This window comes from Crinia signifera, chromosome 3 (assembly GCF_055691185.1).
Source record: "Crinia signifera chromosome 3, ASM5569118v1, whole genome shotgun sequence".
In the NCBI taxonomy this organism is placed as follows: domain Eukaryota; kingdom Metazoa; phylum Chordata; class Amphibia; order Anura; family Myobatrachidae; genus Crinia; species Crinia signifera.
The window spans coordinates 316,500,988-316,605,535 of NC_139219.1; the positions used below are offsets into that span (position 1 = coordinate 316,500,988).

The following is a 104,548-nucleotide window of genomic DNA, read 5'->3' on the forward strand; positions in this document are numbered from 1 at the left end:
TAGAACTACGCTGCCTAAAGGGCCACAATGCAACATGTTGCTGTATGACAATTTCATACACATTACATATGTAAGGAAAGCATTATAACGTGATGTTTTGAAATGTGACTCACAAAGCATACACGAACTCCAACAGATACCAGCTGACAACACTCATCATTGGAATGACAGGTGCACACATTTCACGATGTAGCCCACAATGCTCCACAACCTGTGTAGATACATATACGGGTGATTGATCAGGTGCATTGAGACCTGCGTAATTTAAGCGGCAATTATCGGCGGGAAATATCGGCGTAAATTTGCATCTACCTTGCGGGGAAAAATATACGCCCCCTTGTTCGTGGCGGGAGATTAACATATAAATATTCAGTCAGATGCAGCCCACAATTGCTGCAAACATGTCTGACTCTGACGATTCAGCAGCAGAGGACGCTCTGCAGAGAGCACAAGCAGAATCCATGCTTCAAGCATTACAGAAGAGGGAAGAGGAGCGGAGAAGGAGGGCCCAAGAGAGGAGTCGCCTGCAAGATCAAGCGGGCCCCTCAGTAACAGGCCCTGGTGAACCTCCACCAGCTCCACAAGGGCCAAGCAACCAGCCAGAACAAGAGGTTGCATCTCTCCAAACAGGTGTGACCCAGCAGGTGCATGGTGAGAGAGCTGGGGCCACCAGAAAACGTGCTGCAACATCTAGGGTGATGACTGAGCAGGATACCACCACCAGAAGGAGAAACCCTGCATTTGTAGAGGCCGAAATGCGAATTCTCGTGCCCAGGGCACGCGAATGGATTGAATTGGCAACCAGGAAGCCAGGTGCCAGTGCAAGGAGAAACCTTTGGGACAAGATCACAGAGGAAGTGAACCAGGTGTCACCAGTGGTCAGAACTTGGGACGCGGTGAAGAAAAGGTTAGTGTGTTTGTCAGGGCAATTTGTTCAGCAGTCTCCAGCAGGAACTGAGGCCCTTATTCTAGTTCACTCTTTCTGGCCAAATATTTCTTAGATGGACAAAACCATGTGCACTGCAGGTGAGGCAGGTGTTACTTGTGCAGAGATAATCAGATTTGGGTGGGGTTTTACACCTGCCTCACCTGCAGTGCACATGGTTTTGTCCATCAAAGAAATATTTGGCCACACATGGCACAAAAGATCACCCACACTAGGAAATGTCACGTAGCTAGGGGTACCACCTAGTCCCTTTAATTCCGGACACATATTAATTACACAGGTTCTGTGGCTGGCTGACTTCAAGACTCCACTTCACCTAACTGCCACAGAACCTGTGTAAGTAACATGTGTCCGGAATTAAAGGGACTAGGTGGTAACCCTACACGTAGCACAGTGGTGCACATATCTCATGGTGATATTTGTATTTTTAAACTTGTAGGTGGACTGACTTCAAAAGTGCCCTGAAGAGGAAGATGACTGACCGGTACAACCACAGCATGTCCACCGGGAGCGGTCCTATGCCTGACCATTTGGAGTTTACCCCCCTGGAGCTGGACTCCTGTGACGTGATCGATGTGGGGGAGATCAGGGGGATCTCCAATATGGACAGTGAGCTCCCGGTGGAGGTCTGCTGCTGCTTTTGATGGTAAGTCACAGTAATGCATTGTATTTAGAAAGATATTTTTTATTGCGTATGTGATGGTGACATTGTTTTCAATTCTTATCCTAGCAGAAGCAGAAAGTCAGGATGTACCGGCCTCTGCAGAGCCACAGGTGGAGCAGGTGGTCCAGCCTCCACCAAGACGTCGCCCCCAGCCCCAGCCACAGGAGACATTGAGTGAGAGCCTGTTGGTGACGCTGGACAGGATCGAGCAGCAAGGGGTGGATGCTGCGATCCGTCAGCAGCAGGTGGCGGATTTTCTGGCGGAGTGGAAGGCCACAAACCAGCTGCAGGTTGAGGCGTTGAACCGCATTAATGAAACTCTGGCGGCTGGCATGCTAAGCATTGGCCAACACCTCAGCCGCCAGAATGAACTTATTGCGGAGCAGCTGTCCACCGCCAGGTCCCTAAGGGACAATCCCCCATCTGCTGCCCCACCCCAAGCTGCTCCCCAACCTTCCACCTCGGCTGACCCTCCTGTGTCGACTAGGGGAAGACGCCGAAAGCCAGCTGACCCAAAGGCCCCTGTCCCCAAGGCCCCATCTAAAAGGGGCAAAAAAGGGCCCAAATGAGACCTGGTTCACTTCCTCTGTGGTTGGAGGCCAAAGGTTTAAATTGCACTGGACATCCGCTTCCTGAGTTGCCCATCGATCCATTTGCGTGCCATGGGCATGAAAGTTCGTATTTTGACCTCTACAAATGCAGGATATTTTTTTTTGGTGGTGTGTATCTTGCTTAGTATTCACCCTGGTTGTTGCAGTACGTATTCTGGTGTCCCCATTTCTTTCACCATTGCATTTGCAGGGTAACACATGTTTGGAGATATGCAACCTCTTGTTCTGGCTGTTTTATTATTTGTGTGTCTATTTTATTTGTTTTTTTGATTTCTCACATTAAAGTGTCAAGCTGTGATGCTGAACAGCAAATAAATTTATTTTACAAATTAAATCAAAATTGTGGTATGTGTCATTTCTTGTGTGAAACAAATACTAGATTTATGTGTACTTACTGACCAGGGTATTTTTGAACATTTGTTGAAGTGTGGTGGAAGTTTCCCATGTGTAACCCTCTCCATGGCCATTCCCATGTTCCTATCCAACTTTTCCCTGCTAATTAGTTTGTGTCAGCACATGTGCAGAGCAACTTAATAGGTGAGAAAGCAGTTTGTGTGCAGGTGAGGTAGCTCCTACATTAGTAGGTAAAAGCAGGTCCAGAACAATGCTTTCCTCATGGAGTGGGTGAGGCAGACAAACAAGGGTGAAAAGGTACATTTGTGTAGGAATTCATATGTGTCCTCCCTAAAAAAAGATGTGTGAATGGGCCAAACATGATAAATTAGCTTGTGAACAAACATGCATAACTTTTTAAATATATATGATTTGACAGTGTCATAAGCAGATGTAGGAATCCTTTGTTAGAGAGATGAGAGTGCAATAATGTGATTGGTGGCATCTTACATCCAGAGTGTAGTGAAATCCAAATCATAGCAGATGAGATAGTGGTACAGGTCATAATTTGGGGTACTATACAAAGATTGTGTGGAAAATAGTGGTCATGGGCTTCAAACATTGCAGAAACATCGTTTGTAGGTGTTAGATGTGGTTTATGTTAGTGTATCCTAAATACAAAACCTATGTTAGTATTAGAGTGAAGCCGTTGACACATGTCGACTTGTGTAGATTGAGTGTGCTACTGCGTAAAGTCTATGAAAGCAGGTAGTGAATGTGTCTGTTTATCAAATACCTACCTTAGCGTATAAAAAGATTCTTACCTTAAATTAAACAAACCTTTAAATGTGGAGAAGTATAGAAACATAAGCTTCCAATGTGTTTGCGTGCTGCATGTGTGGCTTGCAGGCAGTGAAATCATGGTTTGTAGTTAATAGACTGCAGCATTGCTTATTACATTCAGGTGTATGTGTTTGAGTAGTAATCAGCGTTAATTAGCCAACTCAGACGCACGCTGGCAAGCGGTATCTGTAGGGGTGGTTTTAGCTGGCGGTTGGCGGCCGCCTGTTTGGCGTCCGAAACGAACGGTGCCTTAGTCGATCGTGCGGTAGTAGCACCGCTCATTTTGGGTGCACACCCCCGTGTACGCCCATATTTACGCCCATTTTCCCTCATTATTTCGGCCGCTCCCATCAACACGCCCCTATGCCGCCCCATTACCCGTACGCTCGCGTACAGGTTTTTTCGCACGTTGAGACACCGGCCGTAAGCGTTGTGGAGTGTTCGCGCCGGCGCATTAGCGTATTTGCACATGCGCAGATCGTGAAAAACCCCGGGACGTACGCGTACGGCCCGGACGCTCCAAGCAGAATAAGGCCCATGTGAGGGCGCCTACAGTAGCAATAGAATTGTCAATATGATACACTAGTGATGTTATCAAAAAGTACACTGTGAAAACACTTCTAGGACCACAAATTTTTATTTATTTATTAGCAGTTTCTTATATAGCGCACACAGATTCTGCAGCGCTTTACAGAGAATATTTGACCATTCACATCAGTCCCCGCCCCAGTGGAGCTTACAATCTATATTCCCTACCACATGTACACGCACACACAGACATTCAAGGTTATTTTTTTTGGGAGCCAATTAGCCTACCAGTATATTTTTGGATTGTGGGAGGAAACCAGAGTACCCGGAGGAAACCCAAGCAAGTACGGGGAGAATATACAAACTCCACACAATTAGGGCCATTGTGGGTATTGAACCCATGACTTCAGTGCTGTGGAAGTAATGCTAACCCTTACACCATCCGTACTGCCCACAAATGTGTTAAACAGAGTATAAATGATGCCACACAGACACTCAAGCTCCTATACTGTATGCCGCAGTGCCACCCGTGCTGGTAATGTATGTGTGGGCATCCTTTTGGCAACTACTCCAGCAGCCCTGTTAATCTGGCATGGCCTGGGTAGTTCTGCTAGCCTGCGAGAGGCAACCTATTTACTCTCTCCTCTGCCATCTGCAGTTTGGCGATAATCTAGTACATAGACCCCAATGTCTTGACTGAAGGTGGGATGGTTGCACCAGGGGTTACATCCAAATTCAGTTACTGGAGTCTGGAATTTTTGTGAAAACATTGAATATTTTCTACATTTTCGCAAGGTCTTTCCAAACAACAAGAAGAAACTCATTGTTGTATTGAAAGGTTTTTAAGGTTTTTCTGGCTTTTGTCCTCTACAACAAATGGGTAGGGCTACAGCTGGCACCAGAGGTATGTTTGCCCAATGTATACAACAGTCAAAGATGGGAAGAGCAAATGGCCAGATGGGCTGGTCTGGCCACATGGCACACATACAATTCGGGACTGGACAAGCAGCTCCGCCATCTGGAGCTCAGCACGGCTACAGGCCATACAGGAAGACAAGGCAATGCCACTAGGCCAAGCTCCCGTGACTCAAGGCACGCCCTCTTAAATCTTGAACATGACCACTTGTCATCTACAATGGAGTCCAGGGCGGGCTTTGACCCCCAGTCAGAATGTGGTGAGGAATCTTGGGTCATAGGAGGAACTGTATCAAATCTTCATGAGTGATACAGTGTAGAAGTAGCTCATATCAACCAATCAGCTTCTGTCATTTTATAGACTGTGCTAGATAAATGTTGGCTAAAAGCTGATTGGTTAATATAGCCAACTTCTCCACTTTAGCTTGTCAAAGTCTTGATGCATGTACGGATGGGGGAACGCCGGCGAGAGGAACAGAGAGCCTGGCAGGGGGAGCAGGGAGTCAAGCTGCAAGGAAAAAAAGCCCATACAAATGAATGGGAAGCCACCGATTGGCTGAGAGAGCTCTCAGCCAATCAGAAGCTTCCCATCATTTGTATGTTTTTTTAAGTGCACCTGCTGCCTGGCTTCCCCTGCCCACCCCTATGATCCCCCACCCGCCACTTCTCTGCGTCCCCCGCCCATCTCAGGGCTGCACATAAGATTTAGCATGTCTCCACATGTGATCCATCCGAATCGGGTGAAATCGGTCCCAAATCGCATAGTGTATGGCGGCCTTAAGTTCCTCACCTTGTATAGTTCAAACTATCTCAACGAATCATTTCAGATTCTCACATATTCATCAGACAATTTGCCCTTTTGGTGAAAACTTTTTTCAGCATTATTCTATTATTAACCCTATCTAAAAGGTGTAGGGACAGAGACATAACTAGAACTCTTTGAGCCCCATAGCAAAATTTTGCTATGGGCCCCCCCACCCCCTCATGCCGCTGAGAGACAAAAATGATGCTGGTGAGAGATGGGTGGTCAGGAAAAGAAAAGGAATGTGGGAATAGAAGGAGAGGAGCAAAAGAGAAAGGGAGGGGTATGAGCAGGAGTGAGAATGTTGGAGGGATTCTAGGCTAGATTCTCTAAGCTTCAACAGTGATAAAATGGAGGGTGATAAACAGTCAGCCAATCAGCTCCTACCTGCCATGTCACAGACTGTGTTTAAAAAATGTCAGGCAGGAGCTGATTGGCTGGCTGTTTATCACTCTCCATTTTATCACTTTTGAAGCTTAGAGAATCTGTCCCTATGAGAGAGAGACAGTGCCAGGTAGAGCGACAGAATGGGGGAGAGAAAGAGGGGGGGGGACAGGGGGAAATGGAGGAGAGGGTGGAAAGAGATAGATGGGGAAAGAGAAGGGGAGGATAAAGAATAGGGGCAGAGTAAAGGAGGGGGGGTGAGAGAGGGTTGAGTGAAAGCAGGTGAATGGGGAAAGAGAACAGTGGAGAGAAAAAAAGGAGAAGAGACAAGTGGAGGGTGAGAATAATGGGAGAGGCAGAGACAGAGAGATGGCTTGTTACCTGCACTGCACATCGGTGCCGGGACCTCAGCGCAGTGGATCTCTTCAGTGGCGTCCCATCAGTGGCGCCGATATCTGGCTTCCAGCACCGTGCCAGTTCTCTGCCAGCGACAGCAGTCGTATTCCTTTTGCTGGTCACCAGATAGTGATGTTGAGCCCTGGCAGCATTAGAGAGGGGGAGTCTGGGAGAGCAGAGGCTGGATTAGCCAGACCAGCTCCTCCCCTTCGTTGGCCAGACCAAAGGTGCTGCTGGCAGAGGGGGGAAGAGGAGGCACGGCGCACGGTGAGAGCAGAGGAAGAAAGGAGGGACGGGACGGCGCTGCCGTTGCCGAGGCACTACATAATAAAAAAGGTCTAATGGGAGCAGGGGATGCCTGCTTAGCCCTTGGGCCCCTGAAAGGCCCAGGCCCCATAGCAGTTCTACTCCCTGCACCCTCCATAGTTACGCCACTGTGTAGGGAGGTGTTGAGCCATATACTTGTCGCCATGGCTCCACCACTCATGTTGCCATCAGTGTTATTTTACAGTGTTGGTTGGACGATATGTACCCATGGCACTTCCCCTCTCTTAAAATGTGAAGTTTGCAAGTGGGAAGCACAGGGAGATTGTCTGGCACTGTGAGAGAGGCACAGCGGTTTGTTTACTAATGTTCTATTGATGATGGTATGTTGCTATGGGAAACCAACCAGATTCTATCTATTATCTTCCAGATGCTGCAAAATATTTCTACAATTTTACAGTGCAACTGAATTTGCTGCGCTATATAAGAAACTGTACATAAATAAATAAGGAGTAGCTGTTGATTGGTTGATATGGGTAACATCCCATCTTCAATACAACTGCCATCTTAGTAAATAAACCCCACAGGCTCTCGCAGACTTTTAGGTGTAAATTTATTAAAGCTTCTAATATTGAAAAGTGGGCATGTTGCCCATAGCAACCAATACGATTCTCTCTATCATTTTATAGACGCTTTAGTAACCTGAGGGAGACTTGGTAAGTATTTTTATTTATGAGCAGTTTTTACAGCGCAGAACGATCCATTGCACTTTACGATTAGAACTAGGGATAAAACAAACTGGGTAGATACAGACAGTGAAATGGTAGGAGGACCCTGCTCGCAAGCTTACAATCTATAGATATGCTGTAGTATTTTATTTTGTTATCACTTCTACTGGTTCCACTTCCTAGCTATATTAATATCAATGTACAGTACCTGGTAGACACTGGGACTGGTCCTAGATCATAAGAATACAAATAGGCAATGGTTGCTTAACGTTTTATCACCTTGAATAGGCGGAGCTTGATAAGGGTTCCCATCCCCCGCTCACATAGTATATTCATTGTTTTACTCTTTGTTATAAACCTAGCTACAGTAGGAACATATTCAATGGTTTTCCTAGAGCATGTTATAAGTCCATTTTATGTACGAGGCACAGCACAAATCATGTGACTTATAGGGGAGTTTGTAATCCCAGGTGAAGGGGTCAGGTCCAGAGTGGCCCCCGGAGGAGCCTGGAAGGTGAAGTTCTGCAGCAGCTTGGTGAAGAACATGAAGAGCTCCATTTTGGCCAAGTTCTCCCCGGCACAAGTTCTCTTACCTAGAACAAGGGAAAAGGTGACAGAGAACCTAATTATATTATAATATACACATACGGTCACACTCTCATGTATAACATACACATACGGTCACACTCCCATATATAATATACACATATGGTCACACTGCCATATATAATATATAGATACGGTCACACTCTCATATATAATATACACATACGGTCACACTCTCATATATAACATACACTTACAGTCACACTGTCATATATAATATACACATACGGTCACACTCCCATATATAATATATAGATACGGTCACACTCTCATATATAATATACACATACGGTCACACTCTCATATATAACATACACTTACAGTCACACTGTCATATATAATATACACATACGGTCACACTCCCATATATAATATATAGATACGGTCACACTCTCATATATAATATACACATACGGTCACACTCTCATATATAATATACACTTACGGTCACACTCTCATATATAACATACACATACGGTCACACTCTCATATATAATATACACATACGGTCACACTCTCATATATAATATACACATACTGTCACACTCTCATGTATAATATACACATACGGTCACAATCTCATATATAACATACACATACGGTCACACTCTCATATATAATATACACATACGGTCACACTCTCATATATAATATACACATACGGTCACACTCTCATATATAACATACACATACGGTCACACTCCCATATATAATATACACATACTGTCACACTCTCATATATATAACATACACATACGGTCACACTCTCATATATCATATACACATACATATACGGTCACACTCTCATATATAATATACACATATGGTCACACTGCCATATATAATATACACATACGGTCACACTCTCATATATATCATACACATACGGTCACACTCTCATATATCATATACACATACACATACGGTCACACTCTCATATATAATATACACATACGGTCACACTCTCATATATAATATACACATACTGTTACACTCTCATATATAACATACACATACGGTCACACTCTCATATATCATATACACATAAACATACGGTCACACTCTCATATATAACATACACATACGGTCACACTCATATGTAATATACACATACGGTCACTCTCATATATAACATACACATACGGTCACACTCTCATATATAATATACACATACGCTCACACTCCCATATATAACATACACATACGGTCACACTCTCATATATAACATACACATACGGTCACACTCCCATATATAACATACACATACGGTCACACTCTCATATATAACATACACATACGGTCACACTCTCATATATAACATACACATACGGTCACACTCTCATATATAATATACACATACAGTCACACTCCCATATATAACATACACATACGGTCACACTCTCATATATAATATACACATACGCTCACACTCCCATATATAACATACACATACGGTCACACTCTCATATATAACATACACATACAGTCACACTCCCATATATAACATACACATACGGTCACACTCTCATATATAATATACACATACGGTCACACTCCCATATATAACATACACATACGGTCACACTCCCATATATAACATACACATACGGTCACACTCTCATATATAACATACACTTACGGTCACACTCTCATATATAACATACACATACGGTCACACTCATATATAATATACACATACGGTCACACTCTCATATATAATATACACATACGGTCACTCTCATATATAACATACACATACAGTCACACTCCCATATATATCATACACATACGGTCACACTCTCATATATAATATACACATACTGTCACACTCTCATATATAACATACACATACAGTCACACTTTCATATATAATATACACATACGGTCACACTCCCATATATAATATACACATACGGTCACACTCCCATATATAACATACACATACGGTCACACTCTCATATATAACATACACATACGGTCACACTCTCATATATAACATACACATACGGTCACACTCTCATATATAACATACACATACGGTCACACTCTCATATATAATATACACATACGGTCACACTCTCATATATAATATACACATACGGTCACACTCTCATATATATCATACACATACGGTCACACTCTCATATATAATATACACATACGGTCACACTCTCATATATAATATACACATACTGTCACACTCTCATATATAACATACACATACGGTCACACTCCCATATATAATATACACATACGGTCACACTCTCATATATAACATAGTTACATAGTAGGTAAGGCTGAAAAAAGACTTGCGTCCATCTAGTTCAACCTGGTATAGATATCCATTGCTGATTTGGTAGGTTCTGGTATTTTACAGACAAATTATATTTCTTATTTGTACCCATGGATGTTTTTCTCCAGTAAATGTTTGTCCAACTTTGCCTTGAACGCATTTAATGAGCCAGCCGTTACCACCTCTCTGGGAAGAGAGTTCCAGAGTTTGACTGTTTTGACCGTAAAGAAATTCTTTCTACTAGCTGAATGAAATCTTTTTTCTTCTAATCTATACTCATGCCCTCGCGTCCTAGATTCCTTTCTAGTAGAAAATAGGGTGTGTGACAGTTCCTTATATTGGCCCTTGATATACTTGTACATAACATACACATACAGTCACACTCCCATATATAACATACACATACAGTCACACTCTCATATATAATATACACATACGGTCACACTCTCATATATAATATACACATACGGTCACACTCCCATATATAATATACACATACTGTCACACTCTCATATATAACATACACATACGGTCACACTCTCATATATAACATACACATACGGTCACACTCCCATATATATCATACACATACGGTCACACTCTCATATATAACATACACATACGGTCACACTCGTATATAATATACACATACGGTCACACTCTCATATATAACATACACATACGGTCACACTCTCATATATATCATACACATACGGTCACACTCTCATATATAATATACACATACTGTCACACTCTCATATATAACATACACTTACGGTCACACTCTCATATATAACATACACATACGGTCACACTCTCATATATAATATACACATACGGTCACACTCCCATATATAACATACACATACGGTCACACTCTCATATATAATATACACATACGGTCACACTCTCATATATAACATACACATACGGTCACACTCCCATATATAATATACACATACTGTCACACTCTCATATATAATATACACATACAGTCACACTCTCATATATAATATACACATACGGTCACACTCTCATATATCATATACACATACACTTACGGTCACACTCTCATATATAACATACACATACGGTCACACTCTCATATATATCATACACATACGATCACACTCTCATATATCATATACACATACACTTACGGTCACACTCTCATATATAACATACACATACGGTCACACTCCCATATATATCATACACATACGATCACACTCTCATATATAATATACACATACGGTCACACTCTCATATATAATATACACATACGGTCACACTCTCATATATAACATACACTTACGGTCACACTGTCATATATAATATACACATACGGTCACACTCCCATATATATCATACACATACGATCACACTCTCATATATAATATACACATACGGTCACACTCTCATATATAATATACACATACGGTCACACTCTCATATATAACATACACATACGGTCACACTCCCATATATATCATACACATACGATCACACTCTCATATATAATATACACATACGGTCACACTCTCATATATAATATACACATACGGTCACACTCTCATATATAACATACACATACGGTCACACTCCCATATATATCATACACATACGATCACACTCTCATATATAATATACACATACGGTCACACTCTCATATATAACATACACATACGGTCACACTCCCATATATATCATACACATACGATCACACTCTCATATATAATATACACATACGCTCACACTCATATATAATATACACATACGGTCACATTCTCATATATAACATACACATACGGTCACACTCCCATATATATCATACACATACGATCACACTCTCATATATAATATACACATACGCTCACACTCATATATAATATACACATACGCTCACACTCTCATATATAACATACACATACGGTCACACTCCCATATATATCATACACATACGGTCACACTCTCATATATAATATACACATACGGTCACACTCTCATATATAACATACACATACGGTCACACTCCCATATATATCATACACATACGATCACACTCTCATATATAATATACACATACGGTCACACTCTCATATATAACATACACATACGGTCACACTCCCATATATATCATACACATATGATCACACTCTCATATATAATATACACATACGGTCACACTCTCATATATAACATACACATACGGTCACACTCCCATATATATCATACACATACGATCACACTCTCATATATAATATACACATACGCTCACACTCATATATAATATACACATACGGTCACACTCCCATATATAATATACACATACGGTCACACTCTCATATATAATATACACATACGGTCACACTCTCATTTATAATATACACATACTGTCACACTCTCATTAATAACATACACATACGGTCACACTCCCATATATAACATACACATACGGTCACACTCATATATAATATACACATACGGTCACACTCTCATATATAATATACACATACGGTCACACTCTCATATATATCACACATACGGTCACACTCTCATATATAATATACACATACGGTCACACTCTCATATATAATATACACATACTGTCACACTCTCATATATAACATACACATACGGTCACACTCCCATATATAACATACACATACGGTCACACTCTCATATATAATATACACATACGGTCACACTCTCATATATAATATACACATACGGTCACACTCTCATATATAATATACACATACGGTCACACTCCCATATATAATATACACATACTGTCACACTCTCATATATAACATACACATACGGTCACACTCTCATATATAACATACACATACGGTCACACTCCAATATATATCATACACATACGGTCACACTCTCATATATAACATACACATACGGTCACACTCGTATATAATATACACATACGGTCACACTCTCATATATAACATATACATACGGTCACACTCTCATATATATCATACACATACGGTCACACTCTCATATATAATATACACATACTGTCACACTCTCATATATAACATACACTTACGGTCACACTCTCATATATAACATACAAATACGGTCACACTCTCATATATAATATACACATACGGTCACACTCCCATATATAACATACACATACGGTCACACTCCCATATATAACATACACATACGGTCACACTCTCATATATAATATACACATACGGTCACACTCTCATATATAATATACACATACGGTCACACTCATATATAATATACACATACGGTCACACTCTCATATATAACATACACATACTGTCACACTCATATATAATATACACATACGGTCACACACTCATATATAATATACACATACGGTCACACTCTCATATATAACATACACATACAGTCACACTCTCATATATAATATACACATACGGTCACACTCTCATATATAACATACACATACGGTCACACTCTCATATATAATATACACATACGGTCACACTCTCATATATAACATACACATACGGTCAAACTCTCATATTTAATATACACAGAAGCTCACACTCTCATATATAATACACACATACAGTCACACTCTCATATATAATATACACATACGGTCACACTCTCAGTCAGAATTCCAGGAACAACTGCTAGAGTCTAACTGATGGATATTGCTGTACAAGCACAAAGGCTTGGTGTTGACAAATAAATGATGCAGTCAGCTGTCTGTAGGCAGGGCCATCCTGTGTCCCAAATCCAACAACCACTATAGTGATCCTAGTTCTGCAGCGATAGTTAGTGCAAATTGTTGAAAACTCTTTTATTAGCCATCTCTTCTACAGTGTTGTGTTATATCACTTTTCCAACAGCTGTATACAATATGGCCCTTATTCAGGTTGACTTGCAAAGCTGCGCGCCGCCAGCGCCAATAAAATTGTCCCAAACCATGGCTCCCCTGTACGAACATGCAGGGGAATGTATGGATCAGAATGAGAGCCTATATCCACAGTTAGTAATAATTCAAGTGACCATATATATATACAGTATTAGTCACTGTTTGATCGTCCATGCCCAGGGGTTGTAGTAGAGAACCTGGCAGGCTCATGATCATCTCAGCAGCTAATATAGTCATACTGTGGCAGATCAATAGTAAGTAAGTTTTATATATATAGTGCACTTTCTCCAATAGGAATCAATAGATTGGGGTTATACAGCAAGCTCTTACCCAATGGAGTGGATATATGTGAGCAATGTACATGTAATATATGCTACTAGGTGGTTCTGAAAGAAGAGGAGAACTTAACTTTTAAAATGGTACCTCATTTATGGATTTTGGTTAAGGATGAAGGGAGAAAAAGGGATCCCAATTTGTGCACGGGCCACCTGGTAGGTTTTATTTATTTTTCCCTTAAAGTTTAGACATGTCAGGAGGAGCCCTTCCCTCTTTGTATAGAAGAGGGGACCAGGTCTCTGGGCAACCTGTCTTCAGAGACAGAGAAGGACATATCAGGGCCTGTGAATAGAGGCCTCTGCTGTGATCACCCCTGCTGACTGCACCTGTGGTCCGGAAGGTAAGCAGCCGTTCTTCATGCTGCCTTTTGTATGCCCAACTCTTTATCCCCAGCCCGGGCTTTGCAAGAAGGGAAGTGTCTGGTACTCCAGCTTGAGTTGTGATTGTGCTCATCCTGCTGCAGTGGCACAGAGCTCTGGGGCTCTGCTGCCAGACTGGATGTGGTGTCAGCGGCCAGGTCCTGACTGGGGCAGTGTATCATGTGCATGCATCCTACAATGAGGCTGAGCTGCAGGAGCTCTAAGTAGCTGAGCGGGCTCTGTTTTAGCTGTCAGGTGGGGGGAAAGAGACTGCACAGCGGTCTCATAGCAGCACTGGCAGTAATGTAGCAGTGCTGCTAGTGTTATTAGCAGGAGGAATCCCCCATGTTTTTCATACACTGAGTGGATCGGAGTATCCCCATGTTTTTCATACAGTTAGCATACCCGGAGTAGTGGGAAGGTGGAGGAGTGGAGCTTATTATGTAACAAATGTATCAGTTTGTAATAGTTTTGCAAGAAAGTGTAATTAACAGAAATATTTAATGTTACTGTTATATGGTAAACTGACATGGTTATGGTAAATGTTATAGTATAATTTCTTCCATTGTTATGAGTATGCTATGCTATAGATTGTGAAATCTAAAACTGTTTTTAAATGTTATTATGGTTCTTTTCTTTCCTTATGTTACGCAATGCATGGGGACACTCATTATTCCAGCAGGGAAATATGTGGTACCCCAACACCATATTTAACATCAATTTGTAAACAAACAATACAATGTGAAATTGTAAATGAACAATTCTTTAGAAGGGTAGAACGTAATTATTCAAATGGTACCTCATTTATGTTACGATCCCTTGTGTAACTGCGGTAACTGAATACACACTAAGAGTGACCAGTTATGCTATCCTCAACCCTGACTCTATTGGATCTCACCGACTGGTGGACGTGGGCTGCAGAATGCTAGGCTTCGCCTATAACCACCACGTTTGAAAGGGCGAGTTAAGCCCGCCCTAGCTCTGGTGCAGTCAGGTGTTATGATGTAACAAGCCCGCGGCAACCGCCAAGGAGAAGTCCAAGAGGAGAATCTAAATAAACTGAATCCCAGCCCAAGGAGGATAACGCTAACGTATAAATCCTAGTAATTACACGGGTACGGGAGAGAGAAATAATTGATACCGTGAATACTGCGACTCCATCACAACCAAAACCAGGCGACCTCGTCGCAAACAATAGAGTTGTGCTGCGCACAACTGAAGAGGTAATTCCCCACACAAACCAAAAGGGAGGATTAATGCCCAATTTCCACTAGGGCCACTGACATGCAAGTGAGGTCACCTATCTACAGCCTCAGGCTACTCATGACACCAGACAGAAGAAGGCAGGTGGAAACCCTAAGGGGTTTAGATGAGAAGCAAGTCCCTGTAGAGTGGAAGCAGCATTCACATCACTCCAGCTATCCTGCTGAGGCGCAGGATACTATCACCGGCATGTGACATCCTGTCCAGCCCCCTTAAGAGGAGGATCTGGACCAATGGCCAGGCAGCCAGCCGACCAGCCCCTGATAATAATGAGCCGGCACCTGGCTGGGCGTGAATATGACAGCATCCTGGCTGCTAAGTAACAGGCTGCTTAGTAACTTAGCATCCCCTGTTGCTAGGCAGCCAGCCGATAGTTCTGATGAGCGCCAGAAGGAGAACGTCGGGGAGGTTGCCTAGCAACCCCCGGTGTCCAGCGTACACTTCGCCCTACAGACACTGCCGGAGACCGCCTGCTACTGTCCTCCCTATGGGAAGCCCGCACAGGTACTGGATGCTGGGGATCCCGTGTGGTCACCAGACTTGCACTGGTCCGTGCACCCACGGGTCCCCGAGTCCTAACAATTTATTGATTTTGGTTAAGTAAGTCAGAAGTAACTGAGGGGGCTCTGCTTTAGGTGTCAGGTGGGGGGCATAGAGACTGCACAGCAGTCTGGGAGCAGCACTGGCGGTAATGTACCAGTGCTGCTGGCCACAACTACATGCACACTTGCGTGCTCACAAGCACATTGCCCTGTTCGCAAGGTCAGGCACTGTGCGTGTGTGCGGACATGCTCTGTGGGTGAATTAATTTGCAACTCCAACCATACGCATGCAGCCAAACTCAACTTTTTATTTAATGACATGATGTTCCTCATGATGGTGGAATAATGTTCCTCATGATGGTATAATTTAATTTTAGTTTTTGTTCCTAAAATATTGTACTGAGCGATGGTTTATTAGCTTTTTAAAAAATATTTTGTCGGGCACGGGTTTTTCATTGCATTACAACTGTAATTGTGTGTGTGGATTAGGCAATGTGTCTTGTTTGTATTTAATATATAAAAAGTGGATCAGGGATTAATATTATTCACATACAGATGTATCCACATACATCGTTGCTGCATACTCTATATGCCTCTAATAGCCAACAGACCCTTCCGTCATTTTGTCTTTAGCAAGTGCTACAGTGGATTACATGTGTCTTTGCATTTAATAAGAAAGGAACCAGGAATACTTTTAAAAATAATAAATCTGCTTCTGAGAATAAAAGCCAGAACTTAGTACACAGAGTAAATACAAAATCACTAGATAACAGGATACAATAGAGCAATGGCACTGCATGGCACTGTATTTTGTAGAATATATATATATTTTAAATAAACATATGAAGCATGAAAGGTAAAAATCTTTACAGTGCAATTGTGTGCTTACCATGTGCCTTTATTGAGTAGATGTGGTTACTTAATTGGTTAATGAGTGAAACTTGTATGGTGGATGGGTGAGTATTGTGTGCAGGTGCTTGTATTTTAGCTATTGTGCTTGCTGATTGGTGTTGCGAACATTGGTCCACTATGCTGCTGCCCTGCGAGACCTGAGAGTCACTTTTTTCTAGCACTGTAAGTGCACTGCAAGTGTTCACGCAAGGTTGCGAAGCCACCACCCAGCACTCCCTTGTATAAGCTCCAGTTTCCGCCCATTTCTGCCCTCTTGGGAAGCCACGCCCAAAGAAACTCCCACATCAAGCCTACGTTGAGTGTGCTCGTTCACAAGTGTATTTTTGTGTGCAAGGGTGCGAGCGTGCATGAACTATGAAACCTGCACATGCGCACTGCGGCAGTAGCAAATGCGTAATTAGATAAATTACACCTTGCGTGCGAATTCACATGCAAACGTGTTAACCAGAATAACCTCCACAGTGCAGCAGGAAGGTAGAGAATATGAGCGGAGTTTAGCCAATTTTAACTTCGATTTGTAAACAAAACAATGTGCAATTTTAAATTAAATTTTCAAATGGTACATTATTTATCAATTTTGGTTAAGCATGAAGGGAGAAAAAGGGAGCGTCAGGAAAAAATACGTTTTAGAAATAATATATAAGATGATATCAGATGGAACTCACCAGCTGAGAACGGCATGAATGCTTCATTCTTCACAAAGTTTTCGCTGGCATCTAGAAAATGTTCTGGGTAAAACTCTTCTGGTTTTTCAAAGTAATCCTTGTCATACAGCACCGACGTCAGCAGGGGGATGACCTGTGTCCCCTGCAGAAAATGAAGGATTTACGTAAGTGACATAAATGACACTACAGTATGCACAGGACATTTCCAGTCCCAAACTTTTAGGGTTATAAGCCCCCGTTGATGTGGTAGGTGCAGTAGCTGCCTCTTTAAGTGATCTCCCATGTGTGGCTTTCTGCAAATTGAACTACAAAGTCCTTTCCTAGTGTACATCCCTGTGTATGAATATGTAAGAACTGAAGTGCCCACTTTTGGCATGCACAGATAATATATACCACCTGGTGTGTCTTTGGACACCACCATCAATCCCCAGTGGTGCAGAGAGGGGAAGGGAGCAGGTACTTTTTTACCTGGGCCCAGATCTGATGAAGGGGCCCCCCTTCCCTGTTGCAGATAGCCAGGCAGTGGGAAAGCGAGGACAGGCTGCCACAACAGCACAGCCGCTCTCCCCGAGCCCAGCATATACTGCTCAGTGCTGTGTGCTGGGCTGGTGAGAGAGGCAGCTGCAGTGGCAGCAATGTCCTCTCTCTCCCTGAGTGGATGTGCACCCACCCGCACAAACAAAGTATTTTTTTCTTCGCAAGGGCATGGCCATGCCCCCTCCATTTAGTTTACTGGGGCCTGGCCGACCTTTCGGCAGCCCTGTCCGATCCCACCACCAAAACTTGCACAAGTTTGGCAGGTGCAGATTTACCTTCTGGCCTCCAGTGATCGATTGAGCGTCTATGTAGACCAGTGCTTCCCAACCCTGGTCCTCAAGTACCCCCAACAGTGAACGTTTTCCAGGTCACCCAGCAGGTGCACAGATTATTCAGGCACATTTTAAAAGATTCACAGGTGGAGCTAATTATATCTCTTGTGATTCTGGGCTTTATTCTGGTTCGTGCGGCTGGGCCGTACGCGTACGTCCCGGGTTTTTTTTTATCTGCGCATGTGTACCATCTGCAATGCGCAGGCGCGACGACTCCACAATGCTCACGGACGGGTCTTTCTGTGCGAAAAAACCTGTCCGCAAGAGTACGGTCATTGTGGGAGGCATAGGGGCGTGTTGAGGGGAGCGGCCGAAATAATGAGGGAAACTGGGCGTAAACATGGGCATACACGGGGGTGTGTACAATAAATGTACGGTGCTACTACCACTCGATCGGAGAAAGCACCGTTCATTTCGGACACAAAACAGGTGGCCGCCAACCGCCACCTCAGACCACCCCTACAGATACCGCATGACAGCGGACGGCTGGGTCTGCTAATTAAAACGCTGATTACTACTCAAACACATACACCTGAATGTAATAAGCAATGCTGCAGCCTATTAAGTAAAAACCATTATTTCACTTCCTGCAAGCCACACACAGCACTCAAACACATTGGAAGCATATCTTTCTACACTTCTCTACATGTAAAGGTTGGTTTAATTTAAGGTAAGAATCATTTTAAGACCTGCTTATATATGCTAAGGTAGGTATTTTTAAAACATTTATACCCATTCAATAAGTGTTTTCATATACTTTAAACAGCAGCACACTCAATCTACACAAGTCGACATGTGTCAACGTTTTCACTCTAATACAAACATTTACATTTTTTAATTTTGCTAAACTTATATAAACCACATCTAAGAGCTACAAGGATGTGCCAGCGATGTTCTAAGGCCATGGCCACTATTTAGCACACAATCTTTGTATAGTACCCAAAATACATAACTGTAACACTTTCTGATCTGCTATGAATGGGATTTTACTACACTCTGGATGTAAAATGCCACCATTCACATTATTGCAATCACATCTCTATAGCAAAGGATTCCTACATCTGCTTATGACACAGAAAAATCATATATATTAAAATATTTAAACATGTTTGTTCACAAGCAATTTTATCATGTTTGGTCGACTCACACATCTGTAACATACCTGTACCATGACATGACTTGTTTTTTAGGAAGGACACATATGCATTCCTACACAAATGTCCCTTTTGACCCTTGTTTGCCTACCTCACCCACTCCATGACAAACTCATTGTTCTGGGCCTGCTTTTACCTACTAATGTAGGAGTTACCTCACCTGCACAGAAACTGCTTTCTCACCTATTAAGTTGCTCTGCACATGTGCTGACACAAAATAATTAGCTGGGAAAAGTTGGATATGAACATGTGAATGGCCATGGAGAGGGTTACACATGGGAAACTTCTACAACACATCAATAAATGCACATAAATACCCTGGTCAGTAACTACACATAAATGTATTATTTGTTTGACACAAGAAATTACACATATAACAATTGTGTGTTAATTGTGAAAATAAATTTATTTGCTGTTCAGCATCACAGCTTAGTAGACAATTTAATATCATAAATTAAAATAAAATATAAAATATTGACAAAAATAACAAACAGCAATAACAAGAGGTTGCATATCTCCAAACATGTGTTACCCTGCAAATGCAATGGTGAAAGAAATGTGGACACCAGAATACGACCTGCAACAACCATGGAGAATACTTAGCATGATACACACCACCAAAAATAAAACCTGCATTTCTAGAGGTCAAAATAAGCACTTTAGTTCCCTTTGCACGAAAATGGATAGATGGCCAACTCAGGAAGTGGATGTCCAGTGCAATTTAAAAATGTGGGGTCCAAACACAGAGGAAGTGACCCAGGTGTCATTATTTTGGCCCCTTTTTCCCCTTATTGGATGGGGGCTTGGGGACAGGGGCCTTTGGCACTGAAGGCTTGCGCTGTCTTGGCCCAGTGGACAGAGGAGGGTCAGCAGAGGTGGTAGCTTGTGGAGCAGCTTGGGGTGGGGCAGCAGATGGGGGATTGTCCCTTAGGGACCTGGTGGTGGTGAGCAGCTCCGCCAGAATGTTATTCTGGTGGCTGAGTTGTTGGGCAATGCTTTGCATGCCAGCCGCCATAATTTTATTCTTGCGTTGCAAGGCCTCAAACTGCTGGGTGTTGCTCTCCTTCCAAATCCCCATGAAATAAAAAAATTGATTCTGATATTCTCTAGCCTCCATCCCATGCTGCTCTATCTTCTCCAGCATCTCCAACAACCTCACATCATATGAGGCCAGTGAATGGGTTGGCCGTATTGGTGGAGGCTGGACCACTTGCTCCACCTGTGGCTCTGAAGAGGAAGATGCTGCCGGTTCATCCTGTGCTTCTGCTTCTTCTAGGATAATAATTGAAAACAATGTCACCATCACATTCACAAAAAATCTCTCTTACCAAATACAATGCATTACTGTGACTTACCATCAAAAGCACCAGCAAATACCTCCACCGGGAGCTCACTATCCATATTGGATACCCCCCTGACCTCGGCCACATCAATTACATCCAACGCCTCCTCCTCCAGGGGGGTATATTCCAAACTCTCTGGCATAGGTCCCCTCCCGGTGGACATGCTGTGGTTGTCCCGGTCAGTCATCTTCCTCTTCAGTACAGTTTTGAAGTCTGACCACCTACAAAATCAAAAATTCAAATATCAACATGACATATGTGCACCACTGTGCTATTGAACATCATGACTACGTTACATTTCCTAGTGTGGGTGATCTTATGTTTTTTATGCATATGTTTCCCACACACACATTAATGTCTCCATTATGAGGCATTTCAGTGTCTCATCTCATTCATTAGGCCACTAAATGCACATACATATATCCAGGCTATTTTTGTGCATGCTCCAGCAGGAACTGAGGCCCTTATTCTAGTTCACTCTTTCTGACAAAATATTTCTTAGATGGACAAAACCATGTGCACTGCAGGTGAGGCAGGTGTTACTTGTGCAGAGATAATTAGATTTGGGTGGGGTTTTACACCTGCCTCACCTGCAGTGCAAATGGTTTTGTCCATCTAAGAAATATTTTGTCAGAAAGAGTGAACTAGAATAAGGGCCACAGTTCCTGCTGGAGCCTGCACAAAAATAGCCCTGCATATATCACTATGCAGAAATGACATCATCCATGGCTAAATTATGCACCTCCACCTGCTGTGAAACTACACATCCCACCATAGCTTGACAGTGTTGATAATATGGAATTAGTTAACTATGGGAAGGCATGCTGGGATGTGTAGTTTCACACCAGCTACATGTGCACATTTTTTACATCCTTGTTTCAGTAGCATCATCTGGAATTTGTTACTACAACTCTTTTTCAACTACACACTTTCTGTTGTCCCATCACATACTTCACATGAGCAGAACTGTGCACATAACCTCACATCACACCAATGGTGCATGTTTCAGATATAAATGTGGGTTATTAGACATGGCTGTGTTCACATGTGTCATTGAAGTGTAGCACTATCTACAAACACACCTTTCTCTTATTCTCCAAACATACATGTAACATATGTACACACATATGACATTATCAGGGGGAGAAACACACTTGCCTTTTCTTCACTGATGCCAAATCTCTGACCACTGTTGACACCTGGTTCACTTCCTCTGTGATCTTCTCCCAAAGGTTTCTCCTTGCACTGGCACCCGGCTTCCTGGTAGGTAATTCTATCCATTCTCGTGCCCTGGGAACTAAAATTCTCAATTCTGCCTCTAGAAATGCAGGGTTTCTTTTTTTGGTGGTGGTATCCTGCTCAGTACTCGGACTAGATGGTGCAGGTCATTTTCTGGTGGCCCCAGTTCTCTCACCATGCAGTTGCTGGGTCACACATGTTTGGAAAGATGCAACCTCTTGTTCTGGCTGGTTGCTTGGCCCTTGTGGAGCTTCTGGCGTTGTTAGTGAGGGGCCCCCTTGCTCTTGGGCCCTCCTTCTCTGCTCCTGCTCCCTCTGCCTCAAACTTTCAAGCAGGGATTCTGCTTGTGCTCTTTGTAGGGCGTGATCAGCTGCGGAATCATCTGAGCTAGACATGTTTGCAGCAATTATGGTCAGCATCTGACTGGATATTTATATGTAATCTCCCGCCTTGAACAAGGGGGCGTATATTTTTTACAGCAATGTAGTAGCTAATTTTCGCTGACATTTCCCGCCGATAATTTCCGCCGTTAATTACCGCGGAAATTACGCAGGTCTCAACGCACCTGAGCATTCACCTGTACATGCACATACACAGGTTGTTGACCATTGTGTGCTACATGGTGAAATGTGTGCACATGTTATTCCAATGATGAGTGTTTTTAGGTGGTCTCTGTTGGGAGTACATGTATGGTTTCTTAAACAAATGTATCAACATACCAACATTACAATGCTTTCCTTACATTTGTTATGAGGATAAATTTGTCATACATCAACATGTTGTATGTGCCTTGTTATCAGCGTATGTATTAGTTGATGGTTGCGTGTATAATTTTTCGCACACTGTATATACAGTACGTCTCTCTCTACATTGAAAGCATACTGTATGTTATGGTGTGTGTATCGGAACGGTCCGCGAAAGTTTATATTCACATACATATTGTTAATGTAAGATGGATTAATAAAGTTAATAAAAAAACTAGATTTTAGACCAATCAGCAACCACCAAAGTTATATATGTACCTGCAATTAATAATTGCGCCATTGCCAATATGTCTTCAACAAGGGCTAACCCCTTTTCAAACGAAGAGCTGGTGGCCTTGATAGAAATCATGGACCGGCGCCTGGGGCCCAGGGGCCCATATGTAACAAATAGGGAGAAGCGGCGGGCGTATAATGCTGCCCGACACTTAATCTACGCCCGGACCGGCGTCCGCAGAAGCCTGGGGCAGGTGGAGCGGCGCTGGTCTGACCTGCGGCGGAGGCAGCTACACCTGCTATGCTCCATACGGCGCCATATTGCCCGATGTAAGTATATCATTTACAAATATTTATGCGTTTTGTAGCAATGAGTTCTGTAGTTTTAAAACATGTGCATGAGTATGTGGGTGTATATGGGGGGTATATGGGGGTATATGGGGTGTATATGGGGTGTATATGGGGGGTATATGGGGGGTATATGTATACCCTCTGATTTTGTGTGTAGCATATCAATTTGTTAGCATGATAAATGTATTAAATATAACTGAAATGATCAATTGTAATGTTATGAGCATGACTAATGTGACTTTTTCTTTCCCCCATTTTCATGAAACCCAACCTTCGATTTCTATACCATCAACATGAACATTTCAGCACGCGCCAGGGCACGCTTGGAAGCCCGGGAGGAGGCAGCCCGGGAGGAGGAAGAGGAGGCCGCCCAGGAGGAGGAAGAGGAGGAGGAGGCAGCCCAGGAGGAGGAAGAGGAGGAGGAGGCCGCCCAGGAGGAGGAAGAGGAGGAGGAGGTAGAGGAGGAGGAGGCCGCCCAGGAGGAGGAAGAGGAGGAGGAGGCAGCCCAGGAGGAGGAAGAGGAGGAGGAGGCAGCCCAGGAGGAGGAAGAGGAGAAGGAGGAGGAGACATTGGGGCCTGCTGGTGCCCACCCCATATCAATGTCCCCTTCCACCAGCCACTCCCCTACCCCCACCCACACCCCTACACCCACCCACACCACTACCCACACCCCCTCCCCACCCCATTTCCAACCCCCCTACAACTCCCCAGCACCCACCCCCAACCCTTTCCAATCCCCACTCCAACCCACTACCTCTATCCCAACTCCAATCCCATCCCCCTTGCTCCTGACCCCCCCAACCACCAACACAGGACACCAGCGGCGAGCAGGATGTCTCCACTAGCCGTAAGTAAATAATGTGGCTAATGTTTACCTACACATTTTTACACATAAACAATCACAACAACCACATATGTGTATCCAACATCATCATTAGTTGCAACATATCACTGCAGGTTGACCCTGAGGTGTGGCCTGTCCTTCTCCAGGAACAAGGGTCCCCTTGGTGGATTTTTTGAGTGTGGCCATGCCTCACCCCTTGAATAATTGACATAACAGTACATCCAATGACATATCCTACATTAGTGGTGTTGAAGTTATGTGAGTCCAGGTGCTGTGTAACTACACTTCCCAGCATGATGTGCAACATTAATTTATAGATTAGTTTGATAATAGTGTGTGAGGCCATGCGGATGCATGCTTTACAAACATAGCTGTAGGCCTATAATTTGTGCAACAATGTCCTACATTTTAAATAGTAAGGAGTGCTAAGCCGCAACAATGTCATTACCCTTAAATAGCACAGCCTAATTGTGAGGTTAGAGGTGAGTCCCCCAACACAAACCTACCAATTGGGATACAGCATACATTCATCCAAGAAGGAGGAATTTATTTAATGTTATGTAATATGTACAGTGTGTGTGTGTGTACACATATTAGTTTTTAGTACTGTGTTTACAGCAGACCCATCTTCAATGTAGTTGAAAAATGTATATGGCCTTCACCTTTAACTCACAACTTGGTATTATGTAAAAATACAACAAACATTTGTGTATATTATATATTAATTTGTTTTTGTTTTTTTTCCCTTCACTACAGACACTGAACAGCACCAGGAGGAGGTGGCATGGATCATGAGGGAGATATTCCTGACCCTCCTGTATTTAAATATACTTTATGCCCAACTTGAGGCCCTCAATTAATTTTTTTTTTTTAAGTTTTAACGTTTGTTAGAAGAAAAAAAAATTCTGTACAGTTAGAAGTTGCCTGTGTTGTTAATCCAAAATATGTTTGAGGGTTTGTAAGGGCAGGTACATACAGATGTGTAATGTCAGTTATATTTGTATTTTGAGGTGATGGGTAACGATTGATGTGTGAATGTGTGTGTTTTTGAGTAAAAAAACACATAGTGAAAATGTATGAATGTTTAATGTTGTTAGATGAAATCATCACACATAACATCAGGGTAGGTATACATGTAAAAAAATCGGAACAAACTAATTATGGACATAATTCAGTACATACACACAAACACCAAGATTTTATTTAAAAGTATAAGCAACATTAGAACATAATAAATACACATGTAAGGAGGGGTAAAATGTATTTTTATTAGGGTGTTCATTAAGGTAGACAATTGAGGTAATATAAAACAATAATTGAATAACAATTAGAATAATTCATTTAATTTTCTTAATCATAGTTGAAAGGCTAGATTAGCAGGTCCATATATGTGAAGGGTATGCCAGCGTGCACGGACATACGCTCACTCTCACGATCGGTGACAGACGCTGAGTTTTTCATTGAAAACAATAGAGACCCGTCCGTGCACGGTGGCGTACGCCCAGATAGCCGCAAGATGTCGGTGGGAAAACGGACGAGAGACGTCCGTAAACGGTGGCGTACGCTCGGTTGTACACCAGTTGTCGGAGTCTAAGTGATGATCCGTCCGTGTATGGCGGCGTACGCTCAACTGTACGCCACTCCCCTTTGTCAGTGTTTATGACCGTCCTTATGCGGATGTTTTGTGGGTGGACTTTCGCTCACCGGCCGCGTACGGGAAATGTACGCTGATACGGAACGTACGTACATTTGGCCACCGCAACCAGAATAACCTCCTCTGTGTGTAGACAAACACTTCAGTGCTCCCATAACACACCCATGAGATGGCGGATATCCATATTTAGCCACCGCTGAGTTACTGCTCAAGAAGGCTCAGCACGTTTCCAACACATCTCTGATCCTGTGCGCCTCAAACTTGATAGCGTTTCTGTGCATTGCAATCTAGCAAATATGATACCTTTTAATGGCTAACAAAAATAAATGTTGTTAAAATGCAAGCTTTCGAGACTACTTAGGTCTCTTCCTCAGGCTCTAACTCTGGTCTGTCATCAACTTAGAGACAATAAAACTTTCACACTACTTATCTACAAACTAATTAAGGACTCAATTTACAAGCTCATTCTGTGAGTTTGTTTTGATCTTAAAAATGTCCATCCAACACATCTTGTTCCTACTCTGCTGTGTATATATATATGTGTTTCTTCACACACCTTGTTATACCATGCCTGAGGAAGAGACCTAAGTAGTCTCGAAAGCTTGCATTTTAACAACATTTATTTTTGTTAGCCATTAAAAGGTATCATATTTGCTAGATTGCTATTTTGTTTTTCTCACTGAGGAACAATAAAACTTTTCTTATCAACTGGCTAACATGGTACCAAACCTTTTTCTTTTGTGCATTGCATGCACAGTAGGAGTTTTTAGGAATTTTTGCCCACACAGTAGCAAAACAATTCTTAACTCCATGAACATCTATATTGCGTGTAGCTCTGCATCAGGCCGGCAGTCATCTTGTATCACAACACTTACTTTATAGTGACTTTATGAAAAACTGGGCCATAAAACGTATGACTTAAGTTTGTGGACCAATTTGTCTATAGAGCTCTTAAAAATTGCTCTTTTATTGACACCAGGATCAACTGGCTGGCTCCGAGGGGGCAACACCAACTTTTAGTAAATATCTCAGCTTTCAATCCATAGAAAATGTTATACTTTTTCAAACTCAAACCCTTTTACATTCTACAATGTTTAAAAATAAGAAACCTATAACTAAAACGTTCTTCCTTTTTTTTTTTACCTGTGTTACAGGGGGTCATTCAACTCCTAATTCATTTTACTTTCAATGTATGAATCTGAGTTTCTAGCTTCTATGAAAAATGGCAACCTTTATATGATAGTAATTTATATATGCCGTCAAAATGTAGTTTTCACTTTCTCTAAGTTCTTAGATATCATCATCTCTGCCTCTCCTCTGACCATGACTACTAACTTTGCCCTCTTTCCCCCCAGTCTATGCAACCAACTGCTCCTGGTTGCAGAAATCCGAGGAGAAAAATAAATAGGGTTTCTCCGTATTACCAAAAACCTGCACTGGGCTCTCTATCCTGGTTTCAAAAATCAAGGGAATAATGGAGTGGGGTCCCCCCCCCCGTATTTTGGAACCAGCACCAGGCTCCAACAGTCAGCCACAAATGCCATAGCCGGGGGGCCTATTTATACAAGGTCCCTCGTCCAAAGCATTACCCAGTGATGGGTCAGCCTGACCCAGGCCAGGGCTGAAGCCCTGGGCTATCTCTGGAACCCCTGGGTGGTGGGTGTTGGGTTGATAGTTTTGTGTGAATAAAATAAATAAAAAAATAGCATTGGGTTCAGCTTTAGAAATAAAAGTGTCAGCAAGCCTCCCCTGCATTTGGAAAACCGCAAGTTCCTGCATGCACAGCATTAAAGGGCCCACTGAGACTTGTAGTTTCAAAGCAGCACCAATTCTAAAATAAAAATGCACACACCAGAGAAAGTAAAACTTTAATTATATAAAACAGAGAAATACAGTAAACTGTATAGAGCGCTGGTCAGGGCTGTTTGTCTCAATATGAGCTGCTGCAGGAGGTGTTAGTCAAATCCCCTAAAGCAGGGCTGGGCAATTGCGGCCCTCCAGATGTTAAGGAACTACACATCCCAGGATGCTTTGCATTAGTTTTGCTATGTGGCCATGCTAAAACTGAAGCAAGGCATGCTGGGATGTGTAGTTCCGTAACATCTGGAGGGCCGCAATTGCCCGGGCCTGCCCTAAAGAGTACAAAGCAAAAAGAGGATATGCAGTGCTCTTTTAATGATGCAATCAGATGGTATTACAAAACATATTTATTAATAAAATACAAAGATAAAAAATATATATTGTGTGGAAATGTTATTAAAAAAGAAAGATTACACCATAAGGACCTGTCAATGGAGAAAAATGTATATATAATATGTAATATAACCTGCTCTGGTCACTCAAAAAGTCCCGGCACTAATGGAGGAGGAAGATGGATTTAGTCCAATATTGTAATCCAAGAAACTGCTGGAGGTGTCCCAGTCCTTTAGGGGGACTGTAGGCTTGGGGGATTCTCTCTAGATTGCGGCTGTGCTTGTTGATGGTACTCCAAATCGTACTCTCCGTATTGCTGTCTGGGGGTGTCCCAGTCCGTAAGGACTATAATGGTAGGGAGTCCTCTTTAAAGTGCCATGTGCTTTCGAAATAAATAACCCAATTTCAGAGAAATTCAGTGCAAGTCCAGATAATTAAGCAGGATGATGGTAACAGGTCTCAGACAGGTCCCTGGGGTAACACCAACACGTTTCGCTGTCACTTCAAAGACAGCTTTTTCAAGATGACTGCCACAAGTTTAGGTCCAGGTATAAATACCCTCCTTAATTGGTCTTAGTTAACCCCATTAGAGGGACGTTTTGAGTGACCAGAGCAGGTTATATTACATATTATATATTAATGTTTCTCCATTGACAAGTCCTTATGGTATAGTCTTTCTTTTTTAATAACATTGCCACACAATATATATTTTTTATCTTTGTATTTTATTAATAAATATGTTTTGTAATGCCATCTGATTGCATCATTAAAAGAGCGCTGCATATCCCCTTTTTGCTTTGTAAACTTTAATAATATACATGTGCACCACATACATACATACTTACATATCTTGACACATAGCTCAGTTCCCTACTTCATGTAGAAATCCATTAGGTGCCTGTGAAAAAAAAAATATGGTACTTGTTTCCTAGAACGGCGCCAATCGCGGTCATCACGGGTACATCGCATGCATTTATAATGGCATGCGATGCGACCGATGCGATGACCGCGATTTTACATAGAAATGCACTCAAAATGTAAATCGGTCGGTCGCATCGCATACGGCCCAAAAAATCGCATGCGATGCGACCGACCGATTATCGCGATTTTACATAGGGAACAATGTTAAATGGCCCAATTGAGCCGATTTTACATAGGGAACAATGTTAAATGGCCCCCAGACCCCAAATAGCCACCCTGAAGTGTGAAATGCCCACCCCAATTGTTAATGCCACCCCACGATAAACGTCAATCCGAATCGTGGCGAGCATAGCGAGCCCGCGAGGGGCAGCGGTACGCGTCCTCCGACCTTTTCATACCCCCACTATCCACGTTGGCGTGGAGTTGAGAATAGAAAGTGTGGCGAGCGCAGCGAGCCACCGAGCCCAAAGCAAGGCGAGCGGACGCGGATACCTTCACAGGTATCCGTGTCCCCTCGCGGGCTTCACAGGTATCCGCGTCCCCTCGCAGGGCTCGCTGCGCTCGCCACGCTTTGGGCTCGGTGGCTCGCTGCGCTCGCCACACTTTCTGTTCTCAACTCCACGCCGACGTGGATAGTGGAGTATGAAAAGGTCTGAGGACGCGTACCGCCGCCCCTTGCGGGCTCGCTGTGCTCGCCACGCTTCGGGTTCACCTTGATTGTGGGGTGGCGTTAACAATTGGGGGGGGGGGGGGCATTTCACACTTCAGGTGGCTATTTGGGGTCTGGGGGCCATTTAACATTATTCCCTAAGTAAAATCGCGGTAATCGCGTCGGTCGCATCGCATTTGATTTTTTGGACGCATGTGATGGGACCGACGCAATTTTTTTTCCTTGCGATGCCTAAGATCAAAATCGTGGGCACCGTTCTAGGAAACAAGTACCAAAAATATACTTACCTACTGCAGTGTAGATCAGACCTCTTCAGTCCATGTAGACAATCCAAGGGTTAAATAAAAAAATGAGTGACCCGAGCCATGCGAACTGAGGAGCCACATGTGTGTTTACACATGTGGCTCCTCTGTGAGAATGAAGGGTATCCCACTGATGACAGTCAATGGGATTAACATCAGCCTATCAGGGTACAGCTCCAGAGGAGCTCTGTGACTGATAGGCTGTTATTTAGTAACCACTGAAACTCATTCTAATTGGCTTCAGCAACTGGTGTAGGTTGCACCCCAGCCTGCCCCTGTTGGGATATGGCCTTTTTGCGGAATGCAACATTTGTGGTTTTATTACCATATATACTCGAGTATAAGCCTACTTTTTCAGAACATTTTTTATGCTGAAAAAGCCCCCCTCGGCTTATACTCAAGTGAGGGTCCCACTTGTGTCAATAAGTTTTTTCCCAGTTTTTTGTTGTAAAATTAGGTGCCTCGGCTTATATTCGGTATATAACTTTTTTTTTACAATGAAAATCTACACCAGCAAATTCTTTAATGATATATGGTAAATTCTACCCAGGGGTCTGGATTAGTCACAATAGTAAATATTCCTGGAAATGATTTTAAACTATTTTAAAATCTAGTAGAGAGCAGTTCCTGGAATGATGAGAAACACAACAAGATTTATTTCTTACCTTTGGTAGAAAATACCCTCTAAATGTGACGTCCTGAGTAGTAGCATGCGGGAGATTATTCGGAACAATATTTCCATATCTCTGAATCTCGTGTACTACAGCATCAGTATAGGGCATGTCCTTACGATGGGCCAACTGAGGCTCCGAGGAGCCAATAACTTTTTCAATCTCATTTTGGACTTTTCCTGTTTTCAAAATAAAAGTTAAAAATTCTCAAAACAAATATGTCCATCTTGCTACATTATACTGTATACAGTTAAGTTCTTACATATATTGGAACACAAATTTTCCTCATTTTGGCTCTATAAGCCACCACTAATGATGTAAAAATTAAACAATGGAGACGCAATTGAAATGCAGACTTTTAACTTTCAAACAAGGGATTGAAAACAAAACAAAATGTATGAACCATTTATGAATAAACATTGTTTTCAGGGGCTCAAATGCAATTGGAAAAATTAGCATAATCATAGATAAAATGTGGAGAATCTTCTGCAGGCATTTACTGAAGTCTGAAACCCATGGACATCACCAAATGCTGGGATTCCTCCTTTATTATGCTGTACTAGGTCTTTAATGCAGCTGTCTTCATTTGTTGGTCCGTAGGGCTTTCTGCCTAAATACCTGCATGATAGATAATTTCATGACTTGTTATTTGACTTGACCATTGCAGAATATTCAACTGCTTTGCCTTCTGGGCTGCTTCCAAAGTTTGCTATGAGTCAATGTCCATCTTTATTGTGAAGTGTTGTCCAATCAACATTGCTTAATTTGGCTGAATTACAGCAAACAATAGATTCCAATATTGCTTCTGTCTTCTGTCACATCATCAATAAACTTTAGTGACCCATTGTCTTTGGAAGACATGCATGCCCATTACAAAACCTCCTACATGTGGTAGGCTTCGGATCATGATCCATTTCAAACTTTCCCCATATTTTATTCTTCCCATTATTCTGGTACAGATTGATTTGAGTTTCATTTGTTAACAAAATGCTGTTCCAGAACTGGGCTAGCTTGTTTTGACTTTGGTAAAGGCTAAAAATGACCTTTGTATTTTTGAGGCTTATAAATTGTGTGCACCTTGTTGTGAACTTGTTGTGTCTACTTCCTGGAGGATGTTCTTCATTTGGCTGAATGTTATGAAGTGTTTTTCTTTACTATCAAAAGGATCCTGTGATCATCCACCGCTGTTGTCCTCTGTGGATGTCCAGGCCTTTTTGTGTTGCGAGCACAAAAACAGCTTCCAAATGAAAATACCACACATGGAATCAACTCCAAACTTTTTGCCTGCTTAATTAACAAATAAATAACAAATGAGTAACAAGACCTTTCCATTATACAGCTGTTAAGTCATTTGTGTAATTGCTTTTGATAATTGATACCATTTAGAATAAAATGTGAATGGAATTTGATCTCTTACTTTGGATTTCCGGGTATTTCATCATCAACAGAAGACCCCACCTCAAAGTGGTGGAGGTGGTCTCCATGCCGGCAATAAAGAGGTCGGCCACAAGCTCTGTTAGATTGTCATTGGTGAAATATAATTCAGGATTAGGTTTTTCCTATAATGTATAAGGAGGACAATAAGTATGCAAAGTATTGATGTGGTATCTACACTTAGGTGTGGCCAGTGCCACTTGGGTGTTGCTAGTGCTGTGTGGTGTGATCAGAAACTATGCCCAGGGGTGGCCAAAAAGCGGTCCTTCAACTGTTTATAAACTATACATCCCAGCATGCCTTGCATCAGTTTAATCTTGGCCAAATAGCAAAACTAAGGCAAGGCATGCTGGGATGCGTAGTTCATCAACAGCTGGAGGGTTGCTTCTTGACTACCCCTGGTGTTGTTAGTGCCATGTTTAGGGCCTGATTAAAGGTTTCAGGTGCCCTAGGCTAACACACATGTACAGTAGCTCCCCTTGTACTGCTGCTATACACACGTATATGGGTTCTCATGGACTCGCCGGTCATACTGCCCATGTGGATGTAACGAAGGTTATACATCTGGCATGTAGAATCTAATGCTTGTGGTGTGGGAAGGAGACTTTGGCTTTATGCTGCCGAGCTGGCGCTGTAACACAATGTACATAGGACCTTATTCTGGTTGACATGAGCACATTCGCAAATTTGTGAGTCACTCTAACCCCGCCTTGCGAATGGTAAGCCGGTGCCACCCATTCACATGCGGGATGCTTTCACAAGGCTTGCGAATGGATGTTTTACATGAACATCCATTCGCATGCCAGTGGGAACCTCCTCCCTTCTTTCGATGGTCGCCGACCATTGAATGATGGTGTAGCGAGGTCCATACCACCCTTACATATGCATTTAGAATTGCAGGGAACTGGGTGGGCAGCTGACATCCAGTTATGTGAACTGTCCACCCCCTGAACGTGGGCATTCACATATGCAAATGACCCAGGCTGGCACCCCATGCCCCTCTCCCTCCCCCACTCACAAGGCTTGGTGCATGCACCCAGCGAACACACTTTTTGCCGCGTTTGCACGCTCCCAGTGTATACACATGTGCAGAAATGCTGCTGCACATGCACAAACGCAAAACCAGAATAAGGGCCATAAAATAATGGTTCCATCAGTAATTTACATTGGCACAGACATCTGGAAGTCACCTTAAGAACTTTACCCCCCACAGTACATCAGGGCAGGGGATAGCTAACAAGCACGGAATAAATTTGGATTTAATTTTATTCCTTAGGTGTCAACAACAAGGATACGCCCCCCCCCCCCCCAGTCCTGGCACTGTCCCCCCAGCCTATTGGTTAATCAGCCACTGGTTAACCAATATTGATATTTATACATAGACAAATATAGGAGAAACATATATTTTAAATCTACCTGTAAAGCGGCACCAAACCCACTTAAACAATAGCCCTGTCTTGTCTAATTTCCAGGCTCACCCGATAGGCACCCAAAAAAATCAGGTGACCTTTCCGGGCACCCTAAACTGTAGGTAAGGTATTTCACTGGTTCCTCAGTGTTTATGTTGAAATTCAGAAATCTCCAAGTAGGCCAAAAAGAAGTCATGCATCACCTCTTGTTGTTTCACCAGGAAACTGTCAATGAGATTCCTCTGGTCATTAATATCCAATTGTTTCTTCTGGGTGGTGAAGGTCTCCCTGATGAAACTGTGCAACTCATTCAAATTGTCTTTTATTGTTTTGATAAACCCAGGAAACCAGCGCATCACGGATGGAAAGGCGTTGTACAACTATACAGAGAGAGAGAGAGAGAAAGAGAGAGAGACGTACAGCATAAGTTTACAAGTAAACGAAAATGTAATTGGTTGCGTTTTAAAATATGTTTATATAAATAAAACATAATTATAGAATTTCCTTGATGCATTGCAGTCCAAACTGTAGTCAACTACATAATTATTTTATTAAAATTGCCAACGCTCCAGACCACATAAGACCTTTCTCATGTACATGCTGACTGCTGGCATCACTGCATACAGACAAATTAATCTAGTAGATCTACAAGTTGTCCTTTGAATTGTGTGCAATCCGGGCTTGGCATAAATTGAGCCAGAATGAATTACTAATTAACAACTACCTGTAGCATTTGCTTGATTAATTATTTTGCTCTTACTGTAAATTGTTTGACTAATTATTCTTGCTGTGAATGTGCAAGTAGGATTAATCTAAGATGTAAGCAGGTATTAGTCACCTATTTACAATCATCTGGGAGATTTGTCTGACTAATCCTTAATTACTTTTCTTTCATTTTTTATTAAATTCTATTAATTTCTTGGATTGTTTGCATTCCACTGATGACACCTGCACAATAAATCAGACAAGTCATCCCCGCCCACCCCCCCAAAAAAAGGTATACCTGTATCGTTATTTAATATATATATATAATAAAAATATATTGTTAACCTACCCATCATCTATTCTTATGTTTGTATATACGCACAGAGGTGGAACTACCATTGGTGCAGCAGATGCATTGCCCTGGGGCGCATAATGACTAAGGGCCCACTGCTGCCCAAACAAGCAATGAGTTTTTGTGAACTTGGTTTAGGGTGGAGGGGGGGGGGGGTAAATTATATTTTGCACCTGGGCCCGCAACCCACAAGTTTTGCCACTGTATATGAGTGTCTCCGATAAAAACTCTCCTTTTTCTCCAGTGTTTTCATGGTCTGGACTGGTGGGCTGGCATGTATACATGGCCTTTTCAGCACCTCTGCCCACAATACTGCATTGTCCATCTCTGAAGTACAGATACTCTGCCATCCAGTGATGCTGACATGGCTACACGGCATGTTATATCTCTGGTGCTGCCCATGTCGGGCCACTTCTACAAAGTTTTCCAGGGTCACTTTTAGTTCCCGGTCATCCTCTGAGTGTCTTTCAAATGCACAGAAACAGTTACACAATCTGCAGGTGAAAAGGATTGTCTGAGAACAAGAGCTTCAGTGTAAAGTAAAAATGTCTGAAATAGCAAAACAAAATTTGAGATTTATTAAATTTCTAAATTTTAAAATAATTTTTCTGCAGACTAGAAAATGAATTTGGAAATATTACCCAACTGGAAGAACAACTCTCTGCAACTCTGAAATAGTGCCACGTGGAAGTGGGGGAAAGAGAAGAGAAAGCTTCACTTTAAACTTCTTAGTTCAAAATGGACTCTTATATCTTGAACTGGATCCAACCGAAATACACAAACTCCAAAACCAGTTACTATAAGTTGCTTGTGAAAATTACTTGCATAATGAACAGAAGATACACCATGAAATTCTTGAAAAAGTAAGATTTTCCAGAAGGCTAATGGCTCGCAGCAGCATGTAGACAATGGGGATATCCTCCTTAAATGTCCCAGTGTCCAAGAAGGGATCAAAGTTGATAAACTCCCCAAATGCATTTGTTGCAGAGGAAGAAATGACTTGCAGTGACTGTCAGCTCCCAGTTATAGATGAAGATGTTCAGTCTTCCCAAAGAGTTACCGTTCCCAAATACACCGACAAATACAAATGGTGATGATTTATCATGTGAAGCAAAGATAGAAGACATTGAAAAACCTAAAGAGATATTTATGGCTTCCCCGGATGAAACTCTGTTGCCATTTGATTAGAATGATATGTGAGTAGTCAGGTCACGCAGTATTGAAATTCAAAGAAAAACATTGCAGGAACATGTTTAACTTGTTCCCCATACAGTATGTTTAATGCCCAAAAAGCATATGCCCAAGAAGATCCAAGAGATGTAAACATTATTATAGTGACTGAGAGCCATAAAACCCATAAGATGAAATTTATGGTTCAATGGAATAAACATTTGAGTATGTTATGTGGATAAGAGAGTCCAAGATCTGAGATTGGTAGCAATAGTACCTAAAGCTAATATTTGAACATTATGATGCTGGTGGCTCCCAGGATGATTGTTTTTCTTTGCCTTGAAGCATTCGATTGGCTATATGCCAGTAGCCAATCAAATGCTTCAAAGTAGAAGCATAGTGGTCCGCCAATGGATTATCCTGTATGAGGTTTAGACAAGAGAAAGCTTTATTCTATAAGTAGAAATTTAGAAAAATGCAGACTTTGTCTGAACTAGAAGATTATACAGTAGGAAAGGAACTTGCAGATGAAAATTTGGTACTTATGTAGTATCTGGGCGTCCGATTTAGAAATCGGATCGGATCGCATCGCATCGCATGCGACCAAATCGTATGCGATGCGATGGTCAAGATTTTTCCATAGGATTCAATGTTAAAATGGTCTGAGTCCATTTTAACATAGAATTCAATGGGAAAAAGGGGTCCTTTTCCTTTCCCCACTATCCAAGTGGGCATGGAGTTGGATATAAACCTGTGGCAAGCGTAGCGAGCCACCAAGCCCGAAGCGTGGCGAGCGGACACAGAATACTTTTTAAGAAATATGCGTCCGCTCGCCACGCTTCGGGCTCGGTGGCTCGCTGCGCTCGCCACGCTATATAAAATCAACTCTATGCCCACTTGGATAGTGGGGAAATGAACAGGACCTTCTTAACATTGAATCCTATGCAAAATCGCATCGAATCGCATCGCATCGCATCTGATTGTATGCCTTAAGGTAAGGCATACAATCACAAAATCGGACACCCAGATACTACATAAGTACCGAAAATTTTATTTTTGTGGAAAATTACTTTGAATTCTTAACATCTAATAGGGTATCTAAGAATGAATCTCAGATACTCAAAATTCAAAGCAAGGTGTTCAAGGGCACCAAAAAGTTAAAAAAAATTCAGGATTCCGATATTTAAGGTTATTTATTGCCAAGAGGGTTAGGGTTAGGCTTTGGGGGTTAGTTTTAAGGATAGGAGGAAAAACTGAAACGCTTCAGCATAGGAGGTCTGATCTAGCTGTGGGGACCTGGAAGAAGAATCTGATGCCGCAACAGGTGCCTGGAGAAGGTAGGGACCCATTAGACCACCAGGGATGATTTCAACAGTTCTTCATGTTGACATGCTGTATCATCCGGCTAGGTATAATGAGGGTCAACATAGACACTTTTTGCCAACATGCTCATGATGATAGTTTGACCTGGTTGGCTTTCTCATGTTGACCTAATCACTGTCAACTAGAGGACTGTCAACAAGTCATGCCACAACCCACCAGTGAATTGCTTTGTAGCAAGATTAGCAGAACGTTACAGAGGCACAGCAGCAAAAGACCCAAGAATGCTTGTGTCTGTGTCAAACCCTAAATTAAACCCTAAATAAAATCTGGATGCTTTCATCATCCTGGTGGTTGGAATCTCAGAGGATGTTCGCTTCAGAATCCTGACTGCCAGGATGCTGAAATAAAGTCTTGTTGGATGGGTAAGGGTTAGACTTGGGGGGAGGGGGAGGTTTAGGCAATAGGTGGGAACTTATGTTTAGGATTTGGGGGTAAAGTTAAGGTTAAGGTTAGGCTGTGCGGAGGCAGGTTAGGTATTTAGAAGAGGGGATTAGGGTTAGGCTGCAGGGTGGGGGGGGGGGTAGGTTTAGGTGGCGGAGGAAGTTTAGGGTTATGCTGCATGGAGAAGGCGGGGGAGGGGGCATGGAGGATGGTAAATATACTAACCTGACCTCTGTCGGGATTTCCTCCTTCGGGATGCCAGCATACTGTAGGTATTCTGAATGCCATCATTTCAAGCTGCGGTCATCTATGTGTATCCGATAAACTCTATACACATTAACTATACACATTAATTAATTTAAATAATCACGGCTTCACCATATTTGTTTTCATTCATGAATAGGTTTTGTTGTTTTCGCACTCAAAAGTCAAAACACAAAACATCTGGTCATAAAAAAAGTCCATTTGCCTAATTTCAGCATGGCTGACAGCAGTACATCAAATAAAACACACAGTTCAGTTACTCGCCATGGCCGTTGGGCTTCCGGATAATTTGACATTATCATTGACAACTTTCATAAGCCTCAGAAGTTTTGGATCTTCATAATCGAATCGATGGCTGAGTAATATGGACACGATTATATTCACAACAGCAGCATTTACAATCTTGGTGTTATCAAATGGTTTGCCTGGAATACCAAAGAAATACAAAGGAAATAAAGGGAGCAGAATATACCAGAGACAATATTTCCCAACAGTTATTATTTTAACCATAGAAATACGGGTGTACAATCTTTTACTTATGTTCTGTTTATCACCACAACCTACCTCTTGTATTACTTTTAAAAACTACATTATACATGCATACACGTATCTCCCAACTTTCCTGCTTTTAATGGGACCATCCATTATTTGGGGACAGTCCTGCATCTTGCCTGGGGTTGGCAGTGTCCTGCGGTGGGGGGATTTAGGAATCAACCCTGTCCTGCCCAGCACTGCAGAGTGGGGAATAGACGCTGTATGCATGCGGCAGAGGTGCTGGGAGCGTGGCCAGCAGCTTACACAGTGCTGATCATGCACCCATAGTAATGGAAAACAGGGGTGTGGCCTACGGCCTGCAACATCCTTGTTAGGCCATGCCCCCATGACATAGGTCATGTCCCTTTTTTGTGTAAACATTTTGATTTCTAAAACAAAAATGTTGGGAGGTATACAGTACATAATTATAATTGAACAATGGCCCTTATTCAGATCTGATCGCAGTACAAATTTGTTCTCAAAATGGGCAAAACCATGTGCACTGCAGGTGGGGCAGATGTAACTTGTGCAGAGAGAGGTAGATTTGTGTGAGTTATTTTCTTTCTATGCAGGGTAAATACTGGCTGCATTATTTTTACACTGCAAATAAGATTTCGGTTTCAACACACACCACCCAAAATTAACTCTATCTGCACATGTTACATTTGCCCCACCTGCAGAGCACATGGTTTTGCCCATTTTGAGAACAAATGTGTACTGCGATCAGATCTGAATAAGGGCCAATGTGTGTGTGTGTGTCTGTGTGTGTTTGGATTTTCCACGATAACTCTCAAACGCTTTAACTAATTGTCTTTAAACATTGCACACTACCTTATCATTTTAAGGGATGATCTTAGTTTGAAGATGAGTTTAATCGGACGAGCCCTTAACGGTGCGGTCATAAGTGCCCATGCTATTTCTGTTGTTTCATACATTGTCATATTTTGTTAACAATTTAACACAATAAACAGACTCCCTTAAGTGGACTTTTAAAGGGCTATAAGGGTCCATTAAATGAAAAACATTTTCACTTTACAAAACTTTTGACAAACTGAAATTAATAAGCGACTCATTGGCATAGTGGTCTGTGAATTGAACACAGTAGATATCATTGTGAAATCCATATATCGATCCCCAGTCAGTTATTTTTTCTCTTCATTGTTTGCTTATTCAATGAGGGTTTTGGGAAGCTTCTGCCCTACTGTGGTTGGCAAGGGAAGGTGAGTGCTGTGCCTGCTGCAGCAGGTTCTGCCCTATTGTGGTTGGCAAGGGAAGGTGTATAGTTGGAGACTTGCTCTGGCTGCTGCAGCAGATCCTGCACTGCTGTGGTTGGGTAGGGTAGGTGGATAGTTGGAGACTTACTCTGGCTGCTGCAGCAGCTCCTACCCTGCTGTGGTTGGGAAGGGTAGGTGAATAGTTGGAGACTTGCTTTGGCTGCTGCAGCAGCTTCTGCCCTGATGTAGTTTGGAAGGGAAGGTGGCTAGTTGGAGACTTGGTCTGGCTGCTGCAGCAGCTTCTGCCCTGCTGTAGTTAGGAAGGGAAGGTTTATAGTTGGAGACCTGTTCTGGCTGCTGCAGCAGCTTCTGCGCTGCTGCAGTTGGGAAGGGAAGGTGGATAGCTGGATACTTGGTCTGACTGCTGCAGCAGCTTTTGCCCTGTTGTGGTTATGAAGGAAAGGTTGATAGTTAGAGACCTGTTCTGGCTGCTTCTGCAGCTCCTGCCCTACTGTGGTTGTGAAGGGAAGGTGAGTAGTTGGAGACTTGCGGTGCTTGCTACAGCAGCATTTGCCCTGCTGTGATTGGTAAGGGAAGGTGGATAGTTGGAGACTTGGTCTGGCTGCTGCAGCAGCTTCTGCCCTGATGTAGTTGGGAAGGGAAGGTGGATAGTTGGAGACTTGGTCTGGCTGCTTCTGCAGCTCCTGCCCTACTGTGGTTGTGAAGGGAAGGTGAGTAGTTGGAGACTTGCGGTGCCTGCTACAGCATCTTTTGCCCTGCTGTGATTGGTAAGGGAAGGTGGATAGTTGGAGACTTGGTCTGGCTGCTGCAGCAGCTTCTGACCTGATGTAGTTAGGAAGGGAAGGTGGATAGTTGGAGACCTGTTCTGGCTGCTGCAGCAGCTTCTGCCCTGCTGCAGTTTGGAAGGGAAGGTGGATAGCTGGATACTTGGTCTGACTGCTGCAGCAGCTTTTGCCCTGCTGTGGTTGTGAAGGAAAGGTGGATAGTTAGAGACCTGCTCTGGCTGCTTCAGCAGCTCCTGCACTCATGTGGTTGTGAAGGGAAGGTGAGTAGTTGGAGACTTGCGGTGCCTGCTACAGCAGCTTTTGCCCTGCTGTGATTGGTAAGGGAAGGTGGATAGTTGGAGACTTGGTCTGGCTGCTGCAGCAGCTTCTGCCCTGCTGTGGTTGGGAAGGGAAGGTGGATAGTTAGAGACTTTATATACCTGCTCCAGCAGCTTCTCCTCAGCTATGGTCAGGTAGGGTAGGTGGATAGTTGGATACCTACTCTGGCTGCTACAGCAGCTTCTGCCCTGCTGTGTTTGGGAAAGGAATGTGGATAGTTGGAGACTTGGTGTGGCTGCTGCAGCAGCTTCTGCCCTGCTGTAGTTGGGAAGGGAAGGTGGATAGTTGGAGACTTGCTTTGGCTGCTGCTGCAGCAGCAGCTGCTGTCCTGCTGTGGATGGCAAGGGAATGTGGATAGTTGGAGACTTGGTGTGGCTGCTGCAGCAGCTTCTGCCCTGCTGTAGTTGGGAAGGGAAGGTGGATAGTTGGAGACTTGGTCTGGCTGCTGCAGCAGCAGCTCCTACCCTGCTGTGGTTGGGAAGGGTAGGTGACTAGTTGGAGACTTGCTTTGGCTGCTGCTGCAGCAGCTACTGTCCTGCTGAGGATGGCAAGGGAATGTGGATAGTTGGACACTTTCTGTACCTGCTGCAGCAGCTTCTGCTCAGCTATGGTTATGTAGGGTAGGAGTTGGATACCTGCTCTGGCTGCTACAGCAGCTTCTGGCCTGCTGTGGTTGAGAAGGGTAGGTGGAACAAGAATTGCATAAACTTTCGCCCGTCCTTTGGACAGGCCTTAAGACTAGTTATGCAAAATAACATTTATGTGCTGGCAATATATCCAGATACACTGCCAGCACTTATGTTACATACATCTTCACATGTTTATCTGTGCTTAGCAGTCCACTCCTGAACTAGGTATTTAGTGCTGCAGTTGCTGCTGCTTGTTCCCAAAATTAATAATAGGATCGTTTAAACTGGGGTAAAGCATTTTAAACTTTATTTATTGGGAATGACTCTATACAGTATAGCTACTCTGTATGTTGACTAACCTAACATGAATCATTAGAGAGGAGCTATTTGTTTGTACAGGTTGAGTTTCCCATAACAAAAATCTAAAATATGGAATATACAGGAGAGGAGTGTTGTATTATCAATGCCAAGATACATACGGAAACAGTTTTAAACGCTTGGAATAAGTACTAAATGCATCAACAAAGTATTTATCTACAGCAACATAGCTTAAGGTGCAATAAAGAACAGAACTTTATGGTGGAATTAAAGCAGTCACTGACCTTTGTAGGAGTTGATCAGCTTCACTAAATATTCACTTTCTTCGCTAATTCTGTTTTCAATGGTTTCTTTGCCCATCCCAAAATCTCGTAGCGTTGAAAGAGCGAATCGTCTCATCACTCTCCAGTTTTCATCATTAGAAAATATAACTCCTGGGTGGAAGAGAAAAAAATATTTAATTATTAATTATAACTTACTGATAAATGTCAGATCAACTGCAGCATGTAATACAATAATAGCAGAGCAGTAAATAGACTTTTTGGTGTCCTGTGCCAGAAAAAGGTTTGCATGCCCCCCCCCCCTCATTTTTCAAGAATGGATATCAAGCACACGCCCTCGGGGGGGGGGGGGGGGGAAGGGGCATGACAAAATTGAACCCTGAGACAGGCCATGCAAAGATGCCTCTTCCCATATTTTATATATAGAGATATTGCAAACACACATTTATAGAACACTGCAAGACAATGGATTTGGACACAAATTCTCTTTATAAGACATTTGCGCATTTCATCTGAGCGCTTTCCCCCCCCCCCCAGTAAAAATACCCTTTAGTAAATAACACATTTCAATATAGTGACATGCGCAGGATTCAGACCCATAATTTATTGCATTCCAGCCAAACATCCAACTTATTAAGCTATTTGATCCTGCACAAAAACAATCAGATTTATAACTATATGAAGCTACTGTACTGTACTTTGTAAGAAAGTAATCAACCTTGCAAATGCGTAGATCTGTGTTATGTGCAGCCACACATCCAATAACTTGTAACCACATACTACATAGATTTTCCCGGCTGCAATGCATAATAGCTCATGAATAGAGTGTCTGACAGCAATGCCAAAGGCATTATGTATTATTAATATTGAAAAAATGCTTGCAACTGAAGAAATGTATGAAAGCATTTTTATATGATGGGGCCATAGCCGTGCCCATTGCTGTTCCAATTACATGATATGAAAAACTCCCAAAAGCAAAACTCCCAAAAGCAAAATAATTTATAATCTAAACTATAATAAACAGGTGTACTGGGTGCTGCACAGCGCCCATTGTTTTCAGCACTGATGATCCCTGGGGATTCTGACAGTTGGGATTCCAACTACTGGGATCTGGACTGCATCCTATAGGTGATGTATCAATTCATAATTCACATGGGTAAATTTACTAAGACCGGAGTGCTATTGAAGATGGGATGTCGCCCATAGCAACCAATCAGAATCTACTTCTTATTTAACATCTTCTAGAAGATAATAGATAGATTCTAATTGGTTGCTATGGGCAACATCAGACCTTCAATAGAACTCTCATTTTAGTAAATTTACCCCACTGTATTTTGTGGAAGACATAGGGGTAGATTTATTAAGCTCGGTGAAGTGATAAAGGGCCAGATGCACTAAGCTTTAAATGTGATAAAATTGAGAGTGATAAACAACCAGCCAATCAGCTCCTGCCTGATATTTTTCAAACACAGCACGTGACATGACAGGTAAGAGCTGATTGGCTAACTTTTTATCACTTTTGAAGCTTAGTGCATCTGGCCCAAAGTGTCTGGTTTTTATCACCAGCCAATCAGCTCCTACCTGTCATTTTTCAAACCAAGCCTGTAACTTCACAGTTAGGAGCTAATTGGCCGGTGATAAAAAAAACAGACACTATGACTTCACCAAGCTTCATAAATCTGCTTTATAATTCTTTATCTAAATTTTTACAAAGTATTAAATTGACTTTAAGGGGAATTTCTATTCCTTGATGAGAGAAAAAGTTGCGTACAGTAGTTGCTCAAAGCAACCAACCAGCATCTAAATTAAATACCAAATACTGTGCTAGGTAGATGACAGAACCTGATTGGTTGTTTTGAGCAACTTATTTTTTTTATTTTTTTTTTTGCTTTAAATCTTTATTATATTTTATGCAACCTATATTTTGAGCAACTTCTAACTTTTATAAGGGCCATGATACATCTCAACTTTATACAATTCCAAAAGATTTGTTTAAGTATATTCAAGGGATGAGTCACACGTCCTTAGCTCAAAACAGGCTAAGAAAGGACTAAAAATCAGTATTAATAATAATAATAATAATAATAATAATAATAATAATAATAATGCAATAACAATTACCATATCCTTTTATTACATCATTGAAAAGTGGAACTTTGGCTCGTCCAGAGAACTCCTCTGCGTGGTTTACCAGGGCATCTTTCACCGTCTCATACCCGGTCAGGACGACCACTTTCTCTTCTCCTAGCTGCACACTGTACACTGAGCCGTACTTCTCCGATAGCTGCAAAGCAACATATATTGGAATATAAATATTTGATATAGGAATATCTAAGTGTTTTTCAATGACTTCCACATATACAGTATTCATTTTGCAATCATACAAGTCTCTACTATTGTTCTTATTAAGTAAACATCCCCAGTGCCTCCTCATACCCTACTGGTATGTGCACCACCCATGCCCAGATCACCCATACACCCGGCGATTGTGGCTGATTAAGATCGGTTCCAACCAGAGGAGAAGTTGTACTTTACACTCGGTCGAACGTGTGTGGCGTCAGATCACCCCTTGTTCTTGTCCCCACTTGATTAAGCTGTGATTGGTGACTTTTTGGCTGCCTTGATAAAGGTCCCCTTGCGGATATACAACACTGGGGGGTGTGGGGGGTATTTAATAGGATGAGAGATTCAGATCTATCTATCTATCTACAGTATCTATCTCCAGTTGTTTTAAAGCGGCAATCATTTACACTGCAAAATCAGTTTGATTTTGTAGTGTAAGTGATTGCCGCTTTAAAAAAAACTGGAGAATTCTTACCAAATCTCTCACTTTCTGCTAATTTGCAGTACAGGTCGGGTATCCCGTATTCGGGCATCCCGTATCCGAATTATTCCAAAAACCGTGTTTTTTTGGAATAATTAAACCCCCCCCCTAACCCTCTTTTAATACTTACCAAGTCCCCCGGCGTCCATAGCAGGCCTTCAGCATCCTCTCCCGCGTCTCCAGTGGTCCCAGGAGTGCTTAGCGCGAGTGCGCGCGCGTGCCGGTGACGTCACCGGCGCGCCTGGGAACTTGCGCAAAGCACTCCTGGAGACGCCGGAGACGGTGCTGGTGGCCTACCGTGGACGCCGGAGGACTCCATGGACGCCGAGGGACCATCGGGGACCCACCAGGGGCAGGTAAGTAAGGCTAAAAAAAAATTATTTCAAAAAACGGAATATTCCCTTATCCGGAATGCTTGTGGTCCCGAGCATTTCGGATGAGGGATACTCAACCTGTACTACTAAATGGTACCCCAGCGAGAAGCGACTGGTCTAGGTGAGAGTACAGGGCCCTGGTTTCATGGATAGATAGATAGATATATAGATGGCTAACTTTGACACTCCAGCTGTTGTCAAACTACACATCCCAGCATGCCCTGCATCAGTTTTAGCATGGCCAAATAGTAAAACTGTAGCAAGGCATGCTGGGATTTGTAGTTCAACAACAGCTGGAGTGTCAAGGTTAGCCATCACTGAGATATATAGATAGATAGACACACACACACACACACACACACACACACACACACACACATATTCTTGTACCGCTCTAGAAATAGACCATAATTCCCTTCCTTTATGCTAATAAGCTTATTATAGTAAGTGTAATATTACCTGGTGAAATGTTTCATAAGGTTTCTTCATATTAAAAATGTGCAGGTTTCCGATGATTGGTAAAGGTTTCGGTCCTGGAGGGAAGTTTTCATTAATTTTTCTTTTACGTCCATAAAATATAATTGCCACAAAAAGACACAGAATAACTGATAGAAATATTGTGACCGGATCCGTGATATCCATGGTGTTAGTGTTTTTACTATAAAAAAAACCATCAAAACAAAATGTATATATAAGCAATACAGAAAATCCACAAAGCAATTAATGTCTGATGACATGCAAACAAATATGGAGGATTTGATTCTAAGCGGGTATTCAATCCCTGATCACGACTGTCGGTACGCAGTGGTGTAGCTAGGTGTCACGGTGCCTGAAGCAAGGGCATGTTCCCCCCCCCCCCCTCGATTTGTAGTAGGCGGGGCTCTTGTGCGGCCAAAAGTGGGCGCGGCCTAACATTATACCACACACCGTAATGCCCATTGCACATTTTAGCGAACTTTGTAATACCAATTACAAATAAGGCCACACGTACTATATAACAAACTGTAATGCTCATTACATACTATATAACTTTCAGGTGGTGATTGCCAGCTCCCTCGGGCGGGGATAGCTGCCGGGGTTCAGGACATGCTGCATACTGTAGTTATAGCAGCGTCCTCTCCTTACAAGCAACGAGATCTTCGTCACCTCAACACAGCGCAGGACACACTCTGCTAAGGCATGCTGTCTCCTCACCCTGGGTGCGCTGACTCACAAAAGGCACGCTGGTACATAACTGACACAATGTGCGGAGACATTGTAAGGAAAGGGGAGCGCAGATGGACAAAAAGCCTGCTGGCTGATGCTGCTGCTCCTGATACTCAGGAGACAGGTGCTGAGCACACCTTAGAAACATTAGGCATACTTCACCAGGTAGAGCCCTGGCACTTCTACCCGGCGGGGGGGAGCTGTCAATCCCCTCCCTGCATGTAGCACCGCAGCCCTAGCCCCAGTTGCCCTCACGCACCTCAATCTTAACGCAGTGGCGTAAAAAATTCTGGCGCCCATTTAACCCCCCATTTTTGTTAAACCATACAGAACTGTTTCTTGGCAATTCGGCTCCCAGTGCAAACACCAAAAGTAAACCCCCCCCCCCAACACACACACACAAATAAATATATATAGTTGGATTAGTCCAACCCTTGTTTTTGTGGACAAACTGATAAGTGAGGCCCAAAACCAATGACTTAGAGCTAGATGAAGGCTTTGGTCATACAGTAGACCAACTTCTCTTACTGGAACTCCTGAGACCTTGCTATCTAGCCAACCAGATAATTGGGGAAAGAATATAGTTTGTCACATGTTTGGTGCACCTTTCAAGAAAAAATGATACACAATAAAATATACCTTTTATTACATTTTAACTAAAACTGCGAAATATGACGAACTACATACAACATTAAACAAGGTGAATGCAGTGCATGTTAAAAGATAACATAAACTGCCATCGGAATCAATAGGGCATTAACTACTGAGAAGTTAATAGACAAATTTAACAGATACTAATAATAATATCCGTTGCACTAATCTAATGAAAGATGGATAACCGACAATGACGTCATACACATAACATAAGACAAATGACATAATGACAACAAATGGAGGGCAAGATATGTATCACGCCTGAAAGTAAATATATTCAAACACAGACAAATCACAGAGGTACTACCCAATCATAAACCAGAAAGGCATCCATCAGCCGAATGACAAAGGGGGCGGATAGCTGCAACATGGAATGATCCGATTGGAGAATTCAAATAAGCTGCTGTCCATTTAAACCTGCTCAGGTCAACAGCGCTGGTTGCCCTGAGGAAGATCTGCGAAGCGTACGGCGGCAATGCTAGCCGTGCAGGCGTTCTGCATATATCACTTGACTCCCGTCACTGTCTGCTTTTACCAGTCCTTGTATGGACTCTAATGTATTACTGTATTATATAGTGCTCTAGATTGTTGTTGCTCCGCTGACTGGGTTGTTAGGAGATCGTTGAGAGCCTCCCCACGAAAGGTGCACTGCCAGTGTCAGGATTGCTTGTAGATACCCACCCAGCAGCGGCTTACACATACTTACTTTCACACAGAGAATCCCACCAGATGGTCCTGTTCTATTTAATCCAAAGGATCCCGTTACTCAGCATGTGCAAGCTGGGGTGTTACACAGAGTATGTACTGCAAAGCGACAACATATCTAAATGAATACACAGTATTGCTACGTGAAATTATTACAAAATAAACCAAGTATCAAACAAAATTGCAACACTGTTTAAACAGCTACACTGCTCATACATATTGAACGATGCAGGGAATGTATGTCAATTCACAATCCTAGGTTCTACAAAGGACCACCATATGAAAAATAATATGTGTCATTTGTGCCCAGAAAAAAGTGCTAGATACTCAGCCAACTATATATTTAAAGACCCCGCCAATTCACATTAAACAAGTGAATTATTCACCTCTAGATTAACTTGGAATCCTAATAAGCAGGGGATAACTACAAGGATTAACAGGCTATAACAATCCTGAAATAAAGTACACATCCTAAGAGCCGAAACACTGGATGCGGTATACAGAACAATATTGATAACCGCGGACATCAGGTGACATAATCTGATGTGGGGTTAACCTCTACCTACTGTACTACCCAAATAACAAATCCTTTGAAGGGGAGTTAGCACAATTGGGGAATTGCACAAGTATGCACACACTGGGAGATCTAACAATTGGAACTTATCTGAAATAAGAACCGACATATCCCTTAAGATTGTGTTACTCTAGTTAAGCTGTTACACGCAGACTGATAATTGTAAAACTGGCATTATTTAGCCCTATCAGAGTGAATATAGGCAGATATAGCCATCAATAAGAGGGCAATTCAAATCATAGCTTTGAAACAATTTATTCAAGAGATCTTGCAGACAGGAGATCAATACATGCAGACACCACACGTGCATCTTTTAACATTCACCTTGTTTAATGTTTTTTTTTTTATGTAGTTTGTCATATTTCACAGTTTTAGTTAAAATCTAATAAAGGTATATTTGGTACTTCTTTACTTTCACGGCGCCACTAGAAATCGCGGTCATCGCGGGCATTGAATGCACTAAAAAAATCGGGTGCGACGCGATGCCCGTGATATTCTCACTCCACGCCCTAGTGGATAGTAGGGCATGAAAAGGTCGGAGGACGCGTACCGCCGCCCCTCGCGGGCTCGCTGCGCTCGCCACGCTTCGGGTTGACGTTGATCGTGGGGTGGCGTTAACAACTTGAGGGTGCCTATTTGGCCTCTGTGGGCCATTTAACATTGTTTCCTATGGAAAAATCGTGTCAATTGAGGCATTGAACAGAAAATCGTGTCCATTGAGAAATTTAACATTGGTCCCTATGGGAAATCGCGGGCATCGCGGGCATCGCGTCGCACCCGATTTTTTAGTGCATTCAATGCCCGCGATGACCGCGATTTTCTATCTGTCCTAATCTAGTGGCACCGTGAAAGTAAAGAAGTACCGTATATTTTATTGTGTATCATTTTTTCTTGAAAGGTGCACCACACCAGCGGCGTAACTATAGCACTGCAGCCCCCGCCACCTCGGGGGGGGGAAGGGGGGGGGGCGCTGTGCATGTGGGGGCGCCGGGGGCTGCGGTTCTATAGCTACACCCCCCCCCCCCAATCCCCCGCAGACTTACCTATCTCGCTGGTCCCGGCAGCTCCGTTCTTCTGCTGAGGACCACCACAAAATGGCCACCCCCATATAGCGCACAGTTCTCTGAAACTGTCTGCTGTATGGGGGTGGCCATTTTGTGGTGGTCCTCAGCAGAAGAACGGAGCCGCCGGGACCAGCGCGATAGGTAAGGCTGCGGTGGATTAGGGGGGGGGTTTGCATGGGCGACGGGGCAGCTGGGGGGGGGGGGGGGATTGCTTGGCGGCAGGGCGTTGGGGGCGCCCAAAACTTACGGCGGGGGGCGCCCAAAACTTAGCTACGCCACTGCACCACACATGTGACAAACTTAATTATTTCCCCAATTTCCTGTTGATTCTTTGTCCGTGGTAGCACACCCCTGAATGTCTATGAAAGAAAACATTCTTAAACAATACATGCATTTACAGGGGGGCCAGAGATTTATACAATTGTAATTTAACTCCTATAATCTAGTGCAACTGAACCCCCCCCCCCCAGAAAAAAAACCCCACTTGTATCTAGCCAACCACCCAACAGCAAGATCTGTCAGTGGTGGTCGATATCTCAATGCTCTCTGGTGAATAACTGAACTTCTTCAATGTAAGAATGTAGTTATTGCTGGCCACCAAGTTCTGAACAACGACTTTTAGTATAACCATTGTAGGATATATGCAGTAGTATATTAACCTAAAACATGGATATTCTCTAGTAAATATTTAACTTAAAGGGTTCTACAGTAAGTAAGTAAGTAAGTATAATTTATATAGCTCTACCCTGACAAGGTACCAGGTGCAGCAGCCATTTTAGGCGCTCTGCGTAGGATTACCCTGGGTGGAATAGATCACCCCTAAAAGAAATTAGCCAAAATGGGTGATTTCAGTGAATACTCAGGTCCATGTATTTTTCATCCCATCCACAAGTGCACCAGATGAGGCAGCCATGGTGGGCGCACTACGAAGGTTACACTGTAGGAGGCGAGCTATACAAGGACCCAATGCATACACTGGAAAGCAAATACAGTACTTGTGTAGTAGTATGATAAACCCTGCACAGAGACATCCACGTGACCCACATCCTGCCCGCAGAGATACTATCTGCAACCAGCTGGGTGCACTGCATAGGTCAGAGCTAGCAGAGTGTGACACCTGCGGAGGTACACATTACAGGAATAGCACATGGTGGGGAACATGTATTCTGGGGGTGGGGGGAGAAAAGTCACAAACACATCTTTGCAGGGGACTAATGAAGGGGAAATCTTGAGATATCATTTTCATAGAATCATCAATGTCCCGGTCTCATGAGAGCAGTACAGGTGGTTATGAGAAAGTGGGGGCAAATTCATGTATGGGGGAAGTATAGCTACATTGGCTGGCCCTGGTGCTTCCCCTCACAGCTCCATGCTCACCATGAGGGGTAGTCCTGGTGTTCTCAGCCGTACAGTCTGTTGGTAAACACTGTACACGTGGTGATGTGACTACTGCACCCCATGAATGTTTAAAACAAGACAACAATAGAATAAAACAAATTTAAAGCACATCACAAATCCCCAGAAAAGCAGCTTTCTCTGTCGGTGACTGTACCTGGCGCTCTTTTTCTTCTCCTTTTCCTCAGCAGCTTCTTTCTGCTCTCTATAGCTCAGTGCACAAGGGGGACCGGCGGCCGCAGTGGGAAGGGCAGCAGGCAGGGTGGAAGGGGGAGAGCCAGGCAGGGAGAAATTCAGAGGAGCTCATGGGGCGGGTCATGGAGTGGGTCACTGAGCGTCTGCAGTCTGCACACAGACAACGGCTGCTGGCTCCGTGACCCTGCACCCCATTGAGGGGGAGAGCCAGGCAGGGAGAAAGGCAGAGGAGCTCTTGATCAGTGATGGGGCGGGTCATGGAGTGGGTCACTGAGCATCCGCAGTCTGCACAAAGACAACGGCTGCTGACTCCGTGACCCTGCGCCCCGTTGGCGACAATTCCCCCGCCATGTCTGGCCCTAAATACGCCAGCCTCAACAGTGAGTGTGTGATGGAGCTGCAGGCAGGGCCGGATTATAATGGGGGCACAAGGGGTCAGTGCCCCTGGGCCCCCCTCCAGCTAGGGGCCCCCTGTGGTTGGCATGTATTTTTTTTTTTTTTTAGCTAAAGGTTTTGTGCATGGGAGTGGGGTAGCGCTGCAGCTTCACCTATCTACCAATGTGACAATGATTAATGGTGCTGAGCATTGGGAGCCAAGTGTGCAGTGCATTACTGGGAGTTGACTAAGTCCCATGACACTTTGCACCAGAGGGCAGAGGCTGAGACGTTTGTGCTGAGCTCTGATTGGTGGAGCTCATTACATGCTTCTCAGGCCCATGTATAACAGCAGCAGCAGCCTAGTCATGGGAGGGTTTTTAATCAGAGGCAGCACTGGGACTGTGAGGTCTCCTACAGAGTAAGGTGCAGAGGAACAAATACAGGCTTTTCATGTGGTATGTATGTATGTATGTATGTATGTGTGTGTGTACAGTATGTTATGTTGTTCATCCTTGCTGGCGGGTCGCCAGAACGTACACGCTGGCGACCCGCCAGCAGCCTCGCCAGCGAGGAGACTGAGACGCGCGTGCATCTCACGCGCACGCGCGTCTCAGTCTCCGTCGCTAGCGCGACGGAAACCCTGTCCGTCTCCGCCTCAGGGAGACGGACAGGGTTAGGGGGGGTTAGGGGGGGTGCGGGCAGGCGGCGGGGACCCCGGGTTACCGCCGGCAAGCCGGCGGGGACCCGGGGGAACGGATGGAAGCGCCGTCGGAAGGGGACGCGCGCGCCGCTCGTGCGCGTCCCCTTCTCACCATCGCCAGCGCCATCCCCTGCAAAGATGGGACCTGACCCATCTGTATATATATATATATATATATATATATATATATATCCCCTGAAGTTACCCATTGACCAAGTTTATACTACCTTTACTCTGTGTTTTGACAGTGTAATATTCCCCCATGCAGTTTGCGGCCAGTAATGACAAGTGCAAGGGGGCCCCCCTGTCTAAAGTGCCCCGGGCCCCCCGAAGGCTTAATCTGGCACTGGCTGCAGGGAGGGGGAGGCTGGAGCAGAGCGGCAACAAGAGCAACCGGAGAGGACACTCCATTCCTGCGATGATGTATGTGGCTCTTCTCCTGAGAAGCAATTGGTGAAGGCACCAGGAAAATACACACTGATTGTGAGTGTGCTGCCTGCTTGGACAATATATATATATATATCTTTTGGATGAATCACGGCACTCCAAGGAATTTTCAAAGAAATATATTTGAAGAAACACACCAACGTTTCGGAGCTGTTATGCTCCTTTGTCAAGGTGAAAACAGTGTTTCACCTTGACAAAGGAGCATAACAGCTCCGAAACGTTGGTGTGTTTCTTCAAATATATTTCTTTGAAAATTCCTTGGAGTGCCGTGATTCATCCAAAAGCTGCACATATGTCCTCAAGGGCACCGGGGTACCGTGACCACCGTTAGGAGAGTGCCAGGCCGCCATCCCTCTATATATATATATATATATACAAATACAGGGACTCAACACTCTCCATAATGAACTAACTCACCTTAGTATACAATTAATCAAATAAATAATGGGGCTTTAGTTCATGAATTGATCAATGCATTTAAGCTTGCAGCCCATCGCCAAGGGACCCCATTTCACTGCAAGTCCTACACTAGCATTTGTTTCTCAAGAGCCTGCCAACTGCTGACACATCATAGCTAAAGTCGACATGTGCTTTTTCCTGGTTTAAAGCTCACCTGCCAAGTGCCTTATGGCTTTTAAAGATGAGGCAGTCACCTAACACAACACCTGACTTAGAATTAAAGGGGCAGCTGTAACAGGTTACAGATAAATTAGCTCATCTGGGGTGAAAGAGAAAGCTATGATCACAGTAACAAAGGTTAATAAAAATTAACCCACATATATACACACATACAGAGTACCACAACACTCGCCATCCCTGCGAATGGGGTGCAAACAGCACTCGCCATTCCCAGGTTGGGGTGAAAGTGGCCTGTGACCACATGCTCTAATACATACAAATACAGGGACTCAACACTCTCCATAATGAACTAACTCACCTTAGTATACAATTAATCAAATAAATAATGGGGCTTTAGTTCATGAATTGATCAATGCATTTAAGCTTGCAGCCCATCGCCAAGGGACCCCATTTCACTGCAAGTCCTACACTAGCATTTGTTTCTCAAGAGCCTGCCAACTGCTGACACATCATAGCTAAAGTCGACATGTGCTTTTTCCTGGTTTAAAGCTCACCTGCCAAGTGCCTTATGGCTTTTAAAGATGAGGCAGTCACCTAACACAACACCTGACTTAGAATTAAAGGGGCAGCTGTAACAGGTTACAGATAAATTAGCTCATCTGGGGTGAAAGAGAAAGCTATGATCACAGTAACAAAGGTTAATAAAAATTAACCCACATATATACACACATACAGAGTACCACAACACTCGCCATCCCTGCGAATGGGGTGCAAACAGCACTCGCCATTCCCAGGTTGGGGTGAAAGTGGCCTGTGACCACATGCTCTAATACATACAAATACAGGGACTCAACACTCTCCATAATGAACTAACTCACCTTAGTATACAATTAATCAAATAAATAATGGGGCTTTAGTTCATGAATTGATCAATGCATTTAAGCTTGCAGCCCATCGCCAAGGGACCCCATTTCACTGCAAGTCCTACACTAGCATTTGTTTCTCAAGAGCCTGCCAACTGCTGACACATCATAGCTAAAGTCGACATGTGCTTTTTCCTGGTTTAAAGCTCACCTGCCAAGTGCCTTATGGCTTTTAAAGATGAGGCAGTCACCTAACACAACACCTGACTTAGAATTAAAGGGGCAGCTGTAACAGGTTACAGATAAATTAGCTCATCTGGGGTGAAAGAGAAAGCTATGATCACAGTAACAAAGGTTAATAAAAATTAACCCACATATATACACACATACAGAGTACCACAACACTCGCCATCCCTGCGAATGGGGTGCAAACAGCACTCGCCATTCCCAGGTTGGGGTGAAAGTGGCCTGTGACCACATGCTCTAATACATACAAATACAGGGACTCAACACTCTCCATAATGAACTAACTCACCTTAGTATACAATTAATCAAATAAATAATGGGGCTTTAGTTCATGAATTGATCAATGCATTTAAGCTTGCAGCCCATCGCCAAGGGACCCCATTTCACTGCAAGTCCTACACTAGCATTTGTTTCTCAAGAGCCTGCCAACTGCTGACACATCATAGCTAAAGTCGACATGTGCTTTTTCCTGGTTTAAAGCTCACCTGCCAAGTGCCTTATGGCTTTTAAAGATGAGGCAGTCACCTAACACAACACCTGACTTAGAATTAAAGGGGCAGCTGTAACAGGTTACAGATAAATTAGCTCATCTGGGGTGAAAGAGAAAGCTATGATCACAGTAACAAAGGTTAATAAAAATTAACCCACATATATACACACATACAGAGTACCACAACACTCGCCATCCCTGCGAATGGGGTGCAAACAGCACTCGCCATTCCCAGGTTGGGGTGAAAGTGGCCTGTGACCACATGCTCTAATACATACAAATACAGGGACTCAACACTCTCCATAATGAACTAACTCACCTTAGTATACAATTAATCAAATAAATAATGGGGCTTTAGTTCATGAATTGATCAATGCATTTAAGCTTGCAGCCCATCGCCAAGGGACCCCATTTCACTGCAAGTCCTACACTAGCATTTGTTTCTCAAGAGCCTGCCAACTGCTGACACATCATAGCTAAAGTCGACATGTGCTTTTTCCTGGTTTAAAGCTCACCTGCCAAGTGCCTTATGGCTTTTAAAGATGAGGCAGTCACCTAACACAACACCTGACTTAGAATTAAAGGGGCAGCTGTAACAGGTTACAGATAAATTAGCTCATCTGGGGTGAAAGAGAAAGCTATGATCACAGTAACAAAGGTTAATAAAAATTAACCCACATATATACACACATACAGAGTACCACAACACTCGCCATCCCTGCGAATGGGGTGCAAACAGCACTCGCCATTCCCAGGTTGGGGTGAAAGTGGCCTGTGACCACATGCTCTAATACATACAAATACAGGGACTCAACACTCTCCATAATGAACTAACTCACCTTAGTATACAATTAATCAAATAAATAATGGGGCTTTAGTTCATGAATTGATCAATGCATTTAAGCTTGCAGCCCATCGCCAAGGGACCCCATTTCACTGCAAGTCCTACACTAGCATTTGTTTCTCAAGAGCCTGCCAACTGCTGACACATCATAGCTAAAGTCGACATGTGCTTTTTCCTGGTTTAAAGCTCACCTGCCAAGTGCCTTATGGCTTTTAAAGATGAGGCAGTCACCTAACACAACACCTGACTTAGAATTAAAGGGGCAGCTGTAACAGGTTACAGATAAATTAGCTCATCTGGGGTGAAAGAGAAAGCTATGATCACAGTAACAAAGGTTAATAAAAATTAACCCACATATATACACACATACAGAGTACCACAACACTCGCCATCCCTGCGAATGGGGTGCAAACAGCACTCGCCATTCCCAGGTTGGGGTGAAAGTGGCCTGTGACCACATGCTCTAATACATACAAATACAGGGACTCAACACTCTCCATAATGAACTAACTCACCTTAGTATACAATTAATCAAATAAATAATGGGGCTTTAGTTCATGAATTGATCAATGCATTTAAGCTTGCAGCCCATCGCCAAGGGACCCCATTTCACTGCAAGTCCTACACTAGCATTTGTTTCTCAAGAGCCTGCCAACTGCTGACACATCATAGCTAAAGTCGACATGTGCTTTTTCCTGGTTTAAAGCTCACCTGCCAAGTGCCTTATGGCTTTTAAAGATGAGGCAGTCACCTAACACAACACCTGACTTAGAATTAAAGGGGCAGCTGTAACAGGTTACAGATAAATTAGCTCATCTGGGGTGAAAGAGAAAGCTATGATCACAGTAACAAAGGTTAATAAAAATTAACCCACATATATACACACATACAGAGTACCACAACACTCGCCATCCCTGCGAATGGGGTGCAAACAGCACTCGCCATTCCCAGGTTGGGGTGAAAGTGGCCTGTGACCACATGCTCTAATACATACAAATACAGGGACTCAACACTCTCCATAATGAACTAACTCACCTTAGTATACAATTAATCAAATAAATAATGGGGCTTTAGTTCATGAATTGATCAATGCATTTAAGCTTGCAGCCCATCGCCAAGGGACCCCATTTCACTGCAAGTCCTACACTAGCATTTGTTTCTCAAGAGCCTGCCAACTGCTGACACATCATAGCTAAAGTCGACATGTGCTTTTTCCTGGTTTAAAGCTCACCTGCCAAGTGCCTTATGGCTTTTAAAGATGAGGCAGTCACCTAACACAACACCTGACTTAGAATTAAAGGGGCAGCTGTAACAGGTTACAGATAAATTAGCTCATCTGGGGTGAAAGAGAAAGCTATGATCACAGTAACAAAGGTTAATAAAAATTAACCCACATATATACACACATACAGAGTACCACAACACTCGCCATCCCTGCGAATGGGGTGCAAACAGCACTCGCCATTCCCAGGTTGGGGTGAAAGTGGCCTGTGACCACATGCTCTAATACATACAAATACAGGGACTCAACACTCTCCATAATGAACTAACTCACCTTAGTATACAATTAATCAAATAAATAATGGGGCTTTAGTTCATGAATTGATCAATGCATTTAAGCTTGCAGCCCATCGCCAAGGGACCCCATTTCACTGCAAGTCCTACACTAGCATTTGTTTCTCAAGAGCCTGCCAACTGCTGACACATCATAGCTAAAGTCGACATGTGCTTTTTCCTGGTTTAAAGCTCACCTGCCAAGTGCCTTATGGCTTTTAAAGATGAGGCAGTCACCTAACACAACACCTGACTTAGAATTAAAGGGGCAGCTGTAACAGGTTACAGATAAATTAGCTCATCTGGGGTGAAAGAGAAAGCTATGATCACAGTAACAAAGGTTAATAAAAATTAACCCACATATATACACACATACAGAGTACCACAACACTCGCCATCCCTGCGAATGGGGTGCAAACAGCACTCGCCATTCCCAGGTTGGGGTGAAAGTGGCCTGTGACCACATGCTCTAATACATACAAATACAGGGACTCAACACTCTCCATAATGAACTAACTCACCTTAGTATACAATTAATCAAATAAATAATGGGGCTTTAGTTCATGAATTGATCAATGCATTTAAGCTTGCAGCCCATCGCCAAGGGACCCCATTTCACTGCAAGTCCTACACTAGCATTTGTTTCTCAAGAGCCTGCCAACTGCTGACACATCATAGCTAAAGTCGACATGTGCTTTTTCCTGGTTTAAAGCTCACCTGCCAAGTGCCTTATGGCTTTTAAAGATGAGGCAGTCACCTAACACAACACCTGACTTAGAATTAAAGGGGCAGCTGTAACAGGTTACAGATAAATTAGCTCATCTGGGGTGAAAGAGAAAGCTATGATCACAGTAACAAAGGTTAATAAAAATTAACCCACATATATACACACATACAGAGTACCACAACACTCGCCATCCCTGCGAATGGGGTGCAAACAGCACTCGCCATTCCCAGGTTGGGGTGAAAGTGGCCTGTGACCACATGCTCTAATACATACAAATACAGGGACTCAACACTCTCCATAATGAACTAACTCACCTTAGTATACAATTAATCAAATAAATAATGGGGCTTTAGTTCATGAATTGATCAATGCATTTAAGCTTGCAGCCCATCGCCAAGGGACCCCATTTCACTGCAAGTCCTACACTAGCATTTGTTTCTCAAGAGCCTGCCAACTGCTGACACATCATAGCTAAAGTCGACATGTGCTTTTTCCTGGTTTAAAGCTCACCTGCCAAGTGCCTTATGGCTTTTAAAGATGAGGCAGTCACCTAACACAACACCTGACTTAGAATTAAAGGGGCAGCTGTAACAGGTTACAGATAAATTAGCTCATCTGGGGTGAAAGAGAAAGCTATGATCACAGTAACAAAGGTTAATAAAAATTAACCCACATATATACACACATACAGAGTACCACAACACTCGCCATCCCTGCGAATGGGGTGCAAACAGCACTCGCCATTCCCAGGTTGGGGTGAAAGTGGCCTGTGACCACATGCTCTAATACATACAAATACAGGGACTCAACACTCTCCATAATGAACTAACTCACCTTAGTATACAATTAATCAAATAAATAATGGGGCTTTAGTTCATGAATTGATCAATGCATTTAAGCTTGCAGCCCATCGCCAAGGGACCCCATTTCACTGCAAGTCCTACACTAGCATTTGTTTCTCAAGAGCCTGCCAACTGCTGACACATCATAGCTAAAGTCGACATGTGCTTTTTCCTGGTTTAAAGCTCACCTGCCAAGTGCCTTATGGCTTTTAAAGATGAGGCAGTCACCTAACACAACACCTGACTTAGAATTAAAGGGGCAGCTGTAACAGGTTACAGATAAATTAGCTCATCTGGGGTGAAAGAGAAAGCTATGATCACAGTAACAAAGGTTAATAAAAATTAACCCACATATATACACACATACAGAGTACCACAACACTCGCCATCCCTGCGAATGGGGTGCAAACAGCACTCGCCATTCCCAGGTTGGGGTGAAAGTGGCCTGTGACCACATGCTCTAATACATACAAATACAGGGACTCAACACTCTCCATAATGAACTAACTCACCTTAGTATACAATTAATCAAATAAATAATGGGGCTTTAGTTCATGAATTGATCAATGCATTTAAGCTTGCAGCCCATCGCCAAGGGACCCCATTTCACTGCAAGTCCTACACTAGCATTTGTTTCTCAAGAGCCTGCCAACTGCTGACACATCATAGCTAAAGTCGACATGTGCTTTTTCCTGGTTTAAAGCTCACCTGCCAAGTGCCTTATGGCTTTTAAAGATGAGGCAGTCACCTAACACAACACCTGACTTAGAATTAAAGGGGCAGCTGTAACAGGTTACAGATAAATTAGCTCATCTGGGGTGAAAGAGAAAGCTATGATCACAGTAACAAAGGTTAATAAAAATTAACCCACATATATACACACATACAGAGTACCACAACACTCGCCATCCCTGCGAATGGGGTGCAAACAGCACTCGCCATTCCCAGGTTGGGGTGAAAGTGGCCTGTGACCACATGCTCTAATACATACAAATACAGGGACTCAACACTCTCCATAATGAACTAACTCACCTTAGTATACAATTAATCAAATAAATAATGGGGCTTTAGTTCATGAATTGATCAATGCATTTAAGCTTGCAGCCCATCGCCAAGGGACCCCATTTCACTGCAAGTCCTACACTAGCATTTGTTTCTCAAGAGCCTGCCAACTGCTGACACATCATAGCTAAAGTCGACATGTGCTTTTTCCTGGTTTAAAGCTCACCTGCCAAGTGCCTTATGGCTTTTAAAGATGAGGCAGTCACCTAACACAACACCTGACTTAGAATTAAAGGGGCAGCTGTAACAGGTTACAGATAAATTAGCTCATCTGGGGTGAAAGAGAAAGCTATGATCACAGTAACAAAGGTTAATAAAAATTAACCCACATATATACACACATACAGAGTACCACAACACTCGCCATCCCTGCGAATGGGGTGCAAACAGCACTCGCCATTCCCAGGTTGGGGTGAAAGTGGCCTGTGACCACATGCTCTAATACATACAAATACAGGGACTCAACACTCTCCATAATGAACTAACTCACCTTAGTATACAATTAATCAAATAAATAATGGGGCTTTAGTTCATGAATTGATCAATGCATTTAAGCTTGCAGCCCATCGCCAAGGGACCCCATTTCACTGCAAGTCCTACACTAGCATTTGTTTCTCAAGAGCCTGCCAACTGCTGACACATCATAGCTAAAGTCGACATGTGCTTTTTCCTGGTTTAAAGCTCACCTGCCAAGTGCCTTATGGCTTTTAAAGATGAGGCAGTCACCTAACACAACACCTGACTTAGAATTAAAGGGGCAGCTGTAACAGGTTACAGATAAATTAGCTCATCTGGGGTGAAAGAGAAAGCTATGATCACAGTAACAAAGGTTAATAAAAATTAACCCACATATATACACACATACAGAGTACCACAACACTCGCCATCCCTGCGAATGGGGTGCAAACAGCACTCGCCATTCCCAGGTTGGGGTGAAAGTGGCCTGTGACCACATGCTCTAATACATACAAATACAGGGACTCAACACTCTCCATAATGAACTAACTCACCTTAGTATACAATTAATCAAATAAATAATGGGGCTTTAGTTCATGAATTGATCAATGCATTTAAGCTTGCAGCCCATCGCCAAGGGACCCCATTTCACTGCAAGTCCTACACTAGCATTTGTTTCTCAAGAGCCTGCCAACTGCTGACACATCATAGCTAAAGTCGACATGTGCTTTTTCCTGGTTTAAAGCTCACCTGCCAAGTGCCTTATGGCTTTTAAAGATGAGGCAGTCACCTAACACAACACCTGACTTAGAATTAAAGGGGCAGCTGTAACAGGTTACAGATAAATTAGCTCATCTGGGGTGAAAGAGAAAGCTATGATCACAGTAACAAAGGTTAATAAAAATTAACCCACATATATACACACATACAGAGTACCACAACACTCGCCATCCCTGCGAATGGGGTGCAAACAGCACTCGCCATTCCCAGGTTGGGGTGAAAGTGGCCTGTGACCACATGCTCTAATACATACAAATACAGGGACTCAACACTCTCCATAATGAACTAACTCACCTTAGTATACAATTAATCAAATAAATAATGGGGCTTTAGTTCATGAATTGATCAATGCATTTAAGCTTGCAGCCCATCGCCAAGGGACCCCATTTCACTGCAAGTCCTACACTAGCATTTGTTTCTCAAGAGCCTGCCAACTGCTGACACATCATAGCTAAAGTCGACATGTGCTTTTTCCTGGTTTAAAGCTCACCTGCCAAGTGCCTTATGGCTTTTAAAGATGAGGCAGTCACCTAACACAACACCTGACTTAGAATTAAAGGGGCAGCTGTAACAGGTTACAGATAAATTAGCTCATCTGGGGTGAAAGAGAAAGCTATGATCACAGTAACAAAGGTTAATAAAAATTAACCCACATATATACACACATACAGAGTACCACAACACTCGCCATCCCTGCGAATGGGGTGCAAACAGCACTCGCCATTCCCAGGTTGGGGTGAAAGTGGCCTGTGACCACATGCTCTAATACATACAAATACAGGGACTCAACACTCTCCATAATGAACTAACTCACCTTAGTATACAATTAATCAAATAAATAATGGGGCTTTAGTTCATGAATTGATCAATGCATTTAAGCTTGCAGCCCATCGCCAAGGGACCCCATTTCACTGCAAGTCCTACACTAGCATTTGTTTCTCAAGAGCCTGCCAACTGCTGACACATCATAGCTAAAGTCGACATGTGCTTTTTCCTGGTTTAAAGCTCACCTGCCAAGTGCCTTATGGCTTTTAAAGATGAGGCAGTCACCTAACACAACACCTGACTTAGAATTAAAGGGGCAGCTGTAACAGGTTACAGATAAATTAGCTCATCTGGGGTGAAAGAGAAAGCTATGATCACAGTAACAAAGGTTAATAAAAATTAACCCACATATATACACACATACAGAGTACCACAACACTCGCCATCCCTGCGAATGGGGTGCAAACAGCACTCGCCATTCCCAGGTTGGGGTGAAAGTGGCCTGTGACCACATGCTCTAATACATACAAATACAGGGACTCAACACTCTCCATAATGAACTAACTCACCTTAGTATACAATTAATCAAATAAATAATGGGGCTTTAGTTCATGAATTGATCAATGCATTTAAGCTTGCAGCCCATCGCCAAGGGACCCCATTTCACTGCAAGTCCTACACTAGCATTTGTTTCTCAAGAGCCTGCCAACTGCTGACACATCATAGCTAAAGTCGACATGTGCTTTTTCCTGGTTTAAAGCTCACCTGCCAAGTGCCTTATGGCTTTTAAAGATGAGGCAGTCACCTAACACAACACCTGACTTAGAATTAAAGGGGCAGCTGTAACAGGTTACAGATAAATTAGCTCATCTGGGGTGAAAGAGAAAGCTATGATCACAGTAACAAAGGTTAATAAAAATTAACCCACATATATACACACATACAGAGTACCACAACACTCGCCATCCCTGCGAATGGGGTGCAAACAGCACTCGCCATTCCCAGGTTGGGGTGAAAGTGGCCTGTGACCACATGCTCTAATACATACAAATACAGGGACTCAACACTCTCCATAATGAACTAACTCACCTTAGTATACAATTAATCAAATAAATAATGGGGCTTTAGTTCATGAATTGATCAATGCATTTAAGCTTGCAGCCCATCGCCAAGGGACCCCATTTCACTGCAAGTCCTACACTAGCATTTGTTTCTCAAGAGCCTGCCAACTGCTGACACATCATAGCTAAAGTCGACATGTGCTTTTTCCTGGTTTAAAGCTCACCTGCCAAGTGCCTTATGGCTTTTAAAGATGAGGCAGTCACCTAACACAACACCTGACTTAGAATTAAAGGGGCAGCTGTAACAGGTTACAGATAAATTAGCTCATCTGGGGTGAAAGAGAAAGCTATGATCACAGTAACAAAGGTTAATAAAAATTAACCCACATATATACACACATACAGAGTACCACAACACTCGCCATCCCTGCGAATGGGGTGCAAACAGCACTCGCCATTCCCAGGTTGGGGTGAAAGTGGCCTGTGACCACATGCTCTAATACATACAAATACAGGGACTCAACACTCTCCATAATGAACTAACTCACCTTAGTATACAATTAATCAAATAAATAATGGGGCTTTAGTTCATGAATTGATCAATGCATTTAAGCTTGCAGCCCATCGCCAAGGGACCCCATTTCACTGCAAGTCCTACACTAGCATTTGTTTCTCAAGAGCCTGCCAACTGCTGACACATCATAGCTAAAGTCGACATGTGCTTTTTCCTGGTTTAAAGCTCACCTGCCAAGTGCCTTATGGCTTTTAAAGATGAGGCAGTCACCTAACACAACACCTGACTTAGAATTAAAGGGGCAGCTGTAACAGGTTACAGATAAATTAGCTCATCTGGGGTGAAAGAGAAAGCTATGATCACAGTAACAAAGGTTAATAAAAATTAACCCACATATATACACACATACAGAGTACCACAACACTCGCCATCCCTGCGAATGGGGTGCAAACAGCACTCGCCATTCCCAGGTTGGGGTGAAAGTGGCCTGTGACCACATGCTCTAATACATACAAATACAGGGACTCAACACTCTCCATAATGAACTAACTCACCTTAGTATACAATTAATCAAATAAATAATGGGGCTTTAGTTCATGAATTGATCAATGCATTTAAGCTTGCAGCCCATCGCCAAGGGACCCCATTTCACTGCAAGTCCTACACTAGCATTTGTTTCTCAAGAGCCTGCCAACTGCTGACACATCATAGCTAAAGTCGACATGTGCTTTTTCCTGGTTTAAAGCTCACCTGCCAAGTGCCTTATGGCTTTTAAAGATGAGGCAGTCACCTAACACAACACCTGACTTAGAATTAAAGGGGCAGCTGTAACAGGTTACAGATAAATTAGCTCATCTGGGGTGAAAGAGAAAGCTATGATCACAGTAACAAAGGTTAATAAAAATTAACCCACATATATACACACATACAGAGTACCACAACACTCGCCATCCCTGCGAATGGGGTGCAAACAGCACTCGCCATTCCCAGGTTGGGGTGAAAGTGGCCTGTGACCACATGCTCTAATACATACAAATACAGGGACTCAACACTCTCCATAATGAACTAACTCACCTTAGTATACAATTAATCAAATAAATAATGGGGCTTTAGTTCATGAATTGATCAATGCATTTAAGCTTGCAGCCCATCGCCAAGGGACCCCATTTCACTGCAAGTCCTACACTAGCATTTGTTTCTCAAGAGCCTGCCAACTGCTGACACATCATAGCTAAAGTCGACATGTGCTTTTTCCTGGTTTAAAGCTCACCTGCCAAGTGCCTTATGGCTTTTAAAGATGAGGCAGTCACCTAACACAACACCTGACTTAGAATTAAAGGGGCAGCTGTAACAGGTTACAGATAAATTAGCTCATCTGGGGTGAAAGAGAAAGCTATGATCACAGTAACAAAGGTTAATAAAAATTAACCCACATATATACACACATACAGAGTACCACAACACTCGCCATCCCTGCGAATGGGGTGCAAACAGCACTCGCCATTCCCAGGTTGGGGTGAAAGTGGCCTGTGACCACATGCTCTAATACATACAAATACAGGGACTCAACACTCTCCATAATGAACTAACTCACCTTAGTATACAATTAATCAAATAAATAATGGGGCTTTAGTTCATGAATTGATCAATGCATTTAAGCTTGCAGCCCATCGCCAAGGGACCCCATTTCACTGCAAGTCCTACACTAGCATTTGTTTCTCAAGAGCCTGCCAACTGCTGACACATCATAGCTAAAGTCGACATGTGCTTTTTCCTGGTTTAAAGCTCACCTGCCAAGTGCCTTATGGCTTTTAAAGATGAGGCAGTCACCTAACACAACACCTGACTTAGAATTAAAGGGGCAGCTGTAACAGGTTACAGATAAATTAGCTCATCTGGGGTGAAAGAGAAAGCTATGATCACAGTAACAAAGGTTAATAAAAATTAACCCACATATATACACACATACAGAGTACCACAACACTCGCCATCCCTGCGAATGGGGTGCAAACAGCACTCGCCATTCCCAGGTTGGGGTGAAAGTGGCCTGTGACCACATGCTCTAATACATACAAATACAGGGACTCAACACTCTCCATAATGAACTAACTCACCTTAGTATACAATTAATCAAATAAATAATGGGGCTTTAGTTCATGAATTGATCAATGCATTTAAGCTTGCAGCCCATCGCCAAGGGACCCCATTTCACTGCAAGTCCTACACTAGCATTTGTTTCTCAAGAGCCTGCCAACTGCTGACACATCATAGCTAAAGTCGACATGTGCTTTTTCCTGGTTTAAAGCTCACCTGCCAAGTGCCTTATGGCTTTTAAAGATGAGGCAGTCACCTAACACAACACCTGACTTAGAATTAAAGGGGCAGCTGTAACAGGTTACAGATAAATTAGCTCATCTGGGGTGAAAGAGAAAGCTATGATCACAGTAACAAAGGTTAATAAAAATTAACCCACATATATACACACATACAGAGTACCACAACACTCGCCATCCCTGCGAATGGGGTGCAAACAGCACTCGCCATTCCCAGGTTGGGGTGAAAGTGGCCTGTGACCACATGCTCTAATACATACAAATACAGGGACTCAACACTCTCCATAATGAACTAACTCACCTTAGTATACAATTAATCAAATAAATAATGGGGCTTTAGTTCATGAATTGATCAATGCATTTAAGCTTGCAGCCCATCGCCAAGGGACCCCATTTCACTGCAAGTCCTACACTAGCATTTGTTTCTCAAGAGCCTGCCAACTGCTGACACATCATAGCTAAAGTCGACATGTGCTTTTTCCTGGTTTAAAGCTCACCTGCCAAGTGCCTTATGGCTTTTAAAGATGAGGCAGTCACCTAACACAACACCTGACTTAGAATTAAAGGGGCAGCTGTAACAGGTTACAGATAAATTAGCTCATCTGGGGTGAAAGAGAAAGCTATGATCACAGTAACAAAGGTTAATAAAAATTAACCCACATATATACACACATACAGAGTACCACAACACTCGCCATCCCTGCGAATGGGGTGCAAACAGCACTCGCCATTCCCAGGTTGGGGTGAAAGTGGCCTGTGACCACATGCTCTAATACATACAAATACAGGGACTCAACACTCTCCATAATGAACTAACTCACCTTAGTATACAATTAATCAAATAAATAATGGGGCTTTAGTTCATGAATTGATCAATGCATTTAAGCTTGCAGCCCATCGCCAAGGGACCCCATTTCACTGCAAGTCCTACACTAGCATTTGTTTCTCAAGAGCCTGCCAACTGCTGACACATCATAGCTAAAGTCGACATGTGCTTTTTCCTGGTTTAAAGCTCACCTGCCAAGTGCCTTATGGCTTTTAAAGATGAGGCAGTCACCTAACACAACACCTGACTTAGAATTAAAGGGGCAGCTGTAACAGGTTACAGATAAATTAGCTCATCTGGGGTGAAAGAGAAAGCTATGATCACAGTAACAAAGGTTAATAAAAATTAACCCACATATATACACACATACAGAGTACCACAACACTCGCCATCCCTGCGAATGGGGTGCAAACAGCACTCGCCATTCCCAGGTTGGGGTGAAAGTGGCCTGTGACCACATGCTCTAATACATACAAATACAGGGACTCAACACTCTCCATAATGAACTAACTCACCTTAGTATACAATTAATCAAATAAATAATGGGGCTTTAGTTCATGAATTGATCAATGCATTTAAGCTTGCAGCCCATCGCCAAGGGACCCCATTTCACTGCAAGTCCTACACTAGCATTTGTTTCTCAAGAGCCTGCCAACTGCTGACACATCATAGCTAAAGTCGACATGTGCTTTTTCCTGGTTTAAAGCTCACCTGCCAAGTGCCTTATGGCTTTTAAAGATGAGGCAGTCACCTAACACAACACCTGACTTAGAATTAAAGGGGCAGCTGTAACAGGTTACAGATAAATTAGCTCATCTGGGGTGAAAGAGAAAGCTATGATCACAGTAACAAAGGTTAATAAAAATTAACCCACATATATACACACATACAGAGTACCACAACACTCGCCATCCCTGCGAATGGGGTGCAAACAGCACTCGCCATTCCCAGGTTGGGGTGAAAGTGGCCTGTGACCACATGCTCTAATACATACAAATACAGGGACTCAACACTCTCCATAATGAACTAACTCACCTTAGTATACAATTAATCAAATAAATAATGGGGCTTTAGTTCATGAATTGATCAATGCATTTAAGCTTGCAGCCCATCGCCAAGGGACCCCATTTCACTGCAAGTCCTACACTAGCATTTGTTTCTCAAGAGCCTGCCAACTGCTGACACATCATAGCTAAAGTCGACATGTGCTTTTTCCTGGTTTAAAGCTCACCTGCCAAGTGCCTTATGGCTTTTAAAGATGAGGCAGTCACCTAACACAACACCTGACTTAGAATTAAAGGGGCAGCTGTAACAGGTTACAGATAAATTAGCTCATCTGGGGTGAAAGAGAAAGCTATGATCACAGTAACAAAGGTTAATAAAAATTAACCCACATATATACACACATACAGAGTACCACAACACTCGCCATCCCTGCGAATGGGGTGCAAACAGCACTCGCCATTCCCAGGTTGGGGTGAAAGTGGCCTGTGACCACATGCTCTAATACATACAAATACAGGGACTCAACACTCTCCATAATGAACTAACTCACCTTAGTATACAATTAATCAAATAAATAATGGGGCTTTAGTTCATGAATTGATCAATGCATTTAAGCTTGCAGCCCATCGCCAAGGGACCCCATTTCACTGCAAGTCCTACACTAGCATTTGTTTCTCAAGAGCCTGCCAACTGCTGACACATCATAGCTAAAGTCGACATGTGCTTTTTCCTGGTTTAAAGCTCACCTGCCAAGTGCCTTATGGCTTTTAAAGATGAGGCAGTCACCTAACACAACACCTGACTTAGAATTAAAGGGGCAGCTGTAACAGGTTACAGATAAATTAGCTCATCTGGGGTGAAAGAGAAAGCTATGATCACAGTAACAAAGGTTAATAAAAATTAACCCACATATATACACACATACAGAGTACCACAACACTCGCCATCCCTGCGAATGGGGTGCAAACAGCACTCGCCATTCCCAGGTTGGGGTGAAAGTGGCCTGTGACCACATGCTCTAATACATACAAATACAGGGACTCAACACTCTCCATAATGAACTAACTCACCTTAGTATACAATTAATCAAATAAATAATGGGGCTTTAGTTCATGAATTGATCAATGCATTTAAGCTTGCAGCCCATCGCCAAGGGACCCCATTTCACTGCAAGTCCTACACTAGCATTTGTTTCTCAAGAGCCTGCCAACTGCTGACACATCATAGCTAAAGTCGACATGTGCTTTTTCCTGGTTTAAAGCTCACCTGCCAAGTGCCTTATGGCTTTTAAAGATGAGGCAGTCACCTAACACAACACCTGACTTAGAATTAAAGGGGCAGCTGTAACAGGTTACAGATAAATTAGCTCATCTGGGGTGAAAGAGAAAGCTATGATCACAGTAACAAAGGTTAATAAAAATTAACCCACATATATACACACATACAGAGTACCACAACACTCGCCATCCCTGCGAATGGGGTGCAAACAGCACTCGCCATTCCCAGGTTGGGGTGAAAGTGGCCTGTGACCACATGCTCTAATACATACAAATACAGGGACTCAACACTCTCCATAATGAACTAACTCACCTTAGTATACAATTAATCAAATAAATAATGGGGCTTTAGTTCATGAATTGATCAATGCATTTAAGCTTGCAGCCCATCGCCAAGGGACCCCATTTCACTGCAAGTCCTACACTAGCATTTGTTTCTCAAGAGCCTGCCAACTGCTGACACATCATAGCTAAAGTCGACATGTGCTTTTTCCTGGTTTAAAGCTCACCTGCCAAGTGCCTTATGGCTTTTAAAGATGAGGCAGTCACCTAACACAACACCTGACTTAGAATTAAAGGGGCAGCTGTAACAGGTTACAGATAAATTAGCTCATCTGGGGTGAAAGAGAAAGCTATGATCACAGTAACAAAGGTTAATAAAAATTAACCCACATATATACACACATACAGAGTACCACAACACTCGCCATCCCTGCGAATGGGGTGCAAACAGCACTCGCCATTCCCAGGTTGGGGTGAAAGTGGCCTGTGACCACATGCTCTAATACATACAAATACAGGGACTCAACACTCTCCATAATGAACTAACTCACCTTAGTATACAATTAATCAAATAAATAATGGGGCTTTAGTTCATGAATTGATCAATGCATTTAAGCTTGCAGCCCATCGCCAAGGGACCCCATTTCACTGCAAGTCCTACACTAGCATTTGTTTCTCAAGAGCCTGCCAACTGCTGACACATCATAGCTAAAGTCGACATGTGCTTTTTCCTGGTTTAAAGCTCACCTGCCAAGTGCCTTATGGCTTTTAAAGATGAGGCAGTCACCTAACACAACACCTGACTTAGAATTAAAGGGGCAGCTGTAACAGGTTACAGATAAATTAGCTCATCTGGGGTGAAAGAGAAAGCTATGATCACAGTAACAAAGGTTAATAAAAATTAACCCACATATATACACACATACAGAGTACCACAACACTCGCCATCCCTGCGAATGGGGTGCAAACAGCACTCGCCATTCCCAGGTTGGGGTGAAAGTGGCCTGTGACCACATGCTCTAATACATACAAATACAGGGACTCAACACTCTCCATAATGAACTAACTCACCTTAGTATACAATTAATCAAATAAATAATGGGGCTTTAGTTCATGAATTGATCAATGCATTTAAGCTTGCAGCCCATCGCCAAGGGACCCCATTTCACTGCAAGTCCTACACTAGCATTTGTTTCTCAAGAGCCTGCCAACTGCTGACACATCATAGCTAAAGTCGACATGTGCTTTTTCCTGGTTTAAAGCTCACCTGCCAAGTGCCTTATGGCTTTTAAAGATGAGGCAGTCACCTAACACAACACCTGACTTAGAATTAAAGGGGCAGCTGTAACAGGTTACAGATAAATTAGCTCATCTGGGGTGAAAGAGAAAGCTATGATCACAGTAACAAAGGTTAATAAAAATTAACCCACATATATACACACATACAGAGTACCACAACACTCGCCATCCCTGCGAATGGGGTGCAAACAGCACTCGCCATTCCCAGGTTGGGGTGAAAGTGGCCTGTGACCACATGCTCTAATACATACAAATACAGGGACTCAACACTCTCCATAATGAACTAACTCACCTTAGTATACAATTAATCAAATAAATAATGGGGCTTTAGTTCATGAATTGATCAATGCATTTAAGCTTGCAGCCCATCGCCAAGGGACCCCATTTCACTGCAAGTCCTACACTAGCATTTGTTTCTCAAGAGCCTGCCAACTGCTGACACATCATAGCTAAAGTCGACATGTGCTTTTTCCTGGTTTAAAGCTCACCTGCCAAGTGCCTTATGGCTTTTAAAGATGAGGCAGTCACCTAACACAACACCTGACTTAGAATTAAAGGGGCAGCTGTAACAGGTTACAGATAAATTAGCTCATCTGGGGTGAAAGAGAAAGCTATGATCACAGTAACAAAGGTTAATAAAAATTAACCCACATATATACACACATACAGAGTACCACAACACTCGCCATCCCTGCGAATGGGGTGCAAACAGCACTCGCCATTCCCAGGTTGGGGTGAAAGTGGCCTGTGACCACATGCTCTAATACATACAAATACAGGGACTCAACACTCTCCATAATGAACTAACTCACCTTAGTATACAATTAATCAAATAAATAATGGGGCTTTAGTTCATGAATTGATCAATGCATTTAAGCTTGCAGCCCATCGCCAAGGGACCCCATTTCACTGCAAGTCCTACACTAGCATTTGTTTCTCAAGAGCCTGCCAACTGCTGACACATCATAGCTAAAGTCGACATGTGCTTTTTCCTGGTTTAAAGCTCACCTGCCAAGTGCCTTATGGCTTTTAAAGATGAGGCAGTCACCTAACACAACACCTGACTTAGAATTAAAGGGGCAGCTGTAACAGGTTACAGATAAATTAGCTCAGGAAAAAGCACATGTCGACTTTAGCTATGATGTGTCAGCAGTTGGCAGGCTCTTGAGAAACAAATGCTAGTGTAGGACTTGCAGTGAAATGGGGTCCCTTGGCGATGGGCTGCAAGCTTAAATGCATTGATCAATTCATGAACTAAAGCCCCATTATTTATTTGATTAATTGTATACTAAGGTGAGTTAGTTCATTATGGAGAGTGTTGAGTCCCTGTATTTGTATGTATTAGAGCATGTGGTCACAGGCCACTTTCACCCCAACCTGGGAATGGCGAGTGCTGTTTGCACCCCATTCGCAGGGATGGCGAGTGTTGTGGTACTCTGTATGTGTGTATATATGTGGGTTAATTTTTATTAACCTTTGTTACTGTGATCATAGCTTTCTCTTTCACCCCAGATGAGCTAATTTATCTGTAACCTGTTACAGCTGCCCCTTTAATTCTAAGTCAGGTGTTGTGTTAGGTGACTGCCTCATCTTTAAAAGCCATAAGGCACTTGGCAGGTGAGCTTTAAACCAGGAAAAAGCACATGTCGACTTTAGCTATGATGTGTCAGCAGTTGGCAGGCTCTTGAGAAACAAATGCTAGTGTAGGACTTGCAGTGAAATGGGGTCCCTTGGCGATGGGCTGCAAGCTTAAATGCATTGATCAATTCATGAACTAAAGCCCCATTATTTATTTGATTAATTGTATACTAAGGTGAGTTAGTTCATTATGGAGAGTGTTGAGTCCCTGTATTTGTATGTATTAGAGCATGTGGTCACAGGCCACTTTCACCCCAACCTGGGAATGGCGAGTGCTGTTTGCACCCCATTCGCAGGGATGGCGAGTGTTGTGGTACTCTGTATGTGTGTATATATGTGGGTTAATTTTTATTAACCTTTGTTACTGTGATCATAGCTTTCTCTTTCACCCCAGATGAGCTAATTTATCTGTAACCTGTTACAGCTGCCCCTTTAATTCTAAGTCAGGTGTTGTGTTAGGTGACTGCCTCATCTTTAAAAGCCATAAGGCACTTGGCAGGTGAGCTTTAAACCAGGAAAAAGCACATGTCGACTTTAGCTATGATGTGTCAGCAGTTGGCAGGCTCTTGAGAAACAAATGCTAGTGTAGGACTTGCAGTGAAATGGGGTCCCTTGGCGATGGGCTGCAAGCTTAAATGCATTGATCAATTCATGAACTAAAGCCCCATTATTTATTTGATTAATTGTATACTAAGGTGAGTTAGTTCATTATGGAGAGTGTTGAGTCCCTGTATTTGTATGTATTAGAGCATGTGGTCACAGGCCACTTTCACCCCAACCTGGGAATGGCGAGTGCTGTTTGCACCCCATTCGCAGGGATGGCGAGTGTTGTGGTACTCTGTATGTGTGTATATATGTGGGTTAATTTTTATTAACCTTTGTTACTGTGATCATAGCTTTCTCTTTCACCCCAGATGAGCTAATTTATCTGTAACCTGTTACAGCTGCCCCTTTAATTCTAAGTCAGGTGTTGTGTTAGGTGACTGCCTCATCTTTAAAAGCCATAAGGCACTTGGCAGGTGAGCTTTAAACCAGGAAAAAGCACATGTCGACTTTAGCTATGATGTGTCAGCAGTTGGCAGGCTCTTGAGAAACAAATGCTAGTGTAGGACTTGCAGTGAAATGGGGTCCCTTGGCGATGGGCTGCAAGCTTAAATGCATTGATCAATTCATGAACTAAAGCCCCATTATTTATTTGATTAATTGTATACTAAGGTGAGTTAGTTCATTATGGAGAGTGTTGAGTCCCTGTATTTGTATGTATTAGAGCATGTGGTCACAGGCCACTTTCACCCCAACCTGGGAATGGCGAGTGCTGTTTGCACCCCATTCGCAGGGATGGCGAGTGTTGTGGTACTCTGTATGTGTGTATATATGTGGGTTAATTTTTATTAACCTTTGTTACTGTGATCATAGCTTTCTCTTTCACCCCAGATGAGCTAATTTATCTGTAACCTGTTACAGCTGCCCCTTTAATTCTAAGTCAGGTGTTGTGTTAGGTGACTGCCTCATCTTTAAAAGCCATAAGGCACTTGGCAGGTGAGCTTTAAACCAGGAAAAAGCACATGTCGACTTTAGCTATGATGTGTCAGCAGTTGGCAGGCTCTTGAGAAACAAATGCTAGTGTAGGACTTGCAGTGAAATGGGGTCCCTTGGCGATGGGCTGCAAGCTTAAATGCATTGATCAATTCATGAACTAAAGCCCCATTATTTATTTGATTAATTGTATACTAAGGTGAGTTAGTTCATTATGGAGAGTGTTGAGTCCCTGTATTTGTATGTATTAGAGCATGTGGTCACAGGCCACTTTCACCCCAACCTGGGAATGGCGAGTGCTGTTTGCACCCCATTCGCAGGGATGGCGAGTGTTGTGGTACTCTGTATGTGTGTATATATGTGGGTTAATTTTTATTAACCTTTGTTACTGTGATCATAGCTTTCTCTTTCACCCCAGATGAGCTAATTTATCTGTAACCTGTTACAGCTGCCCCTTTAATTCTAAGTCAGGTGTTGTGTTAGGTGACTGCCTCATCTTTAAAAGCCATAAGGCACTTGGCAGGTGAGCTTTAAACCAGGAAAAAGCACATGTCGACTTTAGCTATGATGTGTCAGCAGTTGGCAGGCTCTTGAGAAACAAATGCTAGTGTAGGACTTGCAGTGAAATGGGGTCCCTTGGCGATGGGCTGCAAGCTTAAATGCATTGATCAATTCATGAACTAAAGCCCCATTATTTATTTGATTAATTGTATACTAAGGTGAGTTAGTTCATTATGGAGAGTGTTGAGTCCCTGTATTTGTATGTATTAGAGCATGTGGTCACAGGCCACTTTCACCCCAACCTGGGAATGGCGAGTGCTGTTTGCACCCCATTCGCAGGGATGGCGAGTGTTGTGGTACTCTGTATGTGTGTATATATGTGGGTTAATTTTTATTAACCTTTGTTACTGTGATCATAGCTTTCTCTTTCACCCCAGATGAGCTAATTTATCTGTAACCTGTTACAGCTGCCCCTTTAATTCTAAGTCAGGTGTTGTGTTAGGTGACTGCCTCATCTTTAAAAGCCATAAGGCACTTGGCAGGTGAGCTTTAAACCAGGAAAAAGCACATGTCGACTTTAGCTATGATGTGTCAGCAGTTGGCAGGCTCTTGAGAAACAAATGCTAGTGTAGGACTTGCAGTGAAATGGGGTCCCTTGGCGATGGGCTGCAAGCTTAAATGCATTGATCAATTCATGAACTAAAGCCCCATTATTTATTTGATTAATTGTATACTAAGGTGAGTTAGTTCATTATGGAGAGTGTTGAGTCCCTGTATTTGTATGTATTAGAGCATGTGGTCACAGGCCACTTTCACCCCAACCTGGGAATGGCGAGTGCTGTTTGCACCCCATTCGCAGGGATGGCGAGTGTTGTGGTACTCTGTATGTGTGTATATATGTATATATATATATATATATATATCACAGTGTTGTAACTAAATTTATAGTAACAAATATACATTCAAGTGTTTTCTAAAATCTTCCTATGTATTAACATATGCTTTAAATTTTTTAACAAATTGCACTTTTTATTGAACGCTGCTGTTGATGTGAGGGTTGTTTTATCTATTATTTTATCTATTATTGTATTAGTAATGTAGGTCTCTGGGGTCAGGAGCAAAAATGGAAAGTGTATGTGGTTAGTGCATTACCCTACACAGAAAAAAAATAACTCACCCAAATGTTACATCTGCCCACCTGCAGTCCACAAGGTTTTATCCATTAAAGAAGGAGTTTGCTTTTGCAAACTAACCAGAATCACCACCTTATTCCGAGATATAGTTGAGATATGTCTGACATACATCCGATATACTGTTCCTTTGAGATACATCTGTGATATATCCAATATACATCTCAGATACATCTGAAATACATCTGAAATACATTAGATATACATCCAAGATACATCTGCGATAAATTGAAGATACATCTGAGATACATCCGAATTATATCTGAGATACATCCAAGATACATGTGAGATACATGTGAGATACTTCTGAGATACATCTGAGATACATCTGTGATACATCTGTGATACATCTGAGATACATCTGAGATACAGGTGGAGCCCCTGCCATCCTTGGCCGGGGCTCGCCAGACCCTCCCCGCTGGCGAACTGGGACGTGTGTGTGTCGCACACGCATGCACGTCCCAGGCTCTTAGCGAGGACACTGCGTGTCCCTGGCCGTCTCCGCTTCAGGGAGACGGGTAGGTTAGGGGGGCGCTCGGGGCTGTGAGGGCGACAGGCAGCGGCGGCGGGGGAGGCGGCGGGGACCGGAGGCAGGCTCCGTTGCCCAGGGGGCGTGCACGCGTCTCGTGTGAGCGCGCCCCCTGGCGGGGCTGGCATTAGAAACACCAGCCCTGCAAAGATGAAGCCAGCCCCATCTGTACATCTGAGATACATCCAAGATACGTCTGAGATACATCCAAAATACATGGCTTGCCTGCAGCGTAAGCATGCCAGCTGAAGCATGGAATTTGACTGGAGAGAAGTTTTAAAACCATCTCATCTATTTTACAGGTACATGAATCCCATTTTGAACATCTGATCTTTACATTTAAAGAACAGTCTGCATTGTAAATTGTTTTTTGTTACTGGGAGCCTGCATCTTCCCCCCACCATTAATTAGCTTGCTGAGCAATTTGTTCAAACCCCTCCCCCTGTACCAGCTGACATAAACTTTCCTTTAAAATTGAAACTATTTGGAAGCCTGCTTAAGGCTTGCCTGCAGCGTAAGCATGTCAGCTGAAGCATGGAGTTTGACTGGAGTTTGGACTTACACCCGTACATTGCATCATTTTATTTTTCACCAATTACCATCTCCCCCAGCCTCTAAGCTGATGAAAGCTATGTATTACTTTTTTTTGTTAACTGTTTCTTTACCATGATTTGTACCATGTACCTCCACCCCCACTTTATGCAAAGCCTGTATGCTTTACCATCACTAGTTGTTCACCCTGCCAGCTATGGAAGAAAAGTGCTATATAAATAAAAAAATTTTTTTACTGCTGCCTTTGAGCAGCATGATCAAGATGACGCCGCAAATGGCTGCCTAAGAACTGTGCCACTCAGCCATATGTACCCCTGTGTCTCCCCTGTCTCGCACACTGCATAGCAATCTAAAACTGGGCTGTCCCTGCTTAACTGTTACCTACCTGGCTGTTTGCAATGACCAGTGGCACCGTTGTTGGCTGCCTAGGCGCTGTGCAGCTCAATGAATATATGTTCCCTGCATCTACAATCCCCAGGGCACATTGAGCATATACCTGTATGTGTTATGTATATCTGTACTGTCACTTTTTAACTGTTACCTAAACGGCTGTTGCACAGCAATCCAAATCAAATTCCTAGTATACGCAAGTATACCTGGACAATAAATCTGATTCTGATTATGATGTGAGATACATCCAAGATACATCTGAGATATGTCCAAGATACATCCAAGATAAAGGACATATGATATACATCTGAGATACTTTTGAGATACATCCGAGATGCAGTACATCTGTGACACATCTGAGATACATCTGAGATACAGCCGAGATAAATCCAAGATACATCTGAAATACATCCAAAATACATGTGAAATACATCCAAGATATATCTGAGATACATGTGAGATACATCCAAGATATATCTGAGATACATGTGAGATACATGTGAGATACATCCAAGATATATCTGAGATACATGTGAGATACATGTGAGATACATCTGAGATACTGTACATCTGACATACATTCGACATCCAAGATACATCTGAGATACATCCGAGATACTTCCAAAATACATCAGAGATACTGTACATCCAAGATACATCAGAGAAAAACAACAGAGCAGAGGCGGAACTACCATTGGTGCAGCAGGTGCATTGCACTGGGGCCCCTGACAACTAAGGGGCCCACTGCTGCATAAAACCATCAATGAGTTATTGTGAACCTGGGTTGGGGTGGAGGAGGGGGCCCAGATTATATATTTGCACCTGGGCCCACAACCCACAAGTTCCGCCACTGCAACAGAGCATTTCATAAATAAATCTAGATCGTTGTTCCGAATAGGACAGGTCGTGTGAGGTGAATCTCAGCAAATTGCTCAATCTTGTCATAATGCTGCAGTTGTATAACATGTGCAAACATCTTGTCAAAACTTTGAATTCCTGCCAATATATTGAAACATTTCTATTAATCTGTTACTAATACAAGATTTTTATTATTTTGCGTGCAAAAGCAACTCGGAACTCTCTATGTATATACTATTATAGTTCTTACCTTACATACAGCACAGTGCACAGCTGCAGAGATCTCGCCGGGTACTTGCTGTCGGCTCGGAGACTCAGTTTCAGCTGTTCCGCATTAAATGGCTTTTCCTGTTATTCAGATTGCTGAGGAATCAAAGGACATAATGTAATATGCCAAGTTTATTGCATTCTTATCTACTTTTGAAAAAGCATGTCACGGAGATTGTGACGGTGACACCTAGAGGTGCGGACGTGCGCGGTTACATCTGAGAGGTGCGTCATAAAATGACTTACAGTACATAGAATTTAACGGCAGATAAGAACCATTTGGCCCATCTAGTCTGCCCCTTTTTTATCCTTCAGGTAATCTCAATCCTTTTTAATCCTTATTTCTTTGTAAGGATATTCATATGCCTATCCCAAGCATGTTTAAATTGTTCTACTGTCTTAGCCTCTACCACCTCTGATGGGAGGCTATTCCACTTATCCACTACCCTTTCTGTGAAGTAATTTTTTTTCTAACATTTCCCCTGAACCTACCTCCCTCCAGTTTCAGTGCATGTCCTCGTGTTCTATTACTTTTCCTTTGAAGAAAATTTCCCTCCTGTACTATGTTAACCCTTTCCCGACGGGGCGTTTTTTGTTAACTTTTATTTTTTTTTTCCTCCTCGCGTTCAAATAAGCGTAACTTTTTTAATTTTCCGGCTATATTGGCACGAGTTCTTTTTTTTTGCGGGACAAGTTGTACTTTTTAATGGTACCATTTACTATACCGTATAATATTCTGGGGAATCAGGAAATAATTCAATGTGGGGTAAAAAGGAAAAAAAACGCAATTCCACAATTTTGCGCTGGTTACGGTTTTTTTGGAGTTCATAGTTCATTTAAAATGATGGGTTATCTTTATTCTATGGGTCGTTATGATTCCGGTGATACCAAACTTATATAGTTTTCGTTACGTTTTACCACTAAAAAAAAAATAGAAAATTTTACGGTTTTTCTAATTTGCGTCGCGTCGCCATGTTCTGCGGCTTATAACTTTTTTATTTTTCCACCTACGGACCTGGGTGAGGGCTCATTTTTTGCGGGCTGAAGTGTACTTTTTAATTAATACCATTATGGGATATGTGCGACTTTCTGATCTCTTTTATTTACATTTTTTTGGGAAGGCGATGCGACCAAAAAACGTAGTTTTGGCGTTGGGAATTTTTTTCCGTTTACGCCTTTAACCGTGCGGGATAACTAATGTTATATTTTAATAGATCGGACTTTTAGGAACGCGGCGATACCAAATATGTTTATTTTTTTTATTTTTTATTTATTTTTATTTGTGAAATGGGGAAAGGGGGGTGATTTGAACTTTTAATATTTTTTTTTTTTTTTTACTTTTACTACAAGGCCCCCTAGTGTACTTGACCACTAGGGGGCGCGATCGCCTGTACTAGGTTCAGCCATAGAGTTCTATGGCTGAACATAGTGATTTTCAGCACTTCCTATTACATCCTGCCTCAGGCAGGATGTAATAGGAATGCTGACATGGCCAGCACAGGGGTCTACATTAGACCCCTGGCTGCCATGGCAACCGATCGGCACCCTCCGATCTCGCCGCGGGGGGCCCCGATCGGCGCCGGAGGGGGGCGCCCCCCCTCCGATCAGCTATTTAAGCACTGCGGGCGCTTTGCCCGCGGTGCTTAAAGGGTTAAACGGCCACGATCGGCGAACTCGCCGCTCGTGGCCGTGAGAGCAGGTACCTGGAGCATTACAGCCATTACAGCCATTACCTGCTCTCTTTCAAGCCAGCTCACTCCGTGAGCTGGCTTGATTCCCCCGCAACCGTCATATGACGTACATGTACGTCATATGTCGGGAAGGGGTTAAAACCCTTGATATATTTGAAGATTTCTATCATGTCCCCCTTTTCCCTTCTCTGCTCCAAACTATACATGTTAAGATCTTTTAGTCTTTCCAGGTAAGTTTTGTGCTGTTGGCCATGCACCATTTTAGTTGCCCTTCTTTGTACACTCTCCAATGTATTTATATCCTTCTGAAGATATGGTCTCCAGAACTGGACAGTGTATTCCAGATGAGGCCGTACCAATGACCTATACAGTGGCATTATTACTTATTTTTTTCTGCTACTGATTCCTCTCCCTATGCAACCAAGCATCTGACTAGCCTTCCTCATTGCTTTGCTACATTGCTTTCCTGCCTTTAAGTCACTTGAAATAGTGACTTCTAGATCTCTTTCCTCCTCAGCAGTTTCCATTATAGTACCCTTGATACTATATTGAGCTTTTGGATTTTTTAATCCCAAGTGCATAATTTTGCATTTTTTAGCATTAAAGTGTAGTTGCCATGCTCTTGACAAATTCTCAAGTTTAGCTAGATCATCAGTCATTTGATTTACCCCTCCTGGTGTGTCTACTCTGTTGCATATCTTTGTGTCATCTGCAAAAAGGCATACTTTCCCTTCAATATCATCTGCAATGTCCCTAACAAAGATATTAAAGAGCACTGGTCCAAGTACAGATCCCTGGGGTACTCCACTGGTAACATGTCCCTCCATAGAATGCACTCCATTTACTACAACTGTCTGTTTTCTATCCTGCAACCAGTTTCTTATCCATTTAATTGTTTTATAATCCAATCCCACATTTTCAAGTTTATTTAGCAGCCTGCGATGTGGGACAGTGTCAAATGCCTTACTAAAGTCTAGATATGCCACATCTACGGTCCCCCCTTCTTCTAGTATTTTGGTCACAGAGTCAAAAAAGTCAATACAATTTGTTTGGCATGATCTCCCTGCAGTAAAACCATGCTGTTTTGGATTCTGTACGTTGTTTAATTTAAGATATTCCACTATTCTTTCTTTTAATAGTGTTTCCATTAATTTCCCTACTACTGACGTAAGGCTCACTGGTCTGTAGTTACTTCTTTGCTTCCGCTTTTGTGCAGTGGAACTACATTTGCTCTTTTCCAGTCCTCTGGAACTGCACCTGTATCTAGTGACTGGTTGAATAAATCTTTTAATGGCGCTACCAACACTTTTAGCTCTTTTAGTATCCTTGGATGCACTCCGTCTGGCCCCATTGATTTATCCACTTTCAGTCTTGAAAGTTCTGTTAGGACTTTCTCCCTAGTAAATTTACTTCCATCTACCTTATTTTTATGAATGTCCTTGTAACTTAACTGTGGTCCCTTCTCCTTCTATAGAGAATACGGAGCAAAAGTAATTATTTAGATGATCTGCAATAGCCTTGTCTACCTCCACCAAATTCTCAGTGTCTGTCCGCAGTCTTATTATTCCTCCATTTGATTTTCTCCTTTCACTTATATACTTCAAAAAAGTTTTGTTTCCTTTATCTACAGACTGAGCCATTTTCTCCTCAGCTTGTGCCTTGGCATGCCTGATCACTTTCTTAGCCTCTTTGCGTCTGGCAAGATACACTTATTTGTCATTATTATTTTGAGTCTGCTTGTATGTCCTAAAGGCCATCTTTTTTGCTTTTACAGTACACTAGTTGATACCTCTTTAGTAAACCACACTGGCTTCCTTTTCCTGGTACTTTTCTTAATCCTTTTGATAAAAAAAGGTCAGTTGCCTTTAGTATTGCACTCTTTAATTTTTTCCACCTTTCCTGCACTCCTTTCAAGTTCCTCCAATCCGCTAATGAATTGCTTAAACATCTCCCCATTTTTGTAAAGTCAGCCTTCCTAAAATCCAACACCTTAGTTTTTGTGTGACTGGAGTTGGACCCTGCCTTGATACTAAACCATACTGCTTGATAATCACTGGATCCCAGGTTCTCACCCACATATATGTCTGATATCCTTTAATTTTTTCCACCTTTCCTGCACTCCTTTCAAGTTCCTCCAATCCGCTAATGAATTGCTTAAACATCTCCCCATTTTTGTAAAGTCAGCCTTCCTAAAATCCAACACCTTAGTTTTTGTGTGACTGGAGTTGGACCCTGCCTTGATACTAAACCATACTGCTTGATAATCACTGGATCCCAGGTTCTCACCCACATATATGTCTGATATCCTGTCACCATTTGTGAGTATTAAATGTAATATTGAGTCTTTGCGAGTAGGCTCCCTCACCAATTGTTTGAGACATGCTCCCTGTAGGGAATTTAGAAATTTGCCACTTGTAGATGATCTTGCAAAAGACTCCTCCCAATTCACATCAGGTAGATTAAAGTCTCCCATTATTATGACTAGGGTGGCCAATCCAGGGATCGGGATCGGCGGGATCCCGGGATTTGGCCCCAAAATTGTCTGGATTTGAATCCCGGGATTGGATTAAACTAGTCTAATGCTGGGCAGCATCTGAGCACTCGATCAGACGCTGCCCAGCTACTACTGTCCTGGCTGTGCAGCTCAGAGTGTGTGATGTGCAGCTCAGAGAGTGTGATGTGGTCAGAGATGCAAACTGTGCAGCCAACAGAACACCGGCCGCCCTGTACTAAAGGTCTCGGAGCTCTTCACTGAGAACTCGCCTCCTGCCACTGTGTTCAGGCGTGACTGTGTGCGGCCGAGATAGGTCAGGTGGTGAGCGAGTGAGTTGTGACACCGGAGGTGGAGAGCTGCGGCCTGCGTAGCGTGACCTATGGGTCACGCTGCGCAGGTCACAGCACTGAATATGCTCGCCGCCCGACTTCTCCCGGCTGCACAGTCCAGTAACACACTAACCTCCCTCCGGCGTCACACCAGCAGCCTCCCTCCATTCCACTGCCACTGGGGTGGTTTTCTTATTAGGGATGCCAATCCCCGGATCCCGGGAATCCCGAATTGAACATTTTTCAATCCCGATTCCCGGGATTTAAAAAATGCCTCAGGATTGGCATCGCTAATTATGACCTCTCCCTTTAAAGCCGAATCCTGCCCCTGACCTGGTGGTCTATAGATTACCCGGTACTTTTGTATTATCTGGGCTCCCATGTTAAATGCACCCCATTTTTTCATAACCCTACTATCCAACTACGCATAGAGTTGATTTTATATAGTGTGGCGAGTGCAGCGAGCCACCGTGCCCGAAGCGTGGCGAGCGGACGTGGTCTCATAAGAAAAACGGGAGCCCAGATATTACATAAGTACCGATTACCCCAGTGCGAATAGTGTCCTTAGCCCCCATTTCTATGGTCACCCAAAGGGCCTCAGTTTCTTCTTCAATGTTTTGTATTAAAGTAGCATTTATGCTTTTCTTTACATACATTGCTACCCCTGCTCCGATTCTTCCCATTCTGTCCTTCCTAAATAAATTGTATCCTGGTATAGCTATGTCCCATTCATGGTTCTTACTACACCATGTCTCTGTAATAGTCACAATGTCTAGGTCATCCCTTGTCATTAAAGCGCAACGGAATATGCTGCGCTATATAAGAAACTGTTAATAAATAAATAAATAAATAAATAAATTATTGCAATTAGATCAGGAATTTTGTCTCCTAGGCTTCTAGCGTTTGCACACATAGGGTGAGATTTAATAGGATGAGAGATTCAGAAAGTGAGAGATTTGGGTAGAAATCTCCAGTTTTTTTTAAGCGGCAATCATATCCACAGCAAAATCAAACTGGTTTTGCATTGTAAATGATTGCCGCTTTAAAAAAACCTGGAGATTTCTTCCCAAATCTCTCACTTTCTGAATCTCTCATCCTATTAAATCTCACCCATAGTTTTAAATATTTTGCCTGTGCATCTGTTATTCCTAGCCATGTTCATTCAGTACAAAATCAAAGTCTAAAGTTGAAATTACCTGTTTGATGATGTTGTTCAATGTCTGCTTTTTCTTTTTTACTGTTCAGAAGTCACTTTATCAGTTACAGCACAGCTGCACTTCACTAAATCTAAAGATATAGTGAGTCTGTTCAAGTCAGACTACCCCTGAACACTAATGGCCAAATGGTCAAAGGAGATAATTTGCACTGTGTTTGAGTAGACACCAAGCAGAATGCAATACTAAACTATGCTTCCCTGAACAACTTTCCAAAACAAGTAATAACAATTACAATCAATTCCTTACATAACAACTTTTCAAATCATACAAGAGTATGCATGACACAGAAATGAAGAGAGCATATTAGATATGAATTACATACTTTAGAGGTATCAATGCAGTCCATGTGTGTTATTGTTGGTTTGTAGTTGTTTGCCTTCAGTTTTCCTTCGGTTTAACGCAGGTATAATGCTGTAGTTATGATTCAGTTTTCCTACTTTAAAATGGCCCACTTCAATGTAGGCCCACAGCTAAACCATGGCCAAAGCCGTATGCAATGAAAACTAAAATACTCTAACAATGCATGGTTCCCAATTCCCAATAATTGGAATGGCAATAATTACATCCACATGTAAGATCTACTTGTAGAAGAAAAGACACTGATAAGTGTCAGGACTTGTTCATGTATATTCCATACCTCCCAACTGTGCTGATTACAGGTTGAATTCCACTAGTTAGACACTGTCCTGCCCAAAGACTGCAGTGCCCCGCGGGTGAGGAAGAGGTAAACGGTTGGGGTAGCCTATGATCACCGCTGCTCTGCAAATCAGAGGTGATAACTGAATAGATGTGGTGTAGCAGTGGGTATGGGTCGACTCAACAAAGGTCGACAAACATTGGGTTGATCACTGAAGTTCAACAGGGCTTAGGACAACAACTGAAATAGGTCGACATGGCTAAGGTCGACAGGGAAGGTCGACACAATCACTAGGTCGACAATTGGAAGGTTGGCAGTCAAAAGGTCCACAAGAGTTTTGCACTTGAATGTCGACATTGTCGACATGGACTCCGTATACGTACACCGTGTCCACTCGCATCCTTCATCCACAAGGTAGGGTTGGCCATGAGATGGAATTCCAAGTGCAAATACCTTCATGTGGTGAGTTTTGAGTCTCCCAGTAAGACGATTTCTTTGACTACTTTTTTTTGCCATCCCTGGACCCAGGAACCAAGGCCCCGGACCCTGGAGCCCCGGACCCCGGACCCAGGGACCTACGTACGGGCTCAACATAGGTAAGCATCTGCATGAAAAGGCTTTGGATGTATTAACATTTTGTTTTTCATGTGTCAGTGTGTGTGTGTTTATTTTACTATTTTTAATACTGTGGAACTACAAGTGCCAGCGGGCCCTTTAATGCCCCGCATGCTGGGACCTGTGGTGCTCCAAGTCCCAGCATGCGGGGAGGCTTGCTGGGGCTCATAGTTCCACAGTATTAAACAATAGTTTATTCTATTTTTTTACACCAGTTAATCAGCCCGGTGACCGCAGCCCAGGGTCACCGGGGACAGCACCAGGACACCCACTTCCCCAGGACCCCTGGCCAAGCTGACTGGTAGAGTAGGGTTAATGTTTTGGCCGCGGGACCTTATATAATAAGGGTCCCCGGCTGTGACATTACCCTGCTGGCTGGTTGGGCCTGGGGCTGGTTCTTAAAATACGGGGGACCCCTACTAATTTTGTCCCCCGTATTTTGGGAACCAGCCCCGGCCCTGGAGCCTGGGGCTGGCTTTAAAAAATCGGGGAACCCCTAGTTTCCTGATTTTTTATTACCAGCCCCGGCTCTTTCAGCATGGTGCTGGTTACGGCTGTGGGGGGGGGGGGGGACCCCACGCCATTTTTTTTATTCATTTATTTATTTTTCTATTTTTTTTACACTGAAGCCTGCACGGATCTGACTGATCCGTGCAGGCTAAAGCCAAATACGACAGGAAAATGAAGTGTATTTTCCTGCCGTATTTGCCCGGCCATTCGCTGCCATTTTACGCCAGTTAGCGGCCGTATTTTCAATACGTACACTTAGTAAATCAGGAATCACCATGTCATATTCTATCGATGGTGTATTCATTCGTTTTTCTTAATACAAATACGAATTTCCCATCAATACGAATACAAAAAATAATATTTTTGGCATAGTAAATGCCAAAAATACGAATACACCCAAAAAATTTGTATTTTCCTAAGAAAATACGATTTTTTTTTCACGAATTCAACTTAGTAAATTCCCCCCACTGTGTTCGGCACACTATAATTATCTAACTTTATGCTAACTTGGATCGCGAAGTATCTAAGGACAAGTTGGTTTCAAAGAATAACAATCATGAAAAATGCATGTCGACTTTTTGATTTGTCAACATTTTAAATGTTTTTTACAGTCTGCATTTTTACCATGTCGGTATAATGAATGTTAGCTTTTTTGAATATGTCTGTGTTATGACCGTTGGTATTTTGGCTGTAGGTATATTGACTGCATCCCAGCAAGAGCCCCTCTCCTACTCTAGGGATCAAGGGCTGATTCTGTTTCACTGGCAAAAGCAAATTCTCTCTCTAATGGACAAAACCATGGGGGCAGATGTAACGTGCAGAGAGAGTTAGATTTGGGTGAGTTATTTTGTTTCTGTGCAGGGTAAACACTGGCTGCTTTATTTTTTCACTGCAATCTGTACAAATCCCACTTAATTCTAACTCTCTCTGTGCATGTTACATCTGCCCCACCTACAGTGCACACGGTTTTCTTCATTAGAGAGAGAATTTGCTTTCGCCAGTGAACCAGAATCAGGCGGGGGCCCCCGGCTGAATAAGGTGCGCTACAACTGTATGTGTAATAAAAAATGCTGTGTAAATAAAGATTATTCCTATATAAGGTAACATTACGGGTTATTCTGAAGAAAGCAAATGTATTTTGAAAAGTTCACTTGGCACTCAAAGGGTTAAAGAACATTTTATAGTTCTATGAAGACAATATATATTTTACATTTTATTCATAAGTTTAGAAACAAATACCATGACCAGAAAGTAGCAATGAAGGCCTACTCCCTGTACTACCCTTTGCCAAAAATAAGTTTCCTCTCTTCATTTCTAGTTACACATCGTACAAGTTCTGAGCAGCGTTTACAAGGAAAAAACATTGGCAGAACAAGCACGAGGATTAGCGGATATCTCCGATATATACCATAGCCTCTCCATTTCCAACAGCTACAGGCTTCTTTGGGCGCTGTTATGTAGCCAGATATAACAAGATCCGGTAGGCAAGGCTGAAGTTGGCATCAGCCTATCGTAGTCTTTGGGCTAGCATTTGCCGTTTCTTTCAGTAGATGAATCCAATGGAACTCTCTCTGGTGCTGCCTGCCTACACAAACGCCAGTGGAATGTTGGTGCGTGTGCAGTAGCGCAGTTGTGGAACAAAACAGAAAAAATTGTGTATACAATCACTTGGCTTCTCGCTCATCCCTGGGATGGGCTTCTATCTTAGTGTAGCTCATGTCCGGGGGGACATTGGGGTAGATGTATGAAGCAGTTATAAGGGAGAAGAGAGGCAGAGGAGAAGTGGCCCATGGCAACCAATCAGCTGCTCTGTATAATTTTATATTATTCAAATTATAGCTGTTACTTCAATGCTGATTGGTTGCCATGGGCCACTTCTCCTTTGGCTCACTTCTCCTCTCTTATCACTGCTTCATACATCTACAGTTCCCCACTTTCAGAACTCTCACAGATCGTTTGGGAGCAAGGGGAAGTATACACATTTAGGGGGTTATTTTGGTTCACTCTTTCTGACAAAAGAACAGAAAGAAATTTAGAGACAGCGCTGATTCAGGTCAAATTAAAAAGATTATTTAATTTAAGAAAAAGTATACAATCATATAATTACAACAGATATATAATATACATATATATATATATATATATATATAATAAAAACTATTGTACTTTTCACTGTAGCTGTTGCTTTAAGAAGTTTAGCATAGCCAGAAGAAAGCAGTGGCTATAAATGCTTCTTATCATTCTAATCTTCAGACACTTCCTTCTGAAGAAGCCGCCGAGTTTGAGGCGGGGAACATGTTAAGGAGCTTTACGCAGGTGGCGATCTTACTGCCGCCCCGTTACGAGTGTGTGGAGGAACCCGGAAAGGCTGCATTGCTTATGCAGGGAATCAGCAGCCGGGACGCCACTTCCTAATATAGAGGACTCAATTGGTAGGCTGGCAGGTTATAGCTCACTTGAGCTCCATTAATCCTTGTCATTTCACTGACTGAACTCTGCTCCGTATTAAAGCATGCATGGTACTAACAATTAACAAACAGCTGTGAGAGAGCTGTCTTATTGCCATCTGATAAATAACTTTTGCTTACTAACAATGGAATACTAACAGTTATACCACTCCGGATGTCAATATATGATCAGAAGCATTTATAGCCACTGCTTTCTTCCGACTATGCTAATCTTCTTAAAGCAACAGCTACAGTGAAAAGTACAATAGTTTTTTATATATATGTATATTACCGGCCGGTCATCTGTTGTAATTGTATGATTGTATACTTTTTATTAAATTAAATAATCTTTTTTAATTTGACCTGAATCAGCGCTGTCTCTAAATTTCTTTCTGTTCCTTGGTAATTATTAAGGGGTGGAGTGTCCCCTTAATAGAGACAGCTGCAGACTCAGGGGAGTTTTTAATATAGATTTGCGCTCTTTCATTTTCTACTCTTTTTGCTTCTCTGCTTCCCTACATCCCAGCTGTACTGTGTACTAAGACTTGTGCTGCTGTTACCAGTGCTCATCTCTATCACTGACACCTGCTACTGGTAACATGCAGACTGCTCCTCTGCTTCCCTACATCCCAGCTGTATTGTGTACTAAGCATTGTGCTGCTGTACCTGTGCTCATCTCTACCACCTACTGACACCTGCCCCTGGTAACATGCAGACTGCTCCTCTGCTTCCCCACATCCCAGCTGTACTGTGTACTAAGACTTGTGCTGCTGTTAGCTATGCTCTTCTCTACCACTGACACCTGCCCCTGGTAACCTGCAGACTGCTCCTCTGCATCCCTACATCCCAGCTGTACTGTGTACTAAGCATTGTGCTGCTGTTACCTGTGCTCATCTCTATCACTGACACCTGCCCCTGGTACTATGCAGACTGCTCCTCTGCTTCCCTACATCCCAGCTGTATTGTGTACCAAGCATTGTGCTGCTGTTACCTGTGCTCATCTCTATCACTGACACCTGCCCCTGGTAACATGCAGACTGCTCCTCTGCTTCCCTACATCCCAGCTGTATTGTGTACCAAGAATTGTGCTGCTGTTACCTGTGCTCATCTCTACCACTGACACCTGCCCCATGTAACATGTAGACTGGTCCTCTGCTTCCCTACATCCCAGCTGTATTGTGTACTAAGCATTGTGCTGCTGTTACCTGTGCTCATCTCTACCACTGACACCCGCCCCTGGTAACATGCAGTCTGCTTCTCTGTTCCCTACATCCCAGCTGTATTGTGTACTAAGCATTATGCTGCTGTTACCTGTGCTCATCTCTACCGCTGAAACCTGCCCCTGGTAACATGCAGACTTCTCCTCTGCTTCCCTACATCCCAGCTGTATTGTGTACTAAGCATTGTGCTGCTGTCACCTGTGCTCATCTCTATCACTGACACCCGCCCCTGGTAACATGCAGTCTGCTTCTCTGCTTCTCTACATCTCAGCTGTATTGTGTACTAAGCATTGTGCTGCTGTTATCTGTGCTCATCTCTACCACTGACACCTGCCCCTAGTAACATGCAGACTGCTCCTCTGCTTCCCTACATCCCAGCTGTACTGTGTACTAAGCATTGTGCTGCTGTTACCTGTGCTCATCTCTACCACTGACACCTGCCCCTGGTAACATGCAGACACCTCCTCTGCTTCCCTACATCCCAGCTGTATTGTGTACTAAGGATTGTGCTGCTGTTACCTGTGCTCATCTCTACCACTGACACCTGCCCCTGGTAACATGCAGACTGCTTCTCTGCTTCCCTACATCTCAGCTGTATTGTGTACTAAGGATTGTGCTGCTGTTACCTGTGCTCATCTCTACCACTGACACCTGCCCCTGGTAACATGCAGACTGCTTCTCTGCTTCCCTACATCTCAGCTGTATTGTGTACTAATCATTGTGCTGTGGTTACCTGTGCTCATCTCTACCGCTGACACCTGCCCCTGGTAACATGCAGACTGCTCCTCTGCTTCCCTACATCTCAGCTGTATTGTGTCCTAAGCATTGTGCTGCTGTTACCTGTGCTCATGTCTACCGCTGACACCTTCCCCTGGTAACATGCAGACAGCTCCTCTGGTCCCCTACATCTCAGCTGTATTGTGTACTAAGCATTGTGCTGCTGTTACCTGTGCTCATCTCTACCGCTGACACCAGCCCCTGTTAACATGCAGACTGCTCCTCTGCTTCCCTACATCCCAGCTGTGTTGTGTACTAAGCATTATGCTGCTGTTACCTGTGCTCATCTCTACCGCTGAAACCTGCCCCTGGTAACATGCAGACTTCTCCTCTGCTTCCCTACATCCCAGCTGTATTGTGTACTAAGCATTGTGCTGCTGTTACCTGTGCTCATCTCTACCACTGACATCAGCCCCTGTTAACATGCAGACTGCTCCTCTGCTTCCCCACATCCCAGCTGTATTGTGTACTAAGCCTTGTGCTGCTGTTACCTGTGCTCATCTCTACCACTGACACCTGCCCCTGGTAACATGCAGACTGCTCCCCTGCTTCCCTACATCCCAGCTGTATTGTGTACTAAGAATTGTGCTGCTGTTACATGTGCTCATCTCTACCACTGACACCTGCCCCTGGTAACATGCAGACTGCTCCTCTGCTTCCCTACATCCCAGCTGTACTGTGTACTAAGCATTGTGCTGCTGTTAACAGTGCTCATCTCTACCACTGACACCTGCCCCTGGTAACATGCAGACTGCTCCTCTACTTCCCTACATCCCAGCTGTATTGTGTACCAAGCATTGCGCTGCTGTTACCTGTGCTCATCTCTACCACTGGCACATGCCCCTGGTAACATGCAGACTGTTCCTCTGCTTACCTACATACCAGCTGTATTGTGTACTGAGCATTGTGCTTCTGTTACATGTGCTCATCTCTACCACTGACACCTGCCCCTGGTAACATGCAGACTGCTCCTCTACTTCCCTACATCCCAGCTGTATTGTGTACTAAGGATTGTGCTGCTGTTACCTGTGCTCATCTCTACCACTGACACCCGCCCCTGGTAACATGCAGACTGTTCCTCTGCTTACCTACATACCAGCTGTATTGTGTACTGAGCATTGTGCTTCTGTTACATGTGCTCATCTCTACCACTGACACCCGCCCCTGGTAACATGCAGACTGCTCCTCTGCTTCCGAACATCCCAGCTGTATTGTGTAATGAGCATTGTGCTGCTTTTACCTGTGCTCATCTCTACCACTGACACCTGCCCTATGTAAACTGCAGACTGCTCCTCTGCTTCCCCACATCCCAGCTGTACTGTGTACTAAGACTTGTGCTGCTGTTACCTGTGCTCATCTCTACCACTGACACCCACCCCTGGTAACATGCAGACTGCTCCTCTGCTTCCCTACATCCCAGCTGTATTGTGTACTAAGCATTGTGCTGCTGTTACCTGTGCTCATCTCTACCACTGACACCTGCCCCTGGTAACATGCAGACTTCTCCTCTGCTTCCCTACATCCCAGCTGTATTGTGTACTAAGCATTGTGCTGCTGTTACCTGTGCTCATCTCTACCACTGACACCTGCCCCTGGTAACATGCAGACTTCTCCTCTGCTTCCCTGCATCCCAGCTGTATTGTGTTCTGAGAATTGTGCAGGTAATTGTTACCTGTGCTTTGTGGCTCTCTTGTGGCTCCTTAAAAATAAAATGTAATAATAATAATAATAATATTTTATTTATTTATTTACAGTTTCTTATATAGCGCAGCAGATTCCGTTGCGCTTTACAATAGTAGACAGTGATAAAACAAACTGGGTAACAACAAACAGACTTGGAGGTAAGTGGGCCCTGCTGCAAGCTTACAATCTATAGGGATATAGGAGGGAAACACAAAGACAGGCACCAGTAATAGCATAGCAGTCCCACCAAGTTACAAGTCTAGAATGGAAGCTATATAATACATAAGTGCCTCAGAGGGTTATGCGTGTAGAACTTAAATATGATAGGCTTGCCTGAAGAGGTGAGGTTTGACACTTGAACGTTTGGAGACTAGTGGGGAGTCTTATTGTGCGTAGAAGGGCGTTCCATAGGATGGGAGCAGCCCAATGAAAGCCCGATGAATATGTTTTTTAGATGCATGTAACATGATTTGGAGACAGATTGAATGTGGGGAAGAAAGGACAGTTCAGAGTCGAGGATGACTCCTAAGCAACGAGATTGTGGGGTAGGGTAGATTGTCGAGTTGTCAACAGCGATGGAGATATCAGGATGGTAACTGTTCTTAGTTGGCGGGAATATAAGTAATTCCGTTTTGGAAATATTGAGTATGAGTTGGCGAGAAGACATCCAAGATGAGATGGCAGAGAGACATTCAGAGACTCGACCCAAAACTACTGGTGACAACTCTGGGGTTGATAGATAGATTTGATATCATCCGCATATAAGTGATACTGAAATCCGAAAGAGCTGATTAGTTTGCCAAGAGAGGAAGGGAAAAGCAGAGGACCTAAGACTGAGCCTTGCGGAACTCTGACTGACAGAGGTAATGAAGAGGAAGTAGAGTCAGAGAAGCAAACACTGAAAGAGCGATCAGATAGGTAAGATGTGAACCAGGAAAGGGCTGTATCATTAAGACCTAGGGAGTGTAGTGTTTGTAAGAGAAGAGTATGATCGACAGTGTCAAACGCAGCAGAAAGATCTAGAAGAATAAGTAGTGAGTAATGGCCTTGACTTAGCAGTGACCAGATCATTCACCACTTTAATCAGTGCTGTCTCAGTGGAGTGTTGAGAGCGAAAGCCTGACTGACGCGGGTCTAATAGGGTGTTAGAGTTAAGAAAGTTTGTGAGGCGAGAATAGACAAGTCTCTCCAGTAGCTTGGAGAGGCATGGGAGCTGAGAGATAGGATGATAGTTAGAGAGAGAGAGTTAGGGTCAGAATTCTGTTTTTTTTAGAATATAAGTAATCACTGCATGTTTGAGCAGAGAAGGAAAAGTACTAGTAGTAAGATAGAGATTGCAGATTTTAGTTAAGGTTGGAATAAGCACAGGAGATAGATTTTTAATGACTGTGCAGGTATAGGATCAAGAGGAGAGGTAGTAGAGTAGGAGGATAAGAATAGTGTGGATACTTCCTTTTCATTTGTGGGCTCAAATGAAGAGAAAGTGCCAGAAGGTTCTGGTGGGGAAGAAAGAGGGTTAGAGGTTGTGGATGAGCATACCATTTCACCTCGGATGTTCTCAATCTTGTCCTTAAAGTAGGAGGCAAATTCTTGTGCACTGATGGTAGCCGGTGGGGGAGGAGGGGGAGGCTACAGAAGAGACAAAAATGTGTTAAAAAGTCGCTTAGGGTTGGCGGCATGAGAAGAGATGAGAGATTGGTAGTATGTTTGTTTGGCAGTGTCGAAAGCATTGCAGTAGGAGTGGTAGCTAGTCTTATATGTGGGGAAGTCAGTCATATTACTAGATTTACGCCATTGGCGTTCTACTTTACGTGACTGGTTTTGTAGTTGTCTTGATAATAATAATAATAATAATAATAATAATAATAATAATAATAATAATAATAATAATAATAATAATAATAATAATAATAATAATGATGATGACTTGGCATAATATGTAAACTTCAGCAGTTTTAAAGTAAAGAAAGCCATCAAACAACATTGGCCTGTGATTGCTAGTGATAAAGATCTACCTGGGTTACAAAATAAATGCATTATGTCATTCACGGGGAAGACTATTCTTGATTTTGCAGTTCATCTAGATGTGACCAAATTAGAATACAGGAAATTCCTTGGGTCCACTGAAGAAAGGCTGCTATAAGTGTGTAGGATGTGTGACATGTAATTACATACTCACTGGGGATGTTATTAATCAGCTTGGCTAGGACAGTACCCTGAGGCAGGAGACTTCTTGGTAAGGTGAGGCTGCCCGCAGGGATCTGGAGGTAAGCTTTCATCCACACTGAGTGGGGCGGCATTCAGCACCACAGCACTATGTAGGATGAGGCTAATAGCGCTGCTGGGAGCCAGGTGGGGTGGCCAATCCCGGGATCGTTGGATCCTGGGATATGGCCCCAAAATTGCTGGGATTTTAGGATTGGACTACACATGCGTAGTCTAATGTCGGGCAGAGTGAGCACCTGCTCAGACACTGCCTGGCTTCTCCCGGCTAGTAGTGTTCCATACCAACATTTTAAGGCTATATTTTTTTGCATTTTTGTCAGGATACTATTTTTAAGCTGTCATTATCTTGAGTGCCGCCATGGCAACCGATGAGATCCGAAAGTGCACGTACCTCAATTGAACTGTGATTGCACTGACAAAGTTGATTAGAGTGACTAGGATTCCAGTTAGGCAGCAATGCCACCTCAGTCCAAGAGGGACTTGGGGAAGCCGGCTCCATGCAGACACACAGTGGGAAATTTACTAAATTAAATACGCATAAAATAGGCAAATTCGTATTAAAAAATACACCTATTTTATGCGTATTTGTATTTTCGGCTTTTACCATGCCGAAAATACCGCAGTCTGATCAGTCGGATCAGTGCAGGCTTCAGTACAAAAAATTAAAATATATATATTTTTTAAATGGCATGGGGTCCTTCCCCCACAGCCATAACCAGATCCAGGCTCTAAGTGTTACGCTGCCCTGGCCTGGGCACCAGGGACCATACGGGTTCAAGATGGTGAGATGATAAGGCGTGAGCCCACAGCCGGGACCGCCGGTTACGACGGCCACAGTGGGTCCTACACTCTCTCTGTTGAGTCCCCGAGGCAGATGGCAAACCCCTGCGGAGCTAGGCTTTACCTGTGGCCGCCGCGTTCGAAGGAGCGAGTTAGGCCCGCTCCGACCCCGATGCAGCCAGGTCTTATGTGGTGACAAGGGGTAAGCGATCGCCACGGGGATACTCAAGAGGATAAGCTGACTACTGGACCTAACTGGAAACAGACCCCTAACTGCCGGCACCAGGCCAAGACGGGGAGCGCGACCTAGTCGCAGACACCAGCGGATGGAAGGGAGTCCCCAAGCATACACCAAAGGGACCGTGACTCCCAAAGCAGGGATCTGGATGAACGGTGACACTCCTGCCTAAACAGAACACTAAAGACGGACGGGGGCAAGGGAACAATAACCAGAAGACGGGGACAAGTATGCAAAAGAGGATAACCAAGGATGATCCCACGGAGGGGCTAAGCCACGGAGGGCCAGGGAACAAAAGAAGGGAAAAGACCAGGGCTCCACTGGAGCACTTACGTGACCCACAGGAGATGGAAACAGTGGGTCCACTGCAGGCTCACAGGCTGAGGATGGGATTCAGCAGAGGAGTCCAGGGAAATCCAGGAACAAACGGATCCACGAGCAGACACAGACCGACAGGCTGGGAAACCAGGACGGTTGCAGAGGAGACCCACCGCCAAGGATGCTGGGACTGAGAACCCAGGGGACCGGAGAGCAAAGCTGGCAGCATGAAATGCATAAAGCTATAACCGGCCTCTGTGCCCAGCAGACGCCGGCTATTTATTTGAATTTCGCGCCGGAAGCTCGGGGACGTTGCCTAGCAACGCCCCGACGCTTAGCCTCAGAGTGAGGCTTGGGACGCTGCCCGGCAACGTCCCCGGCCGCGTCAGATGACGCTGCACTCGCCGTCCGTCCGGGTGCAACAGTAACAACCCTTTCCCACCAGGTTTATCTGGGAATTGACGAAAAAAGGCCCTCCTAAGGTTAGGCGAGTGCAAATCTCCATCGGAGACCCAGGACCTCTCTTCGGGACCAAATCCTCTCCAGTGTACCAAAAACTGCAAGGAACCTCTCACAAGCCGGGAATCGAGGATCTTTTCTACACGGAACTCCTGTTGCCCCTGTACCATCACTGGGTTGGAGCCATTCCTCAGTCTGCGAGGAAATCTCTGTGAGAACACCACTGGCTTAAGAAGCGAAGCATGAAAGGTACTCGAAATCCTGAGGGACTTAGGTAAAGCAATACGGAATGCTACCGGATTAACCCTCCTGACAATCCGAAAAGGCCCAATGAACCGAGGCCCTAACCTTGCTGATGGTTGGTGAAGCTTTATATTACGGGTGGATAGCCACACCCAGTCACCAACTTTGAAAGAGCAAGGCCGTCTGGATTTGTCAGAGAATACCTTCTCTCTGAAAGCAGCTTCTTTAAGGGCCACGTGGACTTTCCTCCATATGACTCTGAGGCGAGAGGCAGCTGTCGAAGAAGAGCCAGAGGCATTCGGTCCCAGAGAATTAGCCCGTGGATGGAATCCGTAGACTGCAAAAAAGGGCGATGTCTTAGAGGCCGAATGATGTGCGTTATTATACGCAAATTCGGCTAACGTCAGGAAACTAACCCAGTCATTTTGAAGTTTGGAAACAAAGACCCTCAGATACTGTTTAAGGGACTGATTAAGACGCTCTGTTTGTCCATTGGCCTGTGAATGGAATGCGGAAGTAAGGCTGATCTTAACCTTCAAGGCAGCACAGAACATTCTCCAAAACTGAGCCACAAACTGTGGACCCCGGTCGGACACAATATCACTGGGAAATCCGTGCAGACGAAACATGTGTTGAAGGAATAGCGTGGCCAGTTCTTTAGCCGTGGGTAACTGCCTTAAAGCCACGAAATGCGCCATCTTAGAAAATCTATCGATGATGACCCAAATGACTTGACAGTGTGATGAGACTGGAAGACCCACAATAAAATCCATGCCCAGATGGGACCAAGGCCTGCCAGGAACGGACAAAGGCAACAACTCTCCCAATGGTCGAGAACGTGGAACTTTATGTCGGGCACACTCCGGACAAGACAAGACAAAGTCCTTGCTGTCCCTGGCCATCCCTGGCCACCAGACCACTCGGGATAATAAAGCAAGGGTTTTATATACTCCTGGGTGACCCGACATCTTAGTATCATGGCATTCTGCCAACACTCTGCGTCTCAATGAAGGAGGAACAAACAGTTTATTCTCCGGAGTTTGGGCTGGAGCTTGCCCTTGAGCTTGCCGGAGAAGACCCTCCAAGGTCTGGCTAACTCCGGCATGGATACAGGATGAAGGAATGATGGACCCAGACTTGATCCCACCCTCTTGTTGAGGAACAAAACATCTGGAAAGGGCATCTGCCCTAATGTCTTTTGATCCAGGAACATAGGAAATAATGAAATTAAATCTCATAAAGAAGAGTGCCCACCGGGCTTGGCGAGCGTTCAGTCTTTTGGCTGATTCAATGTATTGTAGATTCTTATGATCGGTTAAGACCAGAATCTGATGAACAGCTCCTTCCAGCCACTGACGCCATTCATCAAAGGCCCACTTAATGGCAAGTAACTCCCTGTTGCCCACATCATAATTGTACTCAGCTTGAGAAAATTTTCTGGACATGTAGGCACAGGGGTGGAATTGTGAAGACTCCAGATCTCTCTGAGAGAGAACCGCCCCGGCCCCAACTTCGGAGGCGTCGACTTCCACCACAAATGGCAGCTCAGGGTTGGGATGTCTAAGAACTGGAGCAGAGATGAAGGCTTGCTTCAAGGTCTTGAAAGCCTGTTCTACCTGAGGAGTCCATGTTGATGGATCCGCACCTTTCTTGGTCAAAGCCACCAAGGGTGCCACAATTGAAGAAAAGGCATGAATGAATCACCTATAATAATTGGCGAACCCAAGAAATTGCTGGACTACTTTTAAATTGGTGGGTCGCACCCAATCTAAAATGGCTTGTAATTTCTTGGGGTCCATTTGGAACCCTTGCGAAGAAATTATATATCCCAAGAAAGACACCTGGGTCACCTCAAATTCGCATTTCTCTAATTTAGCGAATAACTGATTCTCGCGCAATTTCTGCAGAACCTGACGAACTTGTGTCCTATGCGAGTCCAAGTCTTGGGAAAAAATTAAAATATCATCTAAATAGACAACCACGAACTTGCCCAAGAATTCCCGAAGGACATCGTTAATAAAATCCTGAAAAACGGCTGGGGCATTGGATAGCCCGAACGGCATTACCAGGTACTCATAGTGCCCTGTCTGAGTACTGAATGCCGTTTTCCACTCATCCCCTTCCAGGATCCTTATGAGGTTGTAAGCCCCCCTAAGGTAAATTTTAGAAAAAATGGTAGCGGAACGTAGTTGATCAAACAGCACCGTAATTAAAGGAAGGGGATAGGTGTTTTTCACCGTAATTTTATTAAGGGCACGGAAATCTATGCACGGTCTCAAAGAACCATCCTTTTTTTCCACAAAGAAGAAGCCGGCGCTGAGCGGAGACTTAGAGGGCCGAATAAACCCCTTGGACAAACTTTCTTGGATGTACTCATCCATGGCCTTTGTCTCCGGGAGAGACAATGCATAAAGTCTACTCTTGGGCAATGGCGCGTTGGGGACCAATTGGATGGCACAGTCGTATGGCCGATGTGGAGGTAAACTGTCGGCCTTACCTTTTGAAAACACGTCTGCATAATCCCGGTAGGGAATGGGAATCCCCGCTAAAGAGGTGGATTTCACAGGGAGCGAAATATGAAGGCACTTCTGCCGACAATTGGGGTTCCACTGGGTAATCTCCCCAAGGCGCCAATCAATGATGGGATTGTGTTTTCTCAACCAGGGGAAACCCAACACGATGGGTACCGAAGGACATGAGGTTAATAAGAAAGCGATCTCCTCCTGGTGAAATAGACCAATGGTCAACTGTATGGGTGGTGTCTGAAATGTAACGGCCCCATTGGACAGAACCCCACCATCTAAGCCCCGTAAGGTAATGGGGATAGGAAGCTGGAGTTGCGGAATCCCCAAACTCTGGGCGAGGGAAGAGTCCAGGAAATTACCAGCCGCACCGCTGTCAATAAATACTGACCCCGAAAAATTACCCCCTTGAAAAGAAATATGCCCCGGGATTAGTAATGAATCTAGAGAGGAAAAGAGCTGGAGGCCAAAGTGAACCCTCTCTTCGTTCACTTGGCCCGGCCTTTTACTGGCCTATTGGGGCAATTTCTCAAGATGTGACCCTTACAGCCACAGTATAAACACAGACCTGAACTTAATCGACGAGCCCTTTCTTCCGGGGAAATGCGAGCTGCCCCAAGTTGCATGGGCTCCTCACTTTCCTCAGGGGTCATCGGAACATAGGGAACCACCCGAGTGAGCGAGCCCCGTTCCGACCTCCGCTCACGGAGGCGACGGTCAATTTTAATGGCTAATTCCATTAACTTGTCCAATGTTTTAGGTGCCGGGTATTGAATGAGGCAATCCTTGATCTCATCGGAAAGACCGCAACGAAACTGACTGCGTAATGCAGGGTCGTTCCACCCGCAATCATTCGCCCATCGGCGGAACTCGGTACAATAAACCTCGGCTGGGTCTTTCCCTTGCCTAAGGGCTCTAAGATGGGTCTCTGCTGAGGCTTCACGGTCAGGATCATCATACAACAACCCGAGAGAACTAAAGAAGCTGTCTACGGAAGCCAGGGCTGGGCTGTCCGAAGGCAATCCAAAGGCCCAGGTCTGGGGGTCACCCTGAAGCAACGAGATAACTAGTCCAATACGCTGGGCCTCGGATGAGAAGGAGCGTGTTTTGAGCCAAAAATACAACTTGCAACTCTCACGAAAATTAAAAAAGGTTTTGCGGTCTCCAGAGAACCGATCAGGCAAGTTCATTTTGGGATCTGAACCCCCTGAGTCTGGAGGTCGCGACCTCTGCTCTTGGGACGCTACCTTCAAGGACAATTCCCGGACCATCTGAGTAAGCCCTTGAAGCTGATCAGAAAACGTCTGAGACGGGGAACTCATAATATCAAACGACACAAATAACTACCCCTCTTGGTATTTGACAGGGGAGACCTGTCGTTAATCTGGCCGGTTATAATGTTACGCTGCCCTGGCCTGGGCACCAGGGACCATACGGGTTCAAGATGGTGAGATGATAAGGTGTGAGCCCACAGCCGGGACCGCCGGTTAGGACGGCCACAGCGGGTCCTACACTCTCTTTGTTGAGTCCCTGAGGCAGATGGCAAACCCCTGTGGAGCTAGGCTTCACCTGTGGCCGCCGCGTTCGAAGGAGCGAGTTAGGCCCGCTCCAACCCCGATGCAGCCAGGTCTTATGTGGTGACAAGGGGTAAGCGATCGCCACGGGGATACTCAAGAGGATAAGCTGACTACTGGACCTAACTGGAAACAGACCCCTAACTGCCGGCACCAGGCCAAGACGGGGAGCGCGACCTAGTCGCAGACACCAGCGGATGGAAGGGAGTCCCCAAGCATACACCAAAGGGACCGTGACTCCCAAAGCAGGGATCTGGATGAACGGTGACACTCCTGCCTAAACAGAACACTAAAGACGGACGGGGGCAAGGGAACAATAACCAGAAGACGGGGACAAGAATGCAAAAGAGGATAACCAAGGATGATCCCACTGAGGGGCTAAGCCACGGAGGGCCAGGGAACAAAAGAAGGGAAAAGACCAGGGCTCCACTGGAGCACTTACGTGACCCACAGGAGATGGAAACAGTGGGTCCACTGCAGGCTCACAGGCTGAGGATGGGATTCAGCAGAGGAGTCCAGGGAAATCCAGGAACAAACGGATCCACGAGCAGACAAAGACCGACAGGCTGGGAAACCAGGACGGTTGCAGAGGAGACCCACCGCCAAGGATGCTGGGACTGAGAACCCAGGGGACCGGAGAGCAAAGCTGGCAGCATGAAATGCATAAAGCTATAACCAGCGTCTGTGCCCAGCAGACGCCGGCTATTTATTTGAATTTCGCGCCGCCTGACTGATGTCAGGCGCGCGCGTCCCTGGCCGCCGGGCGGAAGCTCGGGGACGTTGCCTAGCAATGCCCCGACGTTTAGCCTCAGAGTGAGGCTTGGGACGCTGCCCGGCAACGTCCCCCGCCGCGTCAGATGACGCTGCGTCCGCAGCGTCAGATGACGCTGCACTCGCCGTCCGTCCGGGTGCAGGGATACCCGGACGGCGGCGTGCAACACTAAGAGCCCATCCTAGTTTTAAAAAAACAGGGAACAAACGAAATAGAGGTTTCCCGTATTTTTTAAAACCAGCACCAGGCCCAATGGCCAATGTAGACAGCCCTCCGCATGGACTTTGTTGAAAAAGCGTATATAAAAAATGGGCGCCACCTTGGAGGAGACAGATGCATGAAGTCGCACCTGCGAGCATAAAACTTCTGGCAATAAACAAGGAACCCCTGGCAATGAGCGTGCAGGTAAAAATGTAGAATTAATATATTTGAGGGGTGCCAGAAACTTTTTGGGATTTTTCTTTTATGAGATTTTTTTTCTGAAATCTCATAAACGAGATTTCACCCTGATCTAGGACTTTTAAGCTTATCCACGCCACACTCAGCGCATTGTGCAACTAGTCACAGCTGTCATTGGTCATTGGAGCTGAACCAAGAGATGGCTTCATTTGGGCCACTTGGCAATCAAGGAAACAAATGCCTCATTTTGATAAATCCCAATTCATAATGTACAGTATTCACTGATTATTTATGATCATATACTTACCTTGTGCTTAGCTTACACATACTAATACACATACTTATATGTGTCTTCTTTAAACCCGAATATGACTTTAACCAATTTCATCCATACTGTATGTTTACAAGGTAGGGTGGTTGGGTTGCCCATGGGATGGAACTCAAAGTGCAGATAACTTCATTTAGTGAGTTCTGGGTCACCCAGTAAGATGATTTGATTGATTCGAAAATCCACAGATTTTGACTACTTTTGCCATATTCAATGACCTCTTCACACCAATCGCAAGAGATTCTTGGATCATGGAAATTTTTATTTATACATTGGGAGCCCCAAAGATCACATTTATAACCTCCATGCCCAATTTAGAGCTTGGACCAATCCAACTTTAAAAACACGTAATTTTCGCAATTTTTTACAAAAAATTAGAAATGTTACATAGAAACATAGAAACATAGAATTTGACGGCAGATAAGAACCACTTGGCCCATCTAGTCTGCCCCTTTTTTAAACATGTTACCTCAAACCATATTTGATCCTTATTTTTTTGTAAGGATATCAATATGCCTATCCCAAGCATGTTTAAATTGTACTACTGTATTTGCCTCTACCACCTCTGATGGGAGGCTATTTCACTTATCTACTACTCTTTCTGTGAAGTAATTCATCCTCAAATTTCCCCTGAATCTTCCTCCCTCTAGTTCCAGTGCATGTCCTCGTGTTTTGCTGCTCCTCTTCCTGTGAAGAATGTCTCCCACCTGTACCTTGTTAAAACCCTTGATATGTTTGAAAGTTTCTATCATGTCCCCCCTTTCCCTTCTCTGCTCTAAAGTATACATATTAAGATCTTTTAGTCTTTCCTGGTACGTTTTGTGATGTAGGCCATCCACCATTTTAGTTGCCCTTCTTTGTACAGTCTCTAATGTATTTATATCCTTCTGTAGATATGGCCTCCAGAACTGAACACAATACTCTAGATGAGGTCGTACCAATGACCTATACAGTGGCATTATTACTTCTTTCTTTCTACTGCTGATACCTCTCCCTATGCAACCAAGCATCTGACTTGCCTTCTTCATTGCTTTGTTACATTGCCTACCTGCCTTTAAGTCCCCTGAAATAGTGACACCTAGATCCGTCTCTTCCTCAGTAGTTTCCATTATAGTGCCATTTATACTATATTTAGTCTTTGGATTTTTGCAACCCAAGTGCATGATTTTGCATTTTTTGGCATTAAACTGTAGTTGCCATGCTCTTGACCATTCCTCTAATCTACCTAGATCATCAATCATTTGTTTTACCCCTCCTGGTGTGTCTACCCTGTTGCATACCTTTGTGTCATCTGCAAAAAGGCAAATTTTACCCTCAATTCCATTTGCAATATCACCAATAAAGATATTAAAAAGCACTGGTCCAAGTACAGATCCCTGGGGTACTCCACTTGTAACCTTTCCCTCCTTTGACTGTACTCCGTTTACTACAACTCTCTGTTTTCTGTCCTGCAACCATGCTCTTATCCATTCAACTATCTTAGAATCCAATCCCAAGCTTTCAAGTTTATTTAACAGTCTGCGATGTGGGACAGTGTCAAAAGCCTTACTAAAGTCTAGATAAGCTACATCTACAGCCCCACCTTGATCTATTACTTTAGTCACCCAGTCAAAAAAGTCAATAAGATTTGTTTGACATGATCTTCCCCCAGTAAACCCATGCTGTTTTGGATCCTGTAAATTGCTGGTTTTGAGATATTCTACAACTCTTTCTTTTAAGAGTGTTTCCATCAATTTCCCTACTACTGATGTAAGGCTCACTGGTCGATAGTTGCTTACCTCTTCTTTGCTTCCACTTTTGTGCAGTGGGACTACATTCGCTGTTTTCCAGTCCTCTGGGATTACTCCAGTAGCAAGTGACTGGTTGAATAATTCTGTTATTGGTTTTACCAGCTCCCCTTTGAGCTCTTTTAGTATCCTTGGATGTATCCCATCTGGCCCCATTGATTTATCCACTTTCAGTTTTGAGAGTTCTGTGAGGACTTTCTCCTCTGTAAATTTACTTGTTTCTCCCTCAGTTTTCTGACTATATTAATGGATTAGAGTTGAGTACTCTTTTTAATTATGAAATAAATGTTAATATTAATATTTACCATCAATTAGTACAACAGCTGTTAGAAAGATTGATAAATGCAATTGTTTATGTTAAAAATATACATTTTTCATAGTCATTAACATTTATTCTGATTTCAAAAACAGCCCTATCAAATTTGATAGGGAGTATTTTTAAATCTATAGTCACTGTCTCACTGGTTATGGTTTGGAAATTAATGTAAATAGCTATATCTGTTTGTAACCGGACGCACCGCACGAAATTCAGGGTAAAAGTAAAGAAAAAAGTTGTTCATCAATACAGGTTATTAATCAAATGTCTACAAATACTTAAGTATTTTGATATAAGCAAATCAATCAATCTGTATATTACAGCAATCTATATTTTAAAAAAAATCATAGTTCTTCTAGGACAATCTATATTTTAACATTTTTTTTATTTTTTTTAAAAATACCATGACCAGAATGAAGAATGAATATACCAATATCTGGTAGACAAGTGCCCCGTCCCAGTGTTTTAAGTCGCAACTTGTTGCGTTTCACAGCACGTACAGGG

The 104,548-nt window shown here is 43.4% G+C and overlaps 1 protein-coding gene across 2 annotated transcripts; it reads right to left on the reverse strand.

Annotated features, from left to right (window-relative positions):
• Window positions 1-7,396: 7,396 nt before the first annotated feature.
• LOC146064810 (cytochrome P450 2K1-like) lies at window positions 7,397-78,616 on the reverse strand. 2 transcript variants are annotated; one of them, XM_083178702.1, is made up of 11 exons: window positions 78,446-78,616; window positions 48,445-48,542; window positions 46,338-46,536; window positions 44,802-44,964; window positions 42,684-42,833; window positions 38,845-39,005; window positions 34,529-34,705; window positions 32,900-33,041; window positions 31,477-31,661; window positions 18,295-18,436; window positions 7,397-8,007 (listed from the first exon to the last, which is right to left on the reverse strand). In XM_083178702.1, the coding sequence occupies exons 3-11, from the start codon at window positions 46,518-46,520 to the stop codon at window positions 7,829-7,831; spliced, it is 1,482 nt and encodes a 493-aa protein (XP_083034828.1). In that variant the 5' UTR covers window positions 46,521-46,536; window positions 48,445-48,542; window positions 78,446-78,616; the 3' UTR covers window positions 7,397-7,828. The 2 variants fall into 2 exon arrangements, with proteins under 2 accessions (XP_083034828.1, XP_083034829.1); XM_083178703.1 differs by lacking the exon at window positions 48,445-48,542.
• Between the last annotated feature and the right edge of the window lie 25,932 nt (window positions 78,617-104,548).

What these genes read in the sequence shown, in the direction of transcription:
- LOC146064810 (XM_083178703.1), bottom strand. Translation starts at nt 46,520, where the DNA reads ATGGATATCACGGATCCGGTCACAATATTTCTATCAGTTATTCTGTGT. An exon ending in GAGGGTATTTTCTACCAAAG is followed by an intron (nt 18,437 to 31,476) that starts GTAAGAAATAAA and finishes CATTTTCTGCAG; the next exon opens with GGGACACAGGTCATCCCCCT. An exon ending in ATTCATGCCGTTCTCAGCTG is followed by an intron (nt 8,008 to 18,294) that starts GTGAGTTCCATC and finishes CCCTTGTTCTAG; the next exon opens with GTAAGAGAACTTGTGCCGGG.